The following is a 115,763-nucleotide window of genomic DNA, read 5'->3' as shown; positions in this document are numbered from 1 at the left end:
AAAAGGCAAACAAATCTCTTGACATACTTACCTTAGGCAAAGTTAGACAATCGTGTTTCTACATATATACCAATGTAGCCTATATACAGCTCGTGTCATGAAAAAGTCAATTTAGTTATAGATATCTCTCAAGGTCTAGAATTTAATCTGTTAAGAGCAAACAATATACACTATAGAAATGTCCACTGGCAACGCACTTCTAATCTCTAGAGTAAAGAGGTCTTTCAATCTCAAGCAATGTGCTTTCTCTCTTCACCTTCCATTTCCTAGGAGCAACTCTACTCACCTTGTGGCTTCAATATAAAATGTACAACTCCCATCACGAGCTAACAACTTACAATGTTAATTCTTGACGTGTAATCCTTAACACATAGTTGAAAGAATCAAGTATGCTACCCCAACAGCAAGAGTAGGGATACTAATCCCTTTAATGGCTAATTGTGTTAAAGAATGTTTGCTTTTCTAGTGACTATCACTTTCACTAAAGCGAGCAACGGTTATGTGCCCACAAGCAGGGAATCTTAAATCCTTTCCAAAGCATATAATACTCTGGATTTCTTGTTTCCCACCACAGACTCTTCTAGTAGCAACGACAACAAGGTGCATGTGGGCAATAGCTTCTAGAGACATATTTGATATGTGACATGCATTAGACTTACAATTATTCATTAAGACAAATATTGAGTAACAAGAACGATACCTCTTTCGTTGTCCAAAAATATTATATACTCAATGTCATGTCCATTACACCCTAACTGGTTATCTTTATATTAAGACTTGTAAGTCACCTTATTACTAAAAGTTAAAAAAATATATATATTTATAATCAATTTTACTTCATGTTGTATGCAATAAATGATGTTTAACCTAGTCAGTATTTTTTCAATCCCAAAAACTAGGCCTTTAATCATGTAAGTGATTGTCTATAAACCATATCATATGACTCAACAATATTTAAATCATAAAATCAAAACAAAATATCACATTATTACACTACATAAGTTTGGCCATTACATGGCCTTCATACAAGAAATACAAGAAAGCAGTTCTTCATCAAATCAAATACTAAAACCATCATTAACATGAAAAATAATTGAAAACTAAGTATTAAAAAAGTGAAGAAAACTTCCTCATATCAACTCAAGAGATGGATCTGGCACGTCTAGTCCCCTTTTGATCTTCTCAAGCCCTTAGTCTTTATAAAATGTACTGCCTCGTACAAAATCTAGACTAATATTTATAGAATGTCTCTTAACAAGGTAAAGTTGTTCCATTATTTTAGATGAGCTCAACAATGCGATGCCAAAAGAGGTTTGGTGATAGTGGAGTTGTCTTCGTAAAATTCTGTTTGGTTTGTCTTGCCACTATTCTTGACATTAGAGGAGACTAGAGCCAAAGAGTTGTCGTGAATGCCAACAAATTTTGATTCTTCTCACATTCTTATCACTCATTGCATTTCTTTGCGTGCTCTCCTCTTTTTTCTCAGTAAATGGCTTCTCCTTCTCTTCCTCATTCTCTTTCAGAAACTACAAGACAACACGGTCTCCATGTCAAGTACTTGTATTGGAGTAATAGAATTGACTGCCCTGGTAAAATTTGTAAATCTTGTTCCAGCTTTGGTTAGCAAGAACCAGCCTTAGGTGTGCCCCTGAAGAAGCCATGTCTTTTTTTTAAAGAAAAGAACTTTGGTCATGCCTTCCAGGATCCATATCAATCCGATGCACAATGAGAAAGGCATCCTTCATCAATCTAACAACAAAAGTTCAGAGGAAAGGTGGATAGATAATTCTTGTGCTATTAGATCTTGACTAATACTATGTATATACATTTGATATATCAATACATGATTAAATGTTTCTAGGATTTTACAAACGTAACAAAAGTTTTTGCTTATTAACCAAACTACGAACCATCTGTCATGATTTATGGAATGCAAGGTTCAAAAAATGGTAGTGTTATACTACTGTCATATTCATTTCACATAGCAATGGCTATAGAAAAATTGAGGGATGTAGCTGAACGGATATGGGCGCTCCTTAGTGATTATGATGTCAAGCATGCTTGTAGAGGCGATATGCTCAAATCCATGAAGGACAAGAATGGAGTTGATAGGACCTTGCATCTAATGTTGGATCCAAACTAAGTTACCTTAAACCGAGTTGGTTCAGTTTCAAAAGCTAAATCAATTCAATTTGAATTGGTTTAAATTTAAATCGAGTTTAAACTAAAAGGGTCGACTCATTTTTAAAATCAAAATAAACTCAAATTATAAAGAGTTTGATTTATTTAGACTATTGAGTAAGATAGTAGTTCAATTCAATTCAAATTTAACTCGTAACTTTATATTAAATAATTATCAAAATAACATCGTTTTATCCCTTATTAAGTAAAATAATGTCATTTTGTTAATAAATTATGAATCTGAGTTATTAATTTAAACCATAAATTCGAGTTATAAACTCGAATCAAATTCAAATCAAATTATTTTTTATTTAAATTAAATTTAAATAAAAAGATGTTCGAATTCAATTCGATTTATATCTACCCTTATCTGCATCCACATGGACAGCGATAAGGGCCCAAACTTTATCCTCTACTAGATTAAAGAATGGGTTCCACTTGGGCGAACTATTTTGAAAGCTTCAAATGAGAGAACTCTTAGATTTTCATATATTGGAAAAGAGATTGAAAATATTTTAGATTTGGGACTCGGGATATTCGCTAATTTCAGTGTTGTTTTGAGAAAGAAATAAAGTATTTGTGTCTTCTATATTATTTGTTTTTTTCATAATAATCAAATAGTAAATAGTATCGTACATTAAAAATTTAATTTTTTATATTATATATTAAATATTATATCGTATTTTATAATATAGTTTTTCAAAAATAAAATAATTAAAAAAATCTAATTAACACATCATTACTTTAAAAAATATCATAAATATTTTTAAAAATTTAAAATTTTTCATATAAATTTCTAATTGTATCATTATTTTATTTAAAAAATATATCAATCTATATCGATAAATATATTATATGATAAAATATGTATTTTAACATAAAATTTATATTATATCATATAATATATTTATTATATTATATTAATTTAATATATCTTATAACATATTTATTATATTATATTATATAATAAAATATATATTATATATCATAAAATACAAGTGTTATTTGGTCTGGGTATGGATGGTTTCTATCCTAAAATATAATAGAATTTACTGACATAATCTTTCACCAATTTGTTTTTTTTTTTTTTAATTGTAAAGATGACAAGCATGATTCCGATAGAAAAATAATCCTTTCTCCCTTGTTTAGACTTGAAAGTGTCATACTTTTAGACCAAACCCAAGGTTAAATGTAATACCAAAGTTATACACTTAACTTTAAAAAGTTCAAACTTTTACTCATAAGTAAAATTTTGTTTAAAAACTCAGTTAATATTAAGAGTAAAATCATTATTTAATCAAAAAAATTAAAACAACTAAAGTTTTATTGTATTTTCCCTCTTCAATTTAAAAATCTAACAATTTGTCTTCATTCTAAGTTTAAAAAGTGATAAATTTATCCCTAAAATTTTGAAACCATCTGTCTTTGATCGTGTTGACTCTCCCTCCCAACTCATCTCCTCTTGTCAACTTGTTTCCACCCACTAATGAAGATGAAATCATCTTCGTCAAAGATAATTATTTTAATCGTTGGATGAGAACAAATCGACAAAGAGAGATAACCCAAGGTAAGAGGATAAACATGGTCAAAAATGACAATAATTTCAAAACTCTAGAGATGAAATTGTTATTTTTTAAAAGTCAAAGGACAAATTTTCATCCATTAACTTTCCAAAGCTAAATACCCACTTATTTGTTAAAATTCAATGTTATGAATAAGGGTAAAATTGTCATTTAGTTAAAAAAATTAAAAAAACTAAAAACAATTAATTTCCTCCTAGGTTTATAAATTTGAAATTTCCTCCCTTGAAGGTTTGAAAAATCACCTTTTTCCTCTAGGATTTTGAAATTGTCACCGAAGAAGGTAGAGTTCATTGTCTCTGATCGCATAGCTTTCACTTCGACGGATCTTGGCATCATCCAGAAACATCTTCGAAGAGTAGAAACATGATAGAAGTGGTCAAGATCCATCATGGGACGGATCTACACAAAGCGTAATGATCCATCGCACGACAAATCTTCGACAACGTTGCTTCCAATTGTCGCCTTCGTGACTGTGTCTTCGTCATGGAGGCTAAAGAGAGCGCCAATAGATGAAAGGTCAACCAGAGAATGTCATCGAAGAAGGAATAAAAACCCTAGGGGGAAATGGTGATTTTTTAAACCTTGGGTGGGGGAACGGATAGTTTTTAATATTTTTAGTTAAATAATTATTTTATCCCTAATTTTAACAGTGATTTTAACATATGAGTGGGTATTTAAGTTTTTAAAATTTAATGAGTGAAAATTTGTTCTTTCATTAAACCTTGGTTGGGAAATAATCCTTTGGCTTTTTTTAAATTTTGAGTAAAAAAAATTAGTAGAATTTCAAAATGATAAAAAAATGTCATAAAACTTTTATTTTAAATTTTTTTTTGTTAAATAAAGATTTTATTCTTAATTTTAATTAAAAATTTAAATAAAATTTTATTTGTGAGTGGAATTTTAGATTTTAAAAAATTAGAGGACAGGGACGCGAGGGTACACACTATTTTATGATGAAAAAAAGGATAATTACAACCCACCTTAGGGCACTTGAACGAATAAACCACATTTCATAATAGGACCCACTCTACCTAGACTGACCCAATTGGACCTAACTTCCGACATGCGCGAACGCCGGTGTACTCGCCACGCCGATTCTTCGGAGTCGGAGATCGATTCCGAATCGGAAACCATGCAGTGCATATCATGCAGGGAGGAATACGGGACACGTGACGCGGGCACGTGCAAGGAATGTTACGAGGAGGCCAGCGAGACCGAGGAGGAGCTCAAGCGAGAGATCGACGATCTTAAGGCTAAAGTTGCTTTTTTAAGATTTTGGTCTCCGCTTGATCATCATGCTAGGTCTCACAATGGACCTTGTTACACCGACGTCGTTTTGGTCGCCACCACCGAGGATGGTTCCTCTGGCCTCTCCGTTCCAGTCCCTGCCCATAAAGCCGTTTTGGTGAGTACCCTTAAAATCTTTAGTAGGATTATTTATTATTCTTGTTTTGATGGATGATATTGTTTTAGTTCAAGAAGGTGGAGGTGGTAGTTAGTACTGTTAGCTTAGTTGGTAATGTTTCTTTTAGTTGTAGGAGCGGTTTTGAGATAGAAATTTGTTCATCTTGGAGTTGCGGAGAGTTTACATTGAATTTTGGAGGGCTTGGATGATATTTGTGAGTTGGGAGTGAGGTTGATAAAAATTTGTTAACTTTTTAGCTCAAGGAAACTCTTCAACCCTTGTGGAAGTGATGGAATTTTTCATCTGTAATCTGTAGATTGAATTCTTGTGGTTGATTGAGTTGCTCTGTATCATGTGTAGGTGCTTCTTTGTTAGAGTGGCCATATGTCAATGTTTGTCAGGTTAATTAATTATGGAGAAGGAATAACAGGGTATGTGTTCCAACCTGCAATTTCAACCAGAACATAGCCAAACACAGCAAAAACACACAAACGGTAGGCAAAAGGTTAAGAGAAATCTGATCTTATTTATCAACTCAGCAGGAGATTCCCACTATTTACACTCAACTGCCCAACCAGGTGAAATCAGAGAACAGATTTGAACTGAAAGATGAATAGTTCCTGGAAATGCGAGAGGCGAGTTCTCGCCCTTCCTTTCCTCCTTCCACTTTAATTTTTTCTTTCCTTTCCAGCCCCACTCCCTGACTGATTCATATGTTCTCTCTGCTAATCGCTCTCTCTGCTAGTCGCTCTCTCCTCTAGTCACTTGTGTCGTTCTCTCCGCTGTTCTCTTGTGACCCCATCTCCTCAGCCTACGCTTCCATGTGTGCCCTTACTTATTTAGAGATCTATCAATGTGCATATAAAATTGAATTGTGAATTGCTTATTTGGCTGCTCTACTTGTGGAACTGGAATTGAAGCCCATAACTGGCAGATACCACTTACAATTATTTTAAAAAAAAAAGGTTGTTGGATAATTCTATTTGCAGTTGAATCTTGATCCTATACCATTTATTGGGAGAGTACACTGCCTTTTATGGGTCTTGCTACATAATTTTGGGGTGTTGCAGATGGATTCGATGGAGCATGAGGTTGTTAGTAGTTCAAATATGATTCCATATAAAATTAAGGGGGTGTGTGTGTCTTTGTGTGCTCAATTCAAGCATTCATTTCTGTATAATTTTATTTATATTTTTACTATGCATTCAATAGGTGATGCACTTCTGGAGTACAGAATTCATTACTTACTATTTCTTTGAATTGTTTTTATATGCATTCAGGTGAGCCGTTCTCCAGTGTTCAAAGCCATGCTAGAGAATGAAATGGAGGAAAGCCGGAGTGGCACTATAAAGATCAGTGATGTGACTTATGATGCACTTCGTGCATTTGTCAGCTATTTGTACACTGCAGAAGCATGCCTTGATGAGCAAATGGCCTGTGACCTTCTAGAACTGGCTGAAAAATACCAGGTGAAGCACCTTAAAGCATACTGTGAGAAGTTCCTGCTATCCAAGTTAAATTGGGACAATTCAGTCATGAGCTATGCCTTTGCACACCAGCATAATGCTAAACAACTGCTTGATGCATCTTTGTCATTGATCACTGACAACATGGACAAGTTCACCAAACGGGAGGAGTACAAAGAACTTGTTGAAAAGGACCCCCACCTTGTGGTGGAGATCTATGAAGCTTACCTCTCCAAACAGGTGAATACTGCTGCCCATAAGGATTCTTCCATGAAGTAATAACTGAGTACAGTTTTCTTCCTGTTCTGATCTGAAAACAGAGAGGGATAAAATATGAGTCACTGATCATTGTTTTTTGTTTATGAAGTCTCTGGATGTGGATGGAGAGTATATGAACAAACTAAAATATTTGTTGGTTGGAAAGTTCTGTAGTAGTTTTCGTCTATATTGAAGGGCATGCCAAAGTTTTCTCAAAGATGTGAGATACTGGTGGCAAAACTTGAAATTGTAATATGTTGTGGAGTTATGGAAATCATCTAGTGTTATCTGTATATCATATAGTTTTTTTCCTTAAATGTCTATAGTTTACCATGTATTTATGGCAAGCTCAGAATTTATCCATTGATCTTTAACTTATCAGCAATCAAAATTCAAAACAACATATCTTTGAGAAATCTTTTCAAAGATATGTCAGAATTTATCCACTGTTCTTGGTTGTGTTTAGACTGGCGCCTGGAAATTTCAAATTGGTCAGACACATGAATCTGATAAAGTTGTTTCCCGGTGGCAGCAGTAATCAGAAATGTTTTCTTAAATAGGAAATCACGCACACAAGTGTCCTCTGGTTGGTAGCACATCCGAACAAGAAATCTTCAAAGAGGGTCATCAATTCCAAGTGCATAAAATTTTCTATGACATTTGAATGTTATCGTGTTTAGGCCAAATGACTGTTCCCCATCAAGATTTAATAAAACTACATTTCTCACTTTTTAAATTTGGGAAAATTATTTTTCCACCAACTATCAAAATTGGTCAATAGTTTTAACTGTCAAAATATATTTATTTTATTTTATTTTATTTTTTTCCAAAATTATATTAAGAATATAATTAACCCTTTTTTTTATCCTTTAAATTAAAATTATTATAATGATACTCTTATCAAATTGAATTATAAATAGTCTTTATGGAGGTGTAAATTACCAGGGGTAAACAAATAAATTTTTTATCTTATTTTAGAAATTATTATTTTTATCTCTTATATATTGAAAATATATTATAGCTTTAATAATTTGTAACATGATATTTACTTCTTTAAGGATATAACTATATTTTTTAAATTGTAAAAATACATATTTAAAAATTAAAAATTTTAAAAACACTCCAAATCTTTTTTGAATTTTGAAAACCCTGTAAAAACTTTCATTAACACTTTTAATATATTCAAAAATCATAGTTCATCCTCTTCACATATGATATATGTTATTATCACCTTTATTTATATTTGTATTAGTAAATGACTTTTTTAAATTGAAATAACGAAAATCTGTCATGTTATGCACCTTGGGTGGGAAACAGTTATTTGGCCTTATATTTAAAATATATTTTTCCCAATCAATGAAGTATATTTGCATAATTAAAATATTAATAAAATTATATATATATATTGATAATTATAATTTAGGTATATAACTTATGTATCATCATGTGACTGAATAGTTTTGAATTAAAAATAAAATAATATTTAATTATACAATAACATATCATTTGTATATCTAAATTGTAAAAGCAAATTATTTTCTTTTTTTCTAGTATCACATTATGTCAGCTCCAGCATTGAGAACTGAAAAATTGCATCTGTACCCGCCAATCCGCCATATGAATTTATCGCAAAATATGTAAACGCTTTATCGTGCACGTCCTGCGACCCGGAAAATGATAAATTTTGATCCTGTTTCTTCTATTTCTTTACCGATGGTCAGCTTTTGGTGTCCTTCCTCTGTCGGCATTGATACTGAACTACTCAAGAGACACATATACAGAGAGGCAATCGCAGTGCTTCAATGGTGGCTATATTGCTACTTTTCTTGCCTGAAATTTTTAGTTTTTGTATTTGCTTAAACGCCTGGCTCACGCATTCTGAGTAACCTTACACCCGCAGCAAGGTAGCCAGGCCAAAACACTTAACTTTCAATGTATTACCTTACAACATTCCTCAATTTAACCCAAACCAGAAATTGGAAAACAAAGAAGAAGATGACGTATTGCCAATGTTGCAGACGGGCATACCGGTCAGGCGAAGGGGGCGCCTGCAAAGACTGCTACAAGAGGTCGGAAGAAACAGTTGAGGAGCTGCAACTAGAGAACGAAGAGCTTAAAGCCAAAATTGCCTTCTTACGGATTTCTTCTCCACTTGATCACCGCGATCATGCATCTTACAACGACGTCGTTTTGCTCGCTGCCTCCGACGACAGAACTTCTGAATCCGCCGTTCCTGTCCCGGCTCATAAGGTCATTTTGGTCAGTACCCATTTTACCCATTTCACACATTTGCTGAATTATAATATTATTTTCTATACAATGCATACAATTTTGAATAAACACCAAAATATATAAATGATTTGTCATATTATAAATAGGATTCCTATTCTGAATGAATTTGAATCCTATGAGTGTTTTATTTAACATCATTTTATTTTATTTTTAATTTAAAATTTTATCTCAAATCATCAAAAAAATAATTGATTTAATTCTTAAATAGATATTTAAATAAGACCGAACCATTCATTAGAGTATTGTCTTTTTGTTTTCTTATCTAAAAGTCAAGGTTTTAGACATTTAATTTTGTCAAAAAGATCAAATCTTTGGTGTGTATGATGAACTCTTCTACAAAACTTGGCACATGCATAAACTTAATCTTCCAATGACATATTATTTATATATCTAATTATATAACCGTAAAATTGCTCTTTCCAATGTATAGATAGTATAACTGTAATATCTAAACAGGTGAATCGTTCGCCAGTGTTGAAAGGCACGCTAGAGAATGAGATGGAAGAAAAGCAGACTGCAACCATAGAGATCACTGATGCATCACATGATGTTCTCTGTGAATTTATCAACTATCTGTACACTGCTGAAATAAGTCTTGATGAGAAACTGGCCTGTGAACTTCTAGAATTAGCAGAAAATTATGATGTTGAGCATCTTAAAGCCTACTGTGAGAAGTTCCTGGTGTCCAAATTGAACTGGGAAAATTCAATCACGAGATACGTATTTGCACACCGACACAATGCAGAACGTCTCCTTCGTGCAGCTTTATCATTGATCACAAACAATATGAGCAACTTCATTAAAAGGTCTGAGTATATGGAGCTTGTTGAAAAGGAGCCTCGCCTGCTTGTGGAAATCTACGAAACTTACCTCTCCAAACAGATCAACGCCGTTCCCCAGAAATTTCCACAGCCTGCCTGGGAGTATGACTCTGATAAGTGTTGATCTGAAGAAAGAGATATTCTTTTTCTCAGATGGGGATTGAGTTGTTTGTCAGTTAACATTACATTCAATGGGAAACTTTATTAAAGAACAAAGTGTCAAAAACTTCAGGGCCTGAAAGTGTTAATATTTGCATCACTTTTATATAAAGAACTCTTTAGTTTTCCATTAGTTTTTCAGATATGTGCTACAACTCATTAGTTTTTCATTATAATTAATGTTCAAATGATTCTGAATCTAAAAGAAGTTCTCAGAATCCCATTCATGTGAAGGTAAAGGAAAATAATTAAACTTTTCCCTATTGGTGATGTTTGTTCCTTCACCAAGGAGGCTAATGTCCAGAAAAACAATACATGTAATGATCCTGTCTTTAACAACCCCATCTTCCCTCCCAAACCAAAAACAATTATTTAGGTTTCACCCAAGTATAATATACAATTTTTTTTAAAACACGTAAGCAGTATAATCTACAAATAGTAAACATACTGTAATACATGAATCCCCCGGGTATAAGTGGTAGGAAAAAGACATTTTATAACATACCATCAGCATAAGTAAGCTTGGTTCTGCCTCCAATAGCTTCTTTCGCTTTGCGCGGAACAGCAAGAGAGTTAACATAGAACTGCTCGGCAGCACTGACGCCTAATGATGCTGGAATTCCCTACATGAAAATAAAGTGCATTTATTTTATAGCCAAGTAGAACTATTTTTAATCAGAAGCAATTCTCCACTGGATTAAAACAACTCCACCTTGAACAGAAATGCATAACAGAAGTGCATTGATACCTTGAAAGAAAAGAATCCATCTCACACCAGTATCATGCCTGAAAATACGACAAAACACCACCAAAATCAAGATACTGCATATTGTTGATCCAAATTTTAATTACATCTATGAGATGCAACTTAATGAACATATTCATTATTGCAAATTACAATAGGGCGTATCTCCTCAAAAATATATGGGTGTGAGTATGTGTGGAAAGCAAGAAAGTTACTGCCAATGCTCATTCATCGGGATCGAAGTCCAATGAATTAGCACTTTAAATAGCGTTGTCAAGTTATCAAACAGATGGCTTGAGGGGTAAATTAGAACTCTTTCTTATCTCATACATTATGATTATTATATTACTTTCACATAGTGACCTAATACAGATTAGAGGACACAGTGTTCTTCAAGTGATACATCACCCACCAGAAAAGTAAAACACATACAACACCAAGGTTCACAAAACAAAAATCCTCATGGTCATACATAAACCAATAATAATTAGAGACGAGGAACAATTTTGACTATAATAACTTGCACAGCTAATTCAATAAATTACAAAGAAAGCATATTTATTTTATTAAGAATATAATTAACCCTTTTTTTTTATCCTTTAAATTAAAAATATTATAATGATACTTCTGTCAAATTGAATTATAAATAGTCTTTGTGAAGGTGTACATTACTAAGGGTAAACAAATAAATTTTTTATCTTATTTCAGAAATTATTATTTTTATCTCTTATATATTGAAAATATATTATAGCGTTAATAATTTGTAACATGATATTTACTTCTTCGAGGATATAACTATATTTTTTAAATTATAGAAACACATATTGAAAATTTAAAAATTTAAAAACACTCCAAATCTTTTTTGAATTTTTAAAACCTTGTAAAAAATTTCATTAACACCTTTAACATATTCAAAAATCATAGTTCATCCTCTTAACATATGATATATGTTATTATCACCTTTATTTATACTTGTATTAGTAAATGACTTTTTTAAATTGAAATAACGAAAATCCGCTCTGTTATGAACCTTGGGTGGGAAATAGTCATTTGGCCTTATATTTAAAGGATATTTTTCCCAATCCATGAAGTACATTTGCATAATTAAAATATTAATAAAATTATATATACATATTGATAATTATAATTTAGGTATATAACTGATATATCATCATGTGATTGAATAGTTTTGAATTAAAAATAAAATAATATTTAATTATACAATAACATATCATTTGTATATCAAAATTGTTTGCCCAACCAGGATAAGATTGTAAAAGCAAATTATTTTCTAGTATCACATTATGTCAGCTCCAGCATTGAGAACTGAAAAATTGCATCTGTACCCGCCAATCCGCCATATAAATTTATCGCAAAATATGTAAACGTTTTATCGTGCACGTCCTGCGACCTGGAAATTGATAAATTTTGATCCTGTTTCTTCTATTTCTTTACCGATGGTCAGCTTTTGATGTCCTTCCTCTGTAGGCATTGATACTGAACTACTCAAGAGACACATATACAGAGAGGCAATCGCAGTGCTTCAATGGTGGCTATATTGCTACTTTTCTTGCCTGAAATTTTTAGTTTTTGTATTTGCTTAAACGCCTGGCTCACGCATTCTGAGTAACCTTACACCCGCAGCAAGGTAGCCAGGCCAAAACACTTAACTTTCAATGTATTACCTTACAACATTCCTCAATTTAACCCAAACCAGAAATTTGAAAACACAGAAGAAGATGACGTATTGCCAATGAAGATGATGACGTCTTGCCAATGTTGCAGACGGGCATACTGGTCAGGCGAAGGGGGCGCCTGCAAAGACTGCTACGAGAGGTCGGAAGAAACAGTTGAGGAGCTTAAAGCCAAAATTGCCTTCTTGCGGATTTCTTCTCCACTTGATCACCGCGATCATGCATCTTACACCGACGTCGTTTTGCTCGCTGCCTCCGACGACAGAACTTCTGAGTCCGCCGTTCCTGTCCTGGCTCATAAGGCCATTTTGGTCAGTGCTCAGTACCCATTTCACACATTTGCTGAATTATAATATTATTTTCTATACAATGCATACAATTTTGAATAAACACCAACATATATAAATGATCTGTCATATTTTAAATAGAATTCCTATTCTGAATGAATTTGAATCCTATGAGTGTTTTATTTAAGGTCATTTTATTTTATTTTTAATTTAAAATCTCATATCTCAAATCAACAAAAAAATTGATTTAATTCTTAAATAAGCATTTGAATCAAACCGGACCATTCATTAGGGTATTGTTTTTTCGTTTTCTTACCTAAAAGTCAAGGCTTCAGACATTTAATTTTGTCGAAAAGATCAAATCTTTGGTGTGTATGATAAACTTCCCTACAAAACTTGGCACATGCATAAACTTAATCATATAATGACATATTATTTACATATCTAATTGTATAAACGTAAAATCTCTTTTTCCAATGTATAGATATTATAATTGTAATATCTAAACAGGTGAATCGTTCGCCAGTGTTGAAAGCCACGCTAGAGGATGAGATGGAAGAAAAGCAGACTGCAACCATAGAGATCACTGATGCATCACATGATGTTCTCTGTGAATTTATCAACTATCTGTACACTGCTGAAATAAGTCTTGATGAGAAACTGGCCTGTGAACTTCTAGAATTAGCAGAAAATTATGATGTTGAGCATCTTAAAGCCTACTGTGAGAAGTTCCTGGTGTCCAAATTGAACTGGGAAAATTCAATCACGAGATACGTATTTGCACACCAACACAATGCAGAACGTCTCCTTCGTGCAGCTTTATCATTGATCACAAACAATATGAGCAAATTCATTAAAAGGTCTGAGTATATGGAGCTTGTTGAAAAGGAGCCTCGCCTGCTTGTGGAAATCTACGAAACTTACCTCTCCAAACAGATCAACGCCGTTCTCCAGAAAGTTCCTATTGTGGACTTAACAATTTAGAGACAGTTATTGGTGATGGAGGGAAAATGGAAATATGAAGTAAATATAAAAAGTTAGCTGGGCATGAGGACACTGTCGTTTTAAAATTGTGTTTCAGTATTTTGTGTTTTTTAATTGTACGTAATTATATGATACGGTGTCGTTGTCTTATTTGTTGATTGTAATTGTTTAACTGATACGATATCATTTCATTAGTAGAGTGTGGTGTCTTAAATAATGGAACAATAATGAAAGTATTCAGTTTTTGGCGCAAAACTCATGTTAAGCTTCCCTCTTCTATTCTGTAACCTTTCTCTGCTTTTGGAATTTTTTTGATTCTCTAATTCAGTGCGACTTCGTGCAACAATTCCACAGTCTTCCAGGTTGATACGACCCACCTACGATTTCTGAAATATAGGTTGGCCATAAATAAAGCCAGTCTTTGAGCGAGTGTTAGCTCCGATTAAAAAGACTGAGAAGAAAAATTGGAGAGGAAGAAGGAAAGGTAGCAAGAAGGAGAATATGGAGAGCAAGATTATTCTCTATTATTTTTCGAAATACAAAAGCCAGATATATATGTATTATTCCACTCATATGATAACTACTATGACAACCAATAATGATAAATACAAAAATAAGATATATATGACTCTACTAAACATGATAATGTCAAACTAAATTAGATAAAATTTACTAATTATATTTACTCTCATCCATACTAGATAAGTCTATTTCATCTAATGAAATCATTGAGCCACATAGGTGGCTTCCTAGTCCTTTTTGGATAATTGTTAGACGACACTTGTTGGATCCCTTCCTGGACATCTATATTGGACTGGTCCTCATTATTTAGCTTTTGTTGTTCTTCCACCTGCAATTCATCTTTTGTATTCTGTTGCTTCTGTTTAGCTTGCCCCAAGTGTATAAATTTGGTTGTATCACAGGTAGTCTGGCTTTCATGTGTGATGATCTGAAGAAAGAGATATTCTTTTTCTCATATGAGGATTGAGTTATTTGTCAGTTAACATTACATTCAATGGGAAACTTTTTATTAAAGAACAAAGTGTCAAAAACTTCAGGGCCTGAAAGTGTTAATATTTGCATCACTTTTATATAAAGAACTCTTTAGTTTTCCATTAGTTTTTCAGATATGTGCTACAACTCATTAGTTTTTCATTATAATTAATGTTTAAATGATTCTGAATCTAAAAGAAGTTCTCAGAATCCCATTCATGTGAAGGTAAAGGAAAATAATTAAACTTTTCCCTATTGGTGATGTTTGTTCCTTCACCAAGGAGGCTAATGTCCAGAAAAACAATACATGTAATGATCCTGTCTTTAACAACCCCATCTTCCCTCCCAAACCAAAAACAATTATTTAGGTTTCACCCAAGTATAATATACAATTTTTTTAAAAACACGTAAGCAGTATAATCTACAAATAGTAAACATACTGTAATACATGAATCCCCCCGGGTATAAGTGGTAGGAAAAAGACATTTTATAACATACCATCAGCATAAGTAAGCTTGGTTCTGCCTCCAATAGCTTCTTTCGCTTTGCGCGGAACAGCAAGAGAGTTAACATAGAACTGCTCGGCAGGACTGACGCCTAATGATGCTGGAATTCCCTACATTAAAATAAAGTGCATTTATTTTATAGCCAAGTAGAACTATTTTTAATCAGAAGCAATTCTCCACTGGATTAAAACAACTCCACCTTGAACAGAAATGCATAACAGAAGTGCATTGATATCTTGAAAGAAAAGAATCCATCTCACACCAGTATCATGCCTGAAAATATAACAAAACACCACCAAAATCAAGATACTGCATATTGTTGATCCAAATTTTAATTAAATCTATGAGATGCAACTTAATGAACATATTCATTATTGCAAATTACAATAGGGCGTATCTCCTCAAAAATATATGGGTGTGAGTATGTGTGGAATGCAAGAAAGTTACTCCCAATGCTCATTCATCGGGATTGAAGTCCAATGAATAAGCACTTTAAATAGGGTTGTCAAGTTATCAAACAGATGGCTTGAGGTGTAAATTAGAACTCTTCCTTATCTCATACATTTTGATTATTATTTTACTTTCAGATAGTGACCTAATACAGATTAGAGGACACTGTTCTTCAAGTGATACATCACCTACCCAGAAAAGTAAAACACATACAACACCAAGGTTCACAAAACAAAAATCCTCATGGTCATACATAAACCAATAATAATTAGAGACGAGGAACAATTTTGACTATAATAACTTGCACAGCTAATTCAATAAATTACAAAGAAAGCATATTTATTTTATTAAGAATATAATTAACCTTTTTTTAATCCTTTAAATTAAAAATATTATAATGATACTTCTGTCAAATTGAATTATAAATAGTCTTTGTGAAGGTGTAAATTATCAGGGGTAAACAAATAAATTTTTTATCTTATTTCAGAAATTATTATTTTTATCTCTTATATATTGAAAATATATTATAGCGTTAATAATTTGTAACATGATATTTACTTCTTTAAGGATATAACTATATTTTTTAAATTGTAGAAATACGTATTTAAAAATTAAAAATTTTAAAAACACTCCAAATCTTTTTTGAATTTTGAAAACCCTGTAAAAACTTTCATTAACACTTTTAATATATTCAAAAATCATAGTTCATCCTCTTAACATATGATATATGTTATTATCACCTTTATTTATATTTGTATTAGTAAATGACTTTTTTAAATTGAAATAACGAAAATCTGTCATGTTATGCACCTTGGGTGGGAAACAGTTATTTGGCCTTATATTTAAAAGATATTTTTCCCAATCGATGAAGTATATTTGCATAATTAAAATATTAATAAAATTATATATATTTATTGATAATTATAATTTAGGTATATAACTTATGTATCATCATGTGATTGAATAGTTTTGAATTAAAAATAAAATAATATTTAATTATACGATAACATATCATTTGTATATCTAAATTGTTTGTCGAACTAGTATAAGATTGTAAAAGCAAATTATTTTCTTTTTTTCTAGTATCACATTATGTCAGCTCCAGCATTGAGAACTGAAAAATTGCATTTGTACCCGCCAATCCGCCATATAAATTTATCGCAAAACATGTAAACGCTTTATCGTGCACGTCCTGCGACCCGGAAAATGATAAATTTTGATCCTGTTTCTTCCATTTCTTTACCGATGGTCAGCTTTTGATGTCCTTCCTCTGTAGGCATTGATACTGAACTACACAAGAGACACATATACAGAGAGGCAATCGCAGTGCTTCAATGGTGGCTATATTGCTACTTTTCTTGCCTGAAATTTTTAGTTTTTGTATTTGCTTAAACGCCTGGCTCACGCATTCTGAGTAACCTTACACCCGCAGCAAGGTAGCCAGGCCAAAACACTTAACTTTCAATGTATTACCTTACAACATTCCCCAATTTAACCCAAACCAGAAATTGGAAAACAAAGAAGAAGATGACGTATTGCCAATGTTGCAGACGGGCATACTGGTCACGCGAAGGGGGCGCCTGCAAAGACTGCTACGAGAGGTCGGAAGAAACAGTTGAGGAGCTGCAACTAGAGAACGAAGAGCTTAAAGCCAAAATTGCCTTCTTACGGATTTCTTCTCCACTTGATCACCGCGATCATGCATCTTACAACGACGTCGTTTTGCTCGCTGCCTCCGACGACAGAACTTCTGAATCCGCCGTTCCTGTCCTGGCTCATAAGGTCATTTTGGTCAGTACCCATTTTACCCATCTCACACATTTGCTGAATTATAATATTATTTTCTATACAATGCATACAATTTTGAATAAACACCAAAATATATAAATGATTTGTCATATTTTAAATAGGATTCCTATCCTGAATGAATTTGAATCCTATTAGTGTTTTATTTAACATCATTTTATTTTATTTTTAATTTAAAATTTCATCTCAAATCAACAAAAAAAATGGATTTAATTCCTAAATAGATATTTAAATAAGATCGAACCATTCATTAGAGTATTGTCTTTTTGTTTCCTTATCTAAAAGTCAAGGTTTTAGACATTTAATTTTGTCAAAAAGATCAAATCTTTGGTGTGTACGATGAACTCTTCTACAAAACTTGGCACATGCATAAACTTAATTTTCCAATGATATATTATTTGTATATCTAATTATATAACCGTAAAATTGCTCTTTCCAATGTATAGATATTATAACTGTAATATCTAAACAGGTGAATCGTTCGCCAGTGTTGAAAGCCACGCTAGAGAATGAGATGGAAGAAAAGCAGACTGCAACCATAGAGATCACTGATGCATCACATGATGTTCTCTGTGAATTTATCAACTATCTGTACACTGCTGAAATAAGTCTTGATGAGAAACTGGCCTGTGAACTTCTAGAATTAGCAGAAAATTATGATGTTGAGCATCTTAAAGCCTACTGTGAGAAGTTCCTGGTGTCCAAATTGAACTGGGAAAATTCAATCACGAGATACGTATTTGCACACCGACACAATGCAGAACGTCTCCTTCGTGCAGCTTTATCATTGATCACAAACAATATGAGCAAATTCATTAAAAGGTCTGAGTATATGGAGCTTGTTGAAAAGGAGCCTCGCCTGCTTGTGGAAATCTACGAAGCTTACCTCTCCAAACAGATCAACGCTGTTCTTCCAGAAAGTTCCTATTGTGGACTTAACAATTTAGAGGCAGTTATTGGTGATGAAAAGAAAATGGAAATATGAAGTAAATATAAAAAGTTAGTTGGGCATGAGGACACTGTCGTTTTACAATTGTGTTTCAGTACTTTGTGTTTTTTAATTGTATGTAATTTCATGATACGGTGTCGTTGTCTTGTTTGTTGATTGTAATTGTTTAACTGATACGATGTCGTTTCATTAGTGGAGTGTGGTGTCTTAAATAATGGAACAATAATGAAAGTATTCAGTTTTTGGCGCAAAACTCATGTTAAGCTTCCCTCTTCTATTCTGTAACCTTTCTCTGCTTTTGGAATTTTTTTGATTCTCTAATTCAGTGCGACTTCGTGCAACAGTTCCACAGTCTTCCAAGTTGATACGACCCACCTACGATTTCTGAAATATAGGTTGGCCATAAATAAAGCCAGTCTTTGAGCGAGTGTTAGCTCCGATTAAAAAAACTGAGAAGAAAAATTGGAGAGGAAGAAGGAAAGGTAGCAAGAAGGAGAATATGGAGAGCAAGATTATTCTCTATTATTTTTCGAAATACAAAAGCCAGATATATATGTATTATTCCACTCATATGATAACTACTATGACAACCGATAATGATAAATACAAAAACAAGATATATATGACTCTACTAAACATGATAATGTCAAACTAAATTAGATAAAACTTACTAATTATATTTACTCTCATCCATACTAGATAAACTTATTTCATCTAATGAAATCATTGAGTCACATAGGTGGCTTCCTAGTCCTTTTTGGATAATTGTTAGACGACACTTGTTGGATCCCTTCCTGGACATCAATATTAGACTGGTCCTCATTATTTAGCTTTTGTTGTTCTTCCACCTGCAATTCATCTTTTGTATTCTGTTGCTTCTGTTTAGCTTGCCCCAAGTGTATAAATTTGGTTGTATCACAGGTAGTCTGGCTTTCATGTGTGATGATCTGAAGAAAGAGATATTCTTTTTCTCATATGAGGATTGAGTTATTTGTCAGTTAACATTACATTCAATGGGAAACTTTTTATTAAAGAACAAAGTGTCAAAAACTTCAGGGCCTGAAAGTGTTAATATTTGCATCACTTTTATATAAAGAACTCTTTAGTTTTCCATTAGTTTTTCAGATATGTGCTACAACTCATTAGTTTTTCATTATAATTAATGTTTAAATGATTCTGAATCTAAAAGAAGTTCTCAAAATCCCATTCATGTGAAGGCCAAGGAAAATAATTAAACTTTTCCCTATTGGTGATGTTTGTTCCTTCACCAAGGAGGCTAATGTCCAGAAAAACAATACATGTAATGATCCGGTCTTTAACAACCCCATCTTCCCTCCCAAACCAAAAACAATTATTTAGGTTTCACCCAAGTATAATATACAATTTTTTTAAAAACACGTAAGCAGTATAATCTACAAATACTAAACATACTGTGATACATGAATCACCCAGGTATAAGTGGTAGGAAAAAGACATTTTATAACATACCATCAGCATAAGTAAGCTTGGTTCTGCCTCCAATAGCTTCTTTCGCTTTGCGCGGAACAGCAAGAGAGTTAACATAGAACTGCTCGGCAGCACTGACGCCTAATGATGCTGGAATTCCCTACATTAAAATAAAGTGCATTTATTTTATAGCCAAGTAGAACTATTTTTAATCAGAAGCAATTCTCCACTAGATTAAAACAACTCCACCTTGAACAGAAATGGATAACAGAAGTGCATTGATATCTTGAAAGAAAATAATCCATCTCACACCAGTATCATGCCTGAAAATATGACAAAACACCACCAAAATAGGACACTGCATATTGTTGATCCAAATTTTAATTACATCTATGAGATGCAACTTAATGAACATATTCATTATTGCGAATTACAATAGGGCGTATCTCCTCAAAAATATATGGGTGTGGGTATGTGTGGAAAGCAAGAAAGTTACTCCCAATGCTCATTCATCGGGATTGAAGTCCAATGAATTAGCACTTTAAATAGGGTTGTCAAGTTATCAAACAGATGGCTTGAGGTGTAAATTAGAACTCTTTCTTATCTCATACATTATGATTATTATTTTACTTTCACATAGTGACATAATACAGCTTAGAGGACACTGTTTTTTTTTTCAAGTGATACATCACCTACCCAGAAAAGTAAAACACATACAACACCAAGGTTCACAAAACAACAATCCTCATGGTCATACATAAACCAATAATAATTAGAGACGAGGAACAATTTTGACTATAATAACTTGCACAGCTAATTCAATAAATTACAAAGAAAGCATTTGCAACATAACATGTCTTCAAAAGGCCACTGGAATAAAGAAGGGAATGCACATCACCATGGCCGTGAGGTTTTGTCTATAGAAACCAAATAGTGTTAACTTTTTGAAACGAACAGAATAGTTAAAATTAGTAAGGTTACATAAACTCTGAGATTTACTGACAAGAATCATGGAAATACTCTGGCACTTACGAAAAATAATACAGAGAATAAGTACCTGAATTCTGTACTTGTTTTTAGGATCCAGAGCAAGCCAAGCCTCATTATCATCAAAACATGCAACTTTTTCCTGCAACAAATTATAAGCATAGTATTTTAATAGAGCTATTCTACAACTACAACTGATATTCCGAGGCATCAATTATGGTATTTAATTTATAAATAAAAGAAATACTTCAACAACCAATCAAGTACCTGCTTCCGAAGTTTGACTTGTGAAGGTTTCATTCCAAAATAAGAATTTGATTCCAGAAGCTCCAATGTTCATGAATGTGCATCACCCGACCTCATGATCACAAAAGGAATCTCTTTACTTTCTCCTACAAATATGAAAGTGACATCATTGCTTGAAATAGCTACATAAAGTTTCTTACTGATGGTGATGCACACTAAATATGAACTTGAGGAGAACGAGGTCTGATTGCATAATTTCATAATTTTCATCAGAAATCAAAATCAAACTGTTTCAGGTTTAGCAAGACCACCTACTTTAGTATAAGTATTTTCATACAATAGGCTTTTGACGATAACAAACCTTCTGTGAGTTGGCAGCTAGAATCCTGAAGAGCCAAAATACACTCAATGTAGTGCTGGAAAAAACATGTTCCAGTAGTGGTTTCTGCTGGAAGAGCCACCTGAATGATATTAAAAAATTATTAGTTACTGGTGTCAGCACAACTTCGATCTGATTTAAAGGAAAAGTTATCATTAGAAGTTATGCCCAATAAATAACAAGCTGTTAGATTAAAAAAAGTCATCGACTTATAGTAACTAAATTTGGATTTTTTTTTTTTGAAGGATGAGTGGTATAATAACAGAAAAATATGCTTATCATTCCCACTTCGTTTGTGAGATGCAATAACTAGGAATAACTAGAGATAAAATCATAAATTAAAGTAAAATATCAAAGTTATAAAACAAAACAAATATACATACTATGATTCACAAAAATAATTTAATACCCAATTAATATGATGATGAAGCACACACCTTAATTCCATTGCATCCAAGGCATTCCCCAAGACCACTGCAACAAGAACAAGGGCAGCATTCTTAGCTTCCTTAACTCCTGCCTGCTCATAATTGATAAAGGTACCATCACCAAAAATTAAAGATTCTCCTGTTGGAACCTGCAAAAATTATTACCAACATATCAGCCAAATTCTACTCACTCATTTGCTGTGTTAAACTGCTGATACTAGTGGAATCAAACATCATTCTCTTCAGCTATATAACCCCAAGAGAATGACAAACTTCTAAGTCCTCACAAAATCGTAGTGGGTTGAGCTACAGTTTGTGGAGTTTTGGTGGCACTCAACTGTTATAAAACTAAATTCAAACTTCTGCTCATTTAAACTATATGTTATGGAATTTTGCTAATTCTGTACTGGGGAGAAGCCAAAATTATCAAGGAGCTCGTATACAAGCAGGCCAAGCAAAATAGAGCATTTCTCCTTTAACAAGGAAAATGAAGCATTTCTCCTTTAACAAGGAAAATGAAGCACAGAATCCGGAGACATAACACAAATCAAATGAAATTATGTGGTTAGATGACTTCTGCCCCTTGTCCATGAATTCCCATATCATCAACTAACAATAAGATATAGTGTCATTGCAATAAATGTTGATTGATGATCAAAATGCATTTCTCATTAATCAATCAACAAACACATTTGCATTTGTAGATATGTCTAAAAATTGCTTATCAAAATTATTTTGCAGTAGGAACTTGAGATAGTATATTGGTTGGAAATTCATAATGAAAATTCTATAATAATTTTATCATAATTTTCAGCTGATTAATTGACTAAAACTGAAAATTTGTAAGTCTAAGAAGCATGAAATTTAAATTTACTTACAGAAGGAGTGAAGCCATCAAATGGATTCTTCCCATTTTGAGTCCCCTAAAAGTTCTCTAGCAGTTTTAATGTAAGATTTCAAACCACCAGGATAGCTATAGTTAAGCCGAGCCACCTAAAAGGAACAGAGACATGAAATTATAAGAACAAAAAACAGAAAAAAGGAAAAAAAAATACATATTTTGACACCAAAATCATTATGTGTTTATGGCAAGCTTAGAATTTACTGATTGATCTTCCTGAAAGTTTCTTCAAAAGGCTAACTAAAAAGCAATCAAAATTCAAAACAATGCATCTTGCTGTTCTTGATTGTGTTTAGAGTGGTTACCTGGAATTTTCAAATTGGTCAGGCACAAGAATCTGATAAAAGTTGTTCCCTGCTAGCAGCAGTAGTCAGAAGTCTTTTCTTAAATAAGAAATCACGCACACAAATGTCCTCTGGTTTAGTAGGCACATCTGAACAAGAAGTCTTCTAGGAGGGTCACCAATTCCAAGTGCATCATATTTATATTATTTTTCCCTCATTTGTCAAAACATATTTATATTATTTTATTTAAATATTATTAATCATTATTTTATTTCTATGTTTCAAAATATTATAATAACATCGCTATCGAACTGAGCTATAAATAGTTTTTGTGGAGTTTAAATGTCATTTTTTTAATTTTATTATAAAAATTGGATATTTCCCTTGTCTTGTTTTAGAAATTAACATATTAATTTCAGGTATTTTAAAGTATATTATAGCCCCAACTATCCGCAATATAATATTTAATTTTTTGGGTTATAACTATAATTTTTTAAACTATTGGTGGTATATTGAAATTTTTAAAAATACCCCCAAACATTTTTTTGAATTTCTAAAACCCTTTGAAAAAAATTTGTTAACACCATAGAAGTTAATTGTGTATTGTATGTTATATCGAAAACCTAATTTTTTTATGTTATATATCGTATATTATATTGTATCATATGATATATCTTTTTAATAATAATAATAATACAATAATAAAAAAATTCTAAGAGAGAGAGAGAAACCAGCCAATCATGGCGTTGGAAAAGGAAACGAGAAAAATAAAAAAACTTTAAGAGAGAAAATATAACATTTTAAATTTTAATTATATGAAAAAATTATTAATTTTCTAAATTTAAAAGAAAATTAAATAATATTTTATTATTTTTAATATATTACTAATTAAATAATAATTTTACTTTAAAATTTATTTGATTTTATTAATTTTAATAGTTTATAATCTGGTATTTGATTTTTAATAGTTAAATAGTATTAATTTGAGAGTATAATAAAGTTTGGGTTTTGACCTATATAAGTTTATGGCAAAATATATGTACGCTTTATAGTGTACCGTCCTCCCCCCCGGAAAATGATAAATTTTGATTCTGTTTCTACTATTTCTTCGCCTATGGTTAGCTTTTGATGTCCTTCCTCGGCAGACATGGATAACTGGACTACTCAAGAGACACATATACAGAGAGGCAATTGCAGTGCTTCTTCAATGGTGGCTGTATTGCCACTTTTCTTGCCTGAAATATTTGTTTTGGTATTTGCTTAAACGCTTGGCTCACGCATTCTGAGTAACCTTGCACCCGCAGAAAGGTAGCCACACCAAAACACTTAACTATAAATGTATTACCCTACAACGTTCCTCAACTGAACCCAAACCAGAAATTGGAAAACAGAGAAGAAGATGTCGAATTGCCAAGGTTGCAGGAGGACATACTGGTCATACGAATGTGGCATCTGCAAAGACTGCTTCGTGAGGTGGGGAAAAACAGTTAAGGTGCTGCAACGAGAGATCAAAGAGCTTAAAGACAAAATTGCCTTCTTACGGATTCCTTCTCCACTTGATCATCACGATCAGCCATCTTACACCGACGTCGTTTTGCTCACTGCCTCCGACGACGGAACTCCTGAGTCCTCCGTTCCTGTCCCGGCTCACAAGGCCGTTTTGGTCAGTACTCTGTACCCATTTCACACATTTGCTGAATTACTCATGCCCACAATATTTTTTTTTTTTATAATGCATACAGTTTTCAATATAAAATAAATTATATAGATGATATATCATATCATTTTATTTTTAATTTAAAGTCATTTTTAATTTAATTCTTAAATAGATATCTAAATCAGACAGGCCAAACCATTTATCAGACTTTTTTTTTTTGTGATCCTCCCTTAGGGTCTTAGACTTAGGCATTGATTTTTCAAAAAGATCGAATCTTTAAAGTATAGGATGAACTCCTCTGCAAAACATTGGTGCACGTATAATCAAAGTGTTTTACCAAACTGATGAACTATTCTAAATTAAAGATAAAATAAGATCTAATTATATAATGATACATTATCTATATATTTAATTTTGTATTCAAGACTGGATAGCATTGCTCTTTCTTATGTGTAGATATTATATTATAATTGTAATATCTGAAAAGGTGAATCGTTCGCCAATGTTGAAAGCCAAGCTAGAGAATGAGATGGAAGAAAAGCAGACTGCAACCATAGAGATCAGTGACGTATCACATGATGTTCTCTGTGAATTTATCAACTATCTGTACACTGCTGAAATATGCCTTGATGAGAAACTGGCCTGTGAACTTCTAGAATTAGCTGAAAATTATGAGGTTAAGCATCTTAAAGCCTACTGTGAGGAGTTCCTGGTGTCCAAATTGAACTGGGAAAATTCAATCACGAGATACGTATTTGCACACCGACACAATGCAAAACGTCTCCTTCTTGCAGCTGTATCATTGATCACAAACAATATGAGCAGCTTCATTGAAAGGGATGAGTATATGAAGCTTGTTAAAAAGGAGCCTGGCCTGCTTGTGGAAATCTACGAAGCTTACCTCTACAAACAGATCAGTGCTGTTCCCCGGAAATCTCCATAGCCTGCCCCCTTTGGCTAGTCTGGCTTTCTTGTATGATGATCTGAAGAAAGAGATATTCTTGCTCTCAGATGGGGTTTGAGTTATTTGTCAGTTAACATTACATTTGATGGGAATTTTATTAGAGAAGAAGTGCCAAAAACTTCAGGGCCCGAAAGTGTTAATATTTGCAACAGTTTGTATATAAAGAACTCTTCTGCATCTCTGTTTTCATGAAATATTCTTGTTAAATTGGATTGCACATGCAAATGTGTTTGTTTTAATCTAACTCTTCTTTAAATAGGGAAGTCCTACAGATCTCTTGTGGGACACCAGCGTAACAAGCATAACAGAGGTACAAACCTAGATTTATTTCCTAAAATTTTTAATATTCTATTAGTTTTACTAACCTCTAATGTTTAATTGTGTATAATTATATATTACACTAGTGTTAACTTTCCAGATAATTTTGACCTTGTTGCAACTTCGTCCACTGCTTCTTTACTCCAATAGCGCCAAAACTTATATGCAGAATTTTGCACTTAATCCAGCCAAAATTTCCACCATCCTCGAAAGATATGCAGAAACAGGTCCAGAGTCAATGCATCCAGAATCATCGAATATGGCTATTGAAAACGGGTTGAAGCATGGCTTAGACAAGTATTTGGTCACTGTGATTAAGTTGAAAGCATCATTTAATAGACAGTCATAAATACGATTTGCAGTCAATGATTAACAAATAAGCATCATTCAAATTTATATTTCTTAGAGAAAAATCCGAACAAGATATCTTTTCTCCTAAAAGTCTCTAAATATAAAACAATGACCAATTTCGCTACAATCACGATAATCATTCAGCATTAAGTAAGTGTTATTTATTGCCAACGATTATACTCACAAAAATCAACAATCACAATTAGAGTAAAATTGCAATTTTTTCCATATCAAAACCAGTACAGTATCCTCTATGTCATTAACTATTGCACTATCCTAAATTTTTGTAATTGTTTTCCTACTATTTATACAGAACAAAGAGAAAGGGAGGGCTAGGATGGGATACATCTATAGTTACCTGGTAGCACATTATACTGTCAAAGCTTAACATCTTGAGTTCTTGTTTTCCTTTTCGCTTATTATGTAATTTCGCATCACAGAGATGATAACAACCCTGTTGATGTATGCTATTAATCTTTTCGACCGAACCACGTAAAAATTTATCACCTTCTACTTGTATAATTGTGTGTTCATATTCCTGCACCCAAATCTTAGTTGCATGGCAGATATACCAGCACTGAACACGTATTCAAAAATTCATCAAAGCAATAAACATTTAAAAGAATTAAGGACTCTCTAAAATTTAACCTTAAAGGGGCATAACAGTATCATCATCTCTGAAAAAATAAAAGGACTTAGACCAACTTATTCCTAACCCCATAAATTGGTAAAATGCTTCATAACAGATTAAAGAACGTAAATCAATGACTACATCCCTGTATATGCTCATTTCAGGGCCTCAAGCTAAACTTGCTAGGCTCGTTAAAATTCTTTTCCAGTTTTTCAATTTTTTTTATTTTGAAACCCCGTATCCGTATTTCTTCTAGTACCGAAGTATCTTTGTAGTCTACACCTTCAATTGTCCAGCCCTTGTTCTGCACTGAACCTTCTACTTTCACCTGTTTAAAGGAAAATATGCAGATTCAATCACCTCGGACAATTTTTTTTTTTTTGTTTGCAGCTTCCATCTTCCATATTTTAGTAGTAAGAGATTAAAGTAGCACATACCTCTGCCTCATCAACAGCATCAACTATAAGAGTTCCATCCAAATTAAGATCTTCAAGAAAGACTTTACGGCCCTTAATGACCAAGGTTGATTTTTGAGAAACGGAGCATCTTTTACCGACTTTCTTCTTGACGTCGGAAAAAATCAGACCCCATTTTGGTTTCCATGTGACACGAGGCCACACTTCTACCTCTTGCCCATTGAAAACCTCTTGTACAGGTTCACCCACTTGGACTCCATCCTGAAATTTAGATAAAATTTGAAACTGAAACAAATAAATTGAGAAAGAGAGCAGAACAAGTAAAATAATAGTATAATACAATTACCTTTCTCAGAATTAAGCTGTTTGCTCGATAGATGGCCATTTCTCCAGAAGTTGCACTATGATATGGATTTCCCTTCGGCACCTTCAAAAAATAAAAACCAAATTATATCAAAAACAAAAAATATCAAACTTTAAACACCAATACATATACTTAATCCCTGAATAAGAAATATGAGATTAAAAAAAGAAACACACCCATTATCAGCAAAATCTTTCCAACCAAAAAAATTTGACTATTTCCCAACTGTGAAATATTAAATGGAAAAAGGACGGGGCTAAGCAAGTTATCTCAGTGCACCATGTATAATATAATCACAAACTTCCTCAATTTTCGAGGAGATCCTTCAAGCTGAGACATAAAAGAATAGACTAAAATTTTAAAAATATGTTACTAGGAACAGCAACATATGTAATATTTATCATCTTTCAAGCTTTAAGCATTACTTCTCAAGCATCTAGACTTCCTATTCTTTTATATTTACACTATTGATACTATTGCAATCTGTTTATTCATTTTCAACTTTGCTTGAATCCAGCATATAATGTGGAACCTACAAGGGACTTAAGATGGGCTTCTAATAGAATATAATGGACTTCAAGAACAATTCAGGGTCATCAAAATCTATTTATACCTTAGCAGCATCCTCCGGGTTGTTCTTTGCAGGTGAATAAGCAAGCCATGTATCCATTGCCTAAGCAAAGACATAACAGTAGGTCATTTAATAAGGATTACAACAGTAATAAGAATACCTCGAAAGCAAATAACAGCACAGAACCATGAGAGGAATAAAGCCCAAGGCAAGAAAACAAAATCAAACTTTGAGTGCTAAAAATATAAGGAAAAAGGTTACCGTAAATCCAACTCTTGCAGATGGAGGCAATGTTTTTGGATAATCTTGCATCATACACTCAAGTCTAGTTGAGGACTTAAATGCAGTTTTGGTAGAGCCTTTGTATCTACACCAAAATCATAGACAAAGCGACACAATTTCAGGTTTACATTCTTATTTATTGAAAGCATGGACAGTGAAGCTAAATTAACAGCTTATAAGCATCAAAATTTCAATAACTTGGGATCAAGCCCAGTATTTTTTCTCACATCATTGGCAATAATACTAAATTAACCTTCTTTAGCCTACTAGGAGCATCCTACAAAGTGTAATACTAAATTATAGCTTCTCGTTAAAAAGCAATCTCCTTGAGAGGAATAATTCGGTAATCAATGAAAATTCTACAAACTTTCCATGCATCATCCACTTATACAGCTATGAACTATTATCATTAGAAACTCATTTACAGAATCATTCTACTGCACTTCAGTTGCACTGCATATTCAGTTAACTTAAGCAGTGTTCTGCTGCAGCAGTAAAAGTTTAGAGACAAACTGATCATGATCTCAAAGCAGAAAATAATCAGTAATAAGATGTAATAGTAAAAAGAGAATTACTTTGGGTTAACAAACTCCTTTATTGCACCTCCAGTTTTCTTGAGCTCCTCGAGGTAAGGACCAAGTTCCAAAATCAACTGCAGAGTAAATAAATAGCAGAAGTTAAAACATTGAAACACTATCACACCTATGAAGAAAACATTAAATATGCATGAATGTCATTCCAACAGAAATTCTGACCAAACTGTGAATTAACAAAAAAATGTTGAAGACAAATGCGTTTTAGTTTCAGCAAAGCCTCATCATTTCATCATAAAATATTTTAAAATTCTAAAAATATTTTGCATTGATAATGCAGATACTGACTGATATATTCTCTTCTCATTGTCAAACATGCTCTTTCAACCTTTGTAGCATTCAATTTTTTAAGCATGACTCACAAAAGTCACTAAAAATGTGTAATGACCACCGAACCGATAGCCATAATTGGATTAAATTAGTAACTTTAGTATTTATTAATCTAACTGGATGCATTTCAAAAACCGAAATATTTAAATAAGTTGGAACTAGAAATTACCTGGTTGATATTTCCAGGGAAAGGAGAATAGCCTGTTTCACAATTGACATCTCCATCAGGATGCTCGGTAGCCCGAAGCAGAGGATCCAGCTGATTGTATTCTACATTGATCACCATAGATCTCCCTGAAATTCAATTACCATCAAATCAGTAATTAAGCCTAAATTATAAGCAACATTGCTAGTATTTATTATTATGTTATACAAAGAAAGTGTGGAGAACTAAAGACAATAAAGTTATGTTAAATATAATCACAGGAAAAACATAACCCTGTGATAACAAGGAAGAAAGGATTGAACATAAATTAAAACTATCATGGACCAGCAAAATCTCTTTACATGATCTAAGCCTTTTCCCCTCTTAATTTGTAAAATCTTCTTATCTTCTAAATATTCAGATATTCATTAGTTTTTCGTTATAAATAATGTTTAAATGACTGTGAATCTAAAAGAAGTTTTCAAAATCCCATTCGTGTAAACTTTTCCCTATTGGTGATGTTTGTTCCTTCACCGGGGAGGCTAGTGTCCAGAAAAACAATACATGTAATGATTTAGTCTTTAACAACCCCATCTTCCCTCCCAAACCAAAAACAATTATTTAGGTTTCACCCAAGTATAATATACAATTTTTTTTTTTTAACACAAGTAAGCATTATAATCTACAAATAGAGAACATACTGTAATACATGAATCCCCTGGGTATGAGTGGTAGGAAAAAAGCATTTTATAACATACCATCAGCGTGAGTAAGCTTGGTTATCCCCCCGATAGCTTCTTTTGCTTTACGCGGAACAGCAAGAGAGTTAACATGCAACTGTTTGGTAGCACTGACACCCAATGATGCTGGAATTCCCTACATTAAAATACAGTATGCTTATTTTATAGCCAAGTACAATTACTTTTTAACCAAAAGCAATTCTCCGCTTGATTAAAACAACTCTACCTTGAACAGAAGTGCATTGTTATCTTGAAAGAAAAGAATCCATCTCACACCAGTATCATGCCTGAAAATATGACAAAACACCACCAAAATCAAGATACTGCATATTGTTGATCCAAAATTTAAATAAATCTATGAGACGTAACTTAATGAACATATTCATTATTGCAAATTACAATAGAGGGTATCTCCTCAAAAATATATGGGTGTGAGTATGTGTGGAAAGCAAGAAAGTTACTCCCAATGCCCATTCATCAGGATTGAAGTCCAATGAATTAGCACATTAAATAGGGTTGTCAAGTTATCAAACAGATGGCTTGATGTGTAAATTAGAACTCTTTTTATCTAATACTTTATGATTATCATTTTACTTTCACATAGCGACCTAATACAGATTAGAGGACACTGTTTTTCAAGTGATACATCACCTACCAAGAAAAGTAAAACACATACAACAGCAAGGTTCACAAAACAAAAATCCTCGTGGTCATACATAAACCAACAATAATTAGAGACAAGGAACAATTTTGACTATAATAACTTGCACAGCTAATTCAATAAATTACGAAGAGAGCATTTGAAACATACCATGTCTTCAAAAGGCCACTGGAATAAAGAAGGGAATGCACATCACCATGGCCATGTGGTTTTGTCTATAGAAACCAAATAGTTTTAACTTTTTGAAACAGACAGAATAGTTAACATTAGTGAGGTTACATAAACTCTGAGATTTACTGACTAGAATCATGGAAATACTCCGGCACTTATGAAAAATAATACAGAGAATAAGTACCTGAATTCTGTACTTGTTTTTAGGATCCAGAGCAAGCCGGACATCATTATCATCTAAACATGCAACTTTTTCCTACAACAAATTGTAAACATAGTATTTTAATAGAGCTGTTCTACAACTATAACCAATATTCCAAGGCATCAGTTATGGTATTTAATTTATAAATAAAAGAAATACTTCAACAACCAATCAAGTACCTGCTTCAGAAGTTTGATTTGTGAAGGTTTCCTTCCAAAATAAGAATTCGATTCCAGAAGCTCCAATGTTCGTGAATGTGTATCATCCGACGTCATGATCGCAAATGGAATCTCTTTACATTCTCCTATAAATTTGAAAGTGACATCACTGCTAGAAAAAATCTACATGAAGTTTCTTACAGAGAGTGATGCACACTAAACATGAACTTGAGGAGAACTAGGTCTGATTGCATAATTTCATAATTTTCAACAGAAATCAAAATCAAACTGTTTCAGTTATAGCATGGCCACCTACTTTACTATCAGTATTTTCATACAATAAGCTTTTGCTGATAACAAACCTTCTGTGAGTTGGCAGCTAGCATCCTGAAGAGCCAAAATACACTCAATGTAGTGCTGTAAAAAACATGTTCCAGTAGTGGTTTCTGCTGGAAGAGCCAACTGCAAGATATTAAAAAATTATTAGTTACTGATGTCAGAACAACTTCAAACAGATTTAAAGGAAAAGTTATCATTAGAAGTTATGTCAAATAAATAACAAGCTGTTAGATTAAAAAAAAGTCATTAACTTATAGTAACTAAATATGGACATTTTCTATGAAGGATGAGTGGTATAATAACAGAAAATATGCTTATCATTCCCACTTCATTTGTGAGATGCAATAACTAGGAATAACTAGAGATAAAATCATAAATTAAAGTAAAATATCGAAGTGATAAAAAAAACAATTATATATACTATGATTCAAAAAAATAATTTAATACCCAATTAATACAATAATAAAGCACACACCTTAATTCCATTGTATCCAAGGCGTTCCCCAAGACCACCTGCGACAAGAACAAAGGCAGCATTCTTAGCTTCCTTAACTCCTGCCTGCTCATAATTGATAAAGGTATCATCACCAAAAATTAAAGATTCTCCCGTTGGAACCTGCAAAAATTATTTCCAACTTATCAGCCAAATTCTACTCACTCATTTATTTGCTGTGCTAAACTGCTGATACTAGTGGAATCAAACATCATTCTCTTCAGCTATATAACCCCAAGAGAATGACAAACTTCTAAGTCCTCACAAAATCGTAGTGGGTTGAGCTACAGTTTGTGGAGTTTTGGTGCCACTCAACCGTTATAAAACTAAATTCAAACTTCCGCTCATTTAAACTATGTGTTATGGAAGTTCGCTAATTCTGTACTGGGGAGAAGCCAAAATTATCAAGGAGCTCGTATACAAGCAGGCCAAGCAAAATAGAGCATTTCTCCTTTAACAAGGAAAATGAAGCACAGAATCCGGAGACATAACACAAATCAAATGAAATTATGTGGTTAGATGACTTCTGCCCCTTGTCCATGAATTCCCATATCATCAACTAACAATAAGATATAGTGTCATTGCAATAAATGTTGATTGATGATCAAAATGCATTTCTCATTAATCAATCAACAAACACATTTGCATTTGTAGATATGTCTAAAAATTGCTTATCAAAATTATTTTGCAGTAGGAACTTGAGATAGTATATTGGTTGGAAATTCATAATGAAAATTCTATAATAATTTTATCATAATTTTCAGCTGATTAATTGACTAAAACTGAAAATTTGTAAGTCTAAGAAGCATGAAATTTAAATTTACTTACAGAAGGAGTGAAGCCATCAAATGGATTCTTCCCATTTTGAGTCCCCTAAAAGTTCTCTAGCAGTTTTAATGTAAGATTTCAAACCACCAGGATAGCTAAAGTTAAGCCGAGCCACCTAAAAGGAACAGAGACATGAAATTATAAGAACAAAAAACAGAAAAAAGGAAAAAAATACATATTTTGACACCAAAATCATTATGTGTTTATGGCAAGCTTAGAATTTACTGATTGATCTTCCTGAAAGTTTCTTTAAAGGCTAACTAATAAGCAATCAAAATTCAAAACAATGCATCTTGCTGTTCTTGATTGTGTTTAGAGTGGTTACCTGGAATTTTCAAATTGGTCAGGCACATGAATCTGATAAAAGTTGTTCCCTGCTAGCAGCAGTAGTCAGAAGTCTTTTCTTAAATAAGAAATCACGCACACAAATGTCCTCTGGTTTAGTAGGCACATCTGAACAAGAAGTCTTCTAGAAGGGTCACCAATTCCAAGTGCATCATATTTATATTATTTTTCCCTCATTTGTCAAAACATATTTATATTATTTTATTAAAATATTATTAATCATTATTTTATTTCTGTGTTTCAAAATATTATAATAACATCGCTATCCAACCGAATTATAAATAGTTTTTGTGACGTTTAAATGTCATTTTTTTAATTTTATTAGGAAAAATGGATATTTTCCTTGTCTTGTTTTAAAAATTAACATATTCATTTTAGGTATTTTAAAGTATATTATATCCCCAACTATCCGCAATATAATATTTAATTTTTTGGGTTATAATTATAGTTTTTTAAACTATTGGTGGTATATTGAAATTTTTAAAATTACCCCCAAACATTTTTTTGAATTTCTAAAACCCTTTGAAAAAAATTTGTTAACACCATAGTAGTTAATTGTGTATTGTATGTTATATCGAAAACCTAATTTCTTTATCTTATATTTCGTATATTATATTGTATCATATGATATATCTTTTTAATAATAATAATAATAATACAATAATAAAAAAATTCTAAGAGAGAGAGAGAGAAACCAACCAATCATGGCGTTGGAAAAGGGAACGAGAAAAATAAAAAAAACTTTAATAAAAGAGAAAATATAACATTTTAAATTTTAATTATATAAAAAAATTATTAATTTTTTAAATTTAAAAGAAAAATAAATAATATTTTATTATTTTTAATAAATTACTAATTAAATAATAATTTTACTCTAAAATTTATTTGATTTTATTAATTTTAATAATTTATAATCTGGTATTTGATTTTTTAACAATTAAATAGTACTAATTTGAGAGTATAATAAAGTTTGGGTTTTGACCTATATAAGTTTATGGCAAAATATATGTACGCTTTATAGTGTACCGTCCTCCCCCCCGGAAAATGATAAATTTTGATTCTGTTTCTACTATTTCTTCGCCTATGGTTAGCTTTTGATGTCCTTCCTCGGTAGACATGGATAACTGGACTACTCAAGAGACACATATACAGAGAGGCAATTGCAGTGCTTCTTCAATGGTGGCTGTATTGCCACTTTTCTTGCCTGAAATATTTGTTTTGGTATTTGCTTAAACGCTTGGCTCACGCATTCTTAGTAACCTTGCACCCGCAGAAAGGTAGCCACACCAAAACACTTAACTATAAATGTATTACCCTACAACGTTCCTCAACTGAACCCAAACCAGAAATTGGAAAACAGAGAAGAAGATGTCGAATTGCCAAGGTTGCAGGAGGACATACTGGTCATACGAATGTGGCATCTGCAAAGACTGCTTCGTGAGGTCGGGAAAAACAGTTAACGAGCTGCAACGAGAGATCGAAGAGCTTAAAGACAAAATTGCCTTCTTACGGATTCCTTCTCCACTTGATCATCACGATCAGCCATCTTACACCGACGTCGTTTTGCTCACTGCCTCCGACGACAGAACTCCTGAGTCCTCCGTTCCTGTTCCGGCTCACAAGGCCGTTTTGGTCAGTACTCACTACCCATTTCACACATTTGCTGAATTACTCATGCCCATAAAATTTTTTTTTTTTATAATGCATACTGTTTTAAATATAAGATAAATTATATACATGATATATCATATTATTTTATTTTTAATTTAAAACCATATTTAATTTAATTCTTGAATAGATATCTAAATCAGATAGACCAAACCATTTATGAGACTTTTTTTTTTTTTTGTTCTCTTAAGGTCTTATACTTACGCATTGATTTTTCAAAAAGATTGAATTTTTAAAGTATACGATGAACTCCTCTGCAAAACATTGATGCACATGTAAACAAGGTGCTCTACCAAACTGATGAACTCTTCTAAATTAAAGATAAAATAAGATCTAATTATATAATAATACATTATCTGTATATTTAATTTTGTATTTAAAACTGGATAGCATTGCTCTTTCTTACGTATAGATATTATATTATAATTGTAACATCTGAACAGGTGAATCGTTCGCCAATGTTGAAAGCCAAGCTAGAGAATGAGATGGAAGAAAAGCAGACTGCAACCATAGAGATCAGTGACGTATCACATGATGTTCTCTGTGAATTTATCAACTATCTGTACACTGCTGAAATATGCCTTGATGAGAAACTGGCCTGTGAACTTCTAGAATTAGCTGAAAATTATGAGGTTAAGCATCTTAAAGCCTACTGTGAGGAGTTCCTGGTGTCCAAATTGAACTGGGAAAATTCAATCACGAGATACGTATTTGCACACCGACACAATGCAAAACGTCTCCTTCTTGCAGCGGTATCATTGATCACAAACAATATGAGCAGCTTCATTGAAAGGGATGAGTATATGAAGCTTGTTAAAAAGGAGCCTGGCCTGCTTGTGGAAATCTACGAAGCTTACCTCTACAAACAGATCAATCCTGTTCCCGGGAAATCTCCATAGCCTGCCCCCTTTGGCTAGTCTGGCTTTCTTGTGTGATGATCTGAAGAAAGAGATATTCTTGCTCTCAGATGGGGTTTGAGTTATTTGTCAGTTAACATTACATTTGATGGGAATTTTATTAAAGAAGAAATGCCAAAAACTTCAGGGCCTGAAAGTGTTAATATTTGCATCACTTTGTATATAAAGAACTCTTCTGCATCTCTGTTTTCATGAAATATTCTTGTTAAATTGGATTGCACATGCAAACGTGTTTGTTTTAATCTAACTCTTCTTTAAATAGGGATGTCCTACAAATCTCTTGTGGGACACCAGCGTAACAAGCATAACAGAGGTGCAAACTTAGATTTCTTTCTTAAAACTTTTAATATTCTATCAATTTTACTAACCTCTAATGTTTAATTGTGTATAATTATATATTACACTAGTGTTAACTTTCCAGATGATTTTGACCTTGTTGTAACTTCGTCCACTGCTTCTTTACTCCAATAGCGCCAAAACTTATATGCAGAATTTTGTACTTAATCCAGCCAAAATTTCCACCATCCTCGAAAGATATGCAGAAACAGGTCCAGAGTCAATGCATCCAGAATCATCGACTATGGTTATTGAAAACGGGTTGAAGCATGGCTTAGACAAGTGTTTGGTCACTGTGATTAAGTTGAAAGCATCATTTAATAGCCAGTCATAAATACGATTTGCCATCAATGATTAACAAATAAGCATCATTCAAATTTATAATTCCTAGAGAAAAATCCGAACAAGATATCTTTTCTCCTAAAAGTCTCTAAATAGAAAACAATGACCAATTTATAATCATTCAGCATTAAATAAGTGTTATTTATTGCCAACGATTATACTCCCAAAAATCAACAATCACAACTAGAGTAAAATTGCAATTTTACCATATCAAAACCAGTACAGTATCCTCTATGTCATTAACTATTGCACTATCCTAAATTTTTGTAATTGTTTTCCTACTATTTATGCAGAACAAAGAGAAAGGGAGGGCTAAGATGGGATACATCTATAGTCACCTGGTAGGACATTACACTGTCAAAGCTTAACATCTTGAGTTCTTGTTTTCCTTTTTGCTTATTATGTAATTTCGCATCACTGAGATGATAACAACCCTGTTGATGTGTGCTATTAATCTTTTTGACCGAACCACGTAAAAATTTATCACCTCCTACTTGTATAATTGTGTGTTCATATTCTTGCACCCAAATCCTAGTTGCATGGCAGAAATACCAGCACTGAACACGTATTCAAAAATTCATCAAAGCAATAAACATTTAAAAGAATTAAGGACTCTATAAAATTTAACCTTAAAGGGGCATAACAGTATCATCATCTCTGAAAAAATAAAAGGACTTCAGACCAACTTATTCCTAACCCCATAAATTGGTAAAATGCTTCATAACAGATTAAAGAACTTAAATCAATGACTACATCCCTGTATATGTTCATTTCAGGGCTTCAAGCTAAACTTGCCAGGCTCGTTAAAATTCTTTTCCAGCTTTTCAATTTTTTTTATTTTGAAACCCCGTATCCGTATTTCTTCTAGTACCGAAGTATCTTTGTAGTCTACACCTTGAATTGTCCAGCCCTTGTTCTGCACTGAACCTTCAACTTTCACCTGTTTGAAGGAAAATACACAGATTCAATCACATCAGACAATTTTTTTTTTTTGTTTGCAGCTTCTATCTTCTTCCATATTTAGTAGTAAGAGATTAAAGTAGCACATACCTCTGCCTCATCAACAGCTTCAACTATAAGAGTTCCATCCAAATTAAGATCTTCAAGAAAGACTTTACGGCCCTTAATGACCAAGGTTGATTTTTGAGAGACAGAGCATCTTTTACCGACTTTCTTCTTGATGTCGGAAAAAATCAGACCCCATTTTGGTTTCCATGTGACACGAGGCCACACTTCTACCTCTTGCCCATTGAAAACCTCTTGTACAGGTTCACCCACTTGGACTCCAGCCTGAAATTTAGATAAAATTTGAAACTAAAACAAATAAATTGAGAAAGAGAGCAAGAACAAGTAAAATAATAGCATAATACAATTACCTTTCTCAGAATTAAGCTGTTTGCTCGATAGATGGCCATTTCTCCAGAAGTTGCACTATGATATGGATTTCCCTTCGGCACCTTCATAAAATAAAAACCAAATTATATTAAAAACAAAAAATATCAAACTTTAAACACCAATACATATATACTTAATCCCTGAATAAGAAATATGAGATTAAAAAAAGAAACACACCCATTATCAGCAAAATCTTTCCAACCAAAAAAATTTGACTATTTCCCAACTGTGAAATATTAAATGGAAAAAGGACGGGGCTAAGCAAGTTATCTCAGTGCACCATATATAATATAATCACAAACTTCCTCAATTTTCGAGGAGATCCTTCAAGCTGAGACATAAAAGAATAGACTAAAATTTTAAAAATATGTTACTAGGAACAGCAACATATGTAATATTTATCATCTTTCAAGCTTTAAGCATTACTTCTCAAGCATCTAGACTTCCTATTCTTTTATATTTACACTATTGATACTATTGCAATCTGTTTATTCATTTTCAACTTTGCTTGAATCCAGCATATAATGTGGAACCTACAAGGGACTTAAGATGAGCTTCTAATAGAATATAATGGACTTCAAGAACAATTCAGGGTCATCAAAATCTATTTATACCTTAGCAGCATCCTCCGGGTTGTTCTTTGCAGGTGAATAAGCAAGCCATGTATCCATTGCCTAAGCAAAGACATAACAGTAGGTCATTTAATAAGGATTACAACAGTAATAAGAATACCTTGAAAGCAAATAACAGCACAGAACCATGAGAGGAATAAAGCCCATGGCAAGAAAACAAAATCAAATTTTGAGTGCTAAAAATATAAGGAAAAAGGTTACCGTAAATCCAACTCTTGCAGATGGAGGCAATGTTTTTGGATAATCTTGCATCATACACTCAAGTCTAGTTGAGGACTTAAATGCAGTTTTGGTAGAGTCTTTGTATCTACACCAAAATCATAGACAAAGCGACATAATTTCAGGTTTACATTCTTATTTATTGAAAGCATGGACAGTGAAGCTAAATTAACAGCTTATAAGCATCAAAATTTCAATAACTTGGGATCAAGCCCAGTATTTTTTCTCACATCATTGGCAATAATACTAAATTAACCTTCTTTAGCCTACTAGGAGCATCCTACAAAGTGTAATACTAAATTATAGCTTCTCGTTAAAAAGCAATCTCCTTGAGAGGAATAATTCGGTAAACAATGAAAATTCTACAAACTTTCCATGGATCATCCACTTATACAGTTATGAACTATTATCATTAGAAACTCATTTACAGAATCATTCTACTGCACTTCAGTTGCACTGCATATTCAGCTAATTTAAGCAGTGTTCTGCTGTAGCAGTAAAAGTTTAGAGACAAACTGATCATGATCTCAAAGCAGAAAATAATCAGTAATAAGATGTAATAGTAAAAAGAGAATTACTTTGGGTTAACAAACTCCTTTATTGCACCTCCAGTTTTCTTGAGCTCCTCGAGGTAAGGACCAAGTTCCAAAATCAACTGCAGAGTAAATAAATAGCAGAAGTTAAAACATTGAAACACTATCACACCTATGAAGAAAACATTACATATGCATGAATGTCATTCCAACAGAAATTCTGACCAAACTGTGAATTAACAAAAAAATGTTGAAGACAAATGCGTTTTAGTTTCAGCAAAGCCTCATCATTTCATCATAAAATATTTTAAAATTCTAAAAATATTTTGCATTGATAATGCAGATACTGACTGATATATTCTCTTCTCATTGTCAAACATGCACTTTCAACCTTTGTAGCATTCAATTTTTTAAGCATGACTCACAAAAGTCACTAAAAATGTGTAATGACCACCGAACCGATAGCCATAATTGGATTAAATTAGTAACTTTAGTATTTATTAATCTAACTGGATGCATTTCAAAAACCGAAATATTTAAATAAGTTGGAACTAGAAATTACCTGGTTGATATTTCCAGGGAAAGGAGAATAGCCTGTTTCACAATTGACATCTCCATCAGGATGCCCGGTTGCCCGAAGCAGAGGATCCAGCTGATTGTATTCTACATTGATCACCATAGATCTCCCTGAAATTCAATTACCATCAAATCAGTAATTAAGCCTAAATTATAAGCAACATTGCTAGTATTTATTATTATGTTATACAAAGAAAGTGTGGAGAACTAAAGACAATAAAGTTATGTTAAATATAATCACAGGAAAAACATAACCCTGTGATAACAAGGAAGAAAGGATTGAACATAAATTAAAACTATCATGGACCAGCAAAATCTCTTTACATGATCTAAGCCTTTTCCCCTCCTAATTTGTAAAATCTTCTTATCTTCTAAATATTCAGATATTCATTAGTTTTTCATTATAAATAATGTTTAAATGACTGTGAATCTAAAAGAAGTTTTCAAAATCCCATTCGTGTAAACTTTTCCCTATTGGTGATGTTTGTTCCTTCACCGGGGAGGCTAGTGTCCAGAAAAACAATACATGTAATGATTTAGTCTTTAACAACCCCATCTTCCCTGCCAAACCAAAAACAATTATTTAGGTTTCACCCAAGTATAATATACAATTTTTTTTTTTTTAACATAAGTAAGCATTATAATCTACAAATAGAGAACATACTGTAATACATGAATCCCCTGGGTATGAGTGGTAGGAAAAAAGCATTTTATAACATACCATCAGCGTGAGTAAGCTTGGTTATCCCCCCAATAGCTTCTTTTGCTTTACGCGGAACAGCAAGAGAGTTAACATGCCACTGTTTGGTAGCACTGACACCCAATGATGCTGGAATTCCCTACATTAAAATACAGTATGCTTATTTTATAGCCAAGTACAATTACTTTTTAACCAAAAGCAATTCTCCACTAGATTAAAACAACTCTACCTTGAACAGAAGTGCATTGGTATCTTGAAAGAAAAGAATCCATCTCACACCAGTATCATGCCTGAAAATATGACAAAACACCACCAAAATCAAGATACTGCATATTGTTGATCCAAAATTTAAATAAATCTATGAGACGCAACTTAATGAACATATTCATTATTGCAAATTACAATAGAGGGTATCTCCTCAAAAATATATGGGTGTGAGTATGTGTGGAAAGCAAGAAAGTTACTCCCAATGCCCATTCATCAGGATTGAAGTCCAATGAATTAGCACATTAAATAGGGTTGTCAAGTTATCAAACAGATGGCTTGATGTGTAAATTAGAACTCTTTTTATCTAATACTTTATGATTATCATTTTACTTTCACATAGCGACCTAACACAGATTAGAGGACACTGTTTTTCAAGTGATACATCACCTACCAAGAAAAGTAAAACACATACAACACCAAGGTTCACAAAACAAAAATCCTCGTGGTCATACATAAACCAACAATAATTAGAGACAAGGAACAATTTTGACCATAATAACTTGCACAGCTAATTCAATAAATTACGAATAAAGCATTTGAAACATACCATGTCTGCAAAAGGCCACTGGAATAAAGAAGGGAATGCACATCACCATGGCCATGTGGTTTTGTCTAAAGAAACCAAATAGTGTTAACTTTTTGAAACGTACAGAATAGTTAACATTAGTGAGGTTACATAAACTCTGAGATTTACTGACTAGAATCATGGAAATACTCCGGCACTTATGAAAAATGATACAGAGAATAAGTACCTGAATTCTGTACTTGTTTTTAGAATCCAGAGCAAGCCGGGCATCATTATCATCTAAACATGCAACTTTTTCCTGCAGCAAATTGTAAACATAGTATTTTAATAGAGCTGTTCTACAACTATAACCAATATTCCAAGGCATCAGTTATGGTATTTAATTTATAAATAAAAGAAATACTTCAACAACCAATCAAGTACCTGCTTCAGAAGTTTGATTTGTGAAGGTTTCATTCCAAAATAAGAATTCGATTCCAGAAGCTCCAATGTTCGTGAATGTGTATCATCCGAAGTCATGATCGCAAATGGAATCTCTTTACATTCTCCTATAAATTTGAAAGTGACATCACTGCTAGAAAAAATCTACATGAAGTTTCTTACAGAGAGTGATGCACACTAAACATGAACTTGAGGAGAACTAGGTCTGATTGCATAATTTCATAATTTTCAACAGAAATCAAAATCAAACTGTTTCAGTTATAGCATGGCCACATACTTTACTATCAGTATTTTCATACAATAAGCTTTTGCTGATAACAAACCTTCTGTGAGTTGGCAGCTAGCATCCTGAAGAGCCAAAATACACTCAATGTAGTGCTGTAAAAAACATGTTCCAGTAGTGGTCTCTGCTGGAAGAGCCAACTGCAAGATATTAAAAAATTATTAGTTACTGATGTCAGAACAACTTCAAACAGATTTAAAGGAAAAGTTATCATTAGAAGTTATGTCAAATAAATAACAAGCTGTTAGATTAAAAAAAAGTCATTAACTTATAGTAACTAAATTTGGACATTTTATATGAAGGATGAGTGGTATAATAACAGAAAATATGCTTATCATTCCCACTTCATTTGTGAGATGCAATAACTAGGAATAACTAGAGATAAAATCATAAATTAAAGTAAAATATCTAAGTGATAAAAAAAACAATTATATATACTATGATTCACAAAAATAATTTAATACCCAATTAATACAATAATAAAGCACACACCTTAATTCCATTGTATCCAAGGCGTTCCCCAAGACCACCTGCGACAAGAACAAAGGCAGCATTCTTAGCTTCCTTAACTCCTGCCTGCTCATAATTGATAAAGGTATCATCACCAAAAATTAAAGATTCTCCCATTGGAACCTGCAAAAATTATTTCCAACTTATCAGCCAAATTCTACTCACTCATTTATTTGCTGTGCCAAACTGCCGATACTAGTGGAATCAAACATCATTCTCTTCAGCTATATAACCATAAGAGAATGACACACTTCTAAGTACCCTGAGAAAATCAGAGTCAGTTGAACTACAGTTTGTGGAGTTTTGGTGGCACTCAATTGTTATAATACTGAAATCAAACTTCAGCTTATTTAAACTACATGTTATGGAATTTTGATAATTCTGTGCTGGGGAGAAGCCAAAATTATCAAGGAGCTCGTATACAAGCAGGCAAAGCACAAAAAGAGCATTCTCGTTTAACAAGGAAAATGCAGCATAGAATCAGGAGATATAACACAAATCAAATGAAATTATGTGGATAGATGACTTCTGCCCCTTATCCATGAATTCTGATATCATCAACTAACAATAAGATATAGTGTTATTGCAACAAATATTGACTGATGATCAAAATGCATTTCTCATTAATCAATCAACAAACACATTTGCATTTGTAGATATGTCTAAAAATTGCTCATCAAAATTATTATACAATAGGAACTTCAGATAGTAGTTTGAAATTCATAATGAAAATTCTATAGTAATTTTATCATAATTTTCAGCTGATCAATTGACTAAAACTGAAAACTGGTAAGTATAAGAAGCATGAAATTTAAATTTACTTACAGAAGGAGTGAAGCCATCAAATGGATTCTTCCCATCTTTTGAGTCTGCTAAAAGTTCTCTAGCAGTTTTAATGTAAGATTTCAAACCACCAGGATAGCTAGAGTTAAGCCGAGCCACCTAAAAGGAACAGAGACACGAAATTATAAGAACAAAAATCAGAAAAAAGTAAAAAAGTACATATTTTGACACTAATAAAAGAATTAGGAGCCACTGTAGAAATACATCTTTTTAAATCCTCATCTAAAGACTCGTTTTAAAATTTAAGAATAGAACAAAGGCAAGAATATGTCTAATCATCATCTCTTTTTCTAAATCTACCATATCATTATGAATATATGCATGTAACCAAAATAAATAAATTCAAGAAAAAAAACTCCACAGGATGGTTTAATGGCAACACTAAAAGTAAGAAACTTGTACATTTATACTTTCTAAGTTTTGGCCACAGGTATGCTCTCACATCATTTAACTTCTCAAAAGCATCAAATAAACAAAAAACCTCAACTTTAACAAAACTATTAAAACGGAGATCTGACTATCAACCTATCACACGCTTTAATTCATTTTCATATCACTCACATAATTTCACTCAAACTGATCATTCCTATTCGATATCATGACTAGGTCTGCCTGTCAACCATTTCTATATGCGAGAGGGAAACACTTCTATCGCATTCGATTAAAAAATATTTTATCCATCCCAGTGCTGTCATTCATCCTACATAATAATAACACTAGAATGTAAACAAAATAAATGTTAAATTGCCAAAAAAAAAAATCAAAACAATTCACACACACATCCACAAAAGGCAATCTAAATGAGAAGCAAAAATCAACAACCAATTACCTGATCAAAGAAAGCTTTTTTCTCCTCGACATCAACGCCAGGCTCTGCCCACTGCTCAAACAAATGACTTTGTCCCATCTCCATCAACATCTTAGCCAGTTCAATCTGCCACGTCACCGCCAGCACCAACAACAACACCAATGCAAATCATAAGCAAAATCAACAAGAACAAAATAAAACACAGCAATTAAAAACTTTTTACAGTCGCACCTGCTCAGAGGAAAGGAAAGGGAGATTTTTCAGGAGATTAGTAGCGGAATTGGCAAAACCGCCATCGATGCCGAGTTTGGAGAGGCTATGAGTGGTTGATTCGAGCGCCGACGCCATTGACAAGGAAGAAGCAAACGACGAGGCGTTGGGCTGGAAGGAGTTTGTAGACAGTAATTATAATTTATACGAACACTCCTGGTTTCTAGCGTACGTGTTTAAAGGCGATATCTTGAGTTTCAGTTGAGGTGGTCTTCTTCTTGATGTGTATCTTCGAGCCGAATAAGTTTATATGATTTGTGACTGGTGACCGACAGTACCTGTTGCAATGCAACCGCTTCTCAGGGAGGTTAAAAGGCAACTTTAACAGACGTTACTCAATCACTAACGAACAAGAGAATATTCGTCATTACAGAATTTAAATGCCGGCCGCAAAATGGACCCCTTGGTATTATGAAATAACAATATTTCCCATCCCTTTTGGAAAAATCCACATCACCCCAATTTTTATAAGTCAGCCATTAACTTTATTTAGAGTAGGACATTTTCATCGTTTTATATAATATATCATTACACAAAAAATAATATAACCTAATAAAAAAACTAATATCACAAAATAATCAATCATAAAATTTATTTTGTTGAGTTTTCACTATACATTTCTTGACCATACATTTCTTGACCAACTTATAAAAGTTAGAAGATTAGTTTGAGTTGTTAATAGAGATGAAAAAGAGGATAAATGGAAGTCATGAAAGGCCAATGCACTTATTCCCACCCAAGGTTTGTTGAATCGCCAAACCAATACTCGTTAAGTATTGAAAACTCAAACTTTCACCTATAAACTTCTAAAATTAATATAATCAATTAGTTATAGGGGAAAATTCGTTATTTAGCTAGTAATATATTAGAATTTTTAAAACTTTATATCATTTTCTCCCTAAACTCTAAAACTAATAATTTTCCCCCAAACCTAAGTTTTGAAATGTTTCATTTTCCTTCTAAGGTTTTATTTTTTTCCTTAGATTTTCTCCAATGATCAAAATCGGTTTCGTTCCATCAACACTTTCTCACTCCTAATTTGGCTTCATCCATAGACTAATTTTTCATCTAGATGCATTCGAACGAAATTGTCTTCCTTCATTATATCTGTTGGCACTTCTAATTCACCTTTCTTTTTTCATCGTTCAATTTCATTCGAAATTAGAACCAAAGACGAAGAGTCTAGACATGTTTGAATGAAGACCAAACATCCAAATGTGTTTGATTGAAAGAATGAAGACAAATCAACATTCAAAATCGAAGGGGTTCTTATGTTCGGCCTTTGTTGTCTGTCTGTCAATTCAAGAGTGAGAAAGCACTGATGGAACGAAGAGAGACTGTCAACGAAACAAAGAGAGACCGTCGATGGAATGAAACCAATTCCAATCACTAGAGAAAAGCAAGGAAAAAAATAAAAACCTTAAGGGGAAAATGAAACTTTTCAAAACTTATGTTTAGGGAGAGAAAATTGTTATTTTTTAAAGTTTAGGAGAAAACTAAGATGAAGTTTTATAATTTTAAATATTTTTATTGGTAAAATGATGACTTTACATTAGAATTAATCAATTATATTAATTTTAACTTCTCGCCGATGAAAGTTTGAGATTTCAATATTTAGCAGATACTAGTTTAGTCTTTTGGCCTTCATGAAAAAAATGAAATAATAAATTGAAAAAGTAAAAGAAAAATTAAGAAAACGTAAAAGCCAATATATTTTATATCATATTAATTCAATATATTTTATAATACGTATCATTTTTTATCTGTATCGTATCGTATTTTAAGATACTGATAACTATAATTCAAACTAATGATAAGGGGGTGTATCTTATAGTTTTTGAAGTTGCAAGGTTTAAAATAGGTTAGAAAACCCTTTATTTCAGGATGATAAAGATTATAAAGGGTAAAATCAGGATTGAAATGGACAAAGGTGGTCAATATGAACGACAGTTGAATAGAGTTTCTAATTGTTCAATTGCAGAAGAATATAATTTAGAGAAGTTAAAGTTCTGGGTAATTTTAATTTAAGCTATGATATAAGAAAAAATAAATAAATGTTGACGGAGATATTAGTTTGAGTAATTAAGAGAAAGAGTCCCTTGTGAAAGGTTAGGATTCAAGTAATTTATTCACTCATATTAAAAAAATCTTGGATTAATTAACTTATAAAATTCTGATATATCTGATCCAGTAATTATGAGTTTGACTACTATATATCAAAATTTGCCTGTCTGACAAAATTGGGCAAAGTTCTCCCGTCATCAAAATAAATAAATAAATGTTTATATGGCTCTTTGACATGATTTTTAACAATTTTTAATGTTAACGGCGTTAATGATACTTTTGAAAAAGAAATATTTTAATTTTTTAAATTAATTATCAAGATTTATGACTCGCAATAATTCAATTCAAAGTCTAAACCGGCTTAAAGCATTTACTTTGAGATGAGATCTTCACGTTGGCAAATACCAAATGGGCCATCAAACGAGATTTGATGTGCAAATTTTCAACTTGTGTTTCTGTAACTAATTTTTCGAAAAAACAAGACTTTCTAACAACCATGACCAATAATTTTTCATAAAGTCGCTTTAAACCTACGGCATTAACTTTTCTATTTTTTGTTTGTCTTTTCATGTGTTGATGCTTTAACCGATTCCAAAGCATATGCTACATTGATAAAGGCCTTCAGCCAGGCCCATATTCTATGCATGCAATGTATAAAATAAAGGCGGAAAGACCCAAGGTCTGGTCTAATCTGATACTTTCATCAGTAAAATTTTAAAATTTTAAAAATTTATATTATTATTAAAAATTTTTATTAAAATTAAAGATAAAATTATTATTTTTAAAAAAATTAAAAAACAAATATTTTATTTTATTTCTTCTCTTTAATTTAAAAAATTAACAATTTTTTCAAACTCAAAGTTTGAAAAATTAATTTTTTTTTTCTAAAATTTATATTTTTTCTAATGTCTTCCCTAACGATCAAAGTCGACCTTCTCACCCATTTTTAATTGACAGTTGAAGAAGGAAGAGTTAACAAATCCACAAATCTCATTGGTGACCTGTCGTCATCTTGTCATACAATAAACTGAAGAAGGAAGATAAATTGTGCTCGCTTTCATCGATTTCTCGCTTCGTCAAGCAATAGGATGATGACAGGTTGCCAACAAGATCTGTGGATTTGTCACCCTTACTTCTTTTTTTCGCTTCCAACAATGAATTCTTTTCTTGTATGTCTCTGAATTAGCACTTGTGGGGAAGTTCCTTTTCTTGTATGCCTAAATTTCATCCTAGTGCATTATGAACATTCTTTTCTCCCCTCTTGGTAGTCGAAGCACTAGTGACGATGAAGATGGAAATGTAACTTGTCTTGCATTCAGTCTTCGCATAATTAATATACACAGAGATATCTTTGTATGTATGCTCATGCAGCATATATTAATTTATTATTATGCAGCACGAATATTGACATATCCGGACTGAATAATATTATATATATTCATTTTAAATACATAAATAAATATATACTTATGTGTATCATCGTATGCTCACATAGTATATATTAATTGATTATTGTAAATCCAGATATTAACATCTCCTGATTGAACAATACTATACGTATCTAATTTAAATACACAAATAAATACATATTTATATGTATTATCATATAATTAGATATTATTTTATTATTAATTCAAAATTATTCAATCACATAATAACATTTTTAGTACGTACTCGTCTATATACTAAAAGAAAATACACATAGTTTCAAAAACCTCTCTACCTGTGGAAAAGAATGAGGCACCTGGTAATAACTTTCTTATTTCAACATCCAAATTCAAAGAGAGAAAATCCAACACTTCATAAAATAACACAACTCAACTAATAATCCCAATGCCTTCGGATTTTCATTTCATTTCTAAATTCCTGTACATTTGTATTGGTGTACACTGTAGAGAATAAAAAATAAATCCTACAAAAATAGAAACAACATAATGAGGGTGGCGCGTGGTGGTTTATCCTATCTCTAAACGTAGAGCAAAGACCCAAACAAGAACAGGCCTACTTTTCCTATATCTAATTTACAACAGAAAATACCCATTCTCAATTGTCCATGGCCAGTTGCCACGCTCCTAGTCAGGAGTCCACTGTACAGAGATGACTATGTTGTCAGCTTAAGTTCATTATGCGAATTGGTCTCACTAGCTCATCAAGATCGTCTATTTGTGAATCTGAGACGTTTACATCATCAAAGGCTGTTTGTTCACGCGTCATATCATTAGTTTCCCCAGCTTCTTCGTCACTAACATCAAGGCTAATATAATCTGCAAATTTTCCATCAAAACAAATATCCCCATTTTCGAGCATTGAATTCCTTTCAGACGTCATTTTTTGAGGCTCAGAGTCCTCGATGCTCACAGAACCAAAATAACGCCCTCGATTGTTCTTCTGCTTCCTTGATTGTCTGATTTTCTTTCCCTTGCTTCGGCTTTTTGGGTGGTGAAGCTTGCACTTGAGTCCTAGAGGGCAGGAGCCTGTTGCTTCAAAAGTGGGGCAGACATAGCTGTGCTTCTTCCGACACTGACAGCATAGATATATTCCATTTTACTTATCGGAGTAGCATAGGATTATGTGCAGTTTCGTCAAAAGAGACAGCATCAAGAAGGTATCAAGAACAAATGAGAAAATTCAAGCATTAAATGAGCTCAATTCTTCTGTGAAACTGCACAACAATGGTCAAGAATTGAAGGCCAAGAACTACAGTAGATTGTGTCAACCCACAACGCAAGAATAAATGGTACCAGCCAGTTTAATGCTTTTTATATTTTATGTATGGTTGAAGCTGAATCCAAGGTGCAAAAAGCTTTCTTGTCTTTTAAGAAAAGTACAAAGTCTAGGAGTTTCAAGTCCACGTTTCCATTCAATGAATATAATCGCGTCTCAATAGGAGCATGGATGGGACAGATTCTCATCTTTTTTGCAAGTACAAAGAACTAAAACTAAATTCACAGCATGAACAACCATAAAATAACAAAATAGAATAGATATAGATTCTAATATTAACAGGAAAATAAAGTTTTAAATTAAAGCCTAGCATAGTCTCTGTATACGAATAGGCTAACCTCATTCCCATCTGCGCAATAGCCCTTTAGAAATCCTTCACAAGTAGAGGCTTTTGGATTCACATGTACATGCCTGTAAGGACAATCCTTGTTGGAGCACAAACCTGACAGCAAAGTAGTCAGGTTCTGTGTATTTTAAATAGACTAAATTAAAATAAAATATAGCAAAACAATACACCTTGCAAGAAATAAGAACAATCTGGCATTCTTTCCGGAATGACCTGCATGAAATGTAAAACTGAAGTTAAATGCCAGCAAACTATGAGAAAAAGCCCACTATCCCTTGGAGCAGACCACTTGATCTTATCAATCACATCTGTAACCTTATGAGTCAATTTGCAGTTGGAATTGGAACATAAACCATTCAGAAACTTTGTGCACACTGCGATTTTGGAGGGATCATGAACATATGGACATTTTCCATCATCCTTACTGCATTTCCCAAATCTTGTAAAAAACTGACAGTACTTCCGCTTTTTAGCTAATCGCAATCTGGCTGTGTGCAAACTCCAGCGTACTTTCTCGCTAGCCAGAACACGAGTTCGCTTCTTTGGATCTCTTATAAGCTGGTTACCATTGCCAATTCGAACATATCTGCCAAAGTTAGAATCCATTTATAAACAATATATTAGAACATAAGTGCAGCACTACAAGCACATTTTCTCAGGATGATCAACAAAAGTATACAACTATCAGCATTAACTGCAGAAAGCTCCGTCACAGGTAGAGTAAAAGAAAACTAACTAGCAATTTAAGGGATTAATAAAAGAATACACAAACATACTCATCATTGCCAATAACTAATCTCCTTGGAATATAAGACTTCTTGACATTTTTTTCCAAATCGAGAGAAGCTGAACCTGTTGATTCATCATCTACAAAGAAAATATGTCATATATGTTAATGTAATGGAGTACTATACACTTGGATCTTCCAGTCATTAAGCTTCAATCTTAATACTAAAAATACAATTGTAAAATAGTTAGTTGCATAATAGCATCTGAAGTCTAAAAACATATGGTTCAACTTTCATTAAAGCTACTTTAGACAGTTCAATCAATATAAGGAAAATAAATAAATAAACTAGATACTACCTGATATCCTCTGAAGGGTCCGTCTTGAAGAATCCATTTTGTATCGAACAGAGCCTATGCGGAATATTCGTTCTCCTGCAAAAGCATTAGAAACTTCAAAACGATAGAGATAATAATAAAATTATAATCATTAAAGCCTATCAAAAATGCACCAAAAATCACATAAAGTGTGTTACAATAACAGCATAACAAACATGACCAGACACAATTAACAAAAACAGAACAAACATTGGCCTACACTGAGACAACTGTAAGCTCTTTAGAGACTTACGGGAAGAATGACTTCTGCTCTTTGTCTCAGAAGCAAAGGATTTAGCAACACTTTGCTCTCTTTTCTTCTTCCCAACTGCAGCGACAGCCAATGTAGCTTCCTATGATAAAAAATAACAAATAATACCGATCAAAAGTAAAAAGGCAAATTTTAATTGCAAAAGACTACTTAGCTAATTTGCAAAGGCTACATTTAACTTTCAAGACAAGAAAAAAAAGGGTCTGTCATTATGCATTAAGGCTTACCTCATTAGCTTTCTTTGAACGATTTTCAATGGATTTTGACCATTTCAGACTAGATCCACCAACACTTAATACCTTAGATTTACGAAGGGAAAATCCATGGTTTGACCTTGTGTAAACTGTATCTCTTTTTCTCAGCAGCAACAATTTCCGACTGGAATAACAACGAGGTTATTTGCTAGAACAATAATACAAATACCATAACCTGAAAGAAACCGCAAAACAGATATATCACATTCTCACATACCTGATTGCAGACAAGGAACTGTTATTTGGAACTGAAACTGAATTTTGCACAAAACGTCTCCAATATGCTGTTCTTTTCCAGGGAAAGAGGGAAGGCAGGATTTTCCGAGGACACGAGAAATGATCATCATCTTTTGATGACTGCATACTTTTTAGTGTCCAAACCAAAGAAGACCTTGAAGGTTCTTGGATCTTCATTAAAACTGAAAATGAAGAAATACAAAATGAATTATTATAGTTTTACCACCAAAAATACATCATGATACTTAGCAATAAGTAATAACTATAATGCACAGAAAGCCAGTAGATGTAAACATAAGAAACATTTAGTATACTATCCAGATGACCCAAAAATTTTAAAAAATTAAATTAACTAGAAACATTCAAAACTTGAAATCACTCATCAAAAAAGACAAAAAAGGAGCAGCCTTAGAAAACATTCACATAACAAAAAGATTGGAATATAAAGGATGGGAAGAATCAGACAAGAACTTCAAGGCCATGCGACTTTCAAAACCATATTTCTTTCCCACTATCAATTGCTCACTTTTTATGTGTGATATAACACAATCAAAAAGAAAAAAAAATAATTGGTTTGTTAAGCAACCACTTCCAATATAAAAAAATCCTGATGGTAGTAAGTACTTCATACAAACCTCTATAAGATCGTTTTTTACTAAGACTTCTCCTGAATACGTCCTTTGAAGCAGCTTTTCCCTCAGAAACTGAAGCACCATCAGGTAAGGTGACTGTCTGATTTATGTGACTTTCCACTGGAGTCCTTATTAGCTGATTTTTGCGTCTCTTGTAGTAGCTATCTGAGGTGACACCTTGGATCTTATCAGCATTTTGAATAGATGAGCTATGATGATTTGAAGCTGCAACCAATTGATTTGATTTTCTCTTCACATATGTTATTCTCTTCATATTTGAAGCAGCCAAAGCCCCATCATTCAATTCAACCTGGCTTTCCAAACTGTTAACCGAACCAGTTTGATTTACACGAGTTTCAGAAACCTTCAAAGCATCATTACAAGTTTTCAGTGCATTATTACTTTCCACAAATTTCTGAGGATCCGGAGTAGCCTCAGAGCAACCATTAGGAAGAGGCTCAGACAACTGGAAGGATGTACAATCCCCTGACAAATTGGTAGTGTGATTTGGCACCTTTGTGACAGAGGGCAAGGGAGGTGTTCTAGGCCTATCAAATGGAGCATTTGCACCTCCCGTCCTAAACAAATTTGATATGTCAAATACATCAGCCCTACTGTCAGATACTGTAGTCTTCTTTGATTCACCTACTCCTAAGGAATTCAACTGATAAACTGATGAAGTCAAACCATGAGAAACTTGGGGCTGAGTGGTTACCGGAGCAGGTTTTCTAACAAGACTATTACCTTTACGAATGTAAGACATACTCTGCACATTAGCAGCCTTATTTGGTATATGACCTTGAGGAGGGATTGCATGTAAAAAAGACTTGTTTCCAGGCATGGGAGGAGTAGATGAATTTTCTGTGCGATGCCACGTTCGGAGCTTTTTGATTTGGGTTGATGAGGCCGCATTCTTTGTAGAATTAAAAATGAAAGAAGAACGACTGGAAGGAATTCTAGAAGCAGAGTGCCTCAGTTTGTTCTTCTTCCCATCAGTTTCTCCACTTCGGAAATTTAGACTATTAGCAACAAATTTGACATCTGATGATGGTGATGGCCTAGTTCTCCCAGCAACTAAGTGAGCATCTTCCAGTGTAGAACCCAAAATTAAATCATTCTTGACACACTGTAATGATGAAGCATCAGAAAATAAATTAGGGATGCCTTCAGTCACAGGTTTCCCACTTGGCATTTTTTCATCCCCACAAACCTTTTCATTAGAATTTTGGCTAGTCAATGGTTCAGGATGAAATGACCGTATAACAGAGAGATCAGACAAAATTTCGGGAGAACCCATATCAGATAGTGTAGTATCAAACTCCATGATTTCATCATTGGAGTTAGTAGTAGAAACCCCATCACCTTCAATAGCCAAAGCAAGATAAGTTGAAACAGAAGGCAAATCATCACTTTCAAGATGATATTCATCAGATTCCATAGTCATACTAGGCAATCTTTGATTTCTGTCTGAGGACTGACGGTCTGAAGTAGTTTCCAATTGAGTGGTCTCAGTGCACACTGTATCTTGCTTTTCTGCAGCAACACTGTCCATTTTCTCTGCCTCACTGTTTTCCCTACACACAGCTTCATTGCTATGGTTATGGTCATCCATAATCGGAGTTGCACTTACTGTCTGCTCACTTCCACATACTGGCGAGCAAGAGGATGCTGGAATAGGAATACAAGACTCATCACAAGAATCAGCTTTTGTGTGGTCAACTTTCAAACTTTCACCATCCCTAGCCTTACAGACATCTCTCCTGATAGAAGATAAATGATTATCCATGTTAGAAACTGTAACCTCCCCTTCTGGTTGCGTTAGAACCTCATTCATATTGGAGGGAAGTCCTACACCAAATGTTAAGATATCTGCAGTTAGAGGTCCCTTGCTGATCTCGGATATCATCTGACTAGGAAAACCAGGCTGACAAGGAGAGACTTTTCGCCTTTTTCTATTATCAGGTGAAGATCCCATAAAACCACTGTTAATTGTAACCATAGCATCAGAACAATCACACATTGAATTGCTCCCATGCAAATCACTGAATCCATTAGGAGAAGGTTCTAAGGCAAAATCCATAGTACCGGAAAGCTTTACTTCTGAAGGTATAGAATCTTTGACAGATGAACTTACGGTTGTATTTGCACACTGTGTAGAGCTAACTGCTCTCCCAGGTTCCATGCTCTCATCGGTTATCATTGCATCTGGCAAATCTAACGGAGAGTTCATAACTTTGCTCTTATCTGTAACGTTAGGCATATCCTCCTCAGTGCCTTCTGAAACTATCGCATTCAGTACTCTTTCTGTGGTACCATTCTCAAGCAATATGGCAATCCCATTAGTTAACTGTTGTTTACCAATATCATCACCAGTACTAATATTGATTTCTTCTGAATTAATACAGACATTGTCAGAACCTGAAATGCTATGTCTGTCATGGTTGGAGCAGTCTGCAGATATGGATTCATTGTGGATTTTGGTTTCCTCTGAACTTGAAAAAGCGGACATTTCACTACCAGTCCCAGGAAGAATAACCATCGAAAATTCTTCCAAAGCACTGCAACCCAGACTTTTGCATGGCTGCTTACCAGATGCATCCAGAAAGGTAATCTCAGAATTAGTCATTTTTTTAGGAGAGCTAACTAAACCATTATTAAAACCTGTGGTTGCATTCATTCCATGGGCAAAAACATTTGTCTCATGACTTTCATTTTCCTCTGAGATTAACAGATCAGAATTAATATCACCTCCTACTGAAATCAAAATTTTTGAAGATTCTTTTGTGGAAGAATTCCCAAGCAATGAAGTGTTTCCTTTGTGACAGAACTGCTCCCCAGCAACTTCACCGCTACCAATGTCAGGAACAGCAGATTTGTTTAGTGGTTTACTAAGATCCTTGCCAGTTTTCTGTTTGTCAACTAAAGAATTATCCGAATTCACCAAACCCTCAGTCATTTTAGTTACTTTATTACTTGGAGAAGCGAAAGGAGAGATTGAGCCACTCATTTTTCCCTTAATCTTAGCGATATGGGGACCACCAGATTCAACATTAGTGTTAACATCCTCTGGTCCCATGGAAGCCTGTGAAGATCCACCCACTTTGTCATTAACAGGCAACAATATTCCTTTACTTGGATAAGGCTGTAAATCAACGGAATGAAGTGAAGTTGCCCCAGCAGGAGTGATTTTCTCTTTAGAAGGTTTTCTTCCCTTTTTCAGCAAAGGAGCTGCAGATGCCTCAACGGTGGAGCCATCTGCTTTCACAGGTTCATCAATCTTCCCTGTTGGTTGCAAACCGGAAACATCTGCACTAGGGTTTATTACTTTCTTGATTAATTTCTTCACAACTCTTTTCTTCTTTGCAACCTTGAGCGAAGATGTTTTATTAGTACTATCACCAGTCCCTCCTTTATCTGAAACAATACTTTTTGACCTTTCAACTCTAACCTTTGCAGGTGAATCATTAGCCTGAGTGGTAGAAGACTGTAAATTATGATCATGCATTTCACCGGTGGCAGAAGGTGCAACCTTCTTCCCAGATTGTTTTGAGTCCATATTTTTATCAGAACTACAGGCATTATTCATATATCTGGAACTATCCAGCTTTATACTACTGTCACAAACTATATTCACTTGTGGACTTGAATGATCCTTATCTGACACCTTAACTATCCTATTTTTTCCATTCTTAGGTGTTATATTTGGATCAGAAACAATGGCAGAACTCAAAGGTGCCACAATTGCCTTGGCCACCAATGAATTAGATTTGAAAGAAACATCAAGCTCCACAGGACTTCCCTCTCTCTCTTCCTCTGCACCCACCACATGATCCGAATACACAACCTTATCTTTCCCTCTGAATGAACCAGACTTCATCCCATCAAAATAACCAGAATAATGCAATTCATCATTTTCTCTAGTTCTAAAACAAGGTTTCTGTATTCTCAAAAGTGCACTCTTCTTTTGTACTTGCTTCCTAGGAGTCCTATTATACTCAAAACCGTCCTCACAGCTTCCTCTATTATTACCGTATCTTCCAGAATCTACCTCATAAAACTCACGCTTTCCACTAAAACTTCTAACTCCACCGCCACCATTCTCACTACTTTGACCCATTTCAATCATCGAATCACGAATTTCCCTCCCTCTCAATGTCTGCCTCTCAAAAACCCCATCTCTCACATTACTCCTTGTCATCTCATTATTACCAAACTGTGAACCATGTATGTTACCATAATTACCCGAATCCAATCTATCAGAATCAGATAGAAAAGGACCTCGACGTGATACAAACTCTAATCTTTGATTACTATTACCATTATTATGCTCAAATTCGAAGACATCGTTGTTATACCTTTCTCTAAACCTATGATTCATATGTACTTCATGCTTAATCTTCTCAAAAACAGGCCGGTTATCAAATTGACGATGATGTACCAAATTATTGACAACCGGACGATGATCGGGGAAAATCCGAGGGGTGTCCCAAACATCAGGTCTGGCACCAAATTCAGGCACCAATCGTTGACGACGATAATCATGATGGCGATCATCATCAACGGGAATCCGGTGGACAAGATCGTGACTTCGTTGTTGGTGGCTGTGACGATTGAGATCAAGATTAAGAGATCTAGGGTTAGGATTAGGGTTAAAATTGGGATTGAACGACAGTTGGGGGTGATGATGGGAATTATACGGATTCTTTGTTGGCGGCGGTGCAGGGACAGAAAGAGGAGGGTGATGAAGTGGTGGTGGAAGTGGCGGATCAGGGAGCGATTGTGGTGGCGGCGGTGGCGGAGGGAGTGGTTGTTGTTGTTGTTGTTGAGGAGGTGGTGGTGGCGGACGGTAGTTGTAAACATGGGAAGAGGGAGGTGCATAAAAATTAGGGTTAGGAGACGAAACGGCGACGTACCTGGAGTGATGAAGATATGGAGGATCCATCACTGGCCGGCTCTTCTTCTTCTTCTTCTTCTTCTTCTTGTTACAGGCTTGCGCTATTCTTCTTGCTGTTGCTTGTAATGGCTGCTTTCTGGCTGTCGTTTACTTTAGTTGCGTATTTAATGTTTGGTTCTCAATTTCCACTTTCCTCTTTCACTGTTGATACTTTGAGAAGGTCGTTTACTCAACTACTTTACGCCTGTCGTTCCTATTTATATATTAAATTAATTACATTTTCCTACTCATAATTAAATTTAGGCGGAAGGACATACTCCACCGTATATAATTTTAAAAATTTTAAATATTCATAAACTTTATTGATATTATTAAGGAAAATATTATTATTTAAAAATTTTATTTTAAAAAATATTTTTTATTTTTATTCTAATTTTAAAAATTAATAATTATTTCTCTAATTTAATATTAAAATTATTTTTTAAATAAAATCTCAAAATAATAATTTTATTTTTGATAATAATAATAAGTAGATATTTAATTATTTTTAAATTGATGAATCAGATTCTAGAAAGAAGTAATTTTTGAATGAAAATAGATTCATTTGCATTAATTTATTATGAAAAAATAAAATTATTATTTTATTAAATATAGTAATAATTTATATATATATATATATATATATATATATATATATATATATATATATATATATATATTTTTGTGATAGAGGATTATATGAATAAGACGTTATCTAAATAACCAAGGAGAGCTACACATAATTGAGTTGAAATTCAAGCCACAAAGTTTGCCAGATCCATCTTGAACTAGCCCATGGACTATGATAAAACCGGCCCATATCCATGAGCACTACCTAAAAGTAAAAATGGATTGTTTATGATGATGCCCACCACCAGGATGAAGGGGCACTGGTGATCGATTCAATGTTATAGTAATGGGTTTTTGAGACAATGGTGGGTGGAGGAGACCCGGTCAATTGTTACTATCAGAATTCCACTTTAGTAGTTAGTGGGATTGTGCGTTGTTTTGGGCGATGCTAATGGCTTCAACAAAGAAAACAATTTGTTTGGTAGAACATGATGACCAGAAAGGATGTTGATTAAAGCAGGGAAAGGGAATCTTAAACAATACCTATGGAGGACCAGTTGCACAATAATAGCAGCCAGTTGAGAGATGACAATGACTTGGATCATGACTGAGTCATTGACTTGTATGTATTTGCTTGTTGTTAGGCATAAAGTTATGAGCGATGCTATGGGTATGCACATTTGAATATGTATATGATGTGTTATCATATACTTGTGTGTTATTTAAAAACTATATATGATATGGATAAACATAAAATCCATATGAATGATATTCCATTGTTACAACTTATAACACACTCTTGATCAATTGAGATCAACAATTATGGGGAAGGAGGAGGGCACACCAGCAAAACAACCTCGCATCCATCGCCTAATTGGTAAGCAATCCAGAGAAGAAGCAAAGCCCTAACTCAGAGTTGGGATGGAACAAAAAGAATGTACAAAAGCATCGCATATGTGAACAGTTTATTCTTTGCAATTGTTATTGCCAGTAATGTGGTTAGTCAAAGCTTGATGAGCGGCTCCACCTGCCTTGCAAGTAGTCCTCTACTGATACACTTTGCTCAATGCTGCTCATGGAGAATGAATCATCCTCCACATCAAGCAGCGCAAGGTTAAGATGGGATTGAAGGTTTAAACGCGGGCAGGCTTCATCGTCAAGCATTTCAAATTCTTCCGAAGCATTGATTTGAAGTCTTGCCCACTTTGTTACATCAGTATCACCTTGGAGGAGCTTCAGAACCTGGGATAAATAAGAGCAAAGTTCATAACATTTAAACAACTTCCCCGTTAAATAAGGGATAAAGCATAGCAGCTATAAAAGATTATTTACAAGACTCATTTTGGGCCTCGCTCGCGCAGCACGCCTGATACATAGAACTGCTGCTAAAGCCATCCTCTCCATCTGGTCATGATCATAATTACTGCCCAAGGTTGGATCTAACAGTTGTGTAATCTTCCCACTGTATAGAATTGGCTTTGCCTAGACAAGAAGTTTCATTTGTTCATTAAAATTCAAAACCAAATGGCCAAAATTCAGTAATGAGTTCAGAATACATACCCAGATGACTAAACTCTTTTGGCCTTTGGGATAGTCATTGCTTATCGGCTTTCTACCTGAGAGAAGCTCGAGGAGTACAACTCCGAATGCATAGACATCAACACTGTCATTTACTTTGCCATACATGAAGTATTCAGGGGCCAGGTAACTGCAGCAAATTTCCAAATTTTCTAGTAATGTTCAGAACTAAATGGTAATAAAAGTATTGTATCTTTCTTTGATACAAATCAAATGAACAAGACTTGGGCGCGAATCATGTACCCAAAGGTTCCCGAAACATCTTTGCAGGTTATATGTGATGCAGAGGTCGATGCCCATTTGGCAAGTCCAAAATCAGATAGCTAAGAAAAACAAAATAGAAAAGCATGAACAGTTATGAACCAGTTATATTTTTAAGCACTTTTCACATTTAAAATGTAAATTTGAAAGAGACCTGTGGCTCAAAATCATTTGACAGTAGTATGTTTGATGATTTAACATCCCTGTGAATGACATGTTGAGCACTACCACTGTGGAGATAATCCAAGGCCTCAGCCACCCCCACAGCCACCTTATACCTCTCACTCCATCCAAATAAATGTGGATCTATCTTGTTACCTAAATGAGTAAGCATGAGGAAGATGTAAACAAAATTGAAAACTATATGCAGAATCAGCCTAAAGAAAAATTATGAGTTCACATACCATGAAGGTTTTCTTCCAGGCTTCCTCTAGATAGAAAATCATAAACCAAGAGAAGATTATTCTCTTCGAAACAGAATCCGGAGAGGGAAATGATATTCTTATGATGTAATGTAGTGATAATATCGATTTCCAAAATGAACTCTTTCAGCACATCTTCGGATGACTTCAGGATTTTCACAGCAAGTTCCTTGCCATCAGGAAGGCAACCTTTATAAACCTGACTGCTCCCTCCTTTTCCGATCAAATTCTCTGGAATCAACAATGAATATTTTGGAACTAAAAGGTCCCACAAAATGGACAAACATAAACTCTAAACAGTAGTTTGAGGATCCAAACATACCAGCCAAGAAATTAGATGTTGCAGAGAGGAGTTCCTGATACTTAAAAGGTCTGCAAGTAGCAGAGTATTTCTCATGTAGACCCTCCAATTCATTCGGCAGTTTTGTTGAATTTTTGTTAGTTTGTTTATGATCTGAATCTGTAACAAGTGCAGGTTGCCTCGAGGGCAACCGCAACGCCCATTGAACAACAGAGATCTTTTCCAACGAAGACCTACCTGGAGCTTGTTTCTCTGTTAACACTGTTTGACGAAGCAATGGCCATCCAGGCCTTGCTTCAGGCAATTGCCTGATCAATAAAGTTATAGAAGCTGAAGGTGACTCTGCCTTCTGAACAGGCACTATAGCCAAAGATTCACCTTCACAATCACCGCCATTGCCACACAAATCTTCTTCACATGGTTTATAAGAATCCTCTGGCAATACTTTAGCCGGTCCACAAATAGGGCACTTTTGTTTCCCAGCACTCTCTAAACAATCTGAACCAGCTTTCACTAACGCCCTTTCCAAATTCATCATAGAACCAGTATCATTAACAGATTTATGTGCTGAATTAGGGGCATCATCAGTTACAACTTGAGAATTTTTCAGTCGTCCAGCATGCTTAGTCAATGAAATTGACCGGTGTATTACATCAAGCATGCAATTGCGGCGATTATCTTCAGTTCCTGCAATACAAATATTTTCAATAAAACTACAAAAATATATGCACCTCCCAGAAGACAAAAAAAAAAAAAAATCAAGACCTTGTGTTTCAGCAGCCGCTGATGGAAGGCCTTCTCTTTGGTAAACAACTTTCCCATTGTTAACCGCAAGAACTGTAATTTCCTTTGACAGTTTCTTAGCACAATATTTAGCCACAGATGTTGATGATCGGATTGTATGGTAATTCCTCGCAGTTCCTACTATAACCTTCGATGCAGAACAAGAATTTGTTTCTTTAACTAAAATTTTCCGAATTGATGTTCCTCTGCATATTTTAAGCTTCAGATCCACCTGCAACATTTACATTACAATAAATAACGAGTTTTCATTTCTATTCAAGAAAGTACCGCAGTAGACATAAAAGAAACAATAAAAACTCCATCTTCAAACAATTAAAGCCTCCATAAATTTACTAACTGGACTTAACTTTCTATTTATGGAAGCTTAAAGACTGAAAATTTCTTCCAAAAATCCTTCTTTTTCTCAACAACCCGGCAGATATCAAGGACTAAAAAGAAAGTTTTAATTAAGAGATACTAAAAGAGATCAAACCTGTTTCAAGTTGCAGAAACCTTCATATACGGCAAGAACAGAGTCAAAAGTTTTAACGAGTGACAAAAGCGAAGACTTCCCATCACGATCTACAATTTCTACGCACAAACCATATCACATAACCATTAAAACCATCCAAAAAACCAAAAAAAAAAATGGAAACCCCGACTTAATAAATCACGTACACTTACCATTGTTACCAAGAACATGAAGAGCTATCACTGTATCACCTGGCAGCGCAACTTTGACCAGAGCCCACGTCAACAACTCTCTGCTATGCGCGTCCAACTTCACACCCACCACCACCGTCCCGCCACCAGTCGAACTCGCCAAGCCAGCCGCTTCTCCGACCACACCAGCTTGTTGCACCATCTTCATTACCGCAAAGTGAGGTGGAATTTTTTGTCGTTTTGTTACCCGAAACAGAAGATCATTCTAAGGCTATATAAATGTTAACTGTAAGCTGCGTTGGGAGAGACAGAGAGTGTGTTTCTCTCATGGCCCAACCGTCGTGAGGTTGTTTTGTTTTGAAGCTAGCCAACCAACCAGAGCAAAAATAGAAAGGGAGGGAGAGGAGATTTCACGCTACACTCAAAAGTAGAGTAGAGACTCAGTGTTGTTTAAAGTGCAAGTTTAGAAGCCGCTAATCGTCGTGATGGGACGGAGGGTGTCGTGGGACCAGTATTTAAGACGATAATTTAAATTATTAAAAAAATTGGGATATTTTACTTGTCTATATTTTCTAAATTTCTAATTATTTTGTTTTGAAGTCTAAATTATACGTAGAGAAAGTATCATTTATCATTATGAACCTTGGCTTTATTTTTTTATTTTAAAATTATTAAATTATATATTAGTATTAATTTATATAAATAAATATACATTCATTATAAATATATAAATTAATAATATTTATACATGATATCACGTGATTATATATTATATTATTTTTAATTTAAAATTATTTAGTCACATAATTATATATATAAATATATATTTATTTATATATTTAAAATAAATAAAAATAATTTTATTAATAAATTAATTAATAAAATATATTTATAAACCTAATATCACTTGTTAATAATATCCTTAAGATTGGTGTGGTGACTCATGATGCACCAACCTTACCATTATTTAATTTTGAGTCGTTTTATTTGGATGTTGACCTCGAGTTGAGACCTCAGCAATTACAAAATTCTCCCTCAGTTCTTTTGTGAACCGGCTATTTTAAGCAGTAAAATTTAGGTTATTTGCTATGTGCACTGTAATTTAAAGTTAAAATTATTATTTTTTAAGAGAGATAATAACAATTAAAGATAGGCCAAAAAACTTATTTTCTCCCTGATTTAGTTCATTGTCAATTTTTTTTTCTGTTATATTTTGAAAATTAAAATATTCATAAGTTAACGGTTAAAACTAATAAAATTTATTAAAGAGAAACTATAATAAATGATCAAATTACCTCTCTATTAAGCAAAAATATCCAATTTTACTATTTCTAAGCAAAAATACCCAAATTCCCTATCCATAAGTAAAAATGCCCTAATTTTTTTTAAATACCAAAATTACCCTTCATCACATTAATATAAACTCTCTCACTCTCATTCTCATTACATACATTTCTTATATCACTTAAAAACTCATTTTCACTCTCATTTTTATTTAATATCAATTACTACGGGTTCGTTCAAAAAAAAGAAACTCGTATTTATGAATTCGAATCGAAAAAAATCAATTCATAAAAACTACATTGAAAATGACATGTTATAAATAAATAGATATATTGAAATACTCTATAATATCAATAATCAAAAAATTACTCAAAAATCTAAAAAACGTATCTGAATTTCGAAAACTACACATTCAAATGGCTTATGAATTAGAAAACAAAAAAATCGATCAAAAATTTCGTAATTACATTGTAAAACGTGTCAAAAAAAGCACATCGCAATTACAAATATCAAATTTGAAAATTACATATGAAAAAAGTCTAACCCGGTCACAAACAAACTCAAAATCATAAAAACCGAAAATCTTAAATTTGATAAAACAAAAAAAACTGCATACTACACATTGAAATAGTTTTATTTTGGCCTCCAAATTTGGTGCAACCAACAAAGTGGGTTGTCGTTATAGAGCTCGAAACAAGCTTCGCGTTGATATATTACAGACCCCGTAACTCCTCCTGGATCAAAAGTTATGGTCGTTCAAAATCTGTCTCATATAGACTTTATAGTTTTAAAAAAGTTAATTTCCACCCAACCCACGGTTTTCACGGACTGCCCTACGGTTTAGTGTAAAATTTCACAAGAACCCCCGTGGATCTCCCCTTGTTCCCCCTCCCCCTAAAATTTTGAAAATGTTAAATTTCCCCCCCATCCCACTGGCGCCCGTGGAAGATTACACAGCGTCGACAGATCTAATCCTTTTTTCGGCCAAAAATTGTCATTTCAGCCTCTAATTTCAACACAAATCAAATCTACACATCCAACAACACAAAACCCCTCAAGAAATTCAAGCAAAATAACCAAGAATCAAAACATTTTATGCATTATTCAAAATCGAAACCCTAAATATTCAAACTTCAAAATCTCTCTCAAATCTCAATAATCTTAACAATAAATTGATTCAAACAAGACGTAGGATGATGTACTATCCTTATTTGTCATTTTCAGTTGTCGAAAAACACGAAAATCGATAGAAATCTCTTCCACCATAGGAAGGGTGATTTTATTTGAATTTGCACAGTAAAACTGTTGAAAATTACTGGGGAATTCTTTGTTTATATACAGGGGCAGTTTCGTCATTTCACAAAAATTGGGCATTTTTGCTTAAACCTTATTGTTTTGGGCAATTTCACTTAAACCCCTTAATTTTGGTCATTTATTATAATTTCTCTTTATTAAATCTAAGAGTATAATTGTCATTTAACTAATAATATTTAAAAAAATAAAATGTTAACTCATTCTCAATAGCATTTTTAAAAACTCACAATTTTTTTAATCTAAATTTTAAAAAGTTATAATTTCTCTCCAAAGTTTCAATCTATTTCTTCTTTTTCTAGCGATTAGACTCTAACAAACAATCCATATTTTCTATTGATGTTTTTTTCTCTCTATCGACGCTCTCTCTTTTTGAATCTGACTAAATCGTGAGATGAAAGAGAGCCGATTTATCTTCTCTTTCATCTCAAAATTCGATCAAATCAGAGAGAGAGCATTGACTTTGTGGTTGAAGAGAGAGAGCATCGAATAAACAAAATACAAATTTATTATTACAAAAACCACAAAGTGCAACTAAAATAAACAAAATTGAGCCTAAATAAACAAAATCGAATCAAAATTCTTTTGTTATTTTGTTTTTTATAGTATTGATTTTAGTTTGAGGTTTTTTTATTATATGGGCTCAACGAAGATGAAAAATAGTTAAAAAATAATTTATTTAGATTAAATGAACATAATACATTTAAAAATAAAAGGATGCAAAATTAATTTCAATAAACATTAGTATGAATTTGGGGAAAAGGATTAATTTGTGATTTTTGTAGATTGCAATTATCCATGTTAGCGCTTAAATTGACAATGTCATCATTTATGAATTAAAACAAAAATAAATGTTATTAATTTTTAATAATACTAGAGATTGGATGTGTATTTGTGTAATAGGATATAAGTTTGATATTTTTAATAGGAAAATTAAAAGATTTAGTATTTTCAATGAAAAAATAAAGTTTAGTCTCTAAAATAAGTAGAGGGTATAATTCGGTACAAAAAAGTGTTTTATCTGCTTTTAAAAAATATACGATATTTAAAACTTAAAATATGAAAAATATTTCAAATTGTAGATCTGTTGGCAACGATTGCTACACGAGATCACGACCATAATCTAGTGTATAGTTGTCATTGTTACCCCAAATCATGACCATGATTTAATGGTTTGTGATCGTAACCCTAGATCCTTGCCAAGATGTGGTGGTTATCATTGTAGTTTTAGATCACAACCATGATAATATAATAGCAACACTTTTGGTTAATTTAAATTAGAGATAACAATTTAAGTTCAAATTTATGGTTTCTAGTCCACCTCAACCCTAATAGGAAAAAGATTATTTGATAAAAATAGAGAAAAGAATAAGAATGAGAATAAAAAATATCTCTACAACCAAAAAAACAGGGATACATATATCCCCTTCTTGGTTTGCCTCATTCCCACCTCTTTTATATTAATATATTTGTTTAAAATATTGATATATTTTTATAATTTTAAATTATTCATGTTTTTCAAATTTATTTATATTTTTTTTGCTATGATTAGTATATGCAATTTGTGACATTTGAAATTGTGATTTGATTTTAATTTTAATTAATTTTACTATTTAATATATTTATATTGTGTCTAAATGGTACGAGAGAGGATTTTTTCTATAAGTATAAAAACATAGAGGGGATTTTCCCTACGGATAAGAGATAGTAAGTCCTTATCATCTCTATAACAAAGATGAGGATTAATATTTCTTATAGAAATAAAGAATAGGGTATTTGATTTCGCTCCTATCTGTTGCCATACCTACTTTGGCTACAAGTCAAAACACTACAATCTTTTCAATTTTTTTAAAAATAATTCATTATTTTGTTATTTTTAAAAATAGTTATAGAAATTATATATATTTACATCTAATTTTTGTCGTCGCTGGATTTTTTTATTTAGGGTTTTTATCTAGGATTTTACAGATATATTCTTTAAAAAAAATCTCATACTTCCTTAGTGTACTTTTTAATTTTTAATTATTAAAATTCTCTTATTCTACATTTTATTATTATAATTTCTCTTTACTTTTTTTGATAAAATGTCTTTTTTACCCTCCTTTTCATCCATTTTAACAATTCGAAGGAACTAGCATGGGTGTATCATGTAGTTTTCAAAGTTGATGGGAGAGTTTAAGGGGTGCTAAATAACCCTGAAATAAATTGTTTTCATTATAAGTTTCTTTGTCCTTACATAAGGCGTTGATATATGGATAAATTTAAGCCAAATTAATTGAAGTATAAAAGTTGATTTGCTTAGATTTAGTTTAATTTAAATTTAAGTCAATTTTGAATCAAAAATTCAGTTTGTTTTTAAAATTAAACTAAATTTGAATTAAAAAAAATTCATTTTAATCTAATTCATAAGTCAGATGGATAGATTGTTTAATATTAATTTGTGATTTAATTCGATTATATTAAATAATTATTAAAATGATATTAGTTTATCTATTATTATATAAAATAATATTATTTTATTAATAAATTATGAATTCAAATTATAAATATAAATTATATATTAAATCATAAATTTGAATTAAATTTAAATCAAACTCAAATTAAATTATTTTTTATTCAAACTAAGCACAGTTCACATAACTCTTTATTAATGCAAGCCCCACGTTAAAGCCAGACCTAACACATGCATTGCAAGATGACGGCCACGTGGCCGTTACCTACTATGAGAACCCGTACAGTTTAATACATATTTACATAATAATTACAAATATTCTTTATCATTTTGTGGTATAAAATTAAAAATTAAGGTTCAAGAATTTTGAATAATTTAACTAAATAATTGGAAATTTGGAACAGCACGTGATTCTGGTCCCCCACAGTAACATTGCATGTGATAGGTTATATTCTATAATAATCGGGTCCAACACCAGTGGACGTGGAGCGTGGTCCCCAATCTCCACCTCCACCTCCACCGCCACCATCGCTACCGTCCTGAGTTAACACATTAATTTATAGCATGCCAAGTGTCGGTGGATCTGAGCCTGTGTGGGACGTCACGTGCTGGACTTTCCTCTCATGTGTCTCCCATGCTCACATAAATGGAGAAAGATTGAATTTATTGAGTTGCCCACAAGAGGGCTGCGGTGCTTTATCCAAAGTCAACATTATGGGGCCAACCTTTTTTTTTTTTGTTTAGTAACATTAAATAGATGGTATCTTCTCGATGGGGAGGTGCCTCTTGTGAATGTTGGGATGATATTTGTTGGGTTGCACTCAACGACCTTCTTTAGAAAGTTTGAAGGACATTCGCGTGGTAATGCAAAAGAGTTTGATAATTAAGTTATCTCACCTATCAAAGTAAGTTATGACACCAACATGCAAAAACGTTGAGTGAATAGTACTTTCTCATTGGGAGGCTTACACTACATCTGTAGAAAATATCTATTGATTATCATTTTAATCTCTAAGCTCGACAACTCGAATTACCTCACCCGTTGTAATTGAATGAAAGGTCACTATGTAGTGACAATGGATAAATAGTTTCTACTTAAAATGAATTTTATTTTATATATTAAAAAATCGTATCTATTAGAATGTGTTAAACCATATTCACTGAAAAATGCCAATATATATTTTTGTGGGCACTTAAGATTAGTCTTACAGTTGGACACCCTAAATTGTTTATCTTGTTAAAGACATTTTTTAAACTATTATGTGAGTTATTATCTTATGCGATAATTGTAAGTTCAAGAAATGTCACTTGTTGGATAGGATTTGATAGAAGCACCCTAATGTTGTCAACGAGAGAGCCTTTAGTGACTATATAGTAAGTCTGAGATATGATACATATATGAGAGGTTTCGAAATCTCCTACCTCAAGCATTTTATTATTGTCTATTTTTTTATTGAGTAACTTGTCATTGTATAATTATTTTTTTTTATTGGACAAGGAAAATTTTTACCATGTAACTTGATAACATGGGTTGAATGATTGAGAGTACTCGTATGAACCAAAAATTCGATCATATTTTGGATTTAAATCCGCAAAAGAGAAATTAGTAAATTATTGAAGTACTAGTAGTGTCCAAATCATGTAAATCAAAAGACCGACCAGAGTATTCTAGTACAGATGGTCCTACAATGTCAATATAGAGGCTATACGTGATGGGTGGTGCGATTGTAAAAGTACATTCATTCAACTTTAATTGTTAAGTTTAGGGGGGCCCCCCAAAAGCACAAAATTTTCTATTGAAGTTGGAGGACTTGTTGGATTTCATTGTGTTCGCTGACCTCTTGTTATGGAATCAAATGAAAACGTGAATCGTGGGCTTGGCAGGCAATGCATCCTCTCACAATTGACAAGTGCAATATGGGGATCAAATTTTTTTTTAATTATATATATAATTTAAAATATAAAATATTTAAAATATTTTTAGATTTTATATTCATTAAATCGAAGCTCATCCAATCAAACATTAATTTAGTTAATCAAAATATAAAACTCATTTACTCATCTAACTAAGATTGAAATAGAAGATAAAATAAGATAAAAATATGAAAATTTTTGATGATTTTGATAATAAGAAGAATGATTAAGTAGTTCGTTAGATAGATAGTCGAATGATTGACCGATCAGTTAAGTATCTAACCAACTAATTTATTTTTAAAAAATTAGTTAAACAACCAATTTATTTTAAAAAATTAGTTGGTCGGATGAGTTGGTCAACCCCAAATCTCATGATCTTTTTCTTTCAAAGGCAAGATCAATTTAAAAAATAACTATATTTATATAATATAAAAAAAGATAGTTATATATGTATACAAGACAAAATAAATTACTATTTTAATAAATATTCCCATTATCTGGCCATCTGCACAAAAAATGTATCAAATTTTGTGTGTAAATAATAATATTTTATAATATAATTATATATAACTTTATTTTTAAATTTAAATTTTCTAATAATATGATGATACATTATTTTTCATACACAATTATATAAATTATTTTATTGCTTGATTGAGCAACACAAAGCAAGCAAGCTCCTCTTGTCAAATGGTTTGGTGGCACTCAATCTAAGATAAATAAGTAAAATGATAAAAAAGTTTGTTAGCTTACCCAATTTCAAGTATTTAATTAGTTATTAAACGGCCAAATGACTATTTCCCACCAAAGGTATAGTATAATTCAAAAGTGATATCTATTAATTTTCAAAAACTTAAGGTCTCACTTATGAGTCAATTTTTGTTAAAATGTTTAGTTAAGTTTAAGGATAAAATTATTATTTTAATAATAATATTAAAAAATATATATAATTCATTATAGTTTCACCCCTAGTTAAGGTTTTTTACTTTTGAAAAGTTGCACCTCCCCCCCTGAAAAAAAACCTAGGCTTTTCTTTCCACTCTTCTCCAACGACATCTCCAACCACTGACAACCTCCACAAAACTCTCTAATCTATCTCTAGCCACCACCTTGTTCTGAATTCATCTAGATAGGATGAATCTAAACTAAGGTGGTGGTTGGAGATGAGTTAGAGAGTTTCATGGAGGTCACCAGTAGTCAAAGATGTCACTAGAGAGGAGAGAAAAAGCTTTGAGGGGTTGGGGAGGGGGGTGGGATTGCCACTTTTCAAAACGAGAAAACTTTAATCAGTGATAAAATTGTTAGTTTTTAAAATTTAGAGATGAAAAATAATGAATTATATAATTTTTAATAATATTATTAAAATAACAATTTTACTCATAATCATAATTAAAAATTTAAAAGTTAATGGATATTGGTTCTGGATTACACTATACCATAATACCATAGATGAGAAATAGTCATTTAGCATTATTTAAATAATATACTGTTTGATATTATTTTTATTTTAACTTAAAATAATTTAATTATATGATACAATACTATATTATTTCAATATTCAATTAAGTAATCAAAATTAAGTATACATAATATAAATAAAATATCATATAATTTCTCAAGATCAAAAGAAAATATGATATGCTTTTGAAACATTGGTAGCAGAACATGCTATTCGGACAGAGATATTTTGTAATGAACTGCTGGGCTATGATTTCGAAAAAGCCCACATAAAATCCCAAATCCGCGAGTTGCCCCAATCTTTTAGTTCCATGATTACAAAAATTATTTCCATCTTAAGGTCTATGCTTTTTTCGTATTAATAGAAATTAAATAAATTAACCAATTTAGGGAGTGGATACAATTTTAATCAACCTACCATGAGTTATACGATATAAGAAAAAAAAAACCCTAATAATGCCAAGATTGCCTTCTCCTTGAAATATAATTCTCCTTGTTTGCCAAAATGGGGGTTTTATGATATTTGGCAATATGGGTGCTAAGATGATTAGTTGCCAAAATGGGGGTTTTGGACATTTTACACCCATCTCAATTTTTATTATAAAGGCAAGTAAATCTCAATATTTTTTGTTGGTAAGTAGTAAATCTCAACATTCCATGTTATAAAAGATGAAGATAAACAATTTGTTAACTCTTTCTCCCATTTTTAGCAAGAAAAATCCACGAAATCAACGAGAAAAATTGAAGAAAAGTTGGATATGTGTGACAGATTCTGTATACGAGATTTGAAATGTTAAAACTAATTCTAAGATAAGTTTATATATAGGATAATTTTGTCAAACCCTAATTTATTGGTCTTATATGTAATTATGTATAATCCCTTAAGAGTTGATTTATTATAACCCCTCAAATTAATGTCATTTTAATTAGTTAACCTTTAGTTTATTAATCTAATTAATTGATGAAAATAGGTTTAAGGCAGTGATTAATTTATCATTTTGGGTGTGCCCAATTTACCCTTTGTACTACGTTAATCTAACTCTAGAGTTCGGTGTGTTTTTTGGTGGTTCTGCTTTTGTTCTGCACAGGAGGAGGAGAATAAAAACTTGCAACAACTAATGAAAGCAACAATTTTGAGACATTTAAATATGAATCCAATGGCTACGTACCAACTATCCATTAACAATTAATTACAAATAGGCCGGTCCAATCTGTTGTAAGTGGATCCAAACCTAATATATATAAATAAGTATATACATGATATATTATTATGTGATTGAATATTATTTTATTATTAATTTAAAATCTTTTAATCATTTGATGATGCATATTAAATATATATTTATTTGTATATTAAAAATGGATACATATAATTTTATTGATATAAAACTTTAAATCTTATTGAAACATGAAAGTACGTTAGTGTAGTAGTGGCGGTGGGTGACAATTGGAAAAAATGTCAAAAGACTTATTCTCACCTAAGATATAGTGAAAACTTAACTCATACCCATCAACTTTTAAAAAGCCTATACACTTACCCATCATTCAACTTCTGTTAGAATCAAGGGTAAAATTGTTATTTTACTAAAAATATAAATTTTATCCCCTTTTTCCCCTAAGTTTTGAAAATTAATATTTCATCTCAACTTTAACTTTTTCAATTTGAAAAATAACATTTTTTCTCTTAAATCTCTAAGTTTTGTTCTTCCTCTCCAACGACCATTCAGTTATAACGGCTTATCTCCAACAATCATCTCTTCGTCTCTGCCAACAAATAAACAATTGTTAAAGATGAGCCACTGTAGTTGAACAGTAGTCGAAGATGAGTCGTCATAACTGGATTGTTGCCGAAAATGAAGAACAAAACTTAGGTACTTTGGAGGAAAAATTTTACTTTTCAAAATTGAAACTAGGATAAAATATTAATTTTTAAAACCTAGAAGAGAGAAATGTGATAAAAATATAATTTTTTAATATTTGTAATAAAATAATAATTTTATCTTTTATTTTAATTAAAATTAAATAATCAATAAATATTTAAAAATTTAAAAATTGATGAATATAAATTTAAGTTTTCGTTATACAAAGTCTTTTTGCCTCGAAAAAAAACTTCAGAGGATAGAGGTGGCGTTGAAAAGCAAAAGCCTGCCGTGCCCCCATGATCCAACTACATGCTAGGCTTGTGGTGCTGCCTCTAAATTCATAATAAATTAAAGGTCGAACGACTATTTCCCACCCAAGATTTGATGTATTCTCAAAAGTTCCCTTTTAACTATGGAAACACCAAATACCCACCCATGGCCGGTTAGATTTAACCAAACCCTAACGCCTGAAAATTTTATCTCCTTTTGCCCCCCTAAACTTTAAAAACTGAAATTTTCCCCCTGCCTAAGTTTTAAAAAATTGCAGTTTCACCCTAGGGTTTGGTTTTGAAATCTCCGACGACCTCTCCGGCTCCGTTGCCGACGGCCGCTCCCTCTCGAAGCAACCTCTCCTTCCGGCGATCTCTTTCCTCCCATTTGGAGGTTCGATCGGTGCCCGGAGACGCCGTGGGAGATGAAGAACTTCGTCGGGAAGACGAAGTTCTTCGTCTTCCCAGACGAAGACAATGTCGTCGTCTTCGTCTGGAAAGACGATCGTCTTCCCAGAAGAAGACCTCTGGGAAGACGACCGTCTTCCCAGACGAAGACGACGGAGTCGTCTTCGTCTCCCACGGCGTCTCCGGGCGTCGATCGGACCTCCAAATGGGAGGAAAGAGATCGCCGGAAGGAGAGGTTGCTTCGGGAGGGAGCGGTCGTCGGCAACGGAGCCGGAGAGGTCGCCGGAGATTTCAAAACCAAACCCTAGGGTGAAACTGCAATTTTTTAAAACTTAGGCGGGGGGAAAATTTCAGTTTTTAAAGTTTAGGGGGGCAAAACATATTCTATTTTAGTTTATTTTTAATATTATAACAAAAATGACGATTTTACCCCTACCACCGTTAGGGTTTGGTTAAATCTAACCGGCCATGGGTGAGTGTTTGGTGTTTTCATAGTTAAAGGGGGGACTTTTGAGAAAACGCTAAACCTTGGGTGGGACATAGTCGTTTGGCCTAAATTAAATTCACATTAATATCGTATATCGTTTCATTTGTAGGATTTTATGACACAATTAAATAAGTAAAATTACCATACTATCCTTGATTCTTTTTTTTTTCGGTTTAAGAAGGTCAAAAAACTATTCTCCATCTAATTTTATGAAATTAAATTCTCACCCACGATTTATTTCAATTAATAAATTTGGTTTGGTTGTTATAAAAAAAAATAAAATAAGATTTATCATTTAATATAAATATTAAATTAATAAGATATTCTTATCAATTTAAAAATATATCACTTAAACATCTAAAAACATTAAAACTCTTATTAATTTTAAATTATTGTGTTTTATTTTTTTTTTTTTGTGTATGTAATTATCATTTTTTAAACTATTGAGAATATATTAAAATTAAAAATTAAAGAAAACCCTAAACTTTTTTTCAAATTTTTAAAAACCTCTAAAATTTCATTAACACTTGTAATATATTAAAAAATTACAATTCACCCCCCAAAACATACATCATTTTGAAAAAAAATATCTATACAAAATAACCTTTTTACTATTTTACTTAACAAATATAGATAATATGTGATAATTTGACCTTTTAAAACTTAAAAAATAGAAATTTGTCATCTTAACAAACCTTGTGGGTAGGAAATAGATTTTTTGGCCTTTAAAATAATATCATCATAATTGAAACTAATTGGTAATTAATTAATTATACTAATGATAAATTAATATTAAATAATAAGTTACATCAACCTAACACGTGTCATTCAAACACGAGGGAGTAGTCAAGAAAGGTTCTTCTATGCACTTTCCAAATAGGAAGGAGGCATAAGATGTTCTCTTCTACCATCACTGTTTTGCTATCTCTACTTAACAAATTTTCAGTTAACAAAAAAGTTGTTATTCTTCTTCTAGCGCCTTACATTTCACTTAAACGCTTTCCAGTTTTCTTCTTCTGGTCTGGGTATGTCCATGTCTCACTCCCTTTTAAGTTTGTTAATACGTTTTCTTAAAGTTTCTTTCTTTATTGGTGGTGGGTCTTTTCATCTTTTTCTTCCTCCTTTTCGCTTTTATTTTTTGAATTTTCTCAAAGTTGATACTGTTTAGCTTTTGCATGAAAATGGTTATTTGTGAATTGAGCTGCTCAAATTGAATTTTTTTGAGGTCTGTATAAATTTAATGCATTTTTCTTTTTGGTTATTTTATTTTGTTTAATTATTTTTCAATTGGTTTTACTTGGATTTCTGAATTTGAACCTATAACACTTGGCTGGATTCAAGGATTGATCCATGGGAAGAATATTACTTACTTTTTGCCCTGCCACATGTTGCAAATGAGATAGTCTAGATCTTGGAAAAAGGGTTGTAAAACTCTTACATTTTCAAGCTGATTTGGGATCTATCTTTTTCTTGGACATGCCAGAAACATTGGATGAACTCTAAAGATTATTCACTTACAATGAATATCATGTGGGTTGAGCTGTTTGAAATTGTTTGCTACTTTTGGTAGCTTTTTCTTCTCTCATTTTAATTGATTTGTTGTTGGAAGAGTTGTTTTTTGTTTTCTATTAAAACATACTTCAATTGCTTGACATAATGTAACTTTCATGGCAAATAATTCATACCTTAGCCAAACCATCTTGTGGGTTGACCTCCAATCATGTAGTTTCATAGCCTTCTGAGACTTCTGCTGGGCTTTCCATTTGTATCATACCATTTTAGTTTATCTCACAAAGATCTTGGCTTCATCCATTGATCTTACTAATTGTTGAAATTATTCCCTTATTAATTGGCCTGATTTTAAAATGCCAATAGCTTTTTCTCTTAATATTTCAATTGCCGCTGTTTGATGTATTCTCTTTTATTGCAGACACAGTCACTGAATTTTCTGTGTCTGAGTAACATCCTGAAAGCTAATGCTAATCAAGTCATGCAGCTATATCATCATCCATTTTCTTTAGACAGCCAAAAGGTGAGACTTGCTTTAGAAGAGAAAGGCATTGATTACACATCATTCCATGTCAATCCTATAACTGGCAAGAATATGGAATCTTCTTTCTTTAGGATGAACCCTCATGCTAAACTGCCGGTTTTTAAGAATGGCTCTCACATCATTTTTGACACCATTGAGATAATCCAGTAAGTCTGTCCTCCATTTTTATCCTGGTAGATGTATGTGGAAGAAATTTCTATCTTAAATGTTACATGATGTTCCTTTAGAATGATTTTTGATTTATTTGAAGTTTCTCAAACCGATAAAACCATCATAAGTTCACAGACCACTTCTTTGTTTTACTTCTCTTTCAACCTCAGAACTTGTACAATTAGTTTTCACTTGAAAATTTCACTTGCTCTGAAAGACACTAGTACAATTAGTTTTTGAAAATTTTCCCAATACAGCTTTATTGAGGATGGGGAGATTTCAAAGTGATGCAGAAATTTTGCAGGTATATAGATAGGATAGCAGTTGTATCCTCAGGTGCTGTCAATGCTGATCACCTGACCAATAGTAGCAGAGAAGTGATTGAATGGATGCATAAGATACAAGATTGGGACCCTAAATATTTCACACTTCACCATGTCCCCGAGAAATATTGCGACTCTGTATCCAAATTCCTTAGGAGGGTTATAATTGCTCGGATGGCTGAGTCACCTGATCTTGCAAGTGCTTACCATCGGAAGCTAAAAGAAGCATATGAAACAGAAGGCAAGTTGAAAAACCCAGATGTTGTGAAACGGGGCAAAGATCACCTTGTTAGACTTCTTGATGAAGTGGAAACAAAGCTTAATGAAACATTATATTTAGTTGGTGAGGAGTTCACCATGGCAGATATTACACTTATTCCAGTACTGGAGCGTTTGGTGCTCCTGGGTTTGAAAGACGAATACATAAGTAGTCGGCCAAACATTGCTGAGTACTGGAGTATAGTGCAGCAGAGGCCTAGCTATAGAAAGGTGATTGGGGGGCATTTCAATGGCTGGAGAAAGTACAAAACACTATTGAAAACATGGTGCTCTGTTAGTATCAGAAGTGCATTGAGGAGATATTGATGAACAGAGGTAATGTTCTGATTTTATGCTGTAAACTAGAGATGTTCATAGGGAAATAAAAATCAATTGTATGTAAATTTCTCTACAAATTTCCTCTTTGGTATTCCGTTGCCTTTTATGGTGGTATCTTGGTTGGAAGTTTTATTTGGAGTGGACCTGCAAAATTTGTCTTATTTTTGACCATGCATATAATCTATAATTTGATTTTCAGCTCTGTAATTTAATTATATATTTTTTCTATCCACAAGGGTGGGAATATGCTTGTGTAGTCATGGTGTAACAGAACATAATCTAATATGACAAATGTTATGCGTACACAATTTTAAATATACAAATGATATATCGTCATGTGATTAGATTTTATTTTAGGCCAAAGGACTATTTCCCACCCAAGGTATGCTGCAATGTCAAGTGTCCTCCATTTATCTATGATAATATCAAATACCCACCTATCAACAGTTAAAATTTTATCTCATTTTACCCTCTTAAACTTTAAAAACTAAAAATTTTTCTCAGTCTAAGTTTTAAAAAATGGCAGTTTCACCCTAGGGTTTCATTTTGAAATCTCCGGCAGCCTCTCCCTCCCGAAGCATCATTTCCCTCCGACAGTCTCTTTTCTCCCATTGGACGCCCGATCGGTATCGGAAGAGCAGTGGAAGACGAAGATGAAGCTGTCATCTTCGTTTGGGAAGACGACTGTCTTCACAGATGAAGACGACTGTCTTCCCAGATGAAGACGACTGTCTTCCCAGATGAAGAAAACAGCTTCATCTTCGTCTGGGAAGACGAAGATCAGGCGTCCGATGTCGATCAAACGTCCAAATGGAAGGAAAGAGACCGTTGAAGGGAGAGGATGCTTAGGGAGGGAGAGGCCGCCGGCAATAGAGCCGGAGATTTCAAAACGAAACCCTAGGGTGAAACTACCATTTTTTAAAACTTAAGCCGATGGAAACTTTTAGTTTTTAAAGTTTAGGAGGACGAAAAGAGATTATATTTTAGTTTATTTTTAATATTATAGAGAAAATAACGATTTTATCCGTTAATTTTAACTGTTGAAGGATGGGCATTTGGTGTTATCATAGATAAAGGGGAGACACTTGTCATTGTAGCATACCTTGGGTGGGAAATAGTCCTTTGGCTTTTATTTTATCCTTAATTTAAAATCACCCAATCATATAATGATACATCTATATAGCTATTTGTATACTTAAAAGTGTATATATATGACTACACAAACATTGTTTCTATGGCAGAGATGAACCAATACGATAATCTTTCATTCTACTAGTTAAAATATTCATAAGCCTTATTGATTTCTACATGGTAAAAACAATACATAGACCAAGACCAAGAATGCCTACCTCTATGAGGCATGTACAAATGGGTCTATATCCAAAAGGAGCACCTGGCAAAAGTGGAGCATCATTCCCTCGGCTGTAATGTCATAACTTGGACTGGAAATCTGAACTTGAATAAAATTTTCAATGAAAAATGGAACATCACAAGTGAAAGAATTGAGAATACATTAATGTGTGGATGAAAAATTCAGTTGTCTTTTAATGAGTATTTCCTATGAATCAATTCAATGGTGATTTTGTTGGAAGGGACGCTGATAAAAATTATCCGGTGAACAATAAGAACCTCTAAGCTCATTTCTTCTCCAAAGCCATGGGGGTCCCTTCCTTTTCTGTTGCCTGAAGTACCTTCTTCCCAAATCATTTGAGGATCCTCTCATTCGATTACATGTTTGCTGGATATCTGCATCTGATTGGTTAGCTCCTGTCGTGCTTGGATTGTCATCCTCAGTGTGGCAGGTGGGTAAACGGTGACCATCTGCTTGCAATTCTTCTATAGATTCATTAGCAGTTTTACAGGTATCAGCAGAACAAGGTGGAGAGCCTCCCTTGTCACGGGGCAATGGGGGTAAAGGTGGAAAAGGATGGAAAGGCATGCCTGGAGCAACAGCCCAGCTATCTACAGTTTCAGCTTGGGGTGAACCAAACTGCTGCAAAGTATGTAATGGAATTCCATATGAAACAGGCAAGCGGGAAATGAATTTCTGCTGAGGATGCCCAATAGCCACATCACATAAACATTTTCGATGCAGAACATTTTGCTGAGGAATATCAGTAGTTGATGAGGCGTCTGATGAAATGGGAGGTGGGTTAAAGGGAGACGTAAAACCTGGTGGAACATCTTCTTGGGTAGTTTGCCCTCCATCTTCAGAGCTAACAGCTTCATCTCGGTTATAGTTATTGTGGACAAAGTCAGGGCAATTGCTGTCTTCTCTGCTCAGGTTATCTACATGATTGGGCATTAGCTGACTTCTAAGGGTGAATGTGCTAGATTTTTCACACTGCTGTTGTATCATAGATTCACGCTTCTGTTCCTTGTGCGTAACAGGTCTTGAATCTAGGTCTAGATCTGGTTTTGCTGGCTGATCCCATCGGCTTTTACGTTTGCGAGTCATGGAGCCAGTTGTCTGTTGATAACCAGTACAAGGTGCGGAACCAGTCTTATTGGCTGTACTATCCACTGAAGTGATTGTGAATGACTGCACGCCACAATGAATTGCTTCTGAAGGTCTTGAACCCTGATCGTGCCAATGATTGTGAGAAGCTGAAAGCCTATTGCAGTTTGCACCCCTGTGAAAATCCATCCTGCCACCATCCCTGTCCATGCAGCTAGATTTTCTGAAAGGTTTAGGAATCCATTTATCACGAAAATTACGCGCAATTTGATGAACCTGTTTAGTAAACAATGGACTGATTAACATGTAATGATCACTAAATTTTTTTAATGTAAGTCTCATTTAACATATAAAATAATATTTGCAGCAACTGATTTTTTACAGATATCACAAAATGAAACAAAACTTTCTCCTCTAACTGATATTTAAGAACAAGACAAAAAATCCATTTAAGACAGCTTGAAACAAACCTGCTTGTCATCATGCTCGGTGAATGACAGTATAGACTCCCTAAAGCTGCAAAAGGAAGCACAGATTTCAGGAATATATAATATATGCTTTATATGGATCAGCAGTATCGGTAGCTTGCTTTATTAGTTGCTGTATAATAACGATTAGAGCAGTGCTATGTGCATAACTTTTGCGCACAACTTCGTGTACAAACAACAACACATCATCATGTTTAAAAATCAAAGATAAAATAACTCCAATCACATAGTGACACATCGTTGTGTACATAGTATTATTGTAACAATTATTACTGCATCCATCATAAGTTCTGCATTATGTTTCAAACTAATTCCTGAACTTCATGCATATAATTTTATTTAAGGTTATATTCCAAGGTAATATCCAGTCAAGCATTAAGAGGATTAAGTAATTCCTTTTCTGAAAAACAAAAAGCTTTTAATTCCATCGATTGTGACTTATTGTAATTCAAGTAAACATGTACTTTAAGTTGAGTTCATTCCCATCATAAAGACCAAAGAATATTGGACAGGAAAGAGTCTGCATTTTATTTGGAAAAAGAGAATAAACACAAGATATCCAAAAAAATTCAAGCAATAAAGAAAACAGATATATTTTTCTAACCTCTCCATTCCAGCACAAGGAGGACCACCAATTATATGATCCTGTGAAAGTATCTCCCTCACTGCTAAATATTCTAAAACCTGCAGACATGGTCAGTTAGCTGAATGCTGATGATTTTAATGCGATCAGATTTTTAAAAACAGGGTTCTAATTTCATCAAATTCCTGAAGACTAAATGCATGTATTTAAGCCACTCGAGGTACCAGGTACAATTTAATGTTCATAAAATAGACCCTCCTAGTGACCCAAAATAACCATATTTCAAAAGTTGGTTTGCTCTACCGAACCAAGTCCATTCCTATCACCAACAGAAATAAGGTTCAGCTTCAGATTAAGCTCTTAGCTCTGACCAGAACTATTACTTCTGGAATATTTATTTTTCATCCTTCAATTTTCGGTGAGAAGATGGAATGTTCACCAGACTATACCTACACTAGCATACACTTACAAAATAAAATATTGTTATTTCAATGTGATAATTCTCCGAAACTAACTTTTAAACCTACAAAACAAAAATGATATGTTCTATCATAAATTTTGAGATAAGTTTTTATGCACAATGAAAAAAGATATCCAACTCCTAAAAGATAATCTTCACTCCTACGTGGTCTTGAAAAGTGAGATAAGCCTTCCTTCTCCTTTACAAATTGTTTTTAATCATTTCTTTAAACAAATTCTTTCTGGTAATTTATTACTAGAGAACTCTTTTTATACTGCACAACCAAACAACCAACTTTTCTTCCACAAAAGCCTTATTTAGATGAACTGTATTTCCACAAGCTTTACCATATGGATCCTAAGTAATTTTTTTCCATATCTCAAGTACTACATTGAATCTAAGAAATATAACACAATACTAAATCTATAGGGGGTAAAAGACAGTGCTTGTTGATGGTTAATATCCTATAAAAACTTTATGCTATGAAATATGAAAACAGTCAAATACAATTAAGTTAACAGATGATAGAAATTATCTTCAATTAAGTCAAAGGTTGGTTCTCAGGAAGCAGACCTTCAGAAGCTTCCGGAGAATTGGTATCTTTTTAAAGTTCCCTCTATACTGCTTCATCATGTTGTGAAGCATCTGTAAACCTGAAAATCAGAACAATCATCGGTCTGGTTAGCAATCTGAAATCCAACTAAAATAACTTTATTCCACAAACACGCGGTAAATAAAATTGCTTGCATACAACACAAAAGCAAGAAAACACTACCATTTTTGTTGATTATATCTAACAACACAACTCGCGATTTTGTTTTCAAAAGCGCATCAAGAATCATTGATAAATCTCGATTACTGCAAAACAAATATACTAAAATCAAACGAAGATAGAAAGATAAAAAGAAAAGAGACAATAGTTCAACTGAGACCTCCTTTATGGAAAAAGGCATAAATAGCATAGTAAGACATCTAAAATAATAAGATGAAGAAAACTCTTAATAACCTCTGAATTGCTTCGCCATTGACACTGTCACCAGAGGCAGCAGTCAGAAGCAGAAGCTTCAAATATCCTTTAGGAGCATCCTGTTAAAATAGAAACACAAGAAAATTATAATAAAAAAGGAAGTAATAAGACTTGTGTTTCAGACAGAGGAAAACAATAGCAAGCTTCAGCCTTCAGTTATCTTTTGACATATATTTGCAAATGGATGTATGGTAGTGCGTTTGACATTTTATATGTCAAAAAGCAGCCTTCATAAAGTCAACAGTGTTTGAAAATTTTAAAATTTATGACAATGTATCAGTGAGTTATCAGTGGAGCCTAGAGGAATAAAAGCAAAAAAGTTAAACAAATTTAATGAGCAAACCACAGAAACCACTGAGGTTTCTTCTTGTTTTTAAAGGGACTATTAAACTGGCATAACAGCATCCCACTGACCAAAACAGAAAGAAATCAAAGTCAAACGGCCAAATAGGATAATACAAAATTTACTTACTTTTCGCTTACTTATGCCCCCATCAGCATCCAGCAACTCATTCAATTTCTCCTGAACTGCAGCATTGAAAAGCGTTCTTCATTAAAATTATCACCCTGAGCAAGAACATGTTTTGACAAGATAAGTTAAAAAAAAGGTTCCTGACCTGCTTCAAAACGGCCACTAGAGGAACCTTCCACTACTTTTTTGGGTTTGAAAGACAGAAGCTGAGATTTAGTGGCTGCTATCTTAACTTTATTTCCATTTAGATGACTACTAATAACCTTCCCTTTCTTCACAGAGCCAGATGAGCGTGAAGTCTTTATACGAGGGTGAGGTTTTGGCAAAACCTGCTTGTCATCACCTGTATCAGACTTGCCTTTCCTATTAGCATCACTGCCATCAAGAAGCAATTTGCCACACAGCAAAGTTGAAGAAGTTGTCTCCATTTGTTGCATGAAAGATGAAGCACTGTTCTTAATTTCTTCTTCCATATTAATCTCTTGACAAACAGTGGATCCTGACATGCGAGTTATATCTTCTGCTTGTATGGAAATTTCTGGCTGAGCTGGAAGATATTTTCCTTTTGTATCCCGCACTTCCAATGAACTGGGCACTTGGGAAATGGCAGAAGCAGATAGGTTCACAAGGTTCTCAACTTCTGTGGAAATCTCTGATTGCTGAACAGCTCTGGTGGTATCATCCATTTTATTTTTATTTTTTAGTGGATACTGAGTCTTATCACCATAGAAGGGACTGGATCTGGATATAGTACTTTCCAAATCATCTCCATCTTCAAGCATCAAAGGTTCAGGATATTCCTCATCTGAATCACCTTGATAAATTACTTCAGTATTTAGTGGATCTCCACCTATATAACCCCGACATTGAGGAGAGCCACAATAACATTTTTTGGCAGCAGCCCCAAACACTCTCACATAGTTGTAGTCAAATGTCAGCTCTTCATGCTGAAAAACATTGAGATTAGATGACAAAAGGTGATAAACATTGAAGCATACAAGATAATAACTTGGATAAAATGATTTAAGGAATGTTTTGAGAGAATTAAGTGTTAAAATAGATATATATGTCCGCACATAAGGCAACAAGGCCAGCTGAACATGCAGTATATTTTTTTATTGAAAAAAAGGATATGGAGATCTTATCAAAAATAAGAATCTAGTTGGCCAAGGTAAGAGAATGTCAGGTTTAGATATGATATTTGACACAACAAAGCTGGGATGGAGGAAAATGACAGACTTAGGACGGTGTTATTGCGTCATGGTGAGGTATTTTTGGTGAAATCAGTCCAATTGCATATCCGAGTTTTTAAGGTCACCAAGACCAATATTAAGTGAGACTAAATTTCTTTAATTTCTAATTTAGTTTTGGAAACTACTCCCTTGAAGAACCCTCCTACTAAAACAAATAATCAAGTCTTATAAAGATGAGCAGGGATTCTCTATACTCTACATACAACAGCAAACTAAATCTCTAAAATAATTGATTCCACAATTGGTCAGTACATTGAAGATTTTACAGTCAGCTGCAAAATTAAAATTTTTAAAGAATCCATCGGTTTTATCGAATCAAGTACAGTCAGACCTTGCTATATTTCATACATGAAAATGACTAGTTCATTTGAGCCATTCTCTTTCAGACATTAGCTGGAAGTGAGTTTAGTCATATTGAAATTTCAAGCTAACTCTGAAAACAATAAATATAAAAAGACCAACAATTTTTATTTCACAGGGTGGCAAGAAACAAACAACCCCAACAAATCAGAAGAAAAATTGTGATCAATGACTCCAACAGTGGGTAGACACAGAATTAATTGATGGTAGATGCAAGCATACCTTCTTAATATCCCTTAATGCAAAAAGCCCAATACAAATCTCTCCATTCACCATCCACTGCTCCAAAGAAAGCACAAATAAAAGTTAAACTGGGAGAATTAAAGTTGGGCAACTAAAACATATATTTGATAAATCATCATCAAAAAGAATTTCCCAACAAATACAGTGCCATAATAACATGCCGACAAGAGTAAGCCAGAAAGTACACAAATCCAACAACATTTAGCTCACTCTCAAAAACTAGATACAATTAGTAGTTAACATTAAAAAAATGAAACAATGTAAATCATATTTATACAAGAAGTAAAATCCCTAACAAAACAATCTATTGAGATCAAAGAAGCATAAAAAATCTACAACAAAAACCTGGAAACTACAGTAATTTATTGTTTGTTTCATCTCCATAATCCTCTCTATTGTCTTCATAATCAGCCTTGTCAAGTCCTAACCCTAAAACACCCAACTATATATTTCCCCTAAATAGAAATCCTATGGTTGAAAGGTGTCATTCCTGTGGAACTATGGTATGTGGTGTTAAACCAGAATCCACCCCATGATAGCCAATAAGGTCACTGTTTTGGTTGGGCTCCAAAAAACATCAAAAATGTGTCCAAGCTTCTAATAACAATTTCCATTTGGCCATCCGACAATGGGTGACAAGCTGAACTAAATTTAATAGTCATTCTAGAAAGGCAAAACAACTTTGAATATAATTGATCAACAAACACCTTGTCTCGATCAGATACAATAGTACTAGGATATCCATGCAATTTGATTACCACTCAAGTGAATAATTTTGCCGCTTGTCATGTCGTAAACAAGTGTCCAAGAGGCAAGAAATGAGAATATTTGGTATTTCGATCTACCACTACCATCACGGTGTTGAATCCGTTCACCTTAGGTAGCTACTCAATGAAATTCATTGATATGTCTTCCCATACCAGACTGGAGATACTAAGTGGTTGCAACAAGCCAATCGTTCTTAAGGTTTTGTATTTATTTTGTTGGCACACCTCACAATAGGATTGAGCAAAAGAATTGGGTGGGACTAAAACCATCAGGTATTCGACGTTTTAAATCCGATTCTAACCTTTAAGGAACCAAAACCAACCCAAAAATCAGATTCAAATTAATTTGTTCGATTTCTTCCAACAGTTGGTGTAATGTGCTTGAAAGAGATAAACAAGTTATCTTGAAGAACGAGATTGAGAATGGAAGGATTTGCAAAAACCACAAACCCAATGGTTTCTCTCTCACATGTAAAACATGGCCATATTGAGAAAAGTAATCCTTTAACTTGTCCTTGTTTGTTTCCCACGAAATTCCACGAAATTATAGATTTTTAATTTGTGGGTTTTGGGGTTAGTGAACAGAGAGAGATTGAGTTTTTGGGCGACTGAGAGAAAGAAACAAATAATATGGTGAACAAGTATATAAGGAAGAGAGTTATGGGATTTTGAGGGTTAGGATTTGGTTTTGGATAAACTAGATGGCTAGTATCAAATTTGAATTTGAGAATTGTAAAGAGTTGTGAATGGATTGAGGTGGGAACTTTGCCCTGTGAATAAGATAGTCTTTAGTAGAGGCAAAGACATCATGGGAATGATATTTCTTTCTAAAACATTCTTTTTGGAAAAGAAAAGGGAATATAAGGTAAATGTCAATAAAATTTATGGTTTTTCAATATTTAAGCACTCAATTTGAAATTGGAAGAAAATTGATTTCCCTGCTTCAATTCAATTGACAATCAATGTTTTGGGAAAAAAATGTCGCACACGTAAATCATAAAACTTAGCAGAAAGAGTTAAAACTTATAAATTCTATAAATGGGTTCATTTGATATTTTCTAGTTTTAAAAGTCTTAGTTTAAATTTTGTTATAATTATTAGGGGTATATCAATAGACTTAGTCGTTTGTGTCATCGGGTCATGTCAATTTAGACTTCAAGATAGTGACCCTCAATCTCACCCTAACCTAAATTAGACTTGTGTCGAAATCTCTCACCATTAACTTGATCCAAACTATATTCGGATTGATCTGATATGACTCAAATTAACCCGAACTATATAATAAGTTATATCAAAACACAAACTATTTGACATGAAAAGACACAATTTGTCAAAACTTAATTTCTCTATTGCAACTTAACTATCTACTTATTTTGTCGCTGCTTATAAAGATCTTAAATGGAAGAAGTATAGCTTAATTAATTAACACACATGAATAATAAAATTATGCGAACATGTAAATATATCAACGAGAATTAAGCACACCATTAAACATTACATCACATTACATATGTTAGGATTAAACGATGATAAATTAAAAAAATACTGAATTGTAAAGATTAAGATAATAATAATTAATAATATTTGATTAAGATAATACTTATAGGATAATAATGGATATTTGAATTTGAAGATTAGGATATTGGAAGAATAAAGAGGGATAGCCAGATTGAGGACATAAAAAGAGAAAAATATAGTTTAAGGATTTGGATAGCCATAAGGAAGCTATGACCTTGGATAGCCATTGACATCTTTTATTGTCAGAATTAATGTTTCTCATTCTTTTATTGTTATTTAGCTGATTAGTGGGTGGGAATTGGATTATTTGAGCCCATCCTTAATATTTGATTAACAAAATATTTACATGATAATAATTGATATTTGAACTTGAAAAATTGATAAAATAATAATTGATATTTGAATTTGAAGATTAGGGTATTAGAAGAATAAATAAGGCTTACTAGATTAAGGAGGAAAAAAAAAAAGAAAATATATTGTACAAAGTTTCCAGTAGCCATTGGCTGATTAAAAGGCTCGTAGAAGCTGATACCTCTTGTTGCCAAAATTAATGTTTCTTATGCTTTTGTTGCTATTCAATCGATTTGCAGGTGGAAATTGGATTATTTGAGTATATCCCTATCAAATTAATATTAGAGCAATAAGATGTAGACAACGATTAGAAAAGAATGGAGTAGAGTTGATGCGGCAAAGATTTTGCAGGTGGTGAAGGAGAATATGGATTTAAGATTATGGCCAATGGATTTAAGAAAATGAAAGGGTGCCTGAAGGAACGGAAGGTATTGCTTTTGTCGCAACTATCACCATTGTCTAACGAGGAAACATGTTGTTGTTTGAAGAGAAAGTAGTAAAAAAGGAAGGTGATTGAGGAAGACATAAAAAAAGGTCTACCACCATCCCTTCTTGTTAGAGAAAGAGCAAAAATCTTTCCATCAAACTTCTTTGAATTTTTCCCACTTGGTTATAGGTGTTCTTGCCTCCAACCACTACAACCAAATCAAGGCCAGACCGTCCTTACAAACTACAACACCAAAACCTGCTTTATTTCTCCAATCGGAATGATCACAAAATACCTCTTAACCTAAAAAATCCATCTCGTGGGATCTTCTCCCCCAAAGATCGACAACTCAAGTCGTCGAATTTGATGGTCGAAACCCATTCCACCTTGTGGTCCACCATTTCAGCCTTCACCTTCTGGCAGTCTACTATTTCCACCTCCACCTTCCATGTTCTTTTGTCCTGTGACTCCTCTTTGTAGTGTTTCCTATCCACCACGGGAGCCACTTATGCCTCCTTTGACTTTTGATTGTTCTGTTGAAGCTTTGTCACAATTTCCCTATTAGTTTCCTTGGTACACCAATGCCATCAAATCTTTCAACTCTAGTAACCCCACCTTCAAAGTTTGCACATCTGCTTAAAAACCTACCAATTTTTCCGAGATCTCCTTCTCTAGCTAGTCTAATCTTGAATCCATCATTGTACTCACCATAACCTAGTACATAATTGCTCTGATATCAAATTTGTTAGAAACCTACAAAATCAACTCCAAGCACTCTGATTTTCACACACAAAAACATACCAATTTCTGGAAACGAACAAAGCCGACATTATTTAATAGCAACCAGCCAATACAATGGTGCATTCTAGGCGTCACACCCAGAATTGCACAACCAAACATAATGAAAAGATAATGAGGCAATTAAAGGAGCTAGTTCCTCCAAGACCTAAGCCTCCCTAATTTTTTACTTTTTTCTACCCTCTCTCTTTTCTGCCTCATGCCTTATTTCATTACCCCAAATTGTGCCACCTCATTCAGCCTCTCCTTGCCTTCCATTTGGTCTCTTTTTTCCTTTACCATAACTAACAGGCCCACTTCACCTACAGCTAATTTTCTCTTGCTAACACCCCTACACTTACAATTATATAACTTAGTGAAAGAAGGTCTAGCAAATAAAAAGAAAGAAGCCAGGATTGACAAAACAAATACAGACCTACAAAAATGACCTTCTCAAGATAATTGACTCAGAAAAATTACATGAAAAGATAAAGCAATTCCTCATGCTAGAGAATACAAGTCTAGACTATTTTGTACAAATTATTATAACAAAAAGTACAGTAAAAATCTAACATGAATCTACATATTTGTATAAAATGCTCATATGGATGTTCACCTTTTCAGTACGACAGTTAGGATTGCAACTATGGTTAATGAAACGGCCTAGATTACCCTTGGTACATGCATCTATCACCTGCACGAATGCAAAATGTGATTAATAAATTATAATGAAGCTAAAATGGCAAGAGTATATCGCAACTAAAAGACAGATAAAGTACAAACTAACATAACAGGCAAGGTTTTACATAAAACTGGATATCCTTCTAAAACTTTTGGCTATAATAGTACCATAATTCGCAGATTCCATTAGAATATCAATACTTCAATGGCTCCTCTTTATAAGCTTAAACTTAAGATATAAATTGTGATTCAGCATGGTTCTTATTTGAAAAAACTGGTCAGTTTGTACAATGTGTTAAGGCCTTCTTTACTGAGTTCATATGTTCAAAACCTGAAAACCCCATTCTATTAATTAGATTATAACACACAGTCATATAAGTCTTTGTTTATTTCCATCCGATAAATAAATTTAGCCATGCAAATAATGGAAGAAATTATGCACTATTGCTGGGTCATCCTAAGCTTAATATTTTGGGACAATGGCTATTCAATATTGCATGGACGTAGGCCAATTGGAGGTAATCAATAACTGATAAATAACCAGCAATATGTACTTAACTTACCGCCAGTATGTTGAGGGTAATCATTAGAAGCCCTTGAAAAGGAAAATTTATTCAAGAGAACCCTTTATCTTTCTCGTGAAGAAAGGGAATTTGCAAAGTGTAATTAGGAGATATTGGAAAAAAGAAAAGTAAAAGCAATTTAAATACCCAAAATCTTGGATTATCGTTAGTCATAACATGGAGAGGAGTGTCAATAAATAATAACAAATCAACACTTTAAGTCAGTTTATGTAATGAAGGAGATCCAACCTCACTGCCATTTAATGTCATGAAGTAGAAATGCTTATGACCAAGAGCTGCATACTCCTTTTGTCGTGCCTCATAAGTTTGCATGTCAAGCACCTGATTGAAACATGATTTTATACATGGTAGAAAGCACCAGTAATGCATACTTGCTTTAAGTCATATGAAGTTTATCTTTGGACTAAAAGAACTGAAGAACATTTACCTCTCCAACATATTCAATAATAAATTGACCTTTGGTTACATCCTCACATAACAGCAGCCCATGACCCTTTTTCCCACAACGACTCCAGTACATGTCAGCATACTTGCGTTGTTGGAACTGCAAACAGACATTTGGACTAAACAAATATTCTTCACATCCGAACAACAACTGTTTAAAGAAACAAATGAAATAAATATCTGCAAACAGAAGCTGAAGTACCTGTTGATTCGAACATAGGTCACCACAAGGACAGGTGCCTTGAACACATTCAATGTTAAGCATCCGATTCAGGCATTCATCTCCACAGCCCAACCGGCCATCTAGAGATGGTTTGCAATGGCAAACCATTATCTGATTAATTTTCACAAACAATTTAGTCAGGAAAAAGTTAACTAATCTTAACAACAAGAATTTCACCCGGGTACAACTAATAACAATATAAAAAGCAAATGGAAAATTAATAAAAATGTGAAAAGTTGTGAAAATTAAATGCTAACTTCTTCCCTGTGTCATCACCAAACATCACTGCACCAGAAAGGGAAAAAGGCATGGACAGAGTGTGTAAACAGAAAATGTAAATATGAAGAACTCTAAAAAAACATTCTTTTGTTGATCACGTCCAACCCTATAAATTACTGTACCATGATCAGAAATTGAATTCCAAAAGAAAGGTTGTCCCTCAATACCAAAAGCAATTCTAATCATCTACTTCCAAAATTATCACAAGTGAAAACCGTAAAAACCATCAAAGAAAGTAGATGGATTACAAAGCATTCTATTTCATACATTAGGTGATATTAAAAAACAGACAAATATGCAGAGTAACCCTAAACTTTTTCCCACATTAAAAGGAAAACAGAATGCTCATAGCATAACAGCATTCATACATAAACAAGAATCTTCATATTCAAACCTCATCGATTGTTTGGGTTTTACGGCTACGGTGAAGAAACACATTTGAATCAATACGCCAAAAAGTTGGATTAGGTGTAGCTGCAAAGCATCAAAACCACCCAAAGAAGGGTCAGAATTGGAGAGTAAAAATGTCCAAAAAAAATCAGAACTTCAAGCCGTAGGCCCATACATGTTTCAAGAAAGATTAAGCAGCATTTTGCTACAGTACCATCAATAGAAAGCACCACATACCTGCAATACTCAGACAATCCATTGATCCATCAAGATTTAAAAAAACCTCATCTTCAAAATCTGATAGACCTAACTCCATATTAATTTCTTCATTTGACTTCTCTTGAGGTGTTGAACAATCAGCAAAGGCTTCATCCATATTGTCTTTGCAGACCCTTCAACAATTAAAATTTGAAACAAAACGAACTGAGGATATTAAATCACAATTTGAAGAGGGGGAAAAAAAGTAAAATGGGGCACAATCAGAGAGAGTATTCAGGAATGCCTTCACAAGATAGAAGCTAAAAACATAGTGAAAGAGATGTGGTTGACATGGTACTAAAACTACTAAAATGAAAACCAAGAGAAGGACATCCAAGTCAATAATAGATAATCCTCACCTAATTGGATTTTAAAAAGCAACTGAGATGAGAATTTATGTCTTTGACAACTAAGACAAAAACTATCCTATTCTTTCAACATCCAGTATCCTACTCAAATCAAACCCAATTAAACAAAATAGGTGGAAAAGAAAAAATTAACCAAAACAGGTACAATATTTCAGTATTTACAAGTTAAACTGAAAGCCAACTAAACTAAATTGATTATGCAGTGGTCGCTTAAGGAGCATATTTATGATATGTACAAAGAAGAACGATAATGTACCATCTGCATTCGTTAATTGAGCTTGCAAGAGTAACTGGAATACGCCGCCATTTGTAGCATTCATCACACCTCACCCAAGCACTTTCTGAAGGTAAACACTGCTCAGTAACACCAGTCGATACCATCCCCATCTTAGCTCCATCATCAGTTACACTTAAGTTGCCAGATTCAGTTTGTTCGATATCATCAGCAATGTGGTTTCCTACAGCATCAGTTCAAGTGAAATCAGAAACAAACTTGATCTTGTCTATCAAAGAAACAAATATTTAGTAAGAAAAACATTGACAACATCAATATGAAGATATACTAAAAAACAGATGACATGATCCAGTCCAGTCAAAATAAAAAATTAAACACCCCATAAGTTATATCTCTGAGTTATCATTGTATAAACTGGGTTCAAAACTGGGATCTATGGTCCCAAGTCCCTACAACCTTGGTAGCTCAGGGATATAACATTACAGGAGGTGTCCCATAGGGTATAACAACCTTTGCATCCAGGACACATCAGTTAGATGAGCACATACCTATATTTGGTTGATCTTCCGTCTTGTCTTCAACCTGATCACAAACAACCTTCTTTCCTCCTTTTGTAGTCAAAAGAACCTTCTCTGTGACTTTCCTTTTATGAAACGGCTTACACTGGTTTCCCCCCTGTGTACAAGCATTTTTTCTCCTGCTCTTTGCTGGGCCAGAGGATTTGGACCTTCCCTTTCTCACTCCACCAGATTTTGAATTTTTGGAAAGTGAATATTCCTTAGATTTCATTGAAGGTATCATTGTCTCTTCAATAATTCCAAGTTCAGTCTCTTCCAATGAAGGTGGGGGTTCCACACAAAGTTCCACAGTGCTTGATGAGTTGCTAGAAGCATTTGCACCAGGGACTGCAGAGAGAGTCTCACTAGCACGAAAACCAGCACCCTTTTTCTGTCTGCCTCCATGTTTCTTTGGTGTTTTAACTTTGCTTTTGCTTGCTGAAACTGTCAAACTACCTTCCTGAATAGAATTATCAGCAAGAAGTAGGTTGTTTTTCTTCTTCCCTCTCTTACTGCTGGTAATAGCAAAAGCTGTGGAAGAAGCCAAAACAGTTTTGTCCAAGCCTTCTTGACCTTTGCCACCAACTTGGCCCTCAAGAATTACATCAATAACTTCTGAATCTGGTGAAGTTCCAGGGTTTACATAATTGTTCTCAGTAATTCCTTCCAATCCCTCAGCCCATTTATGGGCTGGAATTCCAAGATGGCTATCAGCAACATCTGCAGCAGTCTTGTCCAAAACCACAGTGCCCTCCAACTCCTTATTTGCATGGTGAACATCCACAGCAGAATCATTCAAGTATTTTTCTGTCCCCACTGGATTCTTATTGAAACACAGAAACTGTCTATCGATCCCTTCTTCCACTGATTTATCTTCAAAGCCATGGGTAAAATGTGAAAATTCTGAGGTCCTGTGATCACCAACAATATCATCAGAAGCTGCTATGGTGTCAACCATCTCTGGAACCATAACATTCAGACTACTTTTACAAACTTCTTTCCCCATTTTAATCTTCAGACGGAGACATTTACTCGAAATATTATTTTTTTTGCTACAATCCAATGAGCTTACACTGGCCTGAACCTTATTCTGCTTTTGATTTCCTTTGCCATCTTTTACTTTCCGTGATCCTTGATTCTGAACTTGACTTGAAGTAGTCATCTCACTCTTATTTAATATTTGAGTAATATTGCCCAATAATCCCCAGATGGAAGAACGAGATGTTTTGGAGAAAGTGCTCCTCTTCCTTCTAGCAACCTTGAAGATAATGTCAACACTTCTGTGTGGGATTTGCGCTTTGGCAGCATTCCTGCTATTCTTTGCAACAGTTTTTGACCGAGTCTTCTGGTTTGATCTACTTATTCGACTGCTCCTTCTAGAATATGATGATATAATGTCAGGATATTTAGTTTTGGAGAAACAATCAACTGTAGTGTCATATTTTCCTTCATGTTCTGTCTGTCCAGAACAGTCAACTGCACTGTCAGAACTAATAGCAACACAAGGATCTTTCTGAAAGAGATCTGTCACTTCCACCCTATTACAAGAGCTAAACTCATCAACACCAGTGGGAAAGCTTGACGGCAATGAAACCAATTTGTCAACGTCTGGTACACTCACTGCAAAGGGACCATCAATAACCCTATCCTTGCTTAGCTCATTCTGCTGTGTGCAATTACTCAGTATATCAGCAAAAAGTGAACTTTCTAAGGAGCCCTGAAAACTATGTGCAGACAAACTTACAATGCATGCATTAGTGTTACTTTTTGTATCAGTAGCTATCTCAATTGTTTCCTCATCACAATGACTGAAAATACCATGATCCTTACAACCATTATGTCTTTCACCACATCTGAATGAATCATCATGGCATGAAAGTTTCAATTGAATTTGATCAGCTTTCAATTCCACAACAGGATTCATGATGCATTCTGTTTCCTTCAGCTGTTTTTGTTGGGAAGAATTATTTGACACATCAGATGAAGATAATAAATCTGTAGGCAATTCATTGCACTGGGAAGCCAATTCTGGGTGATTACAATCAGTCTCTATCCCATCTGAACAATCTCTTTTTTCTATCGTAACTCCTCTCATAGTACCAGTGACTTCCTTCGATTCCTGTAAAGACAACACATGGTCACAAATATCATTCCCTGTTCCAGAGAAAGCATCACTTTTCGCTTCCATAACTCCATTGATAGTGTCATCATCCTCCTGCTCATTCTGGTTAATACAATTTCCCAGTGAACTAGTTCTGGGTATCAACTCTGTGAGCAGTCCACATCCCTGAGAAGGCAATATTTGGTCACAAGTATTGATTCTCTCATCCATATACTCTGTAACCCCTTCTGAAGCGAGAGAACCAGCTTTTTTATCATTTTCTGTATTTTCCTGGTGAACAGGATTCTTCAGAGAATCAGTCAGGGTCATTAATTCTGTGGACATTTCATTATATTTTGAAGGCAGCATTCGTTCATGTGCATATACCTGTATCCTGGCTAAAGCATCTGTTTTCTCTTCCATAACTTCAATAACCCTTTGTAAAGATAGACCATCAATGCTCTTATCATCCTTATGGTCATCCTGTTCAACACTATTTCCCAGTGAATCAGTAACAAGTTCTAGTTCAGGGCTCCGCGAGGTTAATACTCTGTTGCAAATATCTTTATCAACCACAGCAAAAACATCATTTTTCTCTTCAATTGCCCTCTCCTTGCCTGAGAGACAACCAACAATCCTATTGTCCTTAAACTCATCTTCTAGTTCATCATGTTGATCATGGTTTGTCCCTGAAGTATCACCATGCATTTCTTGCAAGGGCACTTTAAAACCCTCAAGTGATTTCACAATCCCATCCTCGCCTTGAAACCCTCTGTTTTCCAAGTGCAATCCATCACTCTCTGCACAGAAAACATCTGCTACAATTTGACTCTCATTCAAAGATGTCCCACATACATTGTCCACAATTTTCTCCACAACCAAACAAGCCACATTTTCACACTCAGTCGCCAAATCATCTCTCTTTACATCAACCATTTCTGTAACCTTAGCCAAGCTAGCACAAACATTATTTTCATCACAAGACTCCAAACACCTGTCTCGCAAATTACAAACACCAACTTCACTCACACTATCATTCAAACAAACCCCATTAACACCACATTCATCTTCCACAACTCTCTTCAAACCCAGACTAACCACATTTTCACAATTTGGCACCAACCCAACCGTATCATCAATACCCGTCTCTACAATATCATCACAGCTCACACAATAATTTGCATCATCACTAGACAAACCAAGACACTGATCCACTGAATCAACGCTATTCACATTAGCATCAATCACATCAAAACCAGTCTCCAAGCAACAAAAATTCTCAGAAACCAGCTTTTCCCTAAACTCCACAGACGAAACCTTCTCAATATCAGAATCACACGAGGGTTCATCAACCAATGGTGAATCCTCGCACGAAACCATCTCAATATTTTTCAACAAACTAACAAACAAGCATTATCCGAAATCCAATTAAACTCACCAAAACCGAACTAAAAACGCCACCCAACACAATGTGAGCCCTAATTACGACCAGTCAAAACCCTAACCTCTGTTCCATCAACCAGCTTCGTCAAACAAATTTCAAAACCAGGAAAAACCAACAAGTACCTGAACGTTAAGAAGATTCTTTAAACCCTAAAATCCCATTCTCTGCAAAAGCGAGGAAAAAAAAAAAAACCCAAACATCACAATTTGCAACCCAATGCAGTGACACGTAAACAACACACATCCAACAGTATCCACAAAAAAAATAAAAATTAATTAAACGGATGAATTATTATCAAAACAAGACGAACATACCAGTTTAGAGAAGAGATTTGAGGCGGTTCACGAAAGCATATATTTTTCTTTATTTTATTTTCTCTGAACAGTGAATTTATTGTATTTGCAGGGCTTTTTTTTTTTTTTTTCTTTAATTATCTATTTTCTTAAAGCGCGAGAGAGAAAAGGATGGAATAGCTTAGAAATGTTGGTAATAAAAGTATCGTTTGAGGCCCGACAGAGCAAAAGAAAGAATTTTCATCAACGGTGGTGTGAAGGGTAGTGGGTTGACCCTTGTAGGACACGTATGGTCGACAAGGGTAATATGGTCATTACAGAGTTCATGTAAGTTTTTGTAACGTGGAGGCTTGAAAGTTAGCGTATGGTTTCGTTATTTCGATTACAATAAGATTTTATGTGACTGCGTGCAGTGAATTTAAAATATCCTTTGATATTTATAAGTAATTTATTTTTTTTTTGTTATATAATGATTTATCAACATTAAAATAATTTTTGTAATTAGATTAAATAATTTTGATCTAGCCTCCATCGGTTACACAAATATATATATCTTGATCATTTGGCATTTCTAGTGTAGGACCTTCTGTTCATAGAATCCACACTTGATTTTCTTATCATATTTTTAGCAAAGAAACCATGTCATTTAACCTCTAGGGACATGCATGAAGCTACAGTTTCTTCGACAAAATGATGCACAAAAAGGGTTGAAGAAAATGTATATGTTAATCACTGATAAGAATATATATAGATATACGTACACAAACCCCATACTTACCATCCCGCAGCTTCTTCCCAGATTGCTTGTGATATTTGCCTAAAATATCAACTAGGCTTCACCATAAAAAAACCAGATTTTTTCTCAAAACCCACCAATAAACAAAAAGAAATCAAAACCCATAAAAAATTCTAAGAGAAAACATTAAACCTATTTAGTAGAAGGGCTACAGTAGGCAAAGATGATGAGAGAAACTTGAGCATCACAGAGAACACTGATCTCCTTTGCTTTCTTAATAATCCCATTTCTTCTCTTAGAGTAAGTCACCTGCCGGTTGCTGGAGTTCTCAATCCTCTTGATCTCAATCTTCCCTCTGCCCATCTCAATTTTTATTATTATTATTATTTTTGCCCTCTTCTTCTCTTTGTTGGTCGATAAATGAAGAAGATGAGGAAGGTGTGAGATAGAATATTAAAGATGGTGGAAGGAAGGGAGAAAGGGTTAAAGGTAATAGAGGAAGATACTATAATTGGGTTGAGTTTAATGAACTTTCTGAGCAGCAGAGAAAGAGTACGGGGTGCTGATATTTGATGTTTGATTTGGCTTTCGTTAGTTTTGATTCAACTTCTTAACCACTAGTTTAAACAAATCTCTTTGCATGACTGATTTTTTCAACCAAAGAGTTCAGGTTATAGACTTTTCAGAATGTGGAAACTTGAACAAGACAAGAACTTGGAACAAAGCTATAGGGTTTATATCAATTTCAACTTCAAGGTTTTAGGGGTTTTCAAACCATAATATTCTTGGTTAATTGATCATTTATTTCAGTTTTTATTCCAAAGAGTCAGTTCGATTCCTAGACAATAAAAATTATCTTGATAATCCATATTTTTTTATTTATATTACTTTATTTAATTTGTTAATAATAAAAATTATATTAATTTTTTATTACCAAATTTTGATGTGTTAAGTAATGTAGATGATAATCTAATTATCATATTTATTTTAGATATTAAAATATTATCAATGTAATCTTGATTTTGTTATAATTATATTTTTATTTATTAATTTTTAAGAAAAATAACTCAATTTTTAATTAATATAACAAGTAATATAAAAAATATTTTAGAATAATTATACCTAAGAGCATTTAAGTAAAATAATTTACTAATATTATTTTATTACCTCTAACAAAATACAATAATTATTTATACTTATCAAATTTTATCAAATATAATAATCATTTATAAGCAGTAATCTTCTAAGTAATTTATATTTAAGATAATTTTTTAATTTTAATAATAAAATATTACTCAAACTGAACTTCTCCTAACTATATAAATAGTCATTCTATTTATTATATTTATATATAATTATAATTGAGATGAATATATGAATAATAAAATTATTCTTTGATTTTATACAATAAACTAAAAATAAGACTTAATTTTAATTACATTATATACTTAAAATAATATAACAAAATAAAAATGAGAGACATGTATAAATTATAACAAAATAAAGGATACCAAACATTTTTCAAAATAAAGTTTCAAGTAGGATTATATTTGAATCAGACGTATTCAAGTTTGAAAATAGGTTCAATATGAATGAACCTAAAACAATTTTAACTCAAACAAACTCAAACTTGAGATTTAAATTTTTTTAAACTCGAGTTTAAAAAATGTTGAAATGAATTAACAAAAACAACATTATTTTGATTAATATATATTAAACGATGTTATTTTAATCATTTTTTGTTTAATTATAGTGTGAAGTAGTGCTAAAAACTCAATTTAAATTTAAAAGGAGTCGAGTTTGAACTACTTTGAAATGAGTTTGAGTTCGAGCTAAGATTCACTCAAATCAAACCAAGCTCAAACTTAAACGAGTTTGAGTTTGATTTAATTCGAATTCAACCTTAGTTTTAGATTTTTTTTAGATTTATATAGTTTAAATAAAATTTGAATAAATAAAAAATTGAAAGGAATATATAATTAGATAAAGAGTATTATAGTATATTTTTTTTAATGTTAAAAGATCAAGATTTTGGGTTCCTTGTTATATTCACAAATCTTGGGGTTTCTCTCTGCCCAGACTCTGTTGGGTTTGACTTTGGTACATAAATCAACATTGGATTTGACACGTGTCAAGATTGAAGTGTGTGAGGGGAGATGTTGTGTAGGGTTGTAGTGATGCAAATGCATAAATAAGTTATATAATTAAAATGGGCTAAAAGATATGTTATCACCCAAGAATTATTGCAAAACTAAAGGTTACGAGTTATAAATGTTAAAAACTAAAACTTTCATCTATAAAATATTAAAATTAATAAAAATAATTAATTTTAAAAATAAAATTATGATTTAATTAATAATATATTAAAAATAAAAAAATATTATTCATTCTTCCTCTAAATTTAAAAACTAACGATTTCTCTTTTAAAATTAAATTTTTAAAAATCATATTTTCTCTTTTTAGGTTTTGCATGACATGGTTCAAACACTTAAGCAACTCCATGGAGGACTCTTTGACAAAAACAAGTATTTCAGGGCTGCATTGTTTATACACAATATATGAAGCAGTAAAGCACTAAGTTTTAAACAAATTTCTTATTAATTTCAGGGAAAAATATGAAACAATGCTCTTTGACTATACTTTTGACTATATAATTAAATATATAGATGATGTATATTTATATGATTAATTGTTAATTTATTTTTAATTAAAATAATCTAATTATATGATAATAAATCATTTACATATTTAATTATATACTTAAAAATGTGTTAGATATAATTTTATAAGATATTCATAAAACTATTTTATTAATTAATATTTAGATAATTTTTTTAACCATATTTTCACAAAACAAATATACCTTTAATTATCACGACTCAAAGTGATTACAAATTAAAAAGAATTATATACACAAATTTGTCATTGAACAATAACATATTACTATATAATTAAATAATTTAAAATTAAAAATAAAATTATATTTAATCACATAATTACATAATCCTACTCAACTACAAATTAAGAATGTCACTCCATTTAACTACAAGCCATACTTTCTTTGTAGAGTGCTTCATTAGTCATTTTAACTCAACTTTAATAGAATGTTACAAAATTTTGACATTCCAATAAAAGATCTGGTTACAAAGGAATGCAAGTCTAATTGTGCAATCAGCTAATTGATACATGTTGATTTTAAATAGTTAAACATATGAACATACTCTATTACAATGAAAAAGAACACCAGCAAGAGCAAGCAACTTTGTAAGCATCAAGACTTTTTTGTGTAAATAAGTTTCTACAAGCCAGAGCATAGAACAACAATGTAAATTACAAGGTCAAGCAACTTCCACAAACAAAACGGAAAGACAGAAAATACCTACTATCCTTTTCAGAAAAATTTTCGGAATCAACACAATTTTATAGCTGATGATTGCTAACGTCTCCAGTCAAATCTAAAATGTTTGTGTAACTGCCTGCCTTCAACCATTCCGCAGTTTTGTTGCATATTTATCTCCGTGAAAAGATTACATAATTCTGCAAGTTGATCAGAACCAATTTGAAATGCTGAAATCCCGAAGCTTTCTCAGATGTCTCTCCATGTCTTGCCTGCTCTTGGCCCACTCTTCTTTCTCTATTACAGTGGTGGGATCATCTCTTTCCCTCTAAACCCATATTAGAGAATGATGAATTAGACAAGATACTACTTATTGATATATGTAATGTGAACTTGGTCAAGAAATACTCACTGAATGAATAATTTTGAAGGAGGTCCCATTATCCCGTATTACAAGTAAGTCAGTCTTTCTATCTCTGCTTCTTGGAACTGTGACCTACAAAAAGCACATTGACAATTAAACATAAATCCTGGCCAAAAGTAACCAGTAGATCATATATACAAGAAAAATATAAATCAAGCAAGTTATTGTATATTTAGGGATCGAATAGCTAAACTTGTTTATTAATTTACACGGGAGCAAAAGAATCTTGCTACAAAGTGCAGATACCAGAAGTTCAGAACTCCAACTCATGATCACTAAATCTTCTGTGGTTAAAAACTACATCAAATAGGCATAACAAATGAGGTACAAAAACTAGGAGGTCTAAAAGCATAATGTAATTCAAGAAGCAACATCAATACAGGATATTCAATCAAATCAAACACTAAAAATGCATACCAAAACTTTAGCTCTGGTAATCGACTTTGTTTTAGAATCAATAACATAAATCTCCTCAAAATCTAGCACAAACTCTGGATCACCCAACCTCCTGTTTCTGAAGTGCTTTGTCAAGAATACCTGCAACACATATCAGCTTGGTGAATATGTTATCAAAAACATTACATCATTATGGAAAAGTCATTTCTTTTTAAAGGCAAGGATTCTTTCATCTTCTATATTCTGTAGAGCAGCCACAACAGAATTGTGACAATGACCACTTATTCTCCTATATTGCAATGTTTTCTAACAGACATTTTCAGTTTTTTCGGTAGTCAATAAATCACCTCCAAGAGATGATTAGTACAGATTAAACAATCCGATTGATATGCCAGATATTTTATCCATATAAAAAGAATGGCTTCAAAGCAATAAGATCATAAACAGGTTTGCACATGTTTGAAATGTTGGCGTCCTTTTGTGTGTGTGTGTTTTGACAGGTACAACCTGAAATTGCAGAATTTACAGCAGTTTATAAGAAAAACCTGAAATATCAAATAACAAAACATCAGTCATACCTTATGAATCTCCCTCTCAGATTTGTACATTGGATCTCGAGGTGCGTCAATGGGTGGTTCTGTGACATTGTAGCAACCATAATCACTCTTTGCACAGCGAATGTACTACAATTTCAGCAAACAGGAAACAGGTACCATTAATAAGAAAACCTAAGATATTCCTCATAAAATTAAGTAGCAACAAATTAATCAATGGCTTCATGATTACGGAGGCGAAAGACCAGTTCCAAGTTACTGATTTATCAACACAACTGTAAAATCATGCTCAAATGTCCAACAAATAGCCAAAAAATTTATAGCAATCCTCTCCAGTAAGTGGTGACAAGTTGAAAAATAGTTCCACTTTTAAAGCATAAAATAGCAAAAGAAGTTGAGTAAAAAAACATTTTACCTTCATTGACAAATGCTATCAAAAGTGTCATTCAATTCTAAAAACAAATATGCTGACTTTTGCAACACCAGCAATATGGGGAATACTTGTACATAATACTTGTAAGATGTTACAAATATGAAGTTTGATATAAATTCCTAGCCTTTTTCTAAAATACTACAAGTACAGATTACAGAAAGCAAGAATGACTAGAAATGAAGTACCTTTTGCGGCATTGGAGCAAGAACCTTCGGTATCGCATAAATATCAGTATCCGGGGGAGTAACATACATCTGCATATCAATGAATGAACATTAAATACAATTAAACACCAATTCTCAACTCTAAAACAATTTATTTATCAAATTATACAAAGAAAAAAAAACATTTTTCAGTCCTAAAACTAACCTCTCTGAAATCGTAGACGTCGTTATCAGGATCCGGAGGTTTCCTAATAAAGAAATCGCATTCCATCAGACTGATTTTATGAAACTCGTCCTCGTCAATTCTATAATCCACCACCATCTCGGAGTCCCAGCCTTGCGTATACACAAAACTCTTGCTATCCACCATCGCAATGTCGTCGTCGTCTCCGGCGGCACTAGCAGAAGCAGCTAGCGGGTCGTACTCCACGTCGTAGTCTTTCTTGTTATCCAGCTCCTCCACCTCTTCCTCGTCCATGTCGTAGTCGTCGGGACCGCCGCCATCAGCGTCAACTTCGTCGGCGCGTACAACAAAGGGGCTTTTGAAGGGTTTAGGGAAAGGAAAAGAGATGGAGGGGAAATGTATGGAAGAAGGAAAGAAGGCTGCGGTTGTTGTGGTGTTGGTGGTGGTGAAAGAAAGAGGTTTGCAAGCGACAAACGGTGGAAAAAGGAGAGTTGTAGTGGTCATGAGTGGGGGTGAGGCCGTTTGGGCGGTGGGAAAGTGTGAGAAAATATGAAAGGGAAACGTAAATTGACTGTGGATAAACCTCAAAATGGGCCGGGTTTTTCTTACATAGGCCTGATTTTTGTCGAAAGTAATGCATGTCTAAGCCCATAAGTAGCTGCTACTTGAAAATATTAGTATATAATAAAAAGCTGTAATTATTAAAATACAATTTCATAATTTTAAATTTAACTCTTTAGAAAAAAAAATTATAAAGATTCACTCAATGCAATTTTTTTATGAAAATAATATTATTATTTAAGTTATTATTCAAATGTTGGTATTTTTTTTTTTAATTATTGGATCATTTAATTATAATCTAATAACATTTTTAATTCCAAAACTCAATATTTTAATATAAATAATAAGTTTTTTAAGATTATTTGACAAATAATTAAGATTAAATTATGATTATTTATAATTCAATATTCATAAGTTGTAAATAATTAAACCACATTATTAAAACATTATAGGTTAATAATTAAATATTTGAACTAAAGTCTAATAATTAAATATTTTTAAACTTGAACTTTAATAATATTTAATTTGTCAAACTTACAAATCTAAAAAATTTCAATATATATCAAAACACTATCATTTTAGTTCTGAGCTAAATTAAAACACGAGTTTAACTTGAATACTTTTGATATAAGTTTGTCAAGTTTAAACTTAGCGTAACTCAAATTTAACTTTACTTAACTTGATCGCATATATATAGAGTTTGTGTTCGCTAATTTGTTAAGACTTCAGTTCGAAAATTTATATTTTAAAATCTTAATTTTAAACATTAATTTAAAAAGCCAAATACCTATTTCCCACACCCATTGTTTGATAATATGTCATGTTTTCAGTTAAAAAAAAAACTAATTTTCTACCTACCTTTTAATTTTTTAGCAAATTATGTCAATTTATTTATAAAATTACAAAAAGGCAAAAAAAATATCAAATTAAATCACATTTTACTTATAAAATTTTATTAAATAATTTTATACCATAGTTTATATCAATTTCAATACTTAAAAAAATTATTTATGCAAATTAGAGTTGGATTCGAATCGAATCTGTTAGAGCTCGAGCTCGATTCGAACGAGCCAACCCTGGCCGAGCTCGAGCTACTGGCTAGATTTTTTAATTAAAAATTTTGATACAAAACGACGTTGTTTTGACCAATATGTATTAAAACGATATTATTTTAATAACGAAAAACGAGTCAAATTGAATTTGAACTGAGTTCGAGTTTGACTTTCACGAGTTCGAGCTCAGCTATACGTGAACTACGCTGAGCCGAGCTTGAGCTCAGCTCAATTCGAATCCAACCCTAATACAAATATAGATAAAAATGTCAATAATGTATAATCATATATTTTAGGATAGAGATAAAAAATTTTAAATATAAAGGGTGTTAATGAATTTTTAAGAGGGTTTTTTTTTTTTTTAAATTGAAAATGTTTTTGAAATTTTAAAAATTTTAATATATCACTCAATAGTTTTAAAATTGATAGTTATACTCTCAAAACATACAATAAATACAAGATGTAAATGTTATATTACATTTTCAAAATATATAAAATGAACATGATAATTTTTTTAAATAAAATACAGAAAATATATATTTATCCTTAATAATAAGAATGATATGGTTCAATAAATATTTATTATAATATTTGAAAATAATATAAATACTTTTTAAAGATTAAAATGAACAAATAGCTTAAAAAATGAGTAAAAACTTAAAATTTCAAATTTAAAATATGAAAATTTGTTATTTCATCGTTCTTTATGTGAGCTTTTAAAAAAAGTAAAATTATTAATATAATTTATATAAAATAATAATATATTATTATATAATTAAAAAATTTTAAATTAAAAATAAAATAATATTAAATTATATAATAATATATTATTATTTATATATAAAATCCTTTCGTATAAATAACACGGGATATTAATTAAAATCGACAAAAAATTTTTCGGGTAAACTTTTTTAGGTAAACGTACTGCGGTTTTACCTTTATAAGCAAAATTTATTTATAATTTCAAAAATATCCTCCTAGTTTATTACGTCACTTTCAACAATTCTGTGTGTAGGATGTGAAGGGGTGTACAAGGTGCGTAGGTGTGTATAGGATACGTGAGTGCGTGCAGGATGTATGGGTGCATGCAGGATACGTACAGAATGCGTGGGTGCATGTGGAGTGCGTACAGGGTGCGTGCGGAGTGCGTACAAGATGCATGTGGGTGTGTAAAAAATATAAATAAATAAATAAATATAATATTTAAAAAATATAATAAATATATATAATAATGTAATATATATATTTAAAAATTATTATTATTATTATTTATATATTATATTAAATTAATAATATTATAATATTTAAATATTATATTATATTATATATATATATATATATATATATATATATATATATATATATATATATATATATATATATATATTTTACGCACCCACGCACCTGCACGTATCTTGTACGTACTTCACACGCACTCACGCACCTTGTATACACTCCGCATGCACCCACACACTCTGTATGCACTCTGCACGTGCCTTGCGCACCTCGTACACACCCTGCACGCATCTTGTACTCACCTTATCCATCCTGAACGCACTCACGCACCTTATACGTACCTACGCACCTTGTATGTACCCATATAAGTTGCTAAAAATCACATAATAAGTCAGAAAGGGTATTTTTGGAATTAAAAGTAAATTTGCTTATAAAAATAAAATCGCTATACGTTTACCTAAAAAAATTTATGCAGAAAATTTTCTACCAATTTTAATTAATATCTCAAATAACACAGTTAATTTTTTAAAAAATTAGGCATATGAAACTCACTTGCGTCTGTGAGTCGAGTGGACTATTCCTCCGGTTTGGACCCTTAGCTCCGGCCCGTTGTGTTCCCTCTTAACAATTTTCTCGGCAAAGAAAACGCAAGAAAAAATTCAATGAGAAAATCAAATCTCAGTCAAAATTAAAATTTAAAAAAACGAAAAAAAAAAACACCAAAAACCCTGAGGAAAACGTTTCGCAATCCCGCGCAATGTTGCTCTCCAATTGAAACCCTCACTGTCTCACGAATCTCAAATCAATACTTCTCGAATTCTGAATATTAGAAAATTCCCTAGAATTACGATTCTTTCAACGGGACCGAACTGTTGATGGAGGAAGATAAGCCTGGCGGCGGCGGCTATGGAGTTGCCGGTGGCGAATCGTCGTCGAAGCCGATGTCTTCGTTTCTGAAATCAGGAGACCGACAAGTGTTTGCGGTGGAGCTCCGACCCGGAGAGACCACGTATGTATCCTGGAAGAAGCTCGTGAAAGACGCTAACAAAGCCAATAATATCGGATCGTCAAAATCAGTACCCGACCCGCAACCTATACTTCGCCCCAACCTTGAGTCTCGCATAGCTCCTGTAAGTCCTTCATGTATAATTAATTAAATTATTAATGCGTATGGTTAATATATTACAGTTTACGTGAATTTAACATATTCAGTGTTTGATAGATTCTATGACTTGTTCATCCCCAGAGAATGTACTATGATTTTTTAGTTTGTTAGAGCACTGAGCATGGAATTCTGTGTTAATTTTGTGAATTTGGGTGAATTTTAAATTAGCAGTGTAGCATTGACTGTTTACAATTACAACGTTGCTAAGTTATCAAAAGGGAAAACAGAAACGGGATCAATGATTCCTATATTTGACAATTATATTGGTGTGGGGGATCTTTGGGGTTGGGGATGCTGGGTAAAGCTTGTATATTTTCTGCTTGTGATTTTGTGGTGTATGCTAAAGATAGATGAGTTGAGAACTCGGTTATTCATGTGTAATATTTATGTATAGAGTTTCTTTGTGCTGTTTTTGCGGTATGAATGAAATTATTTGTTCTGGATGAATGCATATAGGGACAAGCAGAGGAGGACAAAGGGAAAGATGAGCCTGTTCCAAATCGTTTCAGTGCTGTTATTGAGAAGATTGAACGTCTTTACATGGTATCTTATATTGCAGTTGGCAATTATACAGTTGCTTTATTGGCTTGACTCACTATTAGCAACAGTGTGTTAATGGATGATTGAGTTAACGGGCAAACTTTTCTTGTGCATCTGAGCATTATTATTTTCATAGGGAATTACATGTGCTAATTTAACTAGAATACTTCTCAGGGTAAGGATAGTAGTGATGAAGAACTAAATGATACTCCTGATGATGATCAGTATGATACAGAAGACTCCTTTATTGATGATGCTGAGCTGGTTGGTATCTCTATCTTTTAGTTGTATTTTTGGAGTTTATTTTTATGTTTTTGCTGCTGAGATTGATGGTTTTCTTTAACATGAAGCCTTCTCTGTCCATATAATGTTCCCTTTTTACTTGTCATGCAGGATGAATATTTTGAGGTTGATAATTCAGCAATAAAACATGATGGATTCTTTGTTAACAGAGGAAAGTTGGAGCGTGTGTGAGTTTTCTCCTTGACCTTTATACTAGTACATCTGTGGACTCAAGTCACTTTAGTTGACCGTATAGCAGTTTTTCTCTGTTTCTTTCTGTCTTTTATTTATTTATTTATTCTGTTTAAGGCCTGAAAAATATTCCTAGGTAGAAAATGTATATAGCCTTTGGCTTACCATAAATCTAGGTTTTGATATATATACAATACAAGCTTGGCCAATTTCATGTTCTTTCCTTTTTAGTGTGAGCTGAAGTTCTTTAAGAGGTTAACCATCAAATCTCTTCATTGTGAGAATTAGCTCTTTTTTTTTTTTTTTTTTTCTGATATTGTGAATGTGAAAAAAGTAGTTAAATAGTTGTGGCGTTATAGCACTTGATAAATTAGGGAGGGAATAGGCCATGTTTATTAGACGTGTATTGTATAAGGTGCACAATATTTTTGACGAGGCAAATGACTCTTGAGAACTTAAAAAGACTCTATAGCACCCCAACCTTAAATGCTTGGTTGCTAGAAAGTTCACAATTTCAATTTGTTCATTCAAAACTTAATTTATTTTTGGCTGGGATGTTGAGAATTTGTAATCCTAGATCATCCTTTAGGTTTAAAAATCTTAGAACAGTTTAAGAGCTTGTATATCAGAAAATGCAATGCTTTGATGAAAATGATGAAGAAATGCTAGACAACTAGTTGTACAGATATCAGCTTTGATGATTACAAAAATGAAAGGAGCTTGAGGCTTGCCTTATGGTTTAATTTGTGATCTGCAAGGAAAATATGTGGATCAGGCTTTGGAGAAGGGTACAAGGAGGAAAGGTGTATACACTGGGTTTCATCTTAAAAATCAAGTTTATCAGATGTAACGTTACCTGAGATAGGTGACTTATGACTCTTTTGGGGGAATTTCAGTGGGTTACTAGTTCAAGGGTTAATAGTGTCAATGTTTGTGATTACTTAGCTTTTGTAGTCTTTCACCCTGAGCATCAACATTGAAGGTGTTTTGTATCTATTTTATAATTAGGACAAGTTGCATAAACATATGCTAATCTAATTGAAAAGTTTGATTTTACTTTATTGATTTCTTTTATTTCCTTTCTCCAGCAGTGAACCTTCTGTCATACCCAACCAGCAACCAAAGAAAAGGCAAAGAAAAGATCTGTCCAAGGGTCTTGGTGAGAGTGACGATGGTTATGTGTCAAATAAACATGCAAAAGTGAATAAAACAACTGCTGGGAAAAACTTTTCTGCTCAAAATTTGGCTGTGACAAGTGAAAACTATGGGGATGCCAAAGGCCAGAATCAGTTGAATGTTTCTGTAATTCCTTCCAAAAAGAAAAGTGCTGATGCTAAAATGACCTTGGATCCTTCATCTCTGAAAATTTCAAATGGCAGTGCTTCTGTTTCTCTGGCAGAAGCAAAAGATACTGAAAGGCAGAAGACAGGAGTTATTCCAGCAAAGAATGTCAGTAGCAAATTAAAAGATGTCAGTGGACCTTCTGATGTTTCGCATCAGAAATACAATGATCATAGTGCTCATTTACAATCAAAATCCCAATCTGGAAAATTATTGCGTAATGTTGATGAGCCAGAACCATCTGTTCGGCAAAGAGGAAAAAATGGCAATCATGAACTGTCAACATTTAATGTTTCAGAGGGCAAGTATCAAACAACAGTGAGTATTTTTTTTTTTTTTTTTTGATAGTTTTATGGGAGAATGGACATCTAGCTTTATGCAAAATAAAAGGTGACACCGCAAATGTTGGTCAAATTATAAAATTTCTGGCTATTTTTTTTGGAAATAAATGTGACTGAATTTTGTTTGTTTTACCATATAATACAATATTCCCATGTTGATATTTTTTTGTTTTTATCTAATATTATGCAGAAAGTTTCTCACATTCACAAAAAGGATGCCTCGAGTGCAAGGTCCAAAAGTTCAATGCTTGAAAGGGCGATCAGGGAGTTAGAGAAGATGGTCGCAGAATGTAAGTTTTGAAATTCTTGCTAACTTTCTATGTTACAGATGATTATTCAGGGAAGTTCCTCTTGAATAAAATTTGAAAATTGCTCTTTGTGTAAATGTTACAGCGAGGCCGCCTGCTATGGAAAACCAAGAAGCTGATACCTCATCCCAAGCAATTAAAAGAAGATTACCTGGAGAAATAAAGCTAAAGCTTGCCAAAGTTGCCAGACTAGCAGTAATGGAGAAAATCTATAAAATCTAATTATTTGTTCCTTGATTCTATGTTCCACAAAAATAGTATTCATCCTACTTTTATGTTTATTTTCTTGTGTTCTTTCAACCTTGGTGTCTCTATAGTGATAAAAATATGTAAAAATTTGCAGCAGGCAAGCCAAGGGAAGGTATCCAAAGAGTTGATTAATCGCCTAATGAGTATCCTTGGACACTTAATACAGCTCAGAACACTTAAGGTATTCTATATACAGACAAATAATGAAATGAATCTTGTAACTGTTGCACCATTTTATAATTGCAGTCTCAGCCCTTGTTTATATATCAAAGATATGCCATTAATTGCCTTTCACCGTTGTTTCTTCTGATTACAACTAAGGGTTTTTGCAATTCAATAATTTATTGCCAATTGTATAATACTAGGTTTTCATAATTGTTTCAAATATGTGCTTTTATCAAATTGGGTTTGCTTCTTAATAAATAATATACTCAACCACTATTGTTGATGAGGCATTTTGTTGTTTTCCTGCAGAGAAACTTAAAAATCATGATTAGTATGGGTTTGTTAGCAAAGCAGGAGAAAGATGATAGGTTTCAACAGATAAAGAAGGAAGTTGTTGAGATGATAAAAGAGCGAGTCCTGTCTTTGGAGTCCAAGGTAGGGTTTGGTTAAATTGTTCTGTCTTTTGGTTGGGCTTTCTGGTCTGTGGTTTTTTGGTGTTATGTTTTATTTGCTGGTTAAGTTAAACTATGAATATATAATAAATAAAGCCATATTGGTTCTCTCTTTTCTTGCTTGGCCTTGCTTTCCAATTATTTTTGACTCTTTCTTTTGTTAAGCTCAAGGTCACTGTGTTCTTTGCTTGCTGAATGTAGTTTTTTCTTTCGTTTATTGCAGTACTTAATTGTTCTGATGTGCTAAGTTTGCAGTTCAATAAGTTAAGATCTTTGCTCAATTAACATGAAAGGCACAATTGATTTTCAGGCATTTGAGCATCAAGCTGGATCTTCAGATGATTTTCAGGAAATTGGTGAAGAGCATGGAGTTCGTAAAAGGAAATTTAGCATGGATACTGCCTTGGAGGACAAGATTTGTGATCTCTATGACCTTTATGTTGATGTACAGCAGCCTTTCTTGAAAAAATTTCTTTATAATTTCTTGAAAATTGATTCCTATTGGGGGAGAATCTTGTTTTGCTTTTTTTTTTTTTTTTTTTTAAAATTATCTGTAATTATATTTTTTAATTGTTATAGGGGCTGGATGAAGATGCAGGTCCACAAATTAGAAAGCTCTATGTGGAGGTTGTTCACTTCTCCTTATTGTTCTTACTCTAAGTTAGTTTTGTGATATCAATTTGCTGCTTCTTGTATATTCAATGTAAAAAATATATTGTTTAAGCTTGCATTATATATAATTTAGAACTACCCAAATCATCATTTTTAGTTTCTTTTTTTACGGTTTCTGTATGGTCTATCTTATTCACATCAGTGTTCAATGTTTTTCGAAATTTGTTGATCACTTATTAGAACATATCTTTTGAATTTAGTATTGTGCAAATCATCTTTCTTTTTCTCTTTTTGGGGTCAACCACTCTCCATCAATCTCCTTTCTATCACTTTTTAACTTCTAGAAGTTTATTGTTACAGTTTTCCAGAGCGGTTGAAGTTGTTATTCTTTAGAGTTTCTTTTATTTTTGCTCATATAATCATTTGCTTGAATTTCTGTCTTTCTAACGGTGTGATGTTGTCCCAAGTTTAATTATTGATTGTTATTATTTCCATTTTGTTATGTGCTCTTTTTTGAGTTGATATATTTGCAATTCAATGATTGTCTTCCATTTCATGCATATTGATACGTATTCCTTTCTGTGAGAATGTGACACAGCTTGCACATTTGTGGCCAAATGGTTTAATGGACAACCATGGGATTAAACGCGCTATTTGTAGAGCAAAGGAGAGAAGAAGGGAAATGTACAACAGACACAGGGTATGTGAATTCTTCCTACCCACTTTCTATCCTTGTGTGCATGCACTAACACAGCTACTCTTTTATAAGTTGGAGGTACTTTTGGCAGCACAATGTAATTTTTCTTGCATGTATATGGCATAGTGAGATCTGATGGGTGATGGCCTAATCATTTGCATCTATTTTGGGCTTTGGTTTTTATAATAGCCTAAATCAAATATAATACAGACCTAACACATATATTTTGTAGCCTCCCAATCAACCAAAAACTGCTCAAAATATCTAAATAACAATATGTTAGGACTTAATAAATAATAATAATAAATAAAATATATTTGGATTAGGATAATATATTTGATTTAATTATAAGATTTTATAATAGGATATTTGATTTGATTAGGTAAATATTTGATTTGATTTAAATAATATTTGAGTTGATTAGGATAAATATTTGATTTGATTTAGATAATATTTGAATTTAAAATTTAAAATATAGGAAGTATAAATATGGGTGATTGAGGGAGAGAAAAGGGGAAAAGAAAAATAAAAACATTGTTAATTTGGTATTTGGGTAACCTTTGGCTAATTTGGGAGGGAAAAGACACTTCTAATTGTCTTTGGGAGGAGTTGACATCTCTGTTGTCAATACTATTTTATTAATATTAATAATATTTGAGTTGGATTCCTATCAAAGTGGTATCAGAGCATCGATTCTGAGGATAGAAAAAGTCGATGTCATCAAGGACGATGATGGATGATGGTAGATTGTTCGACGATTAACACAATGAAAAATTCGAGAAATGATGATGAATGGAGTTTGTCCTCATTGTATAGACAAAGAGGACTCAAACCATGATTGTAAATGTAAGTCATGGGCTATTTTCATGGTGGAAGAAGACGATCTGGATGATGATGGGATTCTAATTGTATTCGAAGATAACATAAAAAGGAAAGAATCTGCATTGGTTGATTCTAGCTTCCTAGAGCAAAATCCGACATTATCTGAAGACGACAAGGAAAATGGACATTTGAATGAAGGAATTGCAAAATCTAGCAAGAGCCTACCGTTGGAAAACCTCTTTTCACTTGAATGTTTGATTCAAATGGAGACTGAAGAGAAAAAACTGCAAGAGAAAGAACATGAAAATGAATGGAGAAGATTTGAAGAAATGAATGGAGGAGAAAATGAAAAAAATATGGGAGAAAGGATGGAAGAAGACAATAAGATCAAAGTCCAACCAGCATCGTCATTATTTGAGGAAGAATACGAAGAGATTAAGGCTCAACCACCATCGTCATTATCTAAAAAAGTCATAAAAAAAGAGATGATTGAGGAGGAAGATGATGTGATCAAGATTTAATTTGGAGTGCTTGACATATTTTTGATGGTGAATGATGTTGAACTTGATGAGACATATGCGTCGGTGCTTAGGACAAATGATGTTAGTATGAGGTGTTTAGCAATGGCGAACAACCTTAAACAACAACTGGACTAATAACAAAATGACAAAAATTTTTTCAAATTGGGTTGAAAGAGCTGTAAAAAAAAAAAAATCCCCACCTTGAGGACAAGGTGGTTTTTGAGGGGCAGGTAATATTAGGACTTAATAAATAATAATAATAAATAAAATATATTTGGATTAGGATAATATATTTGATTTAATTAGGTAAATATTTGATATTATTTAGATAATATTTGAGTTTATTAAGATAAATATTTGATTTGATCTAGATAATATTTGAATTTAAAATTTAAAATATAGGAAGTATAAATATGAGTGATTGAAGGAGAGAAAAAGGGAAAAGAAAAAGAAAAACATTGTTAATTTGGTATTTGGGTAACCTTTGGCTAATTTGGGAGGGGAAAGACACCTCTAATTGTCTTTGGGAGGAGTTGACACCTCTGTTGTCAACACTATTTTATTAATATTAATAATATTGGAGTTGAGTTCCTATCAAAGTGGTATTAGAACATCAATTTTGAGGATGGAAAAAGTCGATCTCATCAAGGATGATGGTGGATTGTTCGACGATTAACACAGTGGAAAATCCGAGAAATGATGACAAATAGAATTTGTCCTTGTTGTGAAGACAAAGAGGACTCATTGTAAAGACAAAGAGGACTCATTGTAAACGTAAGTCATGGGCCATTTTCATGGTGGACGAAGACGATTTGGATGATTATGAGATTCTAATCGTATTCGAAGACGACATAAAAAGGAAAGAATCTGTATTGGTTGATTCCAGCGTCCTAGAGCAAAATCCGGCATTATCTGAAGACGACAAGGAAAATGGACACTTGAATGAAGGAATCGCATAATCTAACAAGATCCCGCCGTTGGAAAACCTCTCTTCACTTGAATGTTTGATTCAAATAGAGACTGAAGAGAAAAAACTGCAAGAGAAAGAACATGAAAATGAATGGAGAAGATTTGAAGAAATGAATGGAGGAGAAAATGAAAAAAATATGGGAGAAGGGATGGAAGAAGACAATAAGATCAAAGTCTAACCAGCATCGCCATTATTTGAGGAAGAATACGAAGAGATTGAGGCTCAACCACCATCGTCATTATCTAAAGAAGTCATAAAAAGAGAGATGATTGAGGAGGAAGATTATGTGATCAAGACTGAATTTGGAATGCTTGACACATTCTTGATGGTGAATGATGTTGAACTTGACGAGACATATGCGTCGGTGCTTAGGACAAATGATGTTAGTATGATGTGTTTAACAATGGCGAACAACATGAAGTTGACATTCTCGACCTCAAACAACAACTGAATTAAAAACAATATGACAAGAACTTTTTCAAATTGGGTTGGAAGAGCAGTAAAAAAAAAAAATATATCCCCATCTTGAGGACAAGGTAGTTTTTGAGGGGCAGGTAATGTTAGGATTTAATAAATAATAATAATAAATAAAACATATTTGGATTAAGATAATATATTTTATTTAATTATAAGATTTTATAATAGGATATTTGATTTGATTTAGATAATATTTGAATTTAAAATTTAAAATATAGGAAGTATAAATATGAGTGATTGAAGGAGAGAAAAGGGGAAAAGAAAAAGAAAAACATTGTTAATTTGGTATTTGGGTAACCTTTGGCTAATTTGGGAGGGGAAAAACACCTCTAATTGCCTTTGGGAGGAGTTGACATCTCTGTTGTCAACACTATTTTATTAATATTAATAATATTTGAGTTGGGTTCCTATCACAATATTATTTTCTCCTCTCTTCAATCCAACCCCTCCTATACGTTCTCTTTATATCCTAAATTTCAATATACTTGACCTTGCAAACCTGGCTTTTTTTATATAAATCTAAGACTTAAGCACAAGGTCATGGCTCTGTGCTGGTTAGGATAATGAACGAACGAGAAAGAAGCTCAGAGTAACTGCTTTTCTTATATGGTGCAAGTGATGCGGCCATCTTTTCTGTGTATCAAATTAAAATTATAACATTAGAAAAGCTTGTCATATATGTAAAGGTGAAAAGGCATGCTGTACTCCCTCTGACAGAGATCAATAGTAGGGTTTAGATTTTAGTCCGATGGAGTTGGGATGCTAGGTTCGCTTGTTTGCTTCAATATTATGGAGATACCATATTTATGGATTGCTCTTTAAGTTGTATAAACCTGTTTTGATAACATGGTGGACTAGTTGTTTATAGGTGCCAAGACTTTATGGATTTCTCATCATTCCTTTTTCTAGGGGTTGCTTCATATCTATTGATGTTTGATTCTTATCTTAATTTGCTAATTTCTTCCAAGGATCGGGAGAAAATTAGGAGGAAAAAAATGTTGACACCTAAAACAGAGGTAGGCGTTCAAATTGAGACGGGTGTGATTGTGCAGCCACAGTATACAAGAGAGGGATTGGGCTCTGATTCAGGTGGTCATGGTCTAGCTGCATCTGGCAAACCAAATTCTAATACAACAGCAGCTTCCATGAGGACACCCAGTCCATCAGCCAGTGGGGACAGGCTAAAACAAGAGAAATTGAAGGGAAGTTCAAGCAATTCTATGGATGAAGTGAAAACGGCGGATGGTATGATGACAAGTATAAAGAAAAAGGTAAAGAGGAAGGCAGAACTGGATTTGGATGGCACACCAGTGCACCCGGAAAAATTACCTGTCCAACAAAGCGATGAAAGACACAAGTCGCAAAAACTGTCTGCAGGTCTTCCCCAGAAAACAAACCTGCAGTCAACTGCACCAAATTTCGAACAGTCAAGCTGACATAGTTTAGGAAATTCACACCACAAATTGTGTAACAGGCTTTTCTTCCTTTTTCTACGGGTTCTTCATTCCGGCCAACCATTGTTGCCATTATCAGTTACCATTTTTGTAATTAAATGATGTCGCATGGCACCATCTTCATTAGAGGTACAGTGTAATAGGAGAAACTAGAAAGCTTTAGTTTGTGTATCATCATCACCATGGCTTGAAACCAAAACATCAGCATTATTTATTTTTCTAGCCTTTGGTGGTAAATTAATGTGGCGCTTTTTCCTGAATCCTCAAACTT

General features: G+C 33.2%; 13 protein-coding genes, 3 long non-coding RNA genes and 1 pseudogene across 27 annotated transcripts; 8 read left to right on the top strand and 9 right to left on the bottom strand.

Moving 5' to 3' along the window:
* Window positions 1-4,724: 4,724 nt before the first annotated feature.
* LOC123206209 (BTB/POZ domain-containing protein At4g08455-like) lies at window positions 4,725-7,186 on the top strand. The gene is made up of 2 exons (XM_044623358.1): window positions 4,725-5,169; window positions 6,450-7,186. The coding sequence occupies exons 1-2, from the start codon at window positions 4,828-4,830 to the stop codon at window positions 6,912-6,914; spliced, it is 807 nt and encodes a 268-aa protein (XP_044479293.1). The 5' UTR covers window positions 4,725-4,827; the 3' UTR covers window positions 6,915-7,186.
* A 1,528-nt stretch (window positions 7,187-8,714) lies between these two features.
* LOC123206235 (BTB/POZ domain-containing protein At4g08455-like) lies at window positions 8,715-10,295 on the top strand. The gene is made up of 2 exons (XM_044623389.1): window positions 8,715-9,152; window positions 9,642-10,295. Exons 1-2 carry the CDS (start codon window positions 8,826-8,828, stop codon window positions 10,128-10,130), a joined length of 816 nt encoding a protein of 271 aa, XP_044479324.1. The 5' UTR covers window positions 8,715-8,825; the 3' UTR covers window positions 10,131-10,295.
* Window positions 10,296-10,463: 168 nt separating this feature from the next.
* Window positions 10,464-10,957, bottom strand: LOC123206208. The gene is made up of 2 exons (XR_006499955.1): window positions 10,878-10,957; window positions 10,464-10,788 (listed from the first exon to the last, which is right to left on the bottom strand). It is a non-coding gene; the product is annotated as an uncharacterized LOC123206208 (long non-coding RNA).
* A 1,679-nt stretch (window positions 10,958-12,636) lies between these two features.
* On the top strand, window positions 12,637-14,127 carry LOC123206237 (BTB/POZ domain-containing protein At4g08455-like). The gene is made up of 2 exons (XM_044623391.1): window positions 12,637-12,915; window positions 13,402-14,127. The coding sequence occupies exons 1-2, from the start codon at window positions 12,664-12,666 to the stop codon at window positions 13,873-13,875; spliced, it is 726 nt and encodes a 241-aa protein (XP_044479326.1). The 5' UTR covers window positions 12,637-12,663; the 3' UTR covers window positions 13,876-14,127.
* Window positions 14,128-15,374: 1,247 nt separating this feature from the next.
* Window positions 15,375-21,356, bottom strand: LOC123206231. The gene is made up of 4 exons (XR_006499959.1): window positions 21,280-21,356; window positions 21,083-21,154; window positions 15,574-15,647; window positions 15,375-15,484 (listed from the first exon to the last, which is right to left on the bottom strand). It is a non-coding gene; the product is annotated as an uncharacterized LOC123206231 (long non-coding RNA).
* Window positions 17,307-18,941, top strand: LOC123206226 (BTB/POZ domain-containing protein At4g08455-like). Its single transcript, XM_044623378.1, has 2 exons — window positions 17,307-17,615; window positions 18,103-18,941. Exons 1-2 carry the CDS (start codon window positions 17,352-17,354, stop codon window positions 18,613-18,615), a joined length of 777 nt encoding a protein of 258 aa, XP_044479313.1. The 5' UTR covers window positions 17,307-17,351; the 3' UTR covers window positions 18,616-18,941.
* A 718-nt stretch (window positions 21,357-22,074) lies between the features above and the next one.
* Window positions 22,075-23,401, bottom strand: LOC123206230. Its single transcript, XR_006499958.1, has 3 exons — window positions 23,272-23,401; window positions 22,944-23,058; window positions 22,075-22,214 (listed from the first exon to the last, which is right to left on the bottom strand). It is a non-coding gene; the product is annotated as an uncharacterized LOC123206230 (long non-coding RNA).
* A 1,150-nt stretch (window positions 23,402-24,551) lies between these two features.
* On the top strand, window positions 24,552-25,995 carry LOC123206229 (BTB/POZ domain-containing protein At4g08455-like). The gene is made up of 2 exons (XM_044623380.1): window positions 24,552-24,913; window positions 25,395-25,995. Exons 1-2 carry the CDS (start codon window positions 24,650-24,652, stop codon window positions 25,848-25,850), a joined length of 720 nt encoding a protein of 239 aa, XP_044479315.1. The 5' UTR covers window positions 24,552-24,649; the 3' UTR covers window positions 25,851-25,995.
* A 1,084-nt stretch (window positions 25,996-27,079) lies between these two features.
* LOC123206220 lies at window positions 27,080-33,660 on the bottom strand (annotated as a pseudogene).
* Window positions 33,661-34,907: 1,247 nt separating this feature from the next.
* LOC123206228 (BTB/POZ domain-containing protein At4g08455-like) lies at window positions 34,908-36,637 on the top strand. Its single transcript, XM_044623379.1, has 2 exons — window positions 34,908-35,441; window positions 35,921-36,637. The coding sequence occupies exons 1-2, from the start codon at window positions 35,178-35,180 to the stop codon at window positions 36,374-36,376; spliced, it is 720 nt and encodes a 239-aa protein (XP_044479314.1). The 5' UTR covers window positions 34,908-35,177; the 3' UTR covers window positions 36,377-36,637.
* Window positions 36,638-37,667: 1,030 nt separating this feature from the next.
* Window positions 37,668-45,309, bottom strand: LOC123206225 (UDP-sugar pyrophosphorylase-like). The gene is made up of 17 exons (XM_044623377.1): window positions 45,037-45,309; window positions 44,827-44,931; window positions 43,980-44,096; window positions 43,137-43,277; window positions 42,685-42,784; window positions 42,344-42,468; window positions 42,147-42,218; window positions 41,942-42,006; window positions 41,357-41,417; window positions 41,149-41,266; window positions 40,414-40,538; window positions 39,897-39,973; window positions 39,301-39,406; window positions 39,082-39,141; window positions 38,449-38,529; window positions 38,123-38,362; window positions 37,668-38,012 (listed from the first exon to the last, which is right to left on the bottom strand). Exons 1-17 carry the CDS (start codon window positions 45,151-45,153, stop codon window positions 37,845-37,847), a joined length of 1,878 nt encoding a protein of 625 aa, XP_044479312.1. The 5' UTR covers window positions 45,154-45,309; the 3' UTR covers window positions 37,668-37,844.
* A 3,652-nt stretch (window positions 45,310-48,961) lies between these two features.
* LOC123206214 lies at window positions 48,962-57,822 on the bottom strand. 2 transcript variants are annotated; one of them, XM_044623366.1, is made up of 10 exons: window positions 52,711-57,822; window positions 52,056-52,257; window positions 51,812-51,962; window positions 51,567-51,666; window positions 51,296-51,370; window positions 50,986-51,076; window positions 50,525-50,795; window positions 50,380-50,422; window positions 50,202-50,305; window positions 48,962-49,659 (listed from the first exon to the last, which is right to left on the bottom strand). In XM_044623366.1, the coding sequence occupies exons 1-10, from the start codon at window positions 57,647-57,649 to the stop codon at window positions 49,249-49,251; spliced, it is 6,387 nt and encodes a 2,128-aa protein (XP_044479301.1). In that variant the 5' UTR covers window positions 57,650-57,822; the 3' UTR covers window positions 48,962-49,248. The 2 variants fall into 2 exon arrangements, with proteins under 2 accessions (XP_044479301.1, XP_044479300.1); XM_044623365.1 differs by having other exon boundaries at window positions 50,380-50,795.
* A 1,061-nt stretch (window positions 57,823-58,883) lies between these two features.
* Window positions 58,884-62,646, bottom strand: LOC123206211 (probable receptor-like serine/threonine-protein kinase At5g57670). 2 transcript variants are annotated; one of them, XM_044623360.1, is made up of 10 exons: window positions 62,240-62,646; window positions 62,049-62,137; window positions 61,538-61,787; window positions 60,794-61,459; window positions 60,454-60,702; window positions 60,204-60,367; window positions 60,032-60,111; window positions 59,771-59,918; window positions 59,543-59,692; window positions 58,884-59,452 (listed from the first exon to the last, which is right to left on the bottom strand). In XM_044623360.1, the coding sequence occupies exons 1-10, from the start codon at window positions 62,424-62,426 to the stop codon at window positions 59,210-59,212; spliced, it is 2,226 nt and encodes a 741-aa protein (XP_044479295.1). In that variant the 5' UTR covers window positions 62,427-62,646; the 3' UTR covers window positions 58,884-59,209. The 2 variants fall into 2 exon arrangements, with proteins under 2 accessions (XP_044479295.1, XP_044479294.1); XM_044623359.1 differs by having other exon boundaries at window positions 62,049-62,146; window positions 62,240-62,645.
* An 11,919-nt stretch (window positions 62,647-74,565) lies between these two features.
* On the top strand, window positions 74,566-76,993 carry LOC123206218 (glutathione S-transferase TCHQD-like). Of its 5 annotated transcripts, none has more exons than XM_044623370.1 (3): window positions 74,566-74,688; window positions 75,594-75,862; window positions 76,171-76,993. In XM_044623370.1, exons 2-3 carry the CDS (start codon window positions 75,654-75,656, stop codon window positions 76,772-76,774), a joined length of 813 nt encoding a protein of 270 aa, XP_044479305.1. In that variant the 5' UTR covers window positions 74,566-74,688; window positions 75,594-75,653; the 3' UTR covers window positions 76,775-76,993. The 5 variants fall into 5 exon arrangements, with proteins under 5 accessions (XP_044479305.1, XP_044479306.1, XP_044479307.1 ...); XM_044623371.1 differs by lacking the exon at window positions 74,566-74,688 and adding an exon at window positions 74,772-74,888; XM_044623372.1 differs by lacking the exon at window positions 74,566-74,688 and adding an exon at window positions 74,898-75,193.
* A 1,037-nt stretch (window positions 76,994-78,030) lies between these two features.
* LOC123206213 lies at window positions 78,031-96,022 on the bottom strand. Of its 2 annotated transcripts, none has more exons than XM_044623363.1 (18): window positions 95,849-96,022; window positions 91,981-95,698; window positions 91,454-91,655; window positions 90,809-90,963; window positions 90,576-90,655; window positions 89,882-90,013; window positions 89,663-89,779; window positions 89,464-89,556; window positions 88,587-88,664; window positions 84,110-84,166; window positions 82,420-83,221; window positions 82,275-82,330; window positions 81,782-81,861; window positions 81,551-81,633; window positions 81,349-81,428; window positions 80,337-80,416; window positions 79,715-79,760; window positions 78,031-79,520 (listed from the first exon to the last, which is right to left on the bottom strand). In XM_044623363.1, exons 2-18 carry the CDS (start codon window positions 95,468-95,470, stop codon window positions 78,357-78,359), a joined length of 6,795 nt encoding a protein of 2,264 aa, XP_044479298.1. In that variant the 5' UTR covers window positions 95,471-95,698; window positions 95,849-96,022; the 3' UTR covers window positions 78,031-78,356. The 2 variants fall into 2 exon arrangements, with proteins under 2 accessions (XP_044479298.1, XP_044479299.1); XM_044623364.1 differs by having other exon boundaries at window positions 91,981-95,656.
* Window positions 96,023-99,794: 3,772 nt separating this feature from the next.
* LOC123206212 (PLASTID TRANSCRIPTIONALLY ACTIVE protein 6, chloroplastic-like) lies at window positions 99,795-102,609 on the bottom strand. The gene is made up of 6 exons (XM_044623361.1): window positions 102,077-102,609; window positions 101,893-101,961; window positions 101,299-101,403; window positions 100,742-100,861; window positions 100,313-100,396; window positions 99,795-100,228 (listed from the first exon to the last, which is right to left on the bottom strand). Exons 1-6 carry the CDS (start codon window positions 102,557-102,559, stop codon window positions 100,112-100,114), a joined length of 978 nt encoding a protein of 325 aa, XP_044479296.1. The 5' UTR covers window positions 102,560-102,609; the 3' UTR covers window positions 99,795-100,111.
* A 2,899-nt stretch (window positions 102,610-105,508) lies between these two features.
* On the top strand, window positions 105,509-115,752 carry LOC123206233 (ubinuclein-1-like). Of its 5 annotated transcripts, none has more exons than XM_044623387.1 (13): window positions 105,509-106,034; window positions 106,526-106,612; window positions 106,784-106,873; window positions 107,003-107,079; window positions 108,175-108,742; window positions 108,956-109,055; window positions 109,159-109,268; window positions 109,420-109,503; window positions 109,797-109,922; window positions 110,250-110,384; window positions 110,519-110,566; window positions 111,150-111,251; window positions 115,007-115,752. In XM_044623387.1, the coding sequence occupies exons 1-13, from the start codon at window positions 105,780-105,782 to the stop codon at window positions 115,472-115,474; spliced, it is 2,250 nt and encodes a 749-aa protein (XP_044479322.1). In that variant the 5' UTR covers window positions 105,509-105,779; the 3' UTR covers window positions 115,475-115,752. The 5 variants fall into 5 exon arrangements, with proteins under 5 accessions (XP_044479322.1, XP_044479319.1, XP_044479320.1 ...); XM_044623384.1 differs by having other exon boundaries at window positions 105,511-106,034; window positions 108,172-108,742; XM_044623385.1 differs by having other exon boundaries at window positions 105,512-106,034; window positions 109,417-109,503.
* The last annotated feature ends 11 nt before the right edge of the window (window positions 115,753-115,763 follow it).

Source organism: Mangifera indica, unplaced genomic scaffold, assembly GCF_011075055.1.
Source record: "Mangifera indica cultivar Alphonso unplaced genomic scaffold, CATAS_Mindica_2.1 Un_0028, whole genome shotgun sequence".
Taxonomy (NCBI): domain Eukaryota; kingdom Viridiplantae; phylum Streptophyta; class Magnoliopsida; order Sapindales; family Anacardiaceae; genus Mangifera; species Mangifera indica.
This window is presented reverse-complemented; position numbering and strand designations above follow the sequence as displayed.

Bases quoted from the DNA above. Each gene is read 5' to 3' on its own strand.
- LOC123206209 (XM_044623358.1), top strand. From the start codon at position 4,828: ATGCGCGAACGCCGGTGTACTCGCCACGCCGATTCTTCGGAGTCGGAG. The intron at 5,170-6,449 runs GTGAGTACCCTT...ATATGCATTCAG, and splicing joins CTGCCCATAAAGCCGTTTTG to GTGAGCCGTTCTCCAGTGTT.
- LOC123206235 (XM_044623389.1), top strand. From the start codon at position 8,826: ATGTATTACCTTACAACATTCCTCAATTTAACCCAAACCAGAAATTGG. The intron at 9,153-9,641 runs GTCAGTACCCAT...ATATCTAAACAG, and splicing joins CGGCTCATAAGGTCATTTTG to GTGAATCGTTCGCCAGTGTT.
- LOC123206237 (XM_044623391.1), top strand. From the start codon at position 12,664: ATGAAGATGATGACGTCTTGCCAATGTTGCAGACGGGCATACTGGTCA. The intron at 12,916-13,401 runs GTCAGTGCTCAG...ATATCTAAACAG, and splicing joins TGGCTCATAAGGCCATTTTG to GTGAATCGTTCGCCAGTGTT.
- LOC123206226 (XM_044623378.1), top strand. From the start codon at position 17,352: ATGACGTATTGCCAATGTTGCAGACGGGCATACTGGTCACGCGAAGGG. The intron at 17,616-18,102 runs GTCAGTACCCAT...ATATCTAAACAG, and splicing joins TGGCTCATAAGGTCATTTTG to GTGAATCGTTCGCCAGTGTT.
- LOC123206229 (XM_044623380.1), top strand. From the start codon at position 24,650: ATGTCGAATTGCCAAGGTTGCAGGAGGACATACTGGTCATACGAATGT. The intron at 24,914-25,394 runs GTCAGTACTCTG...ATATCTGAAAAG, and splicing joins CGGCTCACAAGGCCGTTTTG to GTGAATCGTTCGCCAATGTT.
- LOC123206228 (XM_044623379.1), top strand. From the start codon at position 35,178: ATGTCGAATTGCCAAGGTTGCAGGAGGACATACTGGTCATACGAATGT. The intron at 35,442-35,920 runs GTCAGTACTCAC...ACATCTGAACAG, and splicing joins CGGCTCACAAGGCCGTTTTG to GTGAATCGTTCGCCAATGTT.
- LOC123206225 (XM_044623377.1), bottom strand. From the start codon at position 45,153: ATGGCGTCGGCGCTCGAATCAACCACTCATAGCCTCTCCAAACTCGGC. The intron at 44,097-44,826 runs GTAATTGGTTGT...TGTTCCTTTTAG, and splicing joins AAAAAGCTTTCTTTGATCAG to GTGGCTCGGCTTAACTCTAG. The intron at 41,418-41,941 runs GTATGTTTCAAA...TCATATTTTCAG, and splicing joins AGTGGCCTTTTGCAGACATG to GCATGATACTGGTGTGAGAT.
- LOC123206214 (XM_044623365.1), bottom strand. From the start codon at position 57,649: ATGGATCCTCCATATCTTCATCACTCCAGGTACGTCGCCGTTTCGTCT. The intron at 51,667-51,811 runs GTAAGCCTTAAT...TTTTTATCATAG, and splicing joins GTTCAAAGAAAGCTAATGAG to GAAGCTACATTGGCTGTCGC. The intron at 50,306-50,379 runs GTGTATTGTTTT...CTTTGCTGTCAG, and splicing joins TTGTTCTTATTTCTTGCAAG to GTTTGTGCTCCAACAAGGAT.
- LOC123206211 (XM_044623359.1), bottom strand. From the start codon at position 62,426: ATGAAGATGGTGCAACAAGCTGGTGTGGTCGGAGAAGCGGCTGGCTTG. The intron at 61,788-62,048 runs GTTTGATCTCTT...TAAATGTTGCAG, and splicing joins GTTTCTGCAACTTGAAACAG to GTGGATCTGAAGCTTAAAAT. The intron at 59,693-59,770 runs GTATGTATTCTG...CTTCTTGTCTAG, and splicing joins AAAAGAGTTTAGTCATCTGG to GCAAAGCCAATTCTATACAG.
- LOC123206218 (XM_044623370.1), top strand. From the start codon at position 75,654: ATGCAGCTATATCATCATCCATTTTCTTTAGACAGCCAAAAGGTGAGA. The intron at 75,863-76,170 runs GTAAGTCTGTCC...GAAATTTTGCAG, and splicing joins GACACCATTGAGATAATCCA to GTATATAGATAGGATAGCAG.
- LOC123206213 (XM_044623363.1), bottom strand. From the start codon at position 95,470: ATGGTTTCGTGCGAGGATTCACCATTGGTTGATGAACCCTCGTGTGAT. The intron at 90,656-90,808 runs GTATGTGGTGCT...GATGCTTTGCAG, and splicing joins GGATTGTCTGAGTATTGCAG to CTACACCTAATCCAACTTTT. The intron at 82,331-82,419 runs GTCAGGAACCTT...TCAATGCTGCAG, and splicing joins TAGTGGCCGTTTTGAAGCAG to TTCAGGAGAAATTGAATGAG.
- LOC123206212 (XM_044623361.1), bottom strand. From the start codon at position 102,559: ATGACCACTACAACTCTCCTTTTTCCACCGTTTGTCGCTTGCAAACCT. The intron at 101,962-102,076 runs GTTAGTTTTAGG...ATTGATATGCAG, and splicing joins ACGTCTACGATTTCAGAGAG to ATGTATGTTACTCCCCCGGA. The intron at 100,862-101,298 runs GTATGACTGATG...TATGTGTTGCAG, and splicing joins CTGAGAGGGAGATTCATAAG to GTATTCTTGACAAAGCACTT.
- LOC123206233 (XM_044623383.1), top strand. From the start codon at position 105,780: ATGGAGGAAGATAAGCCTGGCGGCGGCGGCTATGGAGTTGCCGGTGGC. The intron at 107,080-108,171 runs GTGAGTTTTCTC...TCCTTTCTCCAG, and splicing joins AGAGGAAAGTTGGAGCGTGT to CAGTGAACCTTCTGTCATAC. The intron at 108,743-108,955 runs GTGAGTATTTTT...AATATTATGCAG, and splicing joins AGGGCAAGTATCAAACAACA to AAAGTTTCTCACATTCACAA.